This window comes from Argiope bruennichi, chromosome 7 (assembly GCF_947563725.1).
Source record: "Argiope bruennichi chromosome 7, qqArgBrue1.1, whole genome shotgun sequence".
Taxonomy (NCBI): domain Eukaryota; kingdom Metazoa; phylum Arthropoda; class Arachnida; order Araneae; family Araneidae; genus Argiope; species Argiope bruennichi.
Genome location: NC_079157.1, coordinates 82,915,139 through 83,044,638, shown reverse-complemented (window position 1 = coordinate 83,044,638; position 129,500 = coordinate 82,915,139). Strand labels below are relative to the sequence as shown.

Here is a 129,500-nt window from a genome sequence, read left to right as displayed (position 1 = left end):
AACGGTTTCTCTTTTAAAAGCTATAACAAATTTTACATTTTATTAATCTAAAGAATTTGTATGTAACTATCTCAGTTCCTGAAAACTACCATGTAGACAAGCGAAATATCAAGAAAATATGGAATAAGAAGTGATCAACAGTGCTAATTATTGTACAATATCTGACTTCTTATCCTATGATGATCCCTGCAAGGATTGGAATATGTAATAAGTATCCTGTTTTGAGTTTTTTCTCGGTATTTCAAGAAAGGGTATCCTGTTACCACCTTTATCTTGTGATAGATAGCAAGATTTCAACACTCCAGCTTTTTATCCTGCGATTTCCGTGGGTTGGTATTCAATCCACTTTCTATTGCATCATGTGTTTTCACAATTTAGAGTGTTTATTTTTACGATTACAGATTTTTATTATATCACATTATTATCGTTTAACATAAAGCATCAGTTGTTTGAAAAATATTTGAATTTATTTGCAAAGAACGCATCTAAATAATGGTTTTTAAAAATTAAGCAGCCAGAAGGTTAATAGAGAACTCGCTGTCAAGGTTGAGGCATAAAGAGTTTTGTTTTGTAAGAAATGTAAGGTCCTTCTTTATGATGAATGGAAGCCGACACTTCAAATTTCATTGTATTTTGAATAAATCGATAGGTATCTTTTTACTTTCTAGTATACGAAATATAAATGAGAAAGTATTGAAATAGTCAAAAATTTTGACCTCATGGTTTTTATTAAATCTCATGCTTCAGGTCTTCCAGAATTTGAAAAATAGATTTTTCGAATAATATTTTATTGTCTATAAACAAGATAAATCCAAAATGCATTAGAGCTATAGGCATAAAATTCGATATATAGCCTTATTATTAAATTTATAAATGTCCATCGAACTTGGGAAGAAATCTGTTTGAGGAAAGTCTGTCTTTGTTTCCTAGAAATCTATCTAGTCTGTCTTTGTTTGTCTGTCCTTGGTTTCAAAATATTAAACGAATGAAATAGATGCATAATTTTATCGTTAGAAATATAAATTTACTTTAAATTCCATTCAAAATTTATAAAATGGTTACTTTAACTTGGATGAATCTCGATTTAAGGATCAGAACGACACGGACTTAAAATTCGATTCCACCTAAATTTGTATCAAGAATCTTTTAAGAATTTGGCATTAATGATTGTTTTTTTTCCCGCTATTTTGTTAATTTAGCCGATTATTTGTTATTCATTATGAATATTCAGTTTCATTTCCATTACCATTTTATAAGCAACTACATACCTTCTATATATTTACTTTTTGTGTCCACCCACCAAACGTCTAATAGCATAGGTGACATTGTATGACATTGCTGATGAACGTGAATCAAATAAAGAATGCCATCTGTTCCTGGATGAATATCTTATACAATACTTTTCAAAATGAGTATTCTTTTTTATTAGTTACTCAATTAACGAATCGTCCATCAACATTTTACTATTATGTGGCCCAGGAATATAATAAACTGAAATATTTTTTTCCGCTGTGTAGCGTAGTACTTCAATACTTTGTCTGCGGATTCAGATGAAGATGTCAGCATCCAAATATCAGCATGCCAGGATCTGAGAAATGTCCAAAATTGCAATTTCCATATCAAAATAGTCATCCAGTAACATCAAATTCAAAGTTACTAATCTTTATTTTTTTTTAAATAATAATTCTTTCACTTTTATTAAAGCTTTTATAAAAACAAGATACAGCATTTGAAGCATAAATTTCTTTTCATGCTTTGGGTCTCTGAAATCGTTGAAACCAAGGAACTGCATGTCTGGCAAAAAGGCGAAATTTTATATCCTTTTCTAAAATTTAGCCACTTCATAAAATCTCAAGTACAGCGAAAACCACTTGGGTAAATTAAGTACGTCTTAAGACTTATTTCTTTGGTGCAATTTTTTTTCAGCTCGGTTCTTCTCTAAAATTAAATGGCGTGATATTTTTTATCTTGTCTTTTAAGAATATTTTTTATTAGCATTAAAGTAAATGAAATACACTGTTAGAATAATTCTTTTAAACAAGAGATGATGAATGTAATATTATGAAAACATTCGAACTGTTTCGAAGAAAAAAACTTATAAAGGCTTTTTCATTATAAAATTCCATTTAAATCTATGAAACACCAATATTATTTTCACTATCATTTAAAAATTTGAGTAATATTACTGTTCTATTCTTTTGAATAATAAGAATATTTAAAAATCTTAGTTATTTAAAATATATCAGGAAATTTCTTTTTTATATAACTATTGTGTATAGACATTGGTTATTTATACTGTTGAGTGATGAAATCCGTAAAAAGTAAACAATTCTATAAGATACTTCCATTGTTATCAGAAAGGATTTTATATTTTGATGTTGATTGTATGTTATCATTAACACATCTGCTATGTTTCTGTTACTTAAATGAAATGACAACATAGTACCCGCAAAGTGATTATCTGCTAATTGTCCCGTTGGCTACGAGTCCTTTTCTGAAAATAGTTGTTGACTAAATACTTGTCCGCTGGGACATTTATTCTCAAAATGGCTAAATGTCTAGTAAGCTAAATGGCTTATTTGCAAAATGTTTGACTGCAAAGCATTTTACTCACAACGTTATATCTTCTAAGTGTCTTGTTTCGGCACATTGACTAAGCACAGAGAAAACATAGCAAAAGTGTAAAGAGCATTACACACTCTTTATTCTTATTGTCACACCAGCATAAACTCATTGCAGATAGTATTATCTATACTTATAATAAAGCTCAATGTGTGTGTGTGTGTTGGCGCTCTACAGGCCAGGTCATTTGACATAAAGCTACCAAATTTGGTACATGTATACCTTGGAGGTAGGGAATGTGCACCTGGGGTCCCTTTTTTTGAAATTTTAATTAGAATTTTAATTATTAATTAAAAACTAACTTTCCCGCCAAAAAAATCTTCCATTTTCCCCACCGCCAACTTTTCCGCCAAAATAATCTTCCATTTTCCATAACGCCAAATGATTTAGGTTTTAGTTCTTTTTTTCTCCCAACAGTAATGAGGCTAGGGTTAACAGTTTACGGCCGATTATTTCAAACGATTCTGTTTATTTTCTTAATGTTTGATGCATTTAAAATTAAACATTGTTAATTAATCCATGTTTCAGATTCATTCTGAAGTACTTTTGAATTAAAATAACAGAGAATAAAGGAAATTAAAAATGTATAATCTGCATAGCGTTACCCCAACTGGCGTAGAAAAATTCACGCATTTGCGTTACCGGAGCTGGCGAAGAAAATTCACGCATGCGCATTCTGATTGTTGGCATGGCAACCATTATCAAAGGACGATTTAAATTACTTTTTGGTTAGTTGTATGCTTTTGTAAGTAAATTGTATTTATGTTAGTTATATATTTTTTGTATATGCTTATAGTTTTAAGTACATCGTTTTTTAAGTAGTTTTTTTTTTACCTGTTTTCAATGATTTAAATATTTTTAGGTTAATTGCATGCTTTTGTAATTAAATTGTATTTATGTTAGTTATATATTTTTTTATATATGCTTATAGTTTTAAGTACATCGTTTTTTAAGTAGTTTTTTTAAACCTGTTTTCGACCGATTATTTTAAACGATTCATTTTATTTTCTTAGTGTTTGATGCATTTAAAATGAAACATTGTTAATGAATCGATCCGTTCATGATAAATCTGAGAAAATTTTGTTGACAAATTCTTTGATATTACATAAATTAAGAAAGATATTCTTTAGTGCCCATAAAGTTTAAACGCTCAGTGACTCTATTATCAGTAATCATATTATTAAAAAAATGCTTTGTTTCAGTAAAAAATATTATTATATTAATTGCAGATTAATCATTTACACTTTAATTTAAAGCATAAATTCTACGAGGGGTAACAGAAAATTAGAGAGATACATATCACGTTATGACTGAAGGCCTTTATAATATTATGAGTGAATGATATGACTATCAAAATTTGAAGTTTTAAAATATTTTGCTGAAGAATCTATTAAAGCTGGAATTGCATAAAATATTTAATTATTAAAATTTTAACGAACATTAAGATTGGCGAACCGGCTGGTCGCCAAAGGCGGCTAGTTATGAATAAAAATAAGTTATTTTTTGCTCCTTAAATTGATTGTTGATGACTTCTGACCACAATAGGATTATGAATCTTTGAGTATGAACAGAAAAATGCTCTGTGTGAAAGAAAAGAAATGTACACAAATTTACATTACAAGCTTTTATTATATATATCGATATAATAATAATACAGGAATCAATCTCGCATAAAATATTGTCATCCGACGTCTTTGAGCATGGGTTTAGCGACGGCGAGGTGACATGCAGTAAAATAACACAAACAACATGAATGTATGGAGTACAAACTTCTTGTGACATTCTATACTGTGCAATAAACGTGCACTATCACCTATTTTTGCTTTTGCCCTAACACTAGCTCACGAGTGACAGTGTCCACAGTGACTGCAGAACTAGTCGGATTGCATCTCGGTGAGATATCAACCGGTTGGGTCCAAGAGAGCTGCCTGGCCATCAGATTAAAGCCAACAATTCTCTTGAAACTTTACTTATCAATCGGAACAATCCATTCGGAATATTTCAAGATAATTGATTGGCCGTCAGAAGAAAGCCAATAATTCTCTTGAAACTTCACTTACCAATCGGAACAATCCATTCTGAATATTTCAAGATAGTTGGACATCAGGAGAAAGACAATTCTTCTCTTGAAACTTCACTTATCAATCGAAATATTTCAAAGGAGCCGATTGGCCGCAGAGAAAAGCCAACAATTCTCTTGAAACTTCATTTCACCAATTGGTATAATGTATTCGGAATATTTCAGAAATAATAATGAAAAAAGACATAATTTGAACAAAATAGATATTTTACTGTTTTTTAATTTTTTTATTTGATTTTTTTTCTTCGGAAATCTATGAATTCGAAATTCTATCGTATAAGATATATTGATGCAACCATAGGTAGATATTGACTGATCGACTAAAGAAAGAAAAAAAAGGTAGATAGTCTACTATAACAAAATTTAGAATGATCCAGAATTTCTTTGAAAAGGTTTCGAAAAGATATATAAAACGTTTAAGTCAACCATATTGATTCGGAATAAAGATTTGAATTCTTCTGCAATAGACTAGAAGATAGACTGAAGTTTAGAAATTATGGAAGTGATTTTGATCGTTTGATAAAAAATATAAAGAAAAAATTTATCAGCCATAAAAATCCTTCAATTTGACTAGAACTGAATGATCCTCCCTTGAGACTTGCTAGTGGGAACTATGAATGTTAAACCCAATATCTTTAAGGATTTTTTTTCTGGGAATTTCAGATTTAAATTTATAGTTGTTTATAATAAGAATAGTGTTTTCTTGTAATAAAATTCCATGCATACAAAATTATGAGAATTTTTCACTGAAACTAATAAAAACGTATTACTATTTCTTATCTTCTCGCTTTTTATGTTGTAACTATTTTCTAATCCGCCATAGAACGGTTTTATAATGCCAATGATGCAATGTAAGTGTTCTCGTATTTTTACTTAGTATTTTTTTCAATGTATTTTTGCTATAATTTGAAAAATTTAGTTAATCATAAATATTCTAGATTACGACAATTATTGAAATTTCCTGTTTCTCCGAAACTTTATGCGTTTTCTCCAACAAATTCAAAGATTTTTTTTTTCATTGGACATCAAGATTCATTTCTGAAATTTCAGATGTGTTTATATGACATTCAGATTATTGAGTTTCTCCCTATATGATATTTTTTAAAGCTTATTACTTTGATCATATTTATTTATATTATATTTAACCTATAAATGTGATACTGAAATTGATTCTTATAAGTATTCAAAAACATATTAGACTAAATGAAAAGAGCTGGATATGCCTCAGCAGCAGCAACAACAACAACAACAAAAATTAAACAAAAATACTCAATGCATATTAAAATTAAAGCATTATCTGGGTTTTTAGTAAAAAAACATCACCCTTTTTTATATAATCATTAAACTATAAATTTACAAAAAAGCCTACGATACCAATGTTATTTAACAATGGATACTTGTTATTTAACAATGGATACTTAGAAGTATTTGTTACGGAAGAAAATTAATACTCTAGCATTCACGAAATAATAGTAAAATTTTAGTTGAAACACTTCTCTAAAAAGGTTTTCATTTTAATGTAAATATAAAGTATCGTCATTTAGTCAATGGCAGTTTAGGAATATGGAGAACGATTTTTTTACATATTATTACGCAATTTTGATGTTATTCGAAGATCAATGAAATTTGATATTTAGTTTAGTTATATTAACGTCCCGTTGTAAAGCAACACTAGGGCTATTTTGGGATGGACGTCACAATTTTGAGCCGCGATCAGATGATGAGGACGACACCTGAGCTGGCAATCTAATTCAAGTTCAGCTACTGTTTCATTTGTGAAGTTGAAACATGCATAGATAAGATTCTGTTTAAAACCTGATTCAAAGAGAAATTCAAAAATAATTTTTTAAATCTAAAATTTTGCCTATGGATAAACATTTTTTTTAAAATTTAATTATGGATAATAACTGTTGCTTTTGCAATTCAATTAAAAAATTCCGTATCAGAAAATTCTCAAAATTTTCATTCAGAGTTAAATAACAATTTTTAAAGGAATATTCTGAATGCGAAAGAAAAGGAATATTTTGAAAAAAAAATAATATTTTGAAGATTGAAAATCATAATTTTTTCTGTACTGTATCTGAAACATTCCGAATTTTGGGCTTCATCGTATTAATAACTTCATTATCTGGATGGTTAAGTTTCATTATAAGAAAATTCTTCCAAGATTAGTGTTCATGCAGGACTTCAGTGGGCTATGCTTAAAAATCTCATTCTATTAGTGCAAGTCAATTTGATAAAAAAAAAAGTTTGTATTATCTTTCTTCTGGATGATCATTGAGTGGATGATTAATTTCATGCATAAATTTGACTGAATTCAGTTTTAAACATATGTTATAATCAAATGATATCCTGTCATCTGTTAAAATAGGAATTATTGGACATTGTGGACGTTGGTGGAAAGGAACTTATATTTGCTTAATAGATAATCCCGATGACAGTCAAATCGTAAAATGTGCGCATTTATTGAGCGAAAGTATTCATGAGTTTCCTTTATAGATAATAAAGATCTTCGAAAACTATCACAAAAATTTACTTGAATACTTTCGATTCATTGCAAATACTGCAAGGTATGGTAGAAAAAAAATGACCCGTAATTTAGCCAACTTTAAAAAAAAATAATAGATTTCTGGGATACATTTTTATTTGAATAAAAGTTACTCAAAAGTTATTTATAGAATTTTAATTAAATTATTAGAGAAAAATTTCTCGTTTATTATTTTTTTTATCGAGACATCAAATATTTAAAAATATCTTCTTACAAAATGTGGTCTGTAGAGATTCGGAAGATGGCGCCACAAGCGTATTTTTAGATATAATGAATAATAATTATTTATGAAATTGAATTGGAATGCATATTAGAATTTCCGTGCATGTGTCCTGGAACATCACTAATTTTGGTATTGCTGGAAGGAAATGCTTTATTTCCTTTCGATCAAATGCATTAAAGGCTTATATTTTGCTGATTTAAATTCAGTAAGAAATTGCTAAGATTTTGATTACAAAAAGCAAAATTGAAATTTAGTTACCAAAATAGCATTAAATATTAAGAAAATGAATTCAATTATCACATAGAAAAATTAAATTATCACATCGATTTTTCTTTCCTGTTATAAATACAATCTTAAATACAGCTCAAAACACTTTTTTTTAATTTTCTTTTTCATTTAAGATCAACTGTATAAAATCATCTTTATCAAATATTTTATTAAATATTACTAAAAACATAAATACTAAAGAAGAAGAAAAAAGAAAACTGAAAAGAAATACGTTTGACAATGAGTATTATACACTTGGATAAAAAATAAAATGTCCAAAAAGCATAGCGACATGACTTTTCATAGTAAACTATAACTAGAAGTCACTGGGAAAATTTTTTCTCATAAAATCCACGTTTCTAAAAGTTATTTTTTCTTTTCAAATCCTTTAACTCTAAAGCTACCACGAGCCGGTCAAATGACGGCAAGATCACAGTACTTAAATTTTTTCACACAAATGAAACATTTTTATACTTAAATTCTGTTTAAACTTAAATTTCTCTTAACAAGTAGTTGTTGTGGATACGTTATAAGAGAAACGTGGATTTGAATTGTTCAAACGCACTATTGTAGAACCACACTGTATAAACTCACTAATAAACAAATAGTTCAGATATCCATGCTTGCCTTTCATTCAGAGCTAGACTCTCCATGAAGACACTTGGAATTTATAGACACTAGTGTGGCACTTTAATTCTAAATATGGAAACATAAGCTTAGAAGCATTCGATCACAAGGTCATGCTTCACATCAAAGGAAAGAAAAGGATAGAAATTTAGTAAAAGTGGAGGTTTCTCAGAACTGAACCACTCATGCGTGGTTATTTCAATGAAATTAGTTAAAAAAGTGAATCGATTCAGAACATGTCAATTTTTTCATTCTTACAGAAATGAATGAATTTTATTTGATTTTTAGTTAATTATGATAGTTTACTAGAAAACGATGACAACTTTAGAAACACAAAATATTGTACGAAATCTACACCATGCGGCTCACTTTTGAATTCTCGCCATCATTGTGACGATATCGTAATGTTGTTGGGCATTTTGTTTTAAGAGAACAAATATAAAGGGTGTCCCCAAAATCAACGCAAGACTTGACAAGCAATAAAGTGTTGGAAATCCTATTGAAAACTATTTGACAGCAGATAGTTTCGGCTTAGTAAAAATAGAGCGTTACACGATATAAAAACGTGTTTTCATTGTTGAACAATATTTCAAAAATAATGAAAGTCTGGCGGCCACAGTTCGAAAATTTGAGAATTGGTCCCCTAGATCGTGTGATTTTACACCATTGGATTTTTTTATGGAGTTATATGAAGTCAAAGGCGTTTGCCAGCCAGCCCACAAATACGCTTGCATTGGAGGAAATTCAATGTTGCATAAACGAAATTCAGCCACATTTATACAAAATAGTCATGAAAAAATTTTGACAAAAATGTGCAAATGTGCTAGCAAAGCCTTAGGATGCATTTATCGTATGTGTTATTCCACACATAACCCTATCATGTGTACTTTACGATTCAATAAAAAGACAGCAATTTAAAAGGAAAAAATTGTTTTTTATTTAATCCAAGTCTTGCGTTAACGCGTTGTTCTGTTTTGTAACGCTCCAACCCTAAACTATCAGCCGTCGAATGGGTTTTAAAAGGATTGCCAACACTTTACTGCACGAATAGATACAAATTTAAATCCTGCGTTAATATTTTAGAATACAATGACTGTTGGCTGTGCAAATTGAAACGAGAATGGCTTGTTTCATTCCTTTTTTTAAAATTGGTTCCTCATTTCTTCATCTCTGCGATTTAGGCCTTACCTTTACAATAGTCTGTAAATTATTCCATTATTTGCTTTAAACTACATTTGCCCCCTTTGGTCTGGTACATTCCTTTAGGTCTATTTTTTAATAGCAAAATGTAAGTTTTTTTTTTAAATATTTTTTTAGAATCATGGATTAAGACATATCTGTCATTGTTTCTACATATATCATCATTTTATGATTTTACATTTTTCATTTGATTGTAAGATATTTTTCGAATGCTTAAAAGATTTAAATGACGCGGTGTTGTCAAATTATTATTTTTAAAGTTTACATTTTTCATTTAATTGTATCACAGTACTCTTCTTATGTTTAAAGAAAGAAGCATATGAAGAGAAGCAGCACCATGATCCCTACCCCTTTCAAGTGCTGCAGGTACCATCTTCTGGAAATGATTGATGATTGCCGAAATTTTGACAGAAAATTAAAGGTTTTTCATTTGTCTTATAGGTTCGCTGAAATGCTATTTTTTCTGTTTATATTAAATGATTCACGGAGCAATCATACCATTTATAGGACACCAATTTGAAGTATGGAAAACTACAACATTTTTGAGAGATTTAAATTTATGTTTAGGGTGTCTCAGTACCAGTGTTACGAATTTTTAAGAGGGATAAAAAACATTTATATTACTTGGAATCACGTAGCAAGAATGGGTCGGAAATTCTTAACAGACATGGTAGGAGGGATGTGGTATATTGCAGATAGATAAAGAGGGCTTTCTAAGAGGTTCTTCATTTCATCATTTCATAGCAAGATTAAATGATTTCGCAACTACCCACGTGAACAAAGCGTCATAATCTATACTTATATAAAGCTCAATGTGTGTGTGTATGTGTTAAGGAAATTAACAATTTGTAATCTGCATTGTGTTACCCCAACTGGCGTAGAAAAATTCACGCATTTGCGTTACCGTAACTGGCGATGAAAATTCACGCATGCGCATTGCGTTCTGATTTTTGACAATATTATCAACGGATAATTCTTGATTTAAATTATTTTTAGGTTAGTTGCATGCTTTTGTAATTAAAATGTATTTATGTTAGTTATATATTTTTTGTATATGCTTATAGTTTTAAGTACATCGTTTTTTAAGTAGTTCATTTTAACCTGGTTTCAACCGATTACTTTAAACGATTCATTTTATTTTCTTAGTGCTTGATGCATTTGAAATTAAAATTGTTAACGAATCGATCTGGTTATGATGAATCTGAGAAAATTTTGTTGACAAATTCTTGAAATGTTACGTAAATTAAGAAATATATTCTTTAGTGCCCATAAGGTTTCAACGCTCAGTGACTGTTTTCAGTAATCATATTACAAAAAAAAAAGTACTTTGTTTCAGTAAAAAATATTATTATATTAATTGCAGATTAATCTTTTCCACTTTAATTTAAAGTATAAATTCTACAGGAGATAAAGAAAATTAGAGATGCATATTACGTTATGACTGAAGGCCTTAATAATATTATGAGTAAATTATATGACTATCAAAATTTGAAGTTTTATATTTTGATGAAGAAGCTATAAAAGTAGGAATTGCATAAAATATTTAAATATTAAAATTTTAACGAATATTAAGATTGGCGAACCGGCTGGTCGCCAAAGGCGGCTAGTAAACAATAATGTAGCAATGAAGTCACAGTTGACGTCAGCAGACTTAAAGTTTAGATCCTATATGCAAAAAGGCTTATCAGTAGAATCCATTCCCGTTTCTTATACATACCGATGCTTTAATTGATATTATAATCAAGACTTCATTAGTTTTTAAATTAAAAGAAAATCTCATGTCATTCGCTTCTCTCTCTCTCTCTCTCTCTTTTGGTTGTGGGAAAATTATGTGGGGTCGCCAAGAAAGACTTTTATTGTCATCGTTTATTCGTTTTGAGTTAATTATGATTTTTTTAAAAATTAGATATGTTTTTTGTTTTTTTGGATCTACAGATGTCAACATTGATCTACAGGATCAACATTGATGTCATTGGTTAATATGAATTTCGTGATGGAATGCTGAAATGAAGATTGTGTTACAAAATGCTCGCAGTTCCGTACGATTGCAACGCCACCTATCGCGTCCGTAAAGTATTTCCGACTACAGCATTTTTTTGCGATTCGGATTCGCCTAGATAAACACTACCCCTCCTTGAAATTTGTAATTCTAATGGCTGAGACACTCTGTAGAGTGATGCGAACTCTTATATAAACCACACCGAACATTGAAATTAATAAAGAAAAGTATTTCTTCCATTATTAATGAAGTGAGCTCAGAAGCCAACCAGAGAATAAGTCATGCAATAAATTTTCAGCTAAATAGTGCCTATTCTCTTTCATTCTTGAAAGAAATAAAACGAAGAAACCATTAAAATTCCTGCAGTCCGTTGATTATAAACATTTATACGGAATTCAGTTTTGGAAAACACCTTAACATCAAACAATGAAACGACATCTAGAACACACGAGCAAATTTCGATTTAGATTATTGAATCGATTCACTTAACTGAACAACTTCTTCACATTTCTTTATCAAGATGCATTATTACAAAACTGGATTTGAATCCTCTGTCATAAAATTATTCAACTTCGTCCTTCTATTTCCTGTAAACCTTGCTCAGGTATTTGCAAATGGGTATATGGATGAACTGCATTGAGGAACAGGAACCTGAGGATCTAAAAACGCTGTGTCCTTCCATGCTGTCCTCCGCTGTTCTTGTAGAACTCCTGCTTGGCAACCAGTCCAGAAGTGGCAAGAGCTGGCGGCTTGGGGAAGAGCAAGGTCCATTCAGTTTCTGAGCAGCCTTCTGATGCGAGGACCTACTTTAGAGAAGACGATGTCGATGGGCTGTTTGTCGTCGTAGAGGGAGGGTGCACAAAGGATGATCCAACCGGTTCCGACGACGCAGGCTATTGTGAAGATCCAGAGGAAGAGACGGTCTAGGACCATAGCCACGTATTGCCAGTCACTTTCGATCTAAAAAAAAAAAAAAAACAGTCGATAAAAGTTGTAATTCATTTTCCATTTATAACACAGAAAGTTTCATGTAGTAAAGTAAAAGCATTCCGAAACTAGAAATTTTAAAACACAAAATATCTTGTAAAAAAAGCCTTTAAAAGCATTAATGAAACAAACTAAAAAGTGATGATTTGAATGATGCTTGATCGTTTCCGTTCTATTTCATTATCAGATTTGAAGGCTATCAGAACTTATTTCATATAAATTTTATAGCATACGAGAATAATAGATCTCTGATGCTTGACTCAAAGAAGAAAATATATGTATCTGTACAGCATGTATTGTAAAAGGAAGGAAAATGTTAACCTTCAATCGGCTACTCCGGCCCGCCTGTAGGTTACCGTAATGACCGGACCACCGCAACAACAACGCTGGTGGGAACTGTGGTTGAGTCCTAAGGACCAGCACCGACCACGACACAACCATTCCCTTGGGAAGTACGTCCCACCAACGATGAGAGGCAGCCGGCCCCACCTTTTTCTGTACCCACCAGGGTGGCGAGAACCATCCACCATACCGGAAGCTTCTCATTCTCAATTACGAGGAGCAACCCTTCCCCTGGTGGGAGAGGAAAATATTAAAGAAAAACTGTAGAAAAAAGAAAAATACAAAACACAAACAAATATTTAAACTCAATATGTGACGCAAATTATAATATGATAATTTGCAAAACCTATTTTTATTTTCTTTCCATTTTATTTTTAGCTCTGTAAACCGGTCAGATTTCTTTTTTATATCTCTTTCATTTTACTTGAGCTCTAATTGTTTACATAAAGAAAAAAAAAAGTGTGCATTACTGCTTCTATGCTGTGTACAGAAACTCTAGAGTTTATATATCTTTTGAAAACGAAGAAAACACAAAATTCAATCAAGCATTTAAAAACATCTGTGGAACGTTTTCATCATTAACTAAAAGATCACGATTTGAAGGACACATTTTGCAGAACTGCCCTTTCCAGAAACTTGCCATGCAAGGTTGAACACCAAACAATTCCACCCGTCTAGACAGGAAACAAGAACGGGCGAGTTTTCTAGAGGATTAAAAGTATCATGTGTCTTGTCACAGTTTCCTGTGCCATTACTTCTGAACAGCTATTAAACACGACACAATCGAATTAAGCAGACCAGTAAAATGCATTTGCGTATTGGGGGAAAATTGAGACTTTTACGAGATGTCTTATCAAACGCATTTCGAAGTCAGATGCGTAAATTTAAGGAATAGCATGCAGGAAGTTGATAAATATTTTTAGAAATAATTAGATAAAAGAGTAAGTTTGTCAAACAGTGAAACTTGGAAAATGTTCAGCTGTGTAAATGGTTGATAATTATATGCATTACTTTCAATATTTTGCTCGATAACGCTAAAAATGTAGTTTCTTGGCAAGAAAATACGTTTGAATCAGTTAGTAATTCCCAAACATTAAACAAAAATAAAATTTCACTCTTCTACTATTTTTTATATAAAATTATATTTTATTGGTGAAAAAAAGTCTATATTTCAAAATATATATTCTATAGTCAAACGATTATTTGTATATCTAGAGTATTGTGACAAATTTCTACAATTTGTTCCCTATTGTAACATTCCCCGTTTCTCAGCACTGATAAGATATTTACAGCCAGCTGTGTCGTCGCTGTTACTTACTAAACTCCTCCAGATAGGCAGATGGTGGATCTTTTCACCTGGGTAGTCTCGAATTTGTTCATTAGCGGCTACAGTGAAAGATCACATGTGGGCATTCCTCGTCCATGAGATATTGACAGTACCTTCAAAGAGAAAGGGGTGTCCAAACATCTGGATGCTAAATGTTACTCATTGTGAAAGGACTATGATAATTCCGTGTTCCAGAATAGTCAGTTATGAAAGGTGCTTCACTAAAGGGACCTTCCCACGACCTATTGGCGCCGCTGAGGGAGCATATTGCTGAACCCCGATTGGCCGAAAGAGAGCTCAAATGACCACTGTATATTAAGAGGCGGAGATTGTCGGCGAAATAAAGTGCGGAGATTTTTTTTTAGGGGAAGAGAAGAAACGAATTGCAGGCAGACTGTTGGACTACGCCCACGAGTTCGGTGTCCGAGAACCAACCGAGTTTCAAGAAAACCTTCGACTTCGACTGTTTTATCTCTACTACAGGTGTAAATAACTATTTATTTAACCAAGATTAGAACAAGTTGTTCTTTTGTAAATATAGGGCTGTAAAATAAAGAATTGACTAGAAATTCTGCTTCGTTATTTGATCAGTCTGGATCAAGACATTACAATATGCTATGAATAATGCGATGATTCGATTTTTATTTTCTAGTATATAAACAGAAAATATTCTAGACATCAAAAAGTCTAAATCTCCCTGTTTTAGACTTTTTTGGAAAGAAAAAGAATATTTTGCTAATTTTACCTGTACGTCTAAACTCCTGTGTACGCCTGTGTATTCAAAATATAGTAAAAAGCAACAAGACAGACATATGAAATTCAGCATTAGTTCCATTACCATAACTTTAGATATTTATTATTGTTAATTCTGAACAAATTCAGACCGAATTAGTTGCTTCGAGGTCAATTGAAACTATTAATGCAAATAAGGGGGCTGCTAATTGAAGATTAGAGGGTTAATGCACTTTTCACTTGCATCAATAATCAATATCCACTCCATACATCGTATTTGTGCACAATAGGTTAAACATGATAGATTTCAAAGATCATTATTGATTTTTCTGATAAAATTTACCTTATTTAAATTGCATAGCTCTAACTACGCATCTAAATCAAACCACAATTTCTTATCATCTTTCCGTTTGTATTTTAATGTAAAATTTTTACCGTTGTGCGTGCAGATTGCATTCATCTTTCTATTTTTGAGTAAACATGGGATTTTTGTTAGGCATGTGGTGTTACTACAGGCCTAAAATATTGCAGTTAAATGTCTATGTTTTGAAATTAGAAGCATAAAACTTTTCGATTCAATACAACGGATTTACGAGTTTCAGAAAGATTCTCATGTACAGCTTTTACAATTTCTTAAATCTACATTAACAAATAAAAAAAAAACTTCGACGAGAATAGGCCCCACTTCCTTTTTACTTACCTTACTTTACTCCTTTTTTTACTTACTCTAATACTTCATCATTTTACTATATAATGATTATAACTGTCAATGTTTAAATTCCATGTTTTTACCCTTTAAAGGGCCATTTTTTTTTCTAGTCATATTATGTTAAAATATTTTTAGGCTTGAAATTAGAATAAGAAAAGGGATTCATTTAGCTTATTAGATAAATTTAATTAATTAATTTGGTTAATAAATAATTAAGTAACAAATCAAGACACATCATTTTGTCTGAGATAAAGAACTGAAGCATCTAAGTTTCTGACTTACTTAAAAAATTTGTCAGAACTTATGCCAACCTACATAATTTCATACAAAGATTGATAAATTTGGTGGGAAGCATACTTCCCACGGCCTTAGAAAGGATTAAATCACTGGATTCGAAAAAATTGAAATTCTATCCACCTACTATTCTATCAATCTATAAATATGATAACATTTCAGAAAAAGAAAATTTATTATTTTAGTATCTACAGTTTGTTTCATAACAATGGAATCCTTCGTGTGTACCTGAAAATCAAGATTCACTACTTTTTTCTAGTACTTTAATTATTTTAAGTTTGTGGCAATTCTACTACCTCATAATTAACCGAACTAAATGATTCATTAACTGATAATTAACATTTTATCTAAACATTAACTTTTTTCAAAAAATGTCAATACAATAAAATGTTTTGGGAGAGTGTATTTCTATTAAGACATTCCATGTATTAAGGAGGGAAATACAAAAGATTTTTATTAATTTTAATAACAAAATGCTCTTTGAAAAGTTAAAATATTTTTAAGTTGTTCTTTAAAAAACTGACCATTCCAGATTCCAGTATTACAAACTAGTTAATTCTCAATAATTGAATAGTTCCATTACATACTAAAAGTGGCATACTTTCCCTTTCAGGACCCAAGACACTTCAATTTTATTAGGGCTGGAAACAAAAGGTTTGAGTTAGTTCTCCAGGATGTTGAATAAAGCACTCAATCCTGTTTGTGTTTTAACGCCAATTGAATGGATCTCAAGATGTCTTCAGTATATCCAAATTATGACTCTGAAATCATGTTCTACTTCAAGAGCATTAAACTGCTCTCGGATAATAATAGGCTCTTCAGATTTGCCAGAAGCACTTGACATCGTAGATATTAGGATTTGATAGCTCCAGAATTAGGCCAAGTAATGGCCATTAAGTTTAAAGGGTTGACATCGCATCGAATTGCTGTAAAGAGCACTCTAGTTTGTAAAGATGGATGTTCCTTGAAGTAGGGCTAATACCTTTTGTAAAACAACTTCTTCCCATGAAAAGAAAGGAATTCTATCAGTATAATGGATAATGTTTGAATATTCTGTTAAAGTCTTTTCATAATTGATGCATTAGATATTTAATTGTTAATATTATTTATAACAGCCTTATTAAATCTAATGATTTACAATAAATCTCTCAATGTTTCTCTCTAAATCTCATCATACCAGACAATCAATTAGGTAATAGATAGTATTTGAATGTTTTAATGACGTCATTTTGTAAATGACGCATTGAATATTTAACTGTTTCATATTATTTATAGCAGGTTTATTATATAGAATAATTTCTAGAGAATCTCTTCCTCTTTTATGTCTGATCAGACCAGACGATGGATTCGACAGATTTAAAATAAAAGTTCAATTTTTACTAAAAACTATATTACGCATTCTCAATTTTAAAAACCAGGTTGACGGCATGTAGGATTATGATTGAAAATATTGACTGCGACTTATGTAGACGTTCATATGATTCAACATTTCCAACATACATTGCGGAATTGAGTCAAGACGCTTTGCTACTTCCTTTCAATCTTAAAATTGCAATTAAGGAAAACTTTCTTATTCGATATAATTTTAATAAAAGAAGCAGTAACTTCAATGAAATATTTGGAAACTTCTAGAAATTTTATTGAATTCCAAATATGCAGGAAAACTGAAAAACCTTTGGTCTTCTGAAAGCTTAATATACTTCATTTTCATTCGAATGGTAAAAAAGGACTGTTTCATATCTCAATCAAAACCGTTTTTAATGATTTAATTAGCATTAAACTTGTGATCTATAACTTGAAAGAAAAGCAAGCATTTTTTTTATTTGAATTCAGGATAGCATTTTAATCTCGGTCCCGAACTAAATCCCAATGGCGTGAAAATACCGTTTGTGGATGAAATTCGATTTCTTGGGCATTACATTCGACAGAAAACTCAACTTTCTATCTCATGTGAAAACACTGCGGAAAAAGTGTAAAAAAATCACTAAATAATTTAAAAGTTCTATCAACTGCGGACTGGGGAGCAGTCACAAGTTCGATGCTTAAAATATATAAAACCACAGTACTCTCTAATCTAGATTACGAATGTGAAATTTATGGATCTGCATGAAAAAACGTATTGTTAAAGCTAGATACAATTCATCACGCAACTCTTCGACTCTGTTCAAGAGCTTTTAGAACATCACCTGTTAAGAACCTGTATGTCGAATGCTATGAGCCTGCTATTGAATTAAGGAGGAAGATGCTATTCTCAATTATTATTTTAGAATTGAATCAAATGTGAATCATCATTCCATAATTTTAAACTTCGCCCATTTTTAGTTCGACTTCAAGATGCCAGGAAATCATTTATACCCATATTTGTTATGAGAGTTCAAACTATCCTCGCAGACTTAAATTCAATGCATACATATGTATCCCCACAGCCGTTAAATAAAATTACCCCTTGGAAAATCCCTAATATGCAATATTTGAATACTTTTACAATTTTTACCAAATCTGACACAGCAGATATTATTTATCAACAAAATTTTCTTTATCACAGGCATCATTATCAGGATTTTACACCAATATACACAGATGGATCTAAATCTACTGGCAATGCATCTTCCGCTGTTATTTTAACTGGAAAATTTTTTTCTTACAGGCTTCATTCTTCTTGATCAGTTTTTACAACGGAACTGATTGCTATTTTATATGTACTAGAGAGAATTTCTCATGACTTGCAATATTATATATATATATATATATATTATCTATACTGACTCCTTAAGTGTTTTAATGCCACTAGAATTATTTAATCTCAATATTCATCATCATCCTTTAAGAGTTTTAGATATTTTTAATAACTTGAATTCTCATGGTTTTACTCTGTTGGGTACCATTGCATATGAGAATTTTAGGCAATGAGTAAGCGGACAAGGCTGCCAAATTGGCGATTGCTCCCATAAATATGACTTTACCAGTGAGCGATTTAAAAAAAACACGCTAAAATGGTTCTTTACTCGAAATGGCAAACACAGTGGGATCGTCAGATAGAGAACAAAATCCACGCTATCAAACCACTTTTAGTGTCTTGGTCTTCATTTAATAATAGAAATGCATTTAACTTGCTTACGCATTGGTCATACTAGATTCACTAATCTTCATCTTTTACTTGGAGAAAACCACCAGTGTGTTCCCAATGCAACTGTCAAATGTCTATTGACCATATTTTGTCTGAATGCCCATGCTTCAATGTTCAGCGCTTGCGGTTTTTTCAAACGTCTTCTATTTCTTTATCAACTTTATTTGGCAAAATCACTCATTTTAATCTTTTTGACTTTTTAAAATCCATAAAGCTTTATTCCCGCATTTAAAATATGTTTGTTTTCTTAAAAAACATCATTTATAACCTCTCTTAGTAAAATTTTTATACTCTCATATTGCTTTTATTTTAATTCACTGCTTGGCGCAACATAGTCAACATCTTGGCTTTTGTGCCAAAAAACCCCAAACCCAACCAAAGCATTTTAAAAGCGATGAAATATGAAATCTCATGAAAAGGAAATTTAGAAAACCTTCAGCGTGAATTAACTTCTATATTCACGGTTGTCCATAATTTGGCTCTTCTATGTTTGGCTTCGTTATTTATACTAGAGTGCAAAATTTAAACAACAGACTAGAGTTTTATTGTATTGCTAGAAATTGTATAATAGGACTGCTTGCGACCTTTCGAATGAAAATTCAACTTGGCAGAAAGGTGATGCATTTGTAAATATCAGAATCATGACGTTACAAATGACGAGAGGATACACAAAATGCATAGGGTCAGCGCACAGTTCAAAGTTACTTAATAAAAAGGAGAAAAATCACACTTCTAGACATCTTGCTCGTGAAAGTGGTATCAGAAGTTCAAAATGTCTACAAGAAACCATAAGGAACCTTTACGTAGTGTAGAATAATTGGAAAAGTGGAAGAAGAGCGCTGCTTGGCATGTGTTGCCGATGAGCTTGGGATTAACAAAATTGATGTTTCACTCTCTGGGAAGGAAACGAATACACGTGCAATTGTAGGAAAGGTAGAAAGCGGGTGGAAAAAAAAGACTGATTTATAGTAAGTTTGTTGAAAATCAAGACAAGTGTCCCAGTTTGCCATGATCAAATGACTGCATAAAAGTGATCTATTTACCAGGTGTCCGGAATGTTGTTTATCGGTAAGAGACATAACTTACAGTGCTGTAGCAAATATTTAATTCAATAATCATAATTTTCACAATAGCTTTCTTCATAAAAACTTTAAAGTTTTGTTTCCGAGTTCATTCTTTAAGAAGTTACATTCAGTTTTATTTTCGCTTAATTTACCTATTAATATTATTTTATAACTTTAAGGGCAGTTTTCTTAAATTCGCAATTTTGATAAAAAACTTCTTAGGAAAACTTTTATAAATTAAAAGTTGATGCATATTTTTTGTTAAGATTTCATGTGATTTTTTGAACATATTTTAAATAATTAGCCAATTTTCAAAATTTCAAAAAATTTGCAAAACAATTTTTTTAAATCATTTAATCTTTAAAGATTTTTACAGTTGTTTTTAATGTTTCCTAATGCAAAAAAATAAAAAATAAAAATAAAAATGTTATGTAATTTTTTACTTGATTTTTCTTTTTAGTCGTGAAAAATCTTATCTCATCCTATTTTTGAAACACTTTTTGGCTTTTGACTAATACCTTTTTGTTTCATGGTTATTATTTACTCAGTTATTGGGAAAAATATTATTTCTTCCAATTTTTAAATTCACTTTTGGCTTTTGATTGATACCGTTTTGTTTCATATGTATTCTTTTCTCAATATATTTCTGCAAGTATTTTATTACGTTTTTCAGAAAATTTATTCCGAACATAGTTACATACCTTAAAATTCAAAACAAAATAAATAAATAAATAATAATAATAATATTTTCCCTTTCGTTTCAACCCGTATTCTAAGAACATCGTTTTAATCGATGCTTTATTAATATTTGTGGCTTATTTTATACGGTATCACACAAACAAAGTTTGGTTATGATAGAAAACTACAGACTACGATATCACTCACGATATAAAAAAACTCAGTCTCAAGATACTTTTATCTCCGCTAAGGAAGCGAATGTCATTAATGAACATTCTCTTATCACAAATCGCGAAGAAAAATATAGAGAAGTTCATCTGACCACTGGAATGTAGCAGTCTCCCAAGAAATATCTGGATGGTACATAGATTCTTACTTTAACTTCAGTAAAAGATTCCCAACTTTTCTTGGCTGTTGCGTTGATACGAATTCTTACTTTGGCGCTGGCGATTTGGATTTGTGAGGGTTTTTTGGCGCAGGAGGTTTGGTTTTGGCGAGTTTATGCTACTAAAATATTACTTTATTTTCTATGATTTTATATATTGAAAAATCTGCTGGTTTATCACAAATTCTTATTATATTTATAAGAAATCGAGTTATTATTGTATCTTAGACTGATATGATATTATTAGTTTTGCCAAAATTAAAATAAAAATAGCCTATTTTTCTGTTTCCAATTCCTGTTTTGACTTCAGTTACTTAATTTCTTTTTATGCTAGTACTTTATTTGCTGGTTTGCTGAATTTTTCGGCAGTTGATAAAAGCATGGAACACAATTTATTGGCGAGTGCGAGTTTGTATGTAATAAATTCTTTTATTTTGTTAGCAATTTTCTCGTTAACGGCAAAGAGTTAAACCCGTTATATATCAGGCTTATATGTTATAATTAGTTTTTCTTAGAATTTATGAGTAAAAAAATTATGTTGCTTATTACTAATTTTTATTTTTATTTTAGTGAATAAAAGGCTTTTCAGATTGTTCCATTATTCTCAAGTTTACTAATTATTTAGAATTTAAGAAAGTTATGTTGCATATAAACTATTTGTAAATAATATTTAAAATACCTTGAAAATGTATTTTTTTATATAATAATTTGTTTTATATAGACTATATGTGGTTGTTCTCAAACTTACAAAACCTCGATAAAACAATGGGAATGAGCAAAAAAAACATTAAATATTGTAGATCAATATATGAACTGGTGTCATGATTATTTGGAAAAAAATAGCATTAGTGTCTATAAAAATAATAACCAAAAAATAATGATCAGGTAACTGATATCGAAGTGAAAGTTGGGGGGGGGGGGTATAACTAATTTAGAGAGAATCATGCGCCGCCACATGAGAATTCGATCTATTAAAAGTCTAATTGAATTATCACGAAGAAAACTCAAAATATGGAAAAATAACTAATATGCACTTTTATTAGCTTAGATGCTGAACTGCTGTCTGAAACATACCACTAAGTTTGCAATAAAATACGTTTTCGTATAAGAGTATGAAGCGGAGCAAAAATTTTAATTCGTTTTTATTGGCTTAAATCAAACGGTTGTTGCCTGACTTTTAAACTAAGAAGTTGTAGACATTGCAAAAGCCTAAAAAGGTGTAATAAGCCTTAAAATATAAATTTGGAGAAAAAAAACACATTTATTTCTCACTTTTATTATTGTGAGTAATATTTTTAGTATTCCAATTAGGTACCTGTTATATAGAAGGTAAAGTTGATAAAATTTTATCGATGGATATTTGCTTTATTTTTTAGGAAAATGATTTTGTTGGTTAAAAACCCTTCCAAAAAATCGGGGCCATTAAAAAAGCCCTGCAATTACTTTTCTACCCAAAATGGTAAAACAGGAAAAAATTCTGTAACTGTTATTCTACGATTTGAAATGTTATCATAATGGTCGATTTTCAAAAATAAAGAAAGAAAGAAAGAAGAATAAAGAAATAAAAAATAAAAGCTATGTCAATTTTTATTTTAAAAAAAGCCATCGTTTTTTAGGGAAAACACTCTTAATTCTCGAAAAACATTTGACAAACATTTTGTTCACGAACGTAACAATAACTGTTCAAAGAATTCAGGCTTAATAATTCAAATAAAAGATTAACTTCAAACTTAATTTTACCAGTATTTTTTTTTTTTGAAAATTGATCTCATTTTAAATAATGAAGTGCCACTTAAATTTTTTTTTCGGTTCCCTCGAACTATTTTTCCACCCGGCTTTCTTGGGGTTTTTTCGAATTCTTACTGAGAGAAAAGTATTTGAGGATATACATTTTTCAACGACCAAAAACTTTTTTTTAAAGAAAATCAATTTTTTCAGAAATATTGCAAGTATGTTATGAAAATTTTACAAGTTATTTGCTTCCTTATAATATTTGCCTACATGAAATTTCAAAAATATTCGCTTAAATAAAACACTAAGATTAAAAAGAGTTTTCAGAATTTGTACTTTTTAATAATTTAATTCTTATCTAATTAACTTATTACATTTTATAGCTCATTCTTAGGTCTTTTTAAAATTAAATAACTTTTTCATTCAAGGATTTCCTTTAACGTTAATAACATTTTATTTAAATGCTTGAAATTTCACCTTTACCAACCATCATCATTTATCCTGTAATATGTATAATTGCAAACTGAGGTGCCTGTTTTAGTTAGCTAGCTTAGTGACTTAAGCCAATAAAATTGCCTTTATGTATTTTTTTTTCAGAAAAAAGTATGATTCGGAGTATTCTGGAGTATCAAATGTAGCTTTTACTCTTATTTCTAAAAAGAAGAAAAGCTACTTAATTTTTGTTTGACAAATAATTCTTTGTGAAGAGACAATTAGTTGAAAGGTAAAAGTTTATCATAAAAAATTTCACAATAAGGGAAAGTTTTAAATCAGTGAAAGAAATTGATCGGCAACACAATTAAAAAACGAGTTATAGAAATTGCAGAACATGGGCGTAGGCATAGAAACTGAGAAGATTATAATAGATACTCAAGATTCACAATGCTAAAATTCTGTAAAAATTTGAATTTAAAAAATCTTTAACTAAATAAGCATAATTTAACACAGTTTAATTGATTTTATTTTTTGTAAGTAAAGACTGGGGGGTGGGGTGGGGGTGGGGGGCTAGAATTGCTATCACTTCCTCATGGTGAGTTTTGGATAATTCTGATAAATAAATAAATAAAAATATGAATATGGCAAAGAGCAACAAAGTGACTTATCAAAATCTTAAATTAACTGATCATTCAGAAAAACGTTTTTTAAAATTATTATTTAAAATATCACAGAATGCCTGTTTGTAAAATTATAAAAAATCTCTATTTTTCTCCTGCAGTCTGAAATTTTAAACCTTTCGCGCTACCCCAAAATGTTGAGTATGATTTTTTTAAATTTATTTTTCTGCCTTCAAGCTACTGAAATGAAGTTAACTTTATTCGAAATTAAAACTCTTTGCAGGTATAATTTTGCTCAAAATAACATTATTTTGGTATATAATATATAACCTCCAAATAAACTATTTCCCGCTTTGTATATCTGAAAAAAAACCCCGTAAAACTTTGTAATTTCCTTTCTATAATAAATAATCAGAATCTGGACAACAATCTCCTATTCCCAAATAATACACCACTCCCTGTTTACACCATCCAACATGATACGAACCTTTATTGCATTAACTTTATTCTTAATCAAATATGAAAAACGAACCTAACGACTTTGATGCTAGCCACACAAATTAAAACTGTAAGCACATGAGAACTATTTGAAAGCATCGCAATTACAATTGCAAATTGCATACACAATAGGAAATAAGAATGAAAAAAAAACCAAAAAAAGAAGCGATCTTGATTAGATGTACCATCCAACCATTGTCCAAAAAAGAGCAAACAAAAAAAAAAAGGAGCCAGAAAAGTAAAAAAAGTAGAAGAAAAGGAAAACAAGGTACACTCTGGAGACTATACAAAACTAAGATCTTGGAGGGAGCTAATCTGCTTTTCCTAATACGATTGGCGGAGCGAGGGGTCCGCCAAGGGATGGAGCAGGCAAGGCACCATATTCTATTTATTGGCGTTCCTTCACACTGCACAGGCCCACCCTGACAGAGGAATCGATCTTTTGGGAGAAGGAGCCCCAACTTTTCTTATTACGCCGAAGATACATTTGTTTGGCGATTCAAAAGCGGGGGGTGTTGGTGCTGGGGAGACACTGCTGCTGGCACGCTGCCTCAGGTCAATATCTTGGGGTAGGTGCCAGGGATCGTCTGCTGCTTATGAAACATTCAGAGGGAAAACTCTTAGCACACCCCCTCTTCGTTCGGCAAGGGTGTAGAGCAGCACATCACCATGGATGCAGTGGTAATTTCTGGTGACTGGTCATTTGGCAAGGTCTTCCTCTTTTCCTCTCTGGCTCATGGATTTCGGAAATTGCTTACAAGTAATGTCTCTCGGATATCTCTCGATGCATCGGTGTCTCTTGGAGAGGGTGGTAGCCATGAAGAATGTCGGTGTCAAAACGGAAGAAGGATGTAAACTGGGGAGAAAGGGTTGTGGTGAGGCGTGGTTTTGACACGTTTGGCACTGTCTTAATACATATCACTCCGAGCAATTATTACGCTATTTGCGTTTCGGTTTACGGCAAATTTATTTTTGAGTAATGCAGTTCTACTTTTTGATGCAGACATAAATTTTGTAATCAGACCTAAAAGAAGTAAATATTTTTAAATAAGTTCTACGACTTAAAATCGTGCTTGCAACATATAAAATTCAGTTTAGTTCAGATCTATACTAAAGTCCTGTTGTCAAATGACACGAAGATTATTTTCGAAACGGAATTCCCAAATTTGAACCCATCCAATTCTTCTTCATCTGATAGGCTAGCAATCCTCTCTTCAAATCAGAGGGAAGCCATTTGACTCAGAACGTCAGATTTAGTGAACAACAAGTAGTTGAATGTATAGAGTGGAGCTGTGATTGAATTGGGTTTCGAATATGAAACCTTCTAAACCTGCAGCCGAGACCAGGTCATCAGTTATTACGATTTATATAAATTAACAGATAAGGAGATAACAGATAAACAAAACAAATATTCCTTATAGATATTCCTTGTGAAGAGGAAAGTAAGAGAAATGTAATATAGTTTTTTTAATGAGGTTTGGTGGCCTTATCGTAAGATCTTGACTACTGAATCGAGGAGTTCCAGATGCAAAAAGTGATTTCATGATAGATCTGTTTTATTTGTGAGATCTGATATGAAGCACCTGCAGCCTCATCACGGGATGATGAGGGAAAAATATGTCAAAATCATAATGAAGCTATCATTTGTGTTACTTCAAAGCAGGACGTTAATAAAACTTAATTAAAAATATGTTTTTTTTTTTCACAAGCCTACCAGAGAAAAAATCTCAGATCCTTCAACAGCGTATTGAAATCAATTGACGCTGTGGCATAAAATTATTATTTCATCCCCTTTGTCCTCAATGCCTTAGCAAAGGTAGATGATACGTTGCTATGTTTTCGTTTGCTATCCTATTTGACTTTAATGACTGATATAATTATTATGTTTTATCTATATAGTTCCCTCTGAGATAAGCTCTCTAGGTCTGTATATCCCTCCTCTCTCAGTGGCTATACCGGCGAAACCCCTTTGGTTGCCTCATAGTAAGCTTTTGTCCAGAGAACAAAATCCATCACATATTTTTTTTTTATTACATTGATCGTAAAAGCTGTATGCAAAGCAAGAAATCATGTATACAGTTTGGAGCTGTCACCTTTAAAGATAAAAAAGATAAAATTTTAAAAAATTGTTGAAACCTACGTCTGTGAAGTTATCCAGATTTTCCATATGTTGGGCTATGAACCGGACATTAAGCACGGCCCGTTCGACATCCGGTGAGCTCTTGATTCCGTCCAGGGACCCGTTGATGTCCGGCTGCAGCCCCACGTGGAGCTCATCGACGGGGTAAGGTCCAAAACTCCCGCACTCGTAGTCGATGACCGAAGGCTTTTCCGCGAAATCTATCAAGTGAGGATGGTGGTGGTGATAGTGGTTGTTGTCCTTGCCCTCTCCGTTACCTCCGTCTTCTTCATTGTTCGGACGCTGCATACACAGGAATCGGGGAAGTATTTCAATGAACACCCGTTTCACCCATGGCGCCATCTTGTGCGTTGAAGGAGACCTATGAAACAAAAGAAGACCGTCTTAAATGTGTTGATATATTCGGAATATAAGAAATTATTTTGTAAAATCCTTGGATATTATATGTTTATCAAATTTATAGAAATATACTATCGGATGAAAAAAATTTTAACAATGGAATTAAAAAAAAAGCTTTCACATATTACATGCCACTTCGTGCACATGTGCGTGATGGTAACATTTCTTAGAGGGTCTCCTCGGACACATGTGTGTGACGGCATTTCCTTGCCATAGTCACATCACAACGCACTGTGTGACATTACAATGTATTTTATATGGATATCTGATATTGCAGCCTGTAAGGAAGCGCCTTTTTAGCTTGGTTTTGTTTATGCAAAATATTAAAATGTGTGATATTATGTGAACGACATCAAAATAAACTAAAAAATTGTAAAACTAAAATAACTTAACTAAATTATACATCAAACAACATATTTGATGTCAAATTGAATGCCAATCACAAAAAGACAATATATATATATATATATATATATATATATATATATATATATATATATATATATATATATATATATATATATATATATATATATATATATATATATATATATTGCTTTTCGTGGAAATACTACTCACTTAACCATGGTAAATAATGTGTTACTTAATGGGACGTAAAAAGAAATCTGACTCACAATTTTAACAATGATTTATTCTATGGGATATTTTCTTTTATACTTAGCTTTCAAGCCTATTCTCATAATTTATAATTGTATATAGCCTTGCGCTTTATTCGGCTGATATAAATAAAATGAGATAATCAAAATCATTTCCTAATTATACTTTTTTGCAAACATTCAAAAAATTTCTTGAACCCTTTCTAAGGCCGTGGGAAGTAGGTTTCTCACCAAATTTTTCAAACTTTGTATGAAATTATGTAGGTTGGCATAAGTTGTGACACATTTTTTTAGTAAGTCAGAAACATAGATGCTTCAGTCCTTTATCTCAGACAAAATGATGTATGTTGATTTGTTATTTAATTATTAATTAACCAAATGAATTTATTAATCAAATTATATTTATCTAATAAGCTAAATGAATCTCTTTTCTTATTCCAATTTCAAGCCTAAAAATATTTTAACATAATATGACTAGAAAAAAAAATGCCCTTTGAAAGGTTAAAAAATTAGACATAACAGAAAATTTAGCAACATTTAAAATTTTAACAACTAAATAAGAAGCTGGAGTTAGATGAGTTATTATAAATTTTCATATTTGTATCAAAATGGAAACACAAAAATTTTATATATGCATTTTCACAAACCATCAATATTTTAAGATCGTTCGTAAGACAGATATTTTTGTCTAAAACTAAAGAGCTTCAAAAATCAAATGAATAAAATGCTTTGTCTAACCGTCATTATTTGTCCATACTAATTTTGTCTAACTATTATTGTTCGATAAAGTAAATCAGAATTTGATTTTTATCACAAATATTCAATATACATTGTGTGATTTTTGGTACAAACACACACAAAACCCAGAGCGATTGTTTTCCCAAAACTTTCTATCACTCTATAAAGGTGTCGTTTCTCCCTCATAAAATTATGGGTCTTGGGCAAAACGGTAAACACCATGATTTTACAGAATTTATTAATAGATTTTTATTTTTGCACATGAGTGCTGTGTGCTTCAAAGTATAGTAAAGAAACCGCAGCTTGCGTATTTATGCAAGATAATCGTAAACAATAATTAAGAACTGAGAATAGAGAGAGCTATCTTTGACGATTAATCGCTAAAAACTGGTACCAGAAAATCGAATATGCACTTTTGACGCTGATTTAAATCAGCATTTGCCTTAGATATACAATTACGTTAACAAGATAACATATTTCATTTATTGAAGTCTTTACGTTTTTTAATTATCTAATTTACATGGATGATAACGTACAGACCAATAAACGATAAAACTCTTGGCAGATTTGGTCCAAATTTGATACGACTCTAAAATTTAGATGATATATCTGTTTACCAAATTTTGTCTGTCTAGCTCCCTTCATTTCTTAGTAATCGTATTAACTTATATTCGAAATAGATTTTCTCTGAATGGATTTGGCATAAAATCTGGTAGAAATATATCAAGTTGCTAAATATCATAAATCAAATTTCATTCTTCTAGATAAAGCGTTTTTAAATTACCCTGATCCTATACAGGCAATCATAATTCCGAGAGCATGTTTTTTCTTAAATTTACAAAAGTCTGAAACGTGGTGTGTTATCCAAATTTCGCGTTCGAATTTTTTAATAGTTTCAGCACTGTTTCTTTGAATATATAGTCTAAGAGAAAATCAAAAACCAACGAAATTCATAATAATAAAATAAATAACTCATTATTCCCTGAAATTTCACCGTGCATGTACAGAATTGCATTCTAATTTCTAAACATCTATATATACAGGTATACAATCCTATTGTAACTCAATATTTAAGACGTTAGAGATATATATAAAAGTTTCAATTGAAAAAATACTTTAAATGAGGGAATGAATTATTTTGTTTAAGTCAATAAATGTTTTCCTAAACCACTATGAAAGCTAACTTTTAACAACTAACTTTTTACCAGCTTAGAAAGCTAACATATTTAATAAAATATTCTTGACACTTCAATACCTAAAAAAATCAATTTTTCTGCGACTAAAGCTGATCGACCAATAAAAATCATTTTGATCTATGAAAACCGCTAAAATCATCAAATTTTAATATTTAAGTCATTGCGTTTTGAGTTATCGCGTTTACATGCTAATGAAAAGACAGACCGACAGATGGTAAACCTTGGATGGATTTGGTCCAAAATTTGATTCGTATCTACACTTTAGATGTTAAATTTGAGTGCCAAATTTTATTCATTTAGTTATCTTTATTCGGACAATCAGACATACAGACTTATGGTGAATGGGTATCGTCCGAATTTTGATGGAAATGTAAAAATTTGGAGTAGATATCATTTTTAAACTATCAACTGTCTGACTCGGAGTGTTTTGAACTATCATGTTCACAGACAGACAGACAAATAGAAAGATGGGTAAACAGGCAAACATAATTCCAAAAATGTGTTTTCGGAGGTATGACACGATTCCTCAAAATCTTGTTTGAACTTTTTGACTATTATAATACTTTCTTTTTGCATAAAAGAAAGTAAAACTTGCTTTCTTTGGACGTTAACTTTGAAATAAGATTTTCATTTTCTCTTTTATTTCATTGTATACAACTCTGAACTCTTCATCTCTCGGTCATCCACTTCTACAGGAAGTGAAGAAGATATATCGTCTTCTATGTTCGAAAAATATTAGTTTTGTTTTCCTGCATCCCTTTCAATGTGGGTATTGCTGGGAATGAACTGGTAGCAGCCATGTCAGCGAGCGTAATTTGGCCTCAACTTCTTTCTTATGGAGATGTACGTACAGCTATTATTCATTGGTGCTATCGCCAATGGCAAAATCAATGGAACATGGAGACCAACAACAAACTCCATTATAGTAAACCCTACTTGGCTAACTTATCTTCTAAACTAAACAGGTGCTATGAAATAATTTTATCCCTAATACGCATTGGTCACACTCACGTGACACATAGATTTTTACTTTTTGCCAAGCCTTTTCCAGTATGTAGTAATTGTAGAGATATTTTAACAGTTCATTACATTTTAATAGAATGCACAAGTTTTACTGATATTTGATTTAAACACTTTAATTCTTACAATTTTTGCTTAGACTTTTTTTTCGGTGAGGCATCATCCAAGCATTTTATTATACATTAAAGAAATGAATATCATCCATGAAAATTAATTTCTAGCTTTTATATGTCAATTAAACTTTTTATTAGTTTGAACACAACAAAGTCAGTTACACTTACTGCAACGTTAAACTACTTTTTATCTTACTGGGAAAATTTTAAGCTGTTTCGGCGCAGCATATTCGGTATCAGGATCTTGCACCAGAAATCCAAATCCAAATTCGTTGTATACACACTTTTTAACCATTGTAGCTTTACTTTCTAAAATTTCTATTTTTCTGTCTTATAAAATAACAAGCTAAAATTTTAATTCAGTGTAATCCATATTGATAGATCCATACTAATAATCGGGGTGAATGATCTTATTGTCAGAGGCGGTCAATTTATATACAAGTTTCAAATGAATACTGTCTTTTAAACTACATTCATGAATCAAGGTTTCATCAAGCGTTCTTCATCATTATGCTACAATTGAAACCCAATTTCATTTAAAGTAAGGTAATTTTTTTGTCAAAGAAAATGGCCAGTTTATCGGGTAATTAACTGCATTTTGTTCTTCTCTTCTGGCAAGAAACGTACAAGCAATAAATTAACGAAAGTTATTGCGCTAATCGAATCACTTTAGGAAACTATTGATCAGAAAGTAATTTAAACAGGGGAAGAATAAGAGAACTTGAATGGGCCATTACACGGGGAAATGCTCTAACATGTAGGCCTGTTGGGCCACTTTTTTTTTTCTTTCTTCAGTTTTGTTTTCAGTCCAACAAATTCATTCCGCTTATAAATGAGATAATTTAACATCCATGGTTTTCGCATCAAGTTAGGGAAGACGTTGAATACCAATGCCTGAAAAAGGAAACTGTATGATTAAGGAAACTTTTCTTTGAACTGTTTCATAATGCATAGCAATTTTTGGTTGAAAGAAGGAATATGTTAAAAAGAGTTCTTTCTAGATGGAATACTAAGCCTATTTTATAATCAAATCAGTCCCTGCTCACGTTATATGTCAATTCAATTTTCGAATCAATGATTCGTTTCCGAGGGAATAAAATAATAGGACATCACATAAAGTAATGCGTAATTTGATTTTAGATGACACGCGCTGTAACTTTTTCCTCGAGTTTATGGCATCGTTTGACTAAATTCTTCTGATGATGCCATTGCACCTATAAGTAGATTGAAGCCATATTATTTCATCTTGAAAGAAACTAAATGGTTGTTCACCATCTGGAATGATAAACTCTATTTTCGAATTGATTCAGTTAAATCTCATTTAATATGCCTTATTACCTTATTATCTTATTACCTTATTATTACCTTACCGCCTTATTATCTCATTTAATACGCCTTATTAATAAAGTGCCTTATTGCCAGAATCGAATTTAGGTGTTTTGCGAACGTCAGTAGGCCGCTTTTTTAATTAGTTCAATTCCGCATTTCAGCTCATTTTCGAAGTGTTAAAGTTTTACTTTAGTTTAATAAAAATAAAATAATAATAAAATGAATAATAATTAAAATAAAAATGTTTTAATTCGTGTAATATGACTCTAAATTTCATGGCATCCACATTTATACAAAATATCATTGAATTAGATGTCTCATTTTATCAATATTCTAATATTTAAGTGAATGTAATGTATAGGAACCCGATCAATTATACTCGACAAAATGTTAACATTATCCTAATATTTTATCATTCATAGAATTTGTATTTTTATAATGTTATTTATTTTTCAACTAGAAAAATAAAGTTTTTAAATCAGTCTAGTTAAGAAACCACTATAATTGTCTAGTTGGAAATCCGCCACTGTCTATATGCATTTCATTCTGGTATCAACGCGATTGTAATAGCATTTCTGTAGCAAGAAAAAGCATGTGATCTCAAAGCGTAGAACAATCCTACATTTCTTTAAATGTAAAAATGAAGTGTTATTATTTATCACGTGATTATGATGTATCATAAAATGACTCCATTTTGTTTCTGGAATCATGTGAATAAGTAAAAAGAGTGAAGAAGATTGAATTAATTTTATCCTATCTACGTGAATTAATTCAATTTAAATGTATTACATAGTTTCCTTTTAGCTTGTTTTGATACATAGAAAGAATAAATTTTGTCATTGATATTTCTTTTATTTCCTGATGTTTATGAAATATGGAATTTCGTACACTTTGCACTTTCGACTACTTGTGCAGTTGTAAGATTTTTCCACTTTTGGACGAATGCATGTTAGGAGCACACAAGAGAAAAGAGAAAAAGGGCTTTCCCTGAAGCCAGTGTTACACTCGGCCAGTTATAAGACGGCAAGTCAGCAGCGCATGCGTAGAAAGGCTGAAAAATGCTGTTCGGTCGATGGCAAGTAATTTTCCTGACGGGCAACTGCAAGCTTCTGTATTGTATTTTTTCTTACTGCGAGTGAGTTTGTAGAATTTGGAGGTTTTTTTGGCTTGAAAAAATTGATCACTTATCGTAGATTAATTCAAACATTTTTTGTTCTTACTGATGAGAGGTTGTGTTCTTTTTTCATTTTATTTGCTACTTCTTTTCTATAGTTTTCCAAATTTAAGCATGTTGATTTTTTTATTTTTATTTTACCATGTTTATTTCTGTAAATATTTATCACTTTAATACGATACACGGTGAAAAAGAAAAATTCTGTGGTGCTAAAACGGCAATTTATGGAATGCTTGAATCTATCTTATGAAGTTGTGGCAAACATAAATCAGTCTGCTTCTACGCATGCGCTGGCTACTTGCCGTCTTATAACTGGCCGAGTGTATACCTGATATAAGATTCATATTCCTTAGCTGCGTAATACTATGCCTGAAAAACTGTTATGAATTAATTATCTTGTAAACTGTTATGAATTAATCAATTAATCTATTAATTTATTTAAATTTTAAATTCGCATGAATTCCGTTATCTGATAGCAAATTTGTAAAAAAATTAATATCAAGATTCTTAAATATTTTTAACAATTATAAACATAATGATATTGTTGAAACTACTACTATACGGGCTCGTAATTAATTAATGAATTATGTATTAATCGATTAATTTGATTACATTTTGATTTTGTGTGGGTAACGGTACAGGTAATAAAATATACAAAATACTGATTTCAAGAATTCCTTTATATTTCTAACAACTGTAAATGTAATGCCATACATAAAAACATTACCCTGTTAGATTTTAATTAATCAATCTATTATAAATTAATCGGTTATTTTAAATACATTTTGCATTTAAGCGAGTAGCGTCACCTGTTAGTGACTTTATAAAAAAATGATTTCAAGATTCCATAACATTTTCAACAATAATAAACTAAAGACTAAAAAGTACAAAATAATTAAAATTTAAAAAATATATTTTTGATACATTAATAAAGATTTAAAAAAAATGTTTTTATTAAATTTATTTATATTTAATAACGCTCAAACCTTAAAACATTGTATAAATGAGCACAAAGTCTAATAGCTGATACTGAGTAGATTGCCATTAATTCTTTTTAAAATTATTTCAAAGAAACTTGTGTCTTTTTTCACCAGCAGTTGACACTGGTTGGTCTTGTGTGACGTCATATGCAGTGATTCCATTATTTTCTAATCAGTAACATCTGGCGCCTTGGCGATAAAGCAGAAATTATTGGAAGCACTTTTTTTTTTAAAAACTTTAAAGCATTTTCTTTAGTCTCCTCTATCTACTTTCACAAAGAAAACCTCTTTTGTTAAAAATTTCTGGGAAATAAATATCTTGGAATGAACGCATCTCTAGCTCAATGAATTAAAAAAAAGTCTTTATAAACTGACGTTCAACAATTGGAATGACGTGCAAAATTTAAATAACGCATTTGTATATTTATAAATTCTTGTATTCTGTCACTTTAATTAAAAAAAAATAGAGTATATTGTTTCATGTCAGCGCTAGAATTGTTTTTTAAATTTTATATTTCAATTATTTTTAAATTATTTTATGGTTATCACTATATCACTATATCACAATATGCCATCCTTTATGATAAAGTCTATCGTTCCTGCATTTGAAAGTTTGTGAAAAGACTATTTAGAGATTAGAAGCGCATATATATCTGTTTTAGAGATTTGAAGCGCATATAGACATATTAGAAATGGTCTTTATATTTAGAACATAGACTTTTGTATTTGAAAATTTGATCTACAAAATCAGTTTTTATTTCTGTAGTGGAGAGATTTCAAATCAGGGAAACTTCTTAGACAGAGAGCACAAAAAAATTTTGAATATTTTAAATACTTCTCTTAAAAAAAAAGTAGCGAACAAAACCGAATTGAAAATAATTGAATATATGTTTTTATTTTAGTTTGTTTCTTTTAAAAAGTAAGATTGACAATTGTTTATGAGTTTTTCAACATGTTCGTCAAATAAGATAATTTCATGGTTATTAGATAAATACAAAATGGTCTGCTGTAGATCATTTTTGAACAGATAAAGTTAAAAATATTCTTTTGCTGCTTGACACAATTTTTCGTTTACATATTTCGTAATTTAATTTCTTATATAGCATATATCAAACTTTTTGAAGCTTCAGAATTATTAGAATAAATTTTGGTAAGGAAAAATGTCAGAATTCGAAAAATAACAGTGCCAGCTTATTTTAGAGATCTTAAAACAGACGTCTTTTCTCACAAAAAGAAAATTGTCTTTAGCAATTAAAATAGGATTTATACATCGCTTATTTTTTATATATAATTTAAATTTATAGTATTATAAACCTGTAATCCACATGTCCTCACGTTAGTTTCATCGCTAGAGAGGAAATGAGAGATTCGTAATGGATACTGGATAGATTCCACGTGAACAGTTTTCGAACTTCTCAACGAAATTGTCGACTTTTGTAACGAAAAATAAGTTCTCGAAAATGCAAGAATTTTGACTCTATCTCTATTAGGAGCTGAGATCTGGACATTGTTCCTGTAAATTCAATATGATGTCACACGGGTCGAAGACGAAGACCATAAAAGGTGAAGAATAATTCACATGAAGATTAATTCAATCTTTGAAGTGTTGATCGAAGAGTGAACATAAGTTGTTTTTGCATGGGACAATTATTATTGCTTATTATCTATTTATTGATTGCTATGTTTTTTAGTCGACAAGTTCTGCTCCTTGTATACATTTTAGCTGTGTTTTTTTTAACTGTGCTCCAAGTTTTCTCTAATAATTGAAGAATAAAGAGCAATTTTCCATTGCCTATCGGGCAAGATGTCTTTTACCTTATACCCCTCAAATCATTTCCATAACAATATGCATATGTTTAATGATCTTTTCATAATTTAATTTCTTATTTATTTTCTGGCAATATTTAAATATTTACAGTTTTCTATACCTTCTGTTTTATAAAACTTTTTGTATTAAAATTAAATTTTTGTATGCAGATTATATATTTTTTAAAATTTACTTTTGTAGTTAATTCATGAACTTTTTCCAAGCATCCAAAATTATGCTTATTTGAGTTGGCCTCATTTCTGTTAAATTTCGATTATATAAAAATCATTCATTTTCTTCAATATTATTATAGGAGTTCTTATTTAAATCATGCTAACTTTCATCTGAGTTAGAAATGTGTTAAACTATATATTTTTTTTATTACTTTACTTTTTATTTTCAACACCTTACGTATTATAAATATGATAATGAATTCTTTTGGCTAAGGGAATTATTTACCCAACGAAATCAAAAATTTTTTAAATATAATTAAAATTGGATTTTAAGAATGTAATAAGTAGATGTATAGATGAAAAAATTTCCCTTTAAACATTACAGTAAACGTCTTTAATAATTCAGAATTTTTAATTGGGAATTTGAAAATGCTTTCGCTTGACAATCAGCAGTTGAGAGACAATACAATTTTTCTGTTTTAAACGATTTTTTTTAATGTAAGCAAAGCGTAAGAAGTTAAACGTCAAAGGAATATTCGCTAAATGAGACAAACGAAATCGTTTCGCAAAATGATGTTTAGATTGCATGGGCGTATTTCATGGTCACGTATTCCTCACTATTCACTATTCATGAGAATTTTCTGGATAAGTAAACATGATTTAGTTTCCCTGGGAAGTATGATATCAGCAATGGTGAATTTTTGTCCACATTTAAGTAACGTAACCGAACTTCTTTGAGTAGGATAGGAGCATGGTCCACCGATGGCAAGCTTGCAACTAACCAAAATACCAGTGTTATTGTCAAGGCGGCTTTGTAATTCAGGCCTTTGGGTCTTTCTTGAATGATCAAAATCAAAGCTAGGGGTATCTTTTATGGTTACGTTTGTCACTTATTTGTGTGTTACATGGATTTCCACTTTTACATAATACATTTCATAAGCAATATTTTCATCAAAAATTACATACCTTTGCTTGAAAACGTATTGTTTATGGATATGTTTGCCCTGTAATTGTGTGTATTTCTATGCGGATTAACTAACTCTATTCTTCAATTATGTATTTTGTAAGAAATGAAAACACCTAAATCTTTTTTAATTCAAAAATTTGTCCTTTACAGTTAAGTTTGTCACACTAAGGTTGCCAAGTCGATTGCATTACATATTTTGCAAAGAATACATTTATCCAAAATTGCTTTCTTTTGTTTGAAGATTCGTTTTAGACACTGTTTATGACCAGAGTTTTATGAAAATGTACCAAAAATTTCAAATAGTCACAAAGTTTCATCTTTTACCTTGAAGCATTTTTAATTGCCTTTATCTGCTGTCACTTTATTCTGATACAAAAATTTTCTTATATAGGAGACTATTTATAATATTTTTGACTTCTCAATTTATCTGTCCCGAAAGAACTTTTCTGTGTTTTTTTCCTGTCTTTAAAATGTTACAATGCTTGAAAATAAATACAAAAATCATATCTTAAAATTTCAACAAGAGTTTTATAAATCGAAATAACACACGCTCAGCAAAAGAAAGTCTCCAAAGAATCTCGGCGCCTTACTCCCCCGAGGAACAGCATCGGAACTCGGAATTGAATGGTTGTCAATTTGTCGACAAATGATGTCAAGTTAGTGTCAGATTATTGCCAGAGGGAAAATGTCTCTTATAACCTCCAGATACGGTCGTTTGCTTCTCTCGTGTCTGACACTTTTATTATGTTCTCTGTCAACCGTTGTATTAATACTCTCTTCACCTACTAAATTAAAAACAAAATATGGCCCTATCGGTGGTAACTTAATTTTAGAATATTTGGTACTTTTTCAGTGTAACTGTTCAAGTTTCATAAAATACTATATTTGAAACCTTTTACAAGAAGAATTATTTTTTCGAATACACAAAGTGGCCATAAGTATCCCCCTTGTTTGAATAAAATGCAAAAGAACTATTGAATACAATATTGCAGAATTAACTGTAGAATATTCGTACTCTGAATTTTTTTTTAATTCAACAGATAGAGCAACGAATGCAGAAATAGTGACTTGGAGCCGGCGTCCTGGCCTAGGGGTAGTGCGTCTTTCCTGTGACCTTGGCGTCCCGGGTTCGATTCCTGGTTCGGGCATGACTATTCTTTTAGCTGTGTCATCTGTGAGGTGCGTGAAAGAGCCTGTCTGTAAAAAGGGGTTGTGCAAACGAGTGTGTGAGTGCCATCTTCATATGAGCTAGAAGTCACACTTCTGCCCTGCCGTGCTAAGGGTCCTTTAACGTTAGAAGCTACTGCATTAACCAGCTAAAATCGCTGACTTTGTCAGCGGGCTTGTCTATGAGAAGTACCATAAGTAGCAATAACATAGTGTTTTTACATTCGACTGTTAAATGGCATCATCGAAGAGGGGAAAATTAATGGTTGATTGGTTCCATGCTTTCAAATAGGGCATTACTGTTCAAGGTCAATTTAGGAGTTACACGAACGAATGAGTGTTTTGCAACGGTAGTTGGAGATGTTGATACACTCAAAGATCGGATCATAGATCTTGCACCTAATGTCACAACCGAAATATTGTATAAAATTTGGTCATAATTAAAAAAATATTTGAACTGCTGATGCTTTTTTAAAATTTGAAAAATTAAGAGATTGCGAAAGATTCACTGTTTCAACAGTCATATTAGTAGAATCGTGTTTTCTGCTTACAGAAGTCTTGTATAAATGTTGCCGAATATATTTAGGATAATCGAAATATAAGTTCTATTCACTCCAAAAAGTATGATGTAATGGGATAAAATATTTTATTGTTAACAGAATTAGACTCTTTAAGCATAATTACCATTAGTGTTGAGCGTTTATCATGAAGAGGCTCCATATTTTGTATCTCCACATAGAAGAAGATGTTTCTGATAACCAGATGATATGACGGCATTTCCTGGCATGGTTATGTTGCAACTTTTCACCAAAATAAAATCTTAAATTGCAAAAGGAAAGGAAAATCAAAGGCGGTGAAGTTTTTCAAAGTCGAGGTCTCTAGTCCAATATGTGAGATGATGAAAGATTTTTCAGTTAACTGGTAATAATAGTTGTGCTGCATACGCCGTATAAGGTTGAATATTATCGTGGATGAAAAAATACTACATTTCAGCCATGTCATTTGTTTCGAGTATTTGACTAAGATTGCATTTATGTGTAGTATTTAGTACATGAACAGGTTTTAAAAGTTTCTATTTTAAATTACGTCCACATAAAAAAACATACGATTCAGTGCTCCTCACTAGCGGCGATCGAACTGATTTTCTCATACTTGATCAGAATTCACTACATTTTCATTAAGAAAAAAAATTTTCTTAGGCGAATATTTAGTTTAAAATCTCTCTCTGAAACACAATTAACTTTGCTCAAAAATATAAAACGTACCACATATCATAGATATTTCCTGGAATATGTGAAAAGACCTTAGATCGATAAATACCATTTCAGATTCTAAATCCTTTTAACAGCTCATGGAAGAATCGTTCGAAATGGTAAATCTGATGACTTTCCAATTAGAAGCAACAAAAGATGAGCTGGAATTCTCCTGTAATCATACCATGCGTGAAATCGAAAAGGAAACTAAAAAGATACCTGTAAATATATGGCAGCAAAAATGGAATGTGTGGAGCAACAGCAATTGAACCAAGCTGTTTCTGTACAAGGCTACTTCATTGGATTAAATGGTAACTTCTGAACCAAACAGATATTAAATCGCCAAAAAACTTTAAGAAAACCCCAATCTTAGATGCTTGATAAATCTATGCGCTCCAAGAAGAAGCTGAGATGGATTGCTCCAACAATGAAAATTCAGTTTGAAGAACATAAGATTGACTTGCTAAGGGAAACAATCTGTCTGGGTGATCAGGAGAGAACAAATATTACTCATTCTTAATATTCTCATATTTAAAATCGTGACAGAAGTTGTCATGCAATTAAAGGGGGGGGGGGAGGATATTTCTGTTAAAATTTATTTGAACACTTTTCTAATTGTAATCGATTCAGTGTCATTTTTCAAAGCTATAATTTTTTTGAAATATGTGTTATCATCTTTCACTTTACTTGCATTTATTGTTCTTTAATTTCTTGTAAATTCTGGCCCATTTGCACACAACGTTTGCTATACCAAAACTAAAAAAATAAAATGTTGCTGGTGGTACTTTGACTAATGAGTGAGTAAAAAAGATATCCCAGTGCTAGGGTGTTCGACTAGTTTTGAAGAAAAAGTTTTGATTATCGGTCTTAACTTATTTTGCGGCATCATGTGGTTTCCATCAGTGGACCTGTTCTCTAAGTCATCGGATTGTGTCAGACAACTTTATCCTGGCGGATGTATGGCTTGCTTCCTTAAAAGCTATGCTTTAGATGATTCGAAATAGTCGGCACTTATATACCCTGAATTAAATTGCTAAAATGCACTTATTTAACTGAATATCTCCTACAAAAGTATTCAGTTTATCTTACCTGAAGTTAACATTGAGCACCGCGATGGTGACGAAAACTGAGAAGGAGACCAGAATCATAGTGAAGAGCAGGTACTTTCCCAGGAGTGGCACTGTGAGGGACGTGGGAGGGATGATCTCGGACAGCAGTAGAAAGAACACCCCCAGGGACAGGACGATGGAGATGGACAGCGAGACTTTTTCACCCGAGTCCGAAGGCAAATAGAAGACGAGAACAGACAGAAAAGAGATGAAGACGCAGGGGATGATGAGGTTGACAGTGTAAAAGAGGGTCTTCCTGCGCAGGGTGATGTTGAAGGTGATGTCCGGGTAAGGCTCTTCACAACAGCTGTAGAATTTCTCAGTCCTGAGAGCGGGGACGGCCATGATGTCCCACTCTACACTGAGATAAAACTCGCTTAGGTCCATACCCATGAGAATGAGGTTTGATTCTTCTGTCTGATATTTATGTTTCAGGTCCACCTGGAAGTAGAAATTTATTGATTATTTATCATTTTAGTTTCAAAGGTTTTTAAAAACATTATTCATTAATTGATTCAATTCGTCAAAAAGTGACACAAAATACTTTTAATGATGCTCTAGATTGAGTTGACACATTTAGTATAACTCTCAATAAAATTCATTCAGTTGAAGAAAAGTTTTTATCAAAAGTTCTCGTTTGATATCTCTTCTATCACGGCTATTTAGAAAATATCCTACTGAGTTTCTAACATTCACAGAAGGTGAGTTCCAGCAATTGCATTCTCATGCTTTCAGATAGCAATTGATCACCTCAGATGACATTTCCTTAAACATATAGAAATTTTTCAAAATACTTGAAACCTGAATATCCATACCCTTAACATCTTTATCTTTGTAGGATCTAAATTCTCACTCGAGAAGATTATAATAGATTCATTATCATTTTTGGATTTATTTAAACAATATTGATTAGTAGACTTGGCTTGACTAAATCAGTTCAAATGAAATAGGAGACATTACTAGTAAATTCACCCTTATGGCAACATAATTTTTTGTAAATGACACAACTTGCTGTGTAATCAATATGAACAGTTGAATTCTAATCTAAAATAAGGATGTAATTTAAAACAAATCAATGGATGTAATTCAAAACAAATCAATGGATGTAATTTAAAACAAATCAGTGGATGTAATTTAAAACAAATCAATGGGAGTGGTTTTCCCAAAACTTTATTGCATACTTAATAAACTTATCATACCAAAGAACGCCTTGCATGGAATTGGCTTACAAAACATTAACTTCTGGCGTGAATTTATTATTTTTACTGAATCTATCGTGTCATCCCTGGCGAGTTATTAGGTGATTAATCCCTGGAATGCTTTAATAGTATCCAAAAATCAAATTTTGACACGTTTTTCTCAAATCGATTGAGACAAAAGTTTGACACAAAACTGCAATTATAGCCCCAAACTTCCATACCAAATTTGAAATATTTATGTCGTTGCGTTTTTGAATTATCAAGTTTACATATTTCTGAAGTTTAGTTTAGTTATATTAACGTCCCGTTTGAAGCAACACTAGGGCTATTTTGGGACGGACCTCGTCATTTTGAACCGCGGTCAGATGACGAGGACGACACCTGAGCTGGCACCCCCCTCTCCACACCACACCACACCAGCGGGAGGACGTTTGGTCAGGACGGATTTAACGTGCAACAGACCCCCTTACACGACGGTTCTTCGGTGGAATCGGGTCTCGAACCTGAAACCCTCCGGTTCCGAAGCCGAGACCTTACCACCAGACCACCGTGGCCTCTTACAAATTTCTGAAAGAACAGATCGACAAATAGTTACCTCATTGTTGGATTTAGCTCAAAATTTGATGTTTGTCTACACTGTAGATGTCAAATCCATGTACCAAATTTTATCCATACAGCTCTTTTTGATTTATAAATATCGTGTTAACTTATACACGAACAGCTGGACAAACGAATATGCTCTAAACAGATTTTGCACAAAATTCGATAGAAATCTTCAAATTTGGTGTGAAGACCCTATATCAAATTTCAGCCATCTAGTTCAAAGCCTTTTTTAGTTATCTTTATCGCAGACAGACAGACGGACATTTTTCAAAAACTGCTTTCGTAATCAAGGAGGTCTAAAACGTGGAGACTCGTCAAAATCTCGAGTTCGAATATTTGAGGATTACTATACTTTCTCTATACTACGCATACGAGAAAGTGAAACTGACTTTTAATTGTTGAAAAAGAGGTAATCGTTATGAAAGGATGTAAAAAATCATCGTTGTAAAGCAATGGTTTGAAATTTTTTTTCACTCATAGTACAAATACATTTAGATAAAGCCAATGTCCAGAATCTCCTCTTCAAATGAAGATTTTAGTAAAGAATTTATAAAATATTGTAAAATAATGTTACGTAGATCCTTGGAGAATTTTTCGGAGTAGAAGAAAAAATGATTTAAAACTGTTTTGGGTCTACTGATTTAAAGGTAGAAACATGATTCACCATTTATCCAACAGGGAGAAGTCTTTGAAAAAGCTTGTGGTACTAAACTGAATTTCAGATCCTTTCGCTTCTTTTTTTAAAAAAAAATTATATTGTTTCTTGGTAAAAACGTGAATTTTTTAAATCTTATAACTTTTAGCTTTACATTTCTAAATACAAAAATTACTCAAAAGACAAACAAAGATTTATACGTTATAATTTGTTCTTAACAAAATAATACTAATTTCAGCTAATAAAATAATAATTAGTTTAATATATGAAAATTTGTTAGCAAAGATTGTATGCTGATAACCTACAAATGAGACCTCTCGGTAACTGAATTCCAGTAACCTTTAGTGTCATGTTTAATGATTAATTTTAATTTTCCCTCGTGAAAATAACGAATATTATCATATTTTCTTAAATGATTTCACCTCATTCAAATTTATTTGTTGGCCTGAATTTGAAAATTCTCCGAAACTCTAAGATGGCTTCTGGAAGAATAATAAATGAAATTTAAGAACTAAGAAATTACTAGAATGCTTGAATGTAGATTGTTATTACTGACAGCATTGCATCATTCTAAAAAGGCCTGTGCATGAAGAATGTGCAATACTTACTGCAATATGAGAAAGAAAAATAATCTACTGCTGTAGATTTTTAAAAAAAGGACTTACTTTAGTTTGAAAGAAGGCACTTTTGTTCGTATTATGATCACATTTTAGGATTAGTTACAAAACTTTGAAGGTGCAACTACGCTATTTAACTCAGCATTGCAAAATTTATGATATTCTTCTACATTTTAAGTAAAAATAATATAATTTTTGTTAAGAACAAAGCGAATATATTTTACATTCAGACATTAAGTTCTATTTAAGTACATTATTTATCTCAGTTATAAATATCATGAAGAATTTAGTTACTTCACTTTGGGATTCAAATGAACTCAAATTATATATATAACTCTTAAGAAGATTCAAAATCTTACAAGATGCCATGAAAGTAGTAACATTTAGATAATTAACATAATTAATATTTTAAAAGGTCTGTGTTTTGTTAGAAAAGTTTACAAATATTTCACTTTTTTTGTCCAAGTAAGCTCAATTTATCATTTTCTTTCCCTCTTTTCAAAGTTCTAGGTAAGAACAAACCTGATTCTCTAAACCTCCAGTGCAGTTAAAAATTTTTTTCTTCCTTTATTCACTATTAATTAACCTTTCAAACATTTCGTGCTACAGTGAGACAACGAGATATTATTACTTACAGTATGAGATCCCACAGATTAGTCTTGGAAAATGAACAAAATCGTAACAGCTTAAGAATCTGCATAATTCGAATACAGATATCAAACTTTGATCTACACTTTAGGCAACTTTGAAAAATAGCATCAATAAAAACTTATGTGTTATTTGATAACGGAATGGACACCGCAATTGGGCTGGCTGATGGAGATTCTAAGACTAAAGGAATGATAGGTATTGTCCTTCGAACGAAACACATATGTGAACTGGAATCCCTAGAAAGTCTCCCAGAAAGAAACTTTCAAATACAAATGGAGATAAATCCCATTTCTACTTTAAGTGTTACTTAATTGTTTTATAAGTTACATCTGCTAACAGATGCATTTTAGCAACGGAATTATCACGGCAGTTGAATGAGCTTCTTTTAGTTTTTCTCCAATAAAACGCATATGTGAGCCAGAATTCCCAGAAAATCCTCCAAGAAGAAGCTTACTCCCATAAATTGGAGTTAAACCTCACTTCCACTTCATGAGCTCTCTGAATACTTATTAGCTTAAGGTGCAAAATTGTTTCAACCAACAGAATATGTGCTTTGATGCATTGACAGCTATGCTTATTACCTGTGATGCATATATACTTTCTAATCAAATTACCATTTCTTTATGGCAATTAAAGAATAGTGAGCAACATGGGGGCATCTTATTACATAGATGGTCCAAATCATAGGAGTGAATCGTGGAAGAGAGCATAGTAATAACAAAATGCTTCAATAATCCTGTTGTCTATTAAAGTTTTTACTCCAAGAGAAGCTCATCTGTAGACCGAATTCACCGAAATAATCCAAGAAACAACTTACTCCCATGCATTTGAATAAAATCATACTTTAAAGCCAATTGGGACCTAAATCTAATTTTATTTAAGGTGTAAAATATCTGTAATTTAAAAAAGGTGCGAAAAATCCTCTCTTTTCAGAATCTTAGATTTGGCTATATATACTATGTGGCGGATTGTGATGTACGAGGATTAGAACCTGGGATTTTGTGGTTCGCAGTCTAGCAACATGACCAAGATACAAAAGCAATTGCTAGGGTAGTGTAGTTATTAACTGGCTTATAAGCTATTCACCACAGACTCTCCCTCCAGTGAGTCGGAGGTGAGACGAACGTTATGATTTTTTGAGTGGTGATGTATTTAGCTATTGATTCTAATGCGCCTGTACCCATTTGAGTAGTGCCAAGCGTTATGGCTAACGTGTGTGGTTGCTGCGCCAAGTGAGTCTGGCGACTTTGATTGCGGGTAGATGACGCCACAACAGCTGTACGAAGGTTGAAGGTTCATCCTCCGAGATCACCAATTTAGGAGATTGATATGAGTGAGGATAGAACCTGGGACCTTGTGGTTCGCAGTCCAGTAACATAACCAGGATACAAAAGCATATGCTCCTCTCCCTCCTGGTGTATTAAGCTATTCACCACAACTACATCAGTGGGATCGAAATCCCCATTGCAGTCATAGAATCACACTAAGGACATTCGGACATTATAAATCCTCTAGGCACTTTTTTATTACTTTCTCGAATATGAACTGTATATAAAGAAAGTGTTGTAATCTCAAAAAAAAAAAAAAAAAAAAAAAAAATCGAACTCGAATTTCGATGTATCTCAATATTTCAGACTTCCCTGAGTCCGAAAGACACATTTTTTTTACCTGATTGACTGTGAAAGCAATATAAAAAAATTTTGGGATAAATGGATGAAATTTGGTGTATTGTCACTAAATTTGCAAATTCTTATCAAAGATTCCTATTTTGAACGGAATCTCCCTAAAGAAAGTCTGCTTATACGCCTCTCCGAATACAAGTTTACACGATAACTACAAAATTAAGAGATCTGGTAGGGTAAAATATAGTACATAAAGATCTAACTGTCGAATTTGGATGAAATCCGTCAATTATTTGATAGTCTATCAATATGTACTTTCAAAAGACAACAAACGTGGTAACTGAAAAACGCAATGAATATATGACATTTAGTACGTGATTTCGTAGCTACAATTATAGCTCTGTATCCGATTTTGATTTCATTAGGTCAGTCTATCAGAAGAAAAAATTCGAAAATCTATATTTAGTGTTCTTGACGATTAATCGCCAAAGATCGCATACTAATAGACTCTTTCCAAATTTTCGTTCTCCAATAGCATGCAGCTAATAATAAACAAGTAAATTTATTAGTAAGTATATGAGGACGATTTTGGAAAGCCATTTCCACTGGTATATCATTAGCTTTGTAAAATTAGTATATTTTTCGAATGTGATGTTAACCCATATCGCCAGCCAAACATCGCATACTTATAGACTCTTTCAAAATTTTTGTTCTCCAATGGCATGCAGCTAATAATACGCAAGTAAATTTATTGGAAAGTATATGAGGACGATTCTGGAAGGCCATTTTCTATTAGCTTTGTAAAATTAGTGTATTTATTGAATATGGTGTTAACCTAAATTTAAATTTAATCTTATGAGAGAGAGAGTGAACTCACAGTGTATCCGTCGTAAGTCCAAGATCCGAATTTCATGAGACAGGTTTGCTCGTCGAAGGGAAAGTATTCTACGTCGATGCCGCAGGAACTCTTGTAAATAGCGGGTGGCTTCCAGATCACCTTCCCATCGTAGTGCAGAATGGCTTTGGTCATGATAGTCACTTCGTAGTTGCCGTCGGCACTGAAAACAATTGGAGACAATCAGTTCACGCGATTGGACCCGGCTGTATTCTCCGAATTCGAATAAAGGAGATGACGATCTAGAGCAAAGCGAAGGAGTAAAGTTCTTAAAACTACTTAGATTGAAGTAAGGATTGGTAAAGTTTGTGGAAAACGAGGTAAATCTCCTTTTCAAAACAGTTTTTAAATTACAGAATATTGTTAATTATATTTTGTAAATAAGAAAACAATTAGGTTAATATTATGTAAGTTAATACTATTAATTATATATTGATTAAAATAAGAAAAAAAAGGCTCAGAAAATGCTGTTTTAATTGGTTTTATTTAAAATAATCTATGGATACAATTTAGTCTTTTCAAATTTTTTTAAAAATTGGTATTATCCATTTTTAATTTAAGGTATAACAAATTGGCATAGGTAATTTTGATATTACACTTTTAATTTAATGAAATTTATATAAGATAAAAACTTAAATATAATAGGATGATGGGAAGCAAGCTTGAACGCGCTGAAATGTCAGATAATATCGCTGAATAAGAATAGCTTTAACCGCTTAAATGTTTTGCCCGAGTGCCATACGTGCATCGATTTATCGGATTTTAATTGTTGTAAGCAAAAAATAAACCATTCGTAATGATTATAATTCAATATTAAAGTTACTTCGAATACATAGATAAGTCAAGTATTCAATGGATTTCCATTTGAATCAAAATAAGAAAATATTTCCAAAATAGAAGGTGTCATCTTATTAGACAGTAAAGAAATTAAAACAGTTAAGATGTTAATATGAGAGAATTTTTTTCATGTACAAAGGGATGAATTTATTAACAAGAAAGAAATATAATGAGAGAAATTATCTGAAGGGGTATCAAGTTTCAGGAGATATAAAATAAAAACAAAAACCGATGCAATCAATATTAAATGGATAATATAAAAAAATAAGAAATGAAATTCCAGCGGTTTTATATTCATTTTCAGTTTTACTTTGTATTTATCTAAAGAATCGCATATGATTGTGAAATCCGTTTTTGCTTACTCCCAGGTTTTGTTGAGCATATAAAATTAAAGCTAACTTCATATCGCATTGTTACAGCTAATGTGGCTTGTAAATACATTTCAAATTTGACAGAAACGGATTTCGAAATCTATCCTCTGAAAAAAAATTAGGTTAAAAAGAGTAATTGTTATCTAACACTCGGTATTCTTTCTATGCTATCTTCTTATCACATTGGAAATATTTCAACATTTATTCCATGTTAATACTATTTTTTTTTTCATTATTATTCGCTTATTAGCAACAATGAAATTTATATTAGATAAATAAAGCAAACGGAAGGAAGATGAGTTTCCAATCTCATTTTATTTCATAAATCGAAGCAAACTTGGATAATAGTAAAAGCAAAAAAAAAAATCCATTTAGATTTTAGAAATATTGTCTAGAAAATTGAATGAAGTATAAATTATTATTCGAATTTAAGAGTACTTAAATAAATTAAAATATCCTTAAAATTATAATTGTTACACGTGTTATAACTGAATCTCTATAATGCCTTTGGAATTCATCGTGAAGATATGATGTATCACAGAATTTTGTTTAATGCCTAATCAATTTTATTGACATTTATTGTTTCTGTTGACATTTCAGTGTATTTGCTTAGCTTTCATGAAAATTTTAACATAAACATTAAATCCTAAGGTAAATCTTTTTCCAAAAATATAAGTGATCAATTAATCCAATTTTAGCTTCTGATAATTTTATTTTAAATTAATCCTGTTAAATTAAACTCAGTTTTTAGATTTGAAACACGCAAATAATTAAATGTCTTTTTATATTTTAAGTGTATAAATAAATAAAATTTTAGATTAAATATATAAATTTTTAATTTTGAAAATAGTATAAACATGTTTGTAACTGATTCCAAATGAAGTGATTTGATCAATTGAGACATATTTTAAAAACCAAAGCGGAATTCAGCGAATACAAATATAAATTACGATAAATTTTCAAAATCTACATTAAAGCAAATATCATTTTTCAGCAGCAGAAGTATCGCTTAATATTTCTAGAAATGGAATGAATATTTCACTTAAATAATAAACGATAAGATTAGCAAACGAAAATTTCTGATGAGAATTCTCCGCACAAATCTCAGACGATAAAGGAGAATTCGAGTAAAAGAGCGGGAAAATTTTTCTCGAAGGTTTCTCTTTGTGGCGAAACAATTAATTTTCTTTTCCTACAGTGAAATATCGCCGAAGCACGCGAAGAAACCTCTACCGTGCTGCATTAAATGATTCGCTTTATTAAAAATGCGTTTTTAACAAAGACTGTAGCTTGCTCTTGGTTATAAAATGACTTAATTTTTAGAAAATTATTGCTCGACAAATTAAAGGCAAAGTTTTCGTAATATATTAATTGCTAAATGGCCGTTCGGATGTAAAAGCTAATCTCACTTTAATTGAGGAGTCAGTTATTTGAAGTTGAGATTCTTCAATGAAAATTTTTACCTTTCAATATTTTTCAAAACAAGATTATTTGTGGACCTAAATTTTTCAATCGGAGTCACAGTTATATTTTAAAAATTTGTAACCTAAGTCTTTGAAATTAAATAGAGTTGGAAATGCTGAGCTTGCAAATGCAGATAATTTAATTATTTATTTCAATTAACTATTTTTTTTCTTCTAGATTTGCATTTCAGGGCAAAATTATTCTTTTCTAAAATATAAAATGAAAACTCAGCTGAATGATTTGATAATTCATTACAATTTATGCTTAATTAACGACAGAATTCAACATCAGCTAATTTTTTTTATAAGTAAATTAAAACAATTTTTCAATTAGTATTGAGTCAAAAGTTTTTTAAAATCAAAGTTTCAAGCTGAATTAAGTTTTATTAAATAAATATGCTGCAATGAAATGAATTAAATAATTTCTAAATAACTGTTTTTATTTTTTAACTATTTTAATAGCTAAAAATTAGCTGTAATTGTTTATTTAATCTATTTTCTGATATTTTTAAGCATAAAGTCATGTACAGTGTTAGGGATTTTAATCGTAGTCGTTGATACATATGTAGTTTTTATATAGATATTTGATGATAATTTATGCTTATATTTCCAAATTCAAATTGTTTCGTTATTCTTTTGAGTTAATGCTTAAATTTTGCAATGATTTGCGACATCCGACAAATTAGAATTATTTTATTGCAAATAAAGTTATTCTTCTTATGGTTAAATTTAAATTAAATATCTTTTAACACTATTTTCCATAAAATCGCGTTTCATTAAAGAAAAATGCAGCTACATGAATAGAAAGGATTTTTAGTACTTGATTTCTGAAAATGAAAATTTTCAGAAATCTGTAACTTCTGAAAGTAACTCAGTAATCTTTCCATGAGGAAACTAACTACATCATGATTATTAACTGCATGAGACGTTTAATGCTGAATTCAAAGTATAAGGTACATACTCTATGTCCAATAATTAATTGCCGTCCTGTTAGACACATATATACTTACAGCTGGGAAAACGACTCAAAGGGATAAAATAGATTGTTAAAAATTACGAAATCTAAACTTTCTTAATCCTATTCATCATAGATATAAAGTATGTCTTAGAAATAATATTTTTTAAAGTTTCATTCTTCTGCGATAAAACCTGACTGAAATATGAAGATATGAATTAATAATTATTTTAATTCAATCAACAGTCACCTTCAGGAATCGCCGCTATCTGTTGATTGACGCATGTACTTTAAGAGATCAATTAAGAGGATAAAACCTTCTAAATAGTAGGTAATATTCAAGAATTCATATAATCGTCCATTTTAGAGCATTACTATGGAGAAGCTTTGTTCAATGTTAATGTTCAAGTCTAAAAATGAGTAATAAGATGAAGCCAGAATATAAACATTTATAGTTTTTATGTCAAAAGTACGGTTATTGATTTAAACAAATTTATATATTTAAAATAATTACCAAAAACTGAAGAATTATTTCCCCTTGCCACAACCAACTAATTTGATTTCCGAAGCTTATATTTCAGATAAAAATTCATTGTTCTTAGATATCTAAGACTTTAACTTTCGAAAGAAATCTCATTAACATTATTTTATTGTTCATTCTCCATAGAGCTAAACATTAACAGAACCTTCCAGTCACAATCATTGTAAGTGTTTCGCCAATTTTTATTTTATATGAAATCTTATGACTTCGAGATATGATCATCTGCCTCTTATCGCTCTCAATTTTCGAGAAATAATTCAAAATGAAACGTTGACAAGCCTCAAGGGCACTCCTATTTATTCGCTATTTTATAAGTATGTATTGTCGATCAGAATGTTCTTTTTTATTATATAACAGAAAACAATACTTTCTTTTGTTGTGGAAAGATGCAGTTCATCTAAGTGGGCTGGCATTATCAAACTATTACTATTAATTTGGAAACACATAGCTGGGCACTGCAGATAACTAGTAAATAATTATTCTTTAATGTTATTTAGAAGAATTTTTTTTAAATGAAAATACTTGTCCATATTGAGCAAGTTAGAGATTAGCTTTTGGGATACAATTAGATTGGATATTCCACACATTCTTATAATAAAGTGTTGATAAAAAAAGAATGGATTGAAATATTGAATGACGTGGAAAGTGTTACAAATCTAGCGCTCATATTTAGGTCAACAGATCATATACAGCCCATACTGAATATCTTAGCAGTCTAGCCAATCTAATCATAATCAGAGTTAATTATGTAAATAATAATGTTGAATGATAACTTTAAAAAATTCTTTATAAATTATTAATATTAAATTTACTTGCAATATTTAGTTCTTGAAGAATATTTCAGTTTCCTAATCACACATAAATAACAAAAAACTCGATAAAATTCTGGTTTTAATCCTTTTAAGTGCTAAATCATGTTTTGAACGGCTGCTGAATCTTTCTATTTTTAATCTTATCAGTTAAAATTCTTAGACTGTGACTCAAAACAAAAATCACAGTAAATCCATGGATATCTCAAATATTATAGGGATTCTGAGATAGATAAAATTGACAAAGCATTCCACATAAAGAAAGGGACAGCTAATTAAATAACAGTGAAATTTAAACGAAAAAACAAATTTATGTAGGAAATGTTTATGCACATTTCTTTTAATATAAAGACTGTCACAGATAAAATTGTTGTTGTTGTTGTTGTTTATAATGGCACCATGGACAAGCTAGCTGACGAAGTCAGTGATTTTAAGCCAAGGGAGCGTCTCTTGTTTTAGTAACGCCAACTAGGGCCAAGAGTAAGTCTTGGCTACTCACGCATCATATTCGTTTGCACAACCCCTTTTTACAGGGGGGCACATTCACACATCTCCCAGATAGAACAGATGAAGAACAACCATGCCCGAATCGGGACTCGAGCCCAGGACGCCCAGGTGACGGGGAATACGCGCTACCTCTCTACCAGGACACCGGCACAGTTAAAATTAAATTTAGTAAAGTTAATTGTAGTTTTATTTAATTTTTGTAATGACCCTTTACTAGAATAAAAAAAAATTGAAATCGTGTTTGTGATTGATTCGAAATGAATTCAGATATACAAAGCCATATTTGCTTAAGCAGATACCAAAGAATATTGTTAAGATAAGTTAAGAATTAATCTCGAAAATCTATTTCAAAGCAAATATAATATTTCAGTAGCAGAAGTATTACTCAAGATTCCCAGAAATGAACAAATATTTTACTCAGCTCATAACTGAGAAAATTAGGAAACCAATAGTTTTGATTAGAATTATCCATCTCAAGTACAAATGATAAAATGGTAATATGCAATTCCAAAGAAGGAGGGAGAAAAATTGCCAAAAATAAAAGAAATGTATTCTCTCTGTAGCAAAGTAATTAATTTCCTTTTCCTACTGTAAGATATCGTCGAAATAAGGGAAGTAATTTCCAGCACGCTACGATTTGTTAAACGCTTCGCTATTTTAAAAATACTTCTTCATTCTTAATAAACAAAACGTATTTGTTCCTGTATATGAAATGACTAAATTTTTCTAAATATATTGTTCAAGGGATAGAGATTCTACTTTAAATAATAAATTAATTACTAAATAACTATATAGATGTAATAGATCATCTGACAAAGATTGAAGATCCGTTTATAATGGTTAATATTCATTATTATTCTTAATTAAAAAATATCGGAAACTTTATTATGGAAATCTGCATTGTGAAATATTGGAAAGCAATATTGAAGAATAACATTGAAAAATATTGGAGAACATTGAATTATATAACAAAAGTTCTTTATTTTTCACTTTTTTTCAATATCGTAAAATTATATTATACAATATTGTTTTTTTTTTAAATTTTATAATATTATATCTATTGTACTCAATTAATATGCAGAATAGTTGAAAGAATACATACTTGTTATACAGGACAATATCTGGTAGCCAAATCTGCTCAGCAGGCACATGTAGTTTGGATACTCCACCATATTCGTCAGGCTCCCACCGAAGTTTGTAGTCGTTCCATTCCTGTAATGAATACGATCTCCATTAGTAAAGATCTGAAGAATATATTTCTTCAACGCAAAAATTATGGGACCTATTTGATTTATTAGCCCTGTCTGATAAAAATATTGGGTTTTTTTTATTTAATTTAATAAAAAATTAATTAAAAAATAGAAAAATATTTCAAAAACAATATGTTTTAATTCCTTGAATCTGTTTATTGATTGAAGATAAACAAATGTTGCAGCCTTTATCAGGAAATATCTATGAAGAATCTTTCAATTTTGGAGAACAAACAAAGATTTTTTTAAAATTATTTCAAAAAAGGGCTTATTAATTAACTGAAGGACTAAGAATTCCTATTCTTCGTTATTTTCGTGCATAAATTATCTATAATGAAATAAGAAAAAAGAAAATTGTCACACATAAACAAGAAAACGGGGAAAGGATCAAAACAACAGAATATCGATAAAAGTTTAAAGCAAAGGTATCGAAATAAACAAGTTAAAATATCTTTAATTAAAAAGATAAAAATGTCTTTATATTTCAAAAGAAATTTTAAAAAATAGAATAAAAAGTAAAATGAGAAAAACGCATCAATGTTTAAAAAATGAAATAAAGAACTACCAAATCAAATAAACAACAAATATTCCGATCGAAGAAATATCTGAAATGAATAAGAAATATAAATAAAAAATTTCTCAAATGGATCAGATGACAAATTAAATTTGATAATTTTATGAAGCACAACATAAAGGCTGCTTTTTGTTACTTTTTTTAACATATTAGTTTTGACTTTGACATCATATTATGTTGCAATGGTAAAACAAAAATAAATCAAAGATTTGTTTTTATGAATGAACTGCAGCAATAAACAGCATATATTTATTACAAAAACAGAAGCATATTAAAATTAGAGAGGCTAATTAAAAAACAATATAAAAATGGATTTAATGGATAAAAAATGATAAGTGGCTACATTTTTTAAGATAAAGAAGTGCTAACATATTTGCATCTACTAATAATGAAGGCGAATGCGTGTGTATATGTTTTGGTTCTCTAAAGGACAGACCACTTGATCTTAAATTACCAAATTTGGTAGAAATATACTTTGGAGAACAGGAATACACATTCACGAGAAGTTTTTATCTTGGAGATTTTAATGAATCAAAAGTTAAGTTCCTACGGATAGCATTCCCAAATGTTGTTGAAAAAAAAAACATCATCAAATCTCAAAATGACTCTTGTGATTATTCTAATTTTTCTTTACACAAACAACTTCCTTCTAATAAATTTTTAAAATATTTTTATGTAAACTTTTTATTAATATATATTTTTTATTTTTGTAATGTATTCAAAATTATATTTATTGTTTATGATATATTTAACAATGTAGTTTTTTTAATGTAAAAGATGTAAAATTTTAAGAAAATTTACTATAAACTTAATCAGATTTAAATTGGTTATTTTCTTTTCTTTTCTTTTTCATTTTCATTTTTAAAATTATTATAATTATGTAAATACCATAGGACATCTTCTATTTCGGTATGCCTTTCTTCTGTGCGATTTTTCAATGTAATATACAGGGTGTTTATAAAGTCCCGGACCCATTTTGATGTTTAATAACTCATAAAATAATAAAGATAGATTTAAATTAATAACATAAATGGTTAAATAGATTCAAAAAGTTTCATGACCCTTGTCAATGAACTTCCACGTGTGCCCCCTTCGTCGCACGGAGAATATCAAGTCGATAGTCAATTTCACGCCAGGTAGCGACAAGCATGTCGGCATCCACAGAGCCATTTGCGCACTTTATGGCGATTAACAATGCCAGAAACATGAAAGGATGCTTCATCGGAGAACATTATGCTCTTCAGAAAATCAGCAGCATCTTCTATCCTCCTTAGCATATCTGTTGCAAAGGCCATCCTCCTAGGTCTATCGTTCGGTTCCAAAACTTGAACAATTTGAACTTTGTATGCATGCAGTCTTAATTTTTTCTTAATAACCTTGTACACCGTCGAAATTGGCATATCCAATTCTGTTGCCGCTGATCTCACAGATATTCTAGGATTGTGTAAAAATGTCTCTCTGACACGCTCAACATCAAAATCACTTGTGCAAGAACGTCTGGAACGTTTCTTATCTTCGATACTTCCAATTTCTAGAAAATTCTTTTTCCACCGCAAGATGCTGTTTTTGGATGGAGGATCTTTTTGGTAAATTCTTCTGAAATTTCTCTGTGCTTGCACTATCGATTTCATTTCTATGAACCACCATAAAATCTGTGCTTTCTCTTGTGGTGTATGCATTCTCCTTAATATCCGCTCGAATAAAACATCACATACAAAAGTACTACATAGAACAAACACATCAAAAGTAAACATAACATTGCAATAGTTGACAAAAACAAAAGAGAGAAAAATGCAATTAATAAGCAGACAATATTTAGAAAAGTACAGATATTTAGACTGGAAAATGAAATTATCTGAAATTAATCACACGCGCAGACGATATTTACAAAAGTAAAAATATTCAAACCTGAAAAGGAAAATATATGAGTTATTCCATCAATAAATGTCATAAGTGTGTTTATATTTTTATTATTTTATGAGTTATTAAACATGAAAATGGGTCCGGGACTTTATAAACACCCTGTATAATTCTTCAGACAGTGATGTGTGCTATTCTTTCAGTGACTGCAACTGAAATTTATTGTTGCAATAGCTGTTAATAAATTAGAATCTCTCTGACATAATCCCTCAATAGTCAGTTTTATTGGAAGTGGAGCTGATACAGTTCTGGATATTAAGTCGAATTCACTATCTGAAAAATTAATTTACAGGTTTAAGTCGCTTATTGCTTTTTGAATTTTATTTCTCAGTTTCAAAAATCGTTCCATCATTAGGAGTAAACTGTTTCAACATGTCTTAGAATCTAATATTAATAAATATTCTGTTTTATTTTCAGTTAGTATATATTTTTGTAATATGGCATTTTTTGTAGGAGAACGTTTAAATACCTTAACACTTTTTCGAATTTTATAAATTATAGGAAGCAATTCTTGATGGGTTAATATTTCATCCTCATTAGCAATATCGTCTTCAACAGTTATATTGTCAGTATCTTCATTGTCCATATCACTCTCACTCTCTTCAAAGTTGGAATCCGAAGTTTCTATCTCCACAGTATTTGGATTCTTCTGTTCTTTATTTTTTTGGTATAATACATCTATTACTTCTGATTGAATTCCATGAGCATTGCACAATTGCTAATTTGCACCAATGAATTTTCCAACTTTTTTCATAACTGTTGCTCCATCAGTCGTTATGGATACAGAGATAATCCATGTTTCGCTAATTTAGATTTAGCACTTCCACACACTTTTCGGCTGGCATACTTCCTGAGACATGTGTAAGTTCTATATTCCAAATTTTTTTTCTGAATAAATATTTATATTTAAATCATATCTATTTCTTAAACTTGTTCATTCATAAAATGTAAGACTAAATTTTTTATCATTTACTTTTAATGCGTTTTGATTGTACGATGCAACTTTGTATTCACAGTCTAATTAATTTAGCCCGTTAGGGTGACATAATAACAAAAACGTATACTATTTTGCTATGTTGGCGATCCCTGAACACATAGTGGACACAATTTAAAAAATTTCTAGTAAATATCGAAAAAAAAATGGTATTTAAACTTGTAAATACCGGTATAACAAAGTGTACAAACGTTTCAAAATACCGGTATTCGGTATCCCGGTATACCGGTACTGCAATCCCTAGTTCCAGCTGATGGAACACCTGATTTTATCCAACGAATATGCATATGCTTTGTGTATGAAAAATTTTTAATTAGATAGAATAAGTGGATTAAGATACAGCCAACAAAATAACATTGTAATTATTTTTCTAACAATTATTTTTTTTACTAGAGAAAAATTAATAAAATTCTTTGAAAAAAAAACAGGCTTTTACATGGCGTGTTATATTGAAAAATTACGGGACTGCTTGATTTAAATTGTCATCTATTATTTGAAAAGAAGGTTAAAAGTAATTCTTAAGCATATTTTTTAATTTATGCTTGAATTAAACGATTTTAGAAGCGAGCGAAGTTAAATGTTCCATGTAGTAGAACACTGCGCCGCAATTGGTAAAAAGTTGTTTAGTTGAGGACCAGTTTCGAATAGTTTCCATGGCGCTAAAGTCCTAGTAAAAAAAAGCAAAGTTTCAAAGTGTTTCTCAACAGAGGAAATATGCCAAAATTAAAAGACGAAGGATTGGGGCAATAAAATTGGTCTTCAAAATTTTGTCAACTCGTTGTTATTGTTGCAATACCCAGAGAATCTAGCTGTGAAATATAATCACTGTGAATCCTAAATCCTCCAAACGTCGATGGCTAAAATCATCATCATCATCAACAACAACAAAATAAAAATCTTAACTATTAAAGATGGGATATATACATTCCAATAAACTTTGAAAAGTAATTTTTTAAGTGTTTTGAGGTTAGGGGATATTCGAACCAAAATATTCTAACCTCTAGCTTAAAAATTACATAGAAAAATATTTCGAACAAATTTGTCTTATTCAAGATACATTCTCTTCACTTGTGTTGAAAATGAAGAAGAAAGGATTTTAAATAATTCGTAGTTAAAAGATAATAAACGTGTGGCATTGTATTCGTCCATTTATTATGCAGTAGAAACATTTTCAGTGTACTTTAATGTTACTTTCCTAAGTAAAAAGTTTCTCCACATGTTTCAGAATCATTTAAAAATTCATGTCCATATAATTCATAATCTGATTTCCAAATTTTACTTTAAATGCATACCGAATAAAAGTCAAAATCTTTTAGCCTTAAAAGAATTCTTCTGAAAACTTTTCTGTTTTTATTAGATTTTAAAAAAACGTATTTAATCCTCTCTTATCTTTTCCATTAAGAGAGAGAAGTTTTTCAATAAGTTAAGCGTAATTCCTTTTAGAAGTAAAAGATGAATATTTTTATAAATCCTAAGATAGTGCCCATTTAAACAGAATAAAAAAAAAGAACTATGAAATCAACACTTAGACGATCATTTTTACGTAGCACTGTAACGTTAAGTAAACTGAATAAGAAATATATAGCATGGGATTAAAACAAAAAAAAGAGGTTGGAACTTTCACATATTACTTCGCCGAATGGAAACTTGCTTTCAAGTTTCATAATCCTTTCAAGGCCTTTTTGAAAAATTCCCTTCCTGTTATTAAGAGAATAAATCACCTGCACATTCCTGGATCTGGTGTCCAACATTAATGGGCACTTAGGCTGGCAGGAAACTACAAAAGCATAATTGATAGGATTCACTGTCTTAAAGAGCCTCCGTTGGCGTTCTTGATTCATGCTTTCAACTAAGTAACAAGACTAAAGAAAAAAAAAGACCTTCACTTTACTTTATAAGCCGAGAAAATTTCTTTTGCAAAAAGTAAGTTTCTTGATGTATTTAGTTGAGACTGGACGGAACATCATTAAAAGATAAGTTGCAAAGTTTTATAATAAAGAAGGCAGTAGAATATGAATTTACGTTGGATCACACAAAGTTTATTTTGGAAAATTTTGCAATTGATTTTACATTTGTTTTTAAAATTTTGCAATCAGTAAATTGCTTGAAGGAGTTCAAATCTGTGTGCAGTAGAGGCAAAATCAACTCCAAAACGCTTAGAAAGATTCTAGTTTCTTTATCTGCGGATTTAATATTCTTTGCTTCTTTCAAGCGTTACAGATGACAATTATAAACCGAATAAGGATGACAATTTTTATATGAACTTAAATTATACACCAATTTCCTAGTATATCGGAAACTGAGAATTTACAGATTTTTGAAATGTTTTTTATAAAAATTAGAGACTTAATTTACAACTTTTTTCCCTCGATTCATTTACTTCAGTCTTGATGTGTTTTGACCCATTAGACCAATCTTACTGCGGGAGGGGTGGTTAGATTTGATTTGGCGATGAGAAACTTCCAGTGTAATGGTTAGTTCTCGGTACCCTATATTGGTGTGGGATTGGCTACTACTGTCAATGACAGGATGTGCTTCCTACCGGAAGGATTGTACCTTGGCCGTAATGGCAGTTGGTGGGTAGAGTAGCTGGATAGGGCAGAGTAGCCATTTTTGGTTAACTTAGTAGATCATTAATGGACTATGGAAGGTATTTGCTCTTATCATGGCCCAGTATTTAATTTTAACCAATCTAAATCATTCGTACTATAAATAATTCTAAGTGAAAAATTGTTTTAATAAGTTTAATAAATGTTTATTGACTGAAAGAATTATACTTTATGTTGTTTACATCAATAAACGTATTTCTCAAAACACTACGAATTCTAACTTTCTTTTACCTATCCTACTAGCTATACAGGTCATATTAGCTGTATTTCGGGGGAGGGGGATATTATTGGTGCACTAAAACATGAAAATATGAAGAGTTTCCTGATTAAAATCGATCAAATCAGGTTTACTTAATCTAAATGGGTATTGCGCAGAAATTTATTTTAATAAACAATTTGAAAAAGTGCCTAATGCCTAATTTCTCTTTGTAAATATTTTCTTTATCTCTCAAAGCTATGAATTTAGTTGTAAAATTAAAATAGTATTTTTTAAAGTTACATAATTCGATTAATTTAAATTTAGCAAGAGAATTTTAGTTTAGTCGAAAATTAGACTTCGTAACTTTTTTAGATTTTCATTTGGAATTGTAAGTCATTCTCTAATAATTTAAAAATTAGCAATAAGGCCACGATAAGAGTGAATACCCTGCATTAAATAATGTTTCGGTTAATGTTACGTCCCCGGTTAAGACGAATGCGTTGATACGATTTTCAGTGAAAATTAATGAATACCAAACTTGCCCAGGACCAATGTAATACGTTTTTCGTGACATATTAAAGGATTTTTGAATACATATCCAGGAGCAGGTACTTTCATGAAAATTTTCTTAGTGTAGATTGAACATTGCAACACCATATTCAGCAATGATTTTATATTATAAAAACAATACAAGTTACGAAAATAATATTTTCTGTATTTTTTTACTTTTACAAACTTTTGTTTAATAAATTTTTTAAAAGCGTTTAATGTTAAATTTAAAAAAAAAAAATGTTTTTTTCTTTTAAGTTAAAGGAGCTCTTGTTGGTTGCTGGTTATTAAAACTTGCCCTAATCCATTACTAGTTATCAAATACATCCATGATGGTTCTTTGCAATTACATTTAGTTGTATTGCGCTGTTATTTGTTAGTCACAGCGTTTTCGTTTCTGTAGGTAATGTTCATTTAGGCAATCCTCTTTCGTTCACAAGTTAATTCCTACCAATCTTCAGAATTTCATAGAAAAGTGTTTGATTTAGATGACATTTTTTTAGAATTTTGAGCACTACGAGAACAACTAAAAAAAAACTAGTATTTCAAAACCGACCACGTTTTGATTCCCACAATTATATTTTATTCAAAATCAGTCAATGCCTCATTTCCTCATAAACAGGCATTTTGAAATGGTTTTTAAAGTTTATCCCTAGAGGAAAATTTTAGAATCATGAATCCAAAATGCAATGTCATGTTGCGGATTCATTCGAAATGTGAGTGAATGATATTTATTATATAATATAATTTACATTTAATTTGCATAATATTTCCCTTTAATATATGTGGTAATGCGTACATATGTATATGAATTTTATACAGTGTATAAAGATATACAAGTATTAAAAATATCTTTATCAATATTTATATATATTTTTGAGTATTTTGATTTCTTATCAAAAAATTATAAAGTGCGCTCGGCTTTTAAGCTCTTCAAAAATGTCTCACATAGCCAGAGAAGTAACATGTATCTATAGTAAACTCATCATGCTGAATTTATTGAGACAAGTTACAGACCACCAGGGGTGAAACAAGAAAGCTAAAAAACTAATTCAAATCGGTCGAAATGTCCAATCAGAAAAATGTACGTAATGCCATAATAAAAATGCAGGAAAAAGTTTCATGGAGTTATCTGTATAATTGTCCGAAATATTTGCGAAAAAAATTATGGACCCTCCATGACTTGAAAAAAGGTTCGTCCAAAATTGAAAAATGTATTCTCCGGTATAATCATATAGTTTTCCAGAGCTAAGCAGCGCCAAGGGAAATTTAAGCAACGAAGAAAGTGAACAAAAATTATTTTTTAAAAAAAATCTGAAAAAGCGCACTTGGGTGGAGAAATACCGCAAAATATATTTTTCAATTTTTAGAGAAACCTTTTTTCAAGCTCAAGTAAAGTTCATAGTTAAATTCGCAAATATCTCAATTAATTTTTTAAGATTCCATGAATTTTTTCATGTGTTTTCATTATGATATATCGTGCATTTTTCTGATTGGAGTTTTGTCCGTTCTTTTTTGATTTTTGAGTTATCTTTTGAAACTTCATTATTTCGCCACTAAGGTCCTTGCAATTTATCTCAATAAATTCTTAGTTGCAAAGTCATTTTATTATAGGTACATCTTACTTCCCTGTCTGTACTAGAAGCCTTTTGGAATTTAAAAGGCTTAAAAGAATTTTACCAACTACTATGCATTTATAACATTCGAGTATATATTTAAGAAAATATATATGTATAAATTTAAGGTATACATATATTTATTCGATTATTACTTAATAAAATTAGCTTTTCCTTTTAAAGGTTTCATTCTTCGTTAATATGGATCTTACAAATTTTGAACTGAACTACATGTTGAATCATATGCCATGTCAAAAATATTCTGTTATTGTTTCACAAAGACTGGAGAGACAAACATATACATGCTCCCAAAATATTATTTGTAATTTTAAATAGACTCAGTTCATAGAAATTTAACTTACACGATAGTGTAAATAAATAAATTTATAATTAAAACTTATAAATAAATAAATTTATTTACAAGGCAGAATTTTGTGGTCGAGATATTTGTTAAAGATTATAATATACTTTCTTCGTTTGCATTTAATATACAGAAAAGTTTTAAAAAAATCAGTTTAATAAATTACAAATGATTAGCTGGCCCTTGAAATTAAGTCTTGTCCCTTTGCAGACCAAAAAATAATACAATATATATTTATACAATGAGAGTGCAAAGATTAAATGTAATGTTTAAGAAGCTCAAACATAGTTATATTCTTTTTATATATAATTCCGAAAAGTTTTGACAGTTTTTACTATAGGATTTTTATAATTATCCGAGTGACATTATCCAACAAGAATACATTTTGCAGAATAACGAATCAGACTGGACATAAGAGTACAAAAGCAATGAGGTATTAGATTCATGCATTCAATTATAGAATTTTTGGTACTTAGATTTGTGGTTAGTTCATTTAGAAATAATTTCAAAGTCAAAAAGAGAAATTACTTGAATATCTTAAGATTTTTAGATGTTCTTTGAATTGTTGCATGAAATGAGGTATTTACAATTTCTTTGCATAGAAATTGTCATCTGAGCAAAAAGTAAAATAAATTCATCTTGACGAGTGAGCGAATGATTTTTGAAATATTAATCTAACAAAAGTTTTTTTTTATTTGCATATTAGTTACCTTTGGCACTGGTACATCAGAAATATAGATTATATTTAATTTCAGTTAAATCATTTAAATATAACTTCATGATTTTTATTTTCTCAAATTCTCAGATATTAAAGCTGTGTTATTTGAATTGTTTTTCAAATATTCTGTATTTTATGTACATAAACCTTTCCAATGAAAACTAGTCCCATGACGTCATAGTGCTACTAAAAAAGTAAATGTGTGGTACATACATCTTCTAAATTTTGCTTCTCTTTAACCTCACATTTCTGCTCATCTTGTTTATGCAGGTTTAAACAAAATCCCCTTCTTTAGCTTTTGACAATGGAAGAAAGTCAAGCGACTAGATATTTTATAAAAAAATGAAAAGGACTTGGATTTCAGGTAAACTAATGTAATGTTTTGTTCAAAATTAGATAATTTTTTTTATATAAAATTTGCTAAAATTTAGGAAAATTTTTGTACAATTATTAAATTAATATACATCAAAACACATTTAAAAAAAAAAAATTTAAAAGATGTAAAATTAATTTTTGGGCTGTTAGTGGGGGAAAATGGCCAAAATTCCTTTAATTTTTAATTAATTAGAATTTTAATTAAAATTTTTAAAAATCACTCAGAGGTGCACATTTTCATATTCCAAGTTGCCGAAACTCGTAGTTGTAGTTCAAATATTCTGGTCTGTAGAGCGCTAACACACACACATTCATCTTTATTATCGGTAGAATCGTGTGTTTAACGACAGTCTTCTAATAGTCAATAAAACATAAACAAAAAAAAAAAAAAAAAAAAAAAGGAGGAAAATAAAGCTTTGAAAGAAACTTACTTGTTCAACCCAGACATTGGTCGTCATTATCTGATTCTTGATGTTCTAAAAAAAGAAGAGAAAACCAACTATGAAGTCATTGGACAGATAATAAAAACTTTCAAGACAAGAAATCATTAACAAAAAGATTAATTATTGAAACAGGTTTTTTATACAACCAAAAATAGATAAAGTGCATTAAAAGAACACATTTATAAAAGTACATAAAGTATTTCTCTACATTTTACTTTTTAATGTGTAGGTAAGTTCTTTCTGACATTTTAATTTTTTTTAATATATAATTATAGAAAAATTATGTTGAATATTGAAATATATAAAATTTAAATAATCAAACTTAAAAGTTTAATTCCATTTCTGAGATAGCCATTTTTTCACTGAAATTCACTTTATTTTCATTTTGTTCTTAATTCTATATATTTTAAGCTTGGGGATAAAAAAATAAATAACTGTATCAGAAATAAACTACATTTGAAGTAATATAACTACATCAGACGCAATTAAATAAGCACTGCTATTCAAGGGGAAACGAAACACCATTTCTTATTACGAGTTATCTTTTCAGATTGCGCTTAATTATGCATAACTGTGTTCAGCTGTGTATACAAAATTTAATGAACAATTTATTCAACAGAAACAAAAAAAGCATATAATGAAATAATTATTTTCTAAAAATAGGGCATTGCAACTGTTTTTATTTTTTTTTTAATTTGAGAATCAGACAACACTACTTAAAATTAATATTTTTGGTAAGAGTCAAAATTGCTTAGCTATGCATCCGAATGCAAAAACAACTTTTAGTATACATTACATTAAGAAAAAGCTGCTTCTGAAGGTTTGTGCCAAAATATATTTAATGCTTTTGTTTTGTGTGTTTGATTTTTTTAATACATTTGAGCTATGAACATGCACACATCAAGTGCCAAATTCTTTGCCCATCTTCCTTTAAAAGTATTTTTCCAACCATAGAATAAAGTTGAACAGAAAACGACTTTTATGAATTCTAGAAACGGATTTCTCTGTATTCTAAATAAATAGTATATCATACTTGCTCAGAATTCGGCTAAATCTAGCTTCATTTGTTAACTAGATAAGCATCTAAGTAATCAAAATAATAAGTTTTAAAAGTATGCTTTTAATAGTGCATTAAAAAGTAGAAATTAATTTTGACTGGCAAACTTTCTATAAAATACTTGGTACGAGGTTTATGAAGAAAAAATTATTTAAAATATTCTACAAGGCAGACACAAAATTAACAAATTTGGTATATTAGGATGTCGTAGGTCTTAAGTATTCAGAAAAAGATTTTTCAAAACTTTAATAGTATTTAAAAATTAAATAAAATTTTTAATATTTTCCTCAGCAACTTAGAAGCATATCATTGCACAAAAACTATTTCAGCATCTTTTTAAGATTCAGAAATAAACCATTTTGTGATATTAATTTTATTTCCTTACAAATTTTTAAATCTAATTTCAATACATTTTTAAAAATATTCTAAATGCATATCATAACTAAGTATATATCATATCATTCATTATTTTACTCGTTAGATTTATATTCATCCTCGTTGCAATGATTGAATTATATTCCTATGTGATAGTGTTATCGTTTCAACATAACTTAAAGTGTAACAGAACGCTAGAAAACAGCCTCCATTGTCTGCAGCGCCCCTATCGGACAAATCCAACAAACTTGTTAAGAATTACTTAAACACTCAGTTCTAGTTTCGGCACGTACGAATGAACATGAGTTTCCCCCTTCGCTCGGAGTAATTTTTTTTTTCATTTTAAATAATTTTACTTTGTAATTATTTCATATAATGTTTGTATTTTAAATAAATATGGCTTCTTTTGAATTTGGATTTTTTTCTGTTAATTCGATTTTAAACTAACCGTTTGCACATCGCTACAAGAGTAAATAACAAAGCTTTGAAATTCAGAATGAGTCAAAAGGAGCAAAGTCTTGCTGATTAAAAAATATAATTGTCTCTGTATTACTCATTTAAAATTGAAAATATAGCGATATATTTAAACTTGTTTCTTTTCTTTTTCTTTCTAAAATGTCTTTTAATTAGGCTAAGCATTAAAATTTATTTATTAATTCGAAACTAAAGCATATCAATTTCCAGCAAAGATCATTTTATTTTATATTATCACTCATTGCAAAGTCAAAGTATCAGCAATATATTATTTAATTTGCGAAAGAATAAAAGTCATTAATGACTTCAAAATAATATTTTTGAACGAAAATTAAAAAATAAATGCAGAATAATTATCTCCAGACTAAACAAAACCAAAAGATAAAATTATGATAATAAATTCCTCCCTACTTCATACGACGATCTTCCAAAACAGTCGATAACGATAACGATTTTTTTCCACCAAAAAATAATCGTTTAAATGAGTTTTGTGTTAAAAGTTTGCATCTTGTTTTTCACTGCTTTGTGCTTATTAATCTCAATACTGCTAGCGAGAAAAATAAAAACATAAAGCAGTGTTCTAAGATACCGAAGCCTCTCATGCATTATTGAAGAGTGATACATTTTTAAATCACCACATTTGCATTTTCTGCTTTGGTGTACAGTTAAACGGCATGTTTTTTTACTTAAATGATTACACATAAATTCCTCAAAAGTATTTGAGGGAAATTATTAAGTATGCTAATGAGATTTTGTCGGAGTCTGGTATAAAAAATAAAATTTCCAGTCAAGTGTAAATATCCATAATGGCATTTTTCATTAAAATTGTATTCTTTAAAGACTGAGGATCAATTTGAAGAATAGCACCAGGATTACTTGCATATTATTTCTTGAATATGTCATTGACATAAACACCGAGATTTGTTTTTAATGCAATATGCTAATCAGTAACGACGATGCATATTGATTTAATATTTATCAAATTTGGTAATCTCTAATAAAATCATAATACTAAGGCAGATAAATCGACAAATTATTTAGTAAAATGTTTTTTAAAGGATTTCTTAATAAGATAGAATTAGCGAATGTGAATCCAAATTTTTATTTCTTTATTTTGTTATTCTTAATTGCTTATTATTTAAATCGAGATGAGTTTTGAATTTATAAATCATTTATAGTTAATTCTAAAGTGTATAAATGTGTGCATAAATTTTTGGAAGGAAAAAAAAAGAAATGTTAAGGTATATATATATATAAGGAACCAATCTATAGTAAGAAATAGTTTGAAAACGAAACAAAACAGTTTCGAAATCGCAACTAAAAATTTTTACCTATTTAAACTAAAACCAAAAAAAGAACTTCATAGAATTTAGAGAGTGCAACTGCGGCTACTTCTAAAACACAGATGAATTGATACAAAAGTATTAAAATCAAGTTAATAGGAAAATAAAAAATAAAAACAAATAAAAAAACCAAAATCATTATTACACTAATGTCTGCATTTCTTCACAGAAAAAATCCCTTTCTTTGAATCCCTACCTGAGGGTGACCTTTGAAAAAGTCTTCAGGCCGGATTCTTTTATATATATTTTTTTTGGTTTAATTTTTATTTGGTTTTTTATTTTTTTATTTTCCTATTAACTTGAGTTTAAGACTTTTGTATATATATAATGAGCTATATTTCATTCTATAACATTAATATGCCATCAAAACTTAAGTGTTGTACTTTAAAATGTATGCAGCCATAGCGTAACTTTACAATTATAGTATTTTGAAATGAGTTTATGTATCTTAATATATAAACCGAGAAAATAAATTCATTGACTAACTATTATTAACTAACTCGGGTAAATTTCTTCGTTTGATCAATAAACAGAAGTTATTACAATAAAGATAAATCACAGTGTGAAATTACGTATACCTTCTATAAATTTCTTTTTTTAATTAAAATGTAATTTTTTTTTGTTTTGTTTAACTGAGACGCAATAGGAAAAATTGCTGATAAAAAATGAACAACTGGTATATTAACTTCTAACAGCATACTGTTAGAAGTTAATATTTCTTCCCTTATTAAAAGATGTTTTTCTTTTGTTTTGTACAGTGTTCTTCATCGAAAAGAAAAACATTTTAATTACAATGCTCAGGATAAAAATAAACAAAACTCGAATAAAGAATTTAAAGGTTTTAAAATGTGTATTATAAATATCAAAGTCTTAAAATAGTTTGCTAAAATTTTTAGAAAATGTATATAATGCGAAATTATTAAAGTAATAAAACCTAACAAAGTGTTTTCAAGAATGCTCCAGTGTCAATTTATGTTTGGTACAGGAAAAAAAATTATCATGAAGTATAGCTAATCATAACGATCAATCAATCAAAGATAGATAAGGATTTTCTTCTATCATTTTAGATGAATAAAATATCGAGAAAAATCAAGGAAATGCATAGCACAATGAATAAAGCCGTATAGGCATATAACTCAAATAATAATGAATAGGCATGTAACTCATAATAATTTGAGTTTTATGCCTATTAAAATTAAAATATTTTGCCTAGGAAATCATTAGGTGAAAGTTACGCATAATATTTTATTGAAAATTTGGCAAGCTAACTGGTCGCCAAAGACGCCAAATTTGGCAATGAAATGGAAAAAAGAGAAATGAGAAATATTAAGAAATTCTAGTAAGAGTATTAAGAAATTGTATTGTTTTTTAACTGCTTTCATGTACCTACACAGGTCTCCAGGTCAGGTTTTGTGATTACATTAAAATTACTGTGCAAGTTCCACCACTGAATGAGTTCCAAAGTAATATGCCAACTCTTTTATGAGTATAGCGAGAGACACTTTCTCAAATCGTTGGGCTACTGTAGGGATATGTGCTTTTTAATGAAAAGATATCACTTAGAGCTTTCGCGTTTATTTGAGAAAAAAAATGAAATGCTTCCTTTTTATATGAAGTATTATTAATTTTACATAGCTGTATCAATAAAACGTGCCAATTGGCAACTTTTCTGTTACAATAAATTGGAATTCCGTAAAATAATACGATTTTTAATAACGTAGAAGTGAAGCAAGACATTAATATGGAGTTCAATATATTAGTTAATGGATCGGATTTTCAATCTAAAATGATATCGAAGATTTAAAAAAAAATGTGAGCTATTAAATTGTTGATGAATCACTATAGTAATCTGCAGAAATTCAAAAACAGAAAATGTTTTAGAAATCCTGTATTTTTGCATTAAACTGAATATAATCAGAAATATTTTTCAAAATTTAAAGAAATGCAATGTTTAGAACATATAATTTTATTGAAAAGCTATCTGAACATTTAAATATTCAATTAAGACCATAATATGCTGATTACATGACTTGGTTTTATGGTATTTAAGGAGAAAAAGAAAGATATTTTAAAACTAAAAAAAATTACTCGAGTCGATGTTATGGAATAGCAATTGTCTAAAAGATGAATCATTTTCTGGAATTTCTTAAGCATGATGGCAACAAAAATATTTATACTTAAGTGTATAAATTCTTCTGGAGCTGGAAAACTTCAATTCATTACAATTGCGTGAGCATATGTATACATTTTTAAAATGAGATTTCAACTGAAAACTGTTCAGATCGTTAAATATTGATTATATAAATGAGAAAAAAAAAAAGAAAAAAATGAAAAAATAACTACAAATCAACTTTTAATGAAAAACTTGGATGTTATTTTTTATGAGTCGAAAACTATTCCATAGAAGTGATGGGATAGTAACTGGCTAAAAGAAGGAGATTTTAAGAATTTATTAAATATGACAAAAGCTGATTATTTATAAGTACTTAAATTCTTCTAAAGAATGAAAACTAATATTCATTCAAGTTGCTTAGACATATATATGTATTTTTAAAATAAAATTTCAGTTGAACGATCAAAACTTTTTTTTCTGAGAATCACTTATAACTTTGAGCACGACAATAATCAAAGTGATACAGTCACTAAAAAAATCACTCATGGTATTTTTGAAACATATTACGTGTTCAGAAAATTTCAGAATCATCAATATACACAAGAGAAATAAAATAAAACTTTAGGAAGACGATTACTTACCATAAAAACATTCAAATGAAATGAACGCTATTCTTGTAAAACCACGAACACAAATATGTTCCTATTATTTTCTCTATGGCAGCAAAACCCAACAAATCCCATGGCAGGAATTCTTTCACGATTACCAAAAAAAAAAAGTGGATAAACACCACTACTATTTGAAAGAGATATAAAACAAAAATATCTTTTCCCAAAATGGCAAATGAAAACTTCCATCTCTTTTATTAAAGGCAGTTCTTGCGATTCTTCTTACGACCAACTAGGAAAAGAGTTCTAAAAAGAAATACACTGATGCCATTCACAGAATCGAAAAAGCTTACGAAACAGCTGCGGTAAATGACTCCTTCCAACGAAGATGACTATCGTCTGCGAGTGTAACGGGTACGTTTTTTTGCAGCTGATGGCTAATTCAAATAAGCGAATGCTTACCCTCAAGGGGACTGAAGATTTGTTTGGGAACATGTTGGATTAGTTTAGACCTGGTTCGGGCAGGTAACGGGCATTAGTAATTAATTATTCGCTGAAATGATTATTCCAAAGTTTCTGGAATTAATCAGATTAAGATATTATTGATGATAATTTATGTATTCTTGCGAGATTTGGTGCTATCGCTCGAATTTAATTTATTTTAATATATCTTTATGATATGTTCTATTCTCATTATTTCGAAGTTAAATTTCAGATCTGCTCATTTTATAGGAAGTGTTTTAGAATTGAAAAGAAATTATCAATAAAAAAAAATGCCATTTGATATTTATGACGAAGTTACAACTCAAAAAACTATTTTAAAGTTTCATGTTGAAGTTTAAAGTTTATTTTACCATTTGAATATGGAATTTGTTTTTAAACCATAAATAGTGCTTCAGAAATGGGCCTATGGTGCATTTTCCCAATAACCAACATAGAATTAATTAGTTTTCATACATTTTGAAATTATTTTAACAAGAAAAATCTTCAATTTGGATTTTTAAGTTTTTATATCATTATTAAAGTTTAATAATTTCATAATTTAGAAATAGTATTAATATAAAGATTTTTTAAAAGAAAAATTATTTCTGATTAATGCTATCCTTCGCTTAATAAGTTATCTTACAGACAAATAAAATATTTGGAAAAATTCTAATTGAATAATCAACAAAATTTATAGATTTTGTTGAAAATCTTTCCATTTTAAGAAAATATTCGAAATGCAAGCTTTAACAATCATATTCAAAGATAAGCGATACTATTAAAAAACGGTTGTAATAAAAAAAAATTTAAATAAAAGTTATTTTACAATAAAATATGACTTGTAAAGAGTTAAATAAAATGATTAAAATATTACAGATTAAAATTGTTAGGCAAATAATTTAATAATTCATATCTTTCCCAAAGAAAACACGGCTTCATAATATAAAATAAATAATACATTAATGCATAATTTCAATTGAAATATAATCCCTTAAAGGTGTTCTTGAGACCATGGAATACAGCATTAAAATAACCTAAAATATTGAATTCAAAGTTTCATAACTCAGTCAGCTTTAAATATAGATGAAATTTTTTCTCTATTTGAATTGTTATTATGTGAAGAATAGTTTTTTTAATTATAGCAAATAGGATTGGGTAAACCTATAAATATATACGTTACGTATTTTTTTTCAGAATTATATTTACATATTCAAAAACCACATAAAGTGTTTTTTTACGTCAATTAACCCTCTGACTGCGTACATTTTTAAAATCATTATTTAAAAATTTTCCAAATAAGTTCATATATTTCTCAAACAAAGTGAACTGATACACGATAATAATATGATGTAATAAAAAATATGTAATCGTAAAAATAAACACTCTAAACTGGGGAAAACACGGGATGCAATAGAAAATAGACAGATTGTCAACCCACGGAAATCGCGGGATGCGCATCTGGAGGGATAAAGCATTTTTCCAAAAGGAAGTAAATGCCTTGTAAAAGTTTAGAAAAGAGATAATTGTCGAGGAACAGAGAGGACATCCTATATATTCCTCGATTTACACGAGGAAAAAAAGAACTCTAATCCTATAATCATTGTACCAATTTCGTCAATTTTCATTTTATCTGAAAGTTCATGACTCCTTGATACGTCATAAATAGACACCTGACTTCGAACATGAAGACACATTTTAAAGATAAATCTCAAAGATATTATTTCATAGATGAAAATAATGACTGAGTACCTAAACATTTTTTTTCTATTTTAGTAGCTGCAATTTCATATGAAAATTGATGATGCCTAAATATGTCATCAATGTTCGCTTTCCCACAAATCCCTCCATTTTTGATAAATTTCACAACATAAGAATTCGTCAGGCAGGTCAACATCAACAAATGGAGCGATTTCATCAATTTCTAGACATTGCTATATAATCACCGAGTCCTGTGTTTCTTTCACAGGTATATTTTAAAATAGAGCTTTCTTTTGATATGATAAGTTGTCGTTTATCAAACTTGTTTGATCTGACTTAATTAATTCCATTACTATATTGAGTGAATAATTGGTCGTCAAAGGCGGCTTATATAAAATCAAGCGCACTTTTCGATGCAAGAATCATACGCCCACTTCTAAAACTCATTATACCGAGATCTAATGATGTTATGAACTTTATTTTCCCCCCTCAATATCTCTCTGAATATGACATACACACACATATGATATGATCACAATCATATGATAAATATAGTTACCCATGCCATTTAGCTGTGCATTTGTATTATATAGCGTGGGCTACTAAGTAAATTTGTTATAATTTTTTGAGTTAGAAAAAAGGGCATCATTTATTTCTAAGGTTTTGGTTGCTGTAATATGAACGATAATGAATAAATTGACAAACGAGAATGACTTCTATTTTATATTTAGCATTCCTAAAGAATTCGATAGAAATATCTTTCATCTTAATTAGAATATTTTTTGGCCTTAACTTTAATAATGGTTCTACTACTTCTAATAATATAAATAAAGATGTCATGGAGGTATTAATATATATATAAACCATATTTTCATTAAAATATTATTTAGTATAAAAGATGTACACATATTGAAGTAAAATGTTACCATATTTAAGTAAAATGAGCTAAAAGTATTTTAATGAAAAGATCTGGATACGAAATTAGGAAAATGTGAATTGATTTATCTCCTGTTGTTTCATTGCAATTTGCTAAAGTAATTTAAAAATTAAAAATGTATGGAAAAACTGGAAACCGAATTAAAAACTAGCAGAATGCGAAAATTTTAAAATATATACATTTGTAGTTTCTCCAACGTTTTAGACATCAATAAATTCCTAGCAAATATTTTGATATGTTTTAAATTAGAAACGAGAAATATATACATATTTATTGGTGATTGCGTTTGATAGATTCTTATATGTTCTTAGAATTTTTTTCTTCCTCTTTAGTTAAAGGATCTGTTAGTTATTAATTTAAATTTTTCTCTTCAAATTCAAAATTTTATTTAGAGTTCTATTTCATGGCAATTAAAAAGATTGTTGGAATTTTTAAATTATCTGGTTCCAATTAACTTGTTATAATTTTGATAACTGTTGGATAAAACTTTATATATTCATACTCTGTATTTATTTTTTGGCACATTAAAATGGTTAAATTCGAAATAATTTTTAGCTAGTTGGTTTTCAATTCCAATATTGTAAACAAAAATGCCAATCTAACGATATGTTATGTTGAATTGTAGCGAGATAGCTGCTGAATTTTTAGAAATATCTGCTTGGCTACCTGTAGTGATGTCTTTCTAAGAATATGAAAGTAATTATGCAAATTTGCACTTGTTTTTCTCAGTAACTTCATTCGTATGCAACTGTTTATGATAAGTATTGTGAATTTGGAATATCTTTGCTTTTATATTTTCTAGTCAACTCAAGTTGAGTCTGTTAAATCTTGATAATGAATCTATTTAATCTTTTGAACTTTTAATTTCTTATTATCATCATTAAAGCTTCCTGATTCATCAAAAGAGTCGAACCCATATATATTTTAAAAAGTTAAAAGAAAATCAACTGTATTATGTTTAATGCATAGTTTTGATCTCTTAAAACATCACCCAAAAGTTCAAATTGTGAAAAATAAAAACTGTAATAACATGCTACACAGACAAGTATCACAGACCAAATCAAATCCAAGCGAGAAAATGATCACATATGCACAAAATGATCTAATGATCTTTTACCTTGGAAAACTTACAAGAGTGCACTGCACATTCTCTTTAAATCAGAAATAATCAATTCAAGAATTGTAGTATATTTTTAAATGGTTGGAATTTAACACTTTAAGCCCTACATAAGTTATATAAATTTATTTATATTATTAAGAGATTCTTATAGGGATTTCTTTGATAGATATAGACTTAGGAAAGGAAATCATAGATATCTTTTAAAGGAATGCGTAGATGATAAGGATTTTTATCTCTTTGCTCTGAGTATGAGAGACTACAATGGTAATAAATTTTTTAGAGTACATAATAGAAATAATTAAATAAAAAAGTTAGATTAGTATCAAGAAATAAAAGAACATTTCAAAATGAAGTATTATGAACTAATTTAAGATTTAAAAAAACTAGAAAATTAATCATGATTTAAATTAGATTAGAAGATATCACTGCACGCATATATACGTTTAAAACTTTTATACCCAATAGATTATCCTCATCTACTCAGAACAGAATTTTTTAAATTCTAACCATCTAGTATTTAAATTAAGATGTTTTTACTTTGATGGAGCTACATATCCATTTGCTTGTAAAATCCAAATCAAGAGAAAGGCCATTGAAAAAGAGGTATATGACTTAAGATCATTAAAAACTCATTAATAAAGGACTGAATCATTATCTTGCGACTCATTAAAAGCATTAAAAAGGGACAATTTCTTTTTTTAACAATCAGTTAATTGTTTAGTAAATTTTAACAACACATATTTAAAATCTTTTAAATGCTTACTTAGTACAACACTTAGTTAATTATTACTTAATCTAAAGGTTAATTCATTAATGAAGAATTTATTCACTCAGTACTTTAAATGTATATCATTTATACTTGTTTATAAATTAAGACAGGATGTATTAAAAAGGTTTTAGGAATGTTTTCTGTGAAACCATAGAGTAAAGAAATAAACCTTGATAGGATTATCTGTTTAATTACTTAAGTTGTAATAATACTTTTGAAAAAGTATGCTTAAAATTTTTCTTTGGTTCTAGAACCTAGAGTTCTTATTTTACACATTTAACGTGAAAATAGAAGGTCAGAACTTATTTTCTGCAAAAGTAGATGAAGATTATTGAAAAATGCATAAATGGAAGTCTTGTAGTGAATTTAACAATCCGTAGACTGCATTAAATAGTACTTCATCAAACACTTAATAAATAAAAATTAAGTTTGATAAAATTCACTAAAAATTAAATAATTAAAAAATTTTAAAATTATAGCAAATATGTAACAATATTTGAATTATAAAGAAATTTTACAATCAAAGAAACTTTTGAATAAGTTTCCTATATTTTAATCAAGGGTAATAATTAAAATATTCTTAGAAATTTGTCCAATTCTAATTAACACTTAAATATCTGATTTTTTAATTAGTTTTTTTAATGTTTTTGCTTTTTATTTTATTTATAATTCTCAGAAAGAACAATTTAGAAAGAAAAATTTTATTTCAAATATGATTTATAACTAATAAACAAATTGTTGTCAATCGGGCTTTAATTGTTGTCAATCGGGCTTAATTGCGAAAAAAATACAATAATATTTTTAAATATAAACTTTTAAATTAAAATTATGAAATTATGGTGCTTTGAATAGTGCAAAATATTCAAAGGATATGCAAAAACAAATGAAAAGCACTTACTTATTCATTTTTTTTTCATCAGAACTTGAACTATCATATATTCTTTGTAACTTGATTTAATAGCATTTAAAATATGCATTCTACAGAAACAAAGGAACTAGCGCTTTAATCTTATTCTAATAAAAATTTAGAAGATAATATTTGGTACGTTGTTTAAATTCAACCCCTGGCATTTTAGAGTTATGTATCAATTATTCTTTTTAACAGGAACAAACAATTAAGGTCAATTGTTCCCCATTGCATCATTTTCACAGAGTAAGTGGATATACAATCCACCAATAAAATTAATGCATCAAACTGTTTGTACTGCCAAAATGCTGCATTGCTATTTAAACATCAAGTACTTTTAAGATATTATCTTCTGTTACTTTCAAGAAAATACATATTGCTCAATGGCAACTGAACAACAAAACTTTTAATTATAGTGCACTACTGCTGAGATAACTACATTGGCAACAATTAATTACCAGAAAAACTATAATGCCTTAAATATATGATGAAAAAATAGCTCAATATTTCCATGTTCTGAGCTGTGTTGAGATATTTTTATAACTGAACTAATGTTTGTGAATCAAGTACTGTAACTTATGTGCGATAGCACAAAAAATTTTATTAGCCATATTTAAGATCATTTATGCAAATTAATATGGTACAACCAAACAAGACCATTTCATGAAAATAATACGGTCAATTACGATTATGGCTAAATATGGTTAACATAATGGAATAGGTAAATCATTTGTTAGTTTTTAGAAAATATGTAATCTTATCGTTTGATTCTAAGAATTCAATTTTCTTGTTTAATAGTTAAACTAGGAAATCTAATTTCCTAATTCATTTGCTCTTATTTTATTCAAGAAAACGTTATTTTGCTGAAATTAATTGCAGATAATAATAAATATTTGTTGTTGAAAATTGCATTAACAGTTTAAACTTTTGGAAATTTTTGGTAAAAACAAGTGCAAACCTATCTAGAAGAGTTTGAATATCACATAATATACATAAATATATGATGTAAAGAGTACCATAAATCGTTTGGCCGTTTTTTTTAAATTGTAACACAATAAATGAAATCGATCAGTTATCAGTTTTAAGACAATGAATTAATCCTATATATTTACTATAAATACTTCCACCATATCCTAAAGAGTAAAGGGAAAGCCATTTTAACTTTCTCAGAGCTGTAGATGATGATTAGAAATTGCACTTTTTTAGGACGCCAAAGGTGCAATCCATGTCAATAAGTTTTCTAGAAAATAATTAGATGTCAAAGAAAATCCGAAAAGCACAAATAAAGATATCCAAATTCGAAAACTGTTTAACAAATTATGTATTTTAAAGTAGATGTTAAATTAATATTGGACAATGACAGTAAGTGTTTTCCCCAAAATCGAAAGGTTAAAAGATGAAATGTCATTATATTGTAATATAATCAGAGCTGCAATTTGTCAGTTGGATGGAAATATGATTTTTTTCTAGAATATAATGCATGCAATCCATGCTAACACTTTTTCTAACCCCTCCCCCCCCAAAAAAAAACATAATGTCTGAATGGAAAGACTAATAAATCAGCTTGGTTTCTTTTGTATGGAATTGTAATCTTTTATAAAACTGTAATAACTTTGTATCTATTTTAAATGACAGAATGATCCTGGAACATTGCCATTAAATACTTTCATCCTAATTAAGAGAAAATGTCATGGCAGTGTGACATTACCAGAGCCGACAGTTATCAATTGGATATAAATATGGGACAAAGTCATAGGTGGTCCCCATGCTAGTAACTTTTCTAAAAAAATTTAAACATTCAAGGAATTATGAAAAGCAAAATGTATAATGTCTGAATAAAAACATTAACAAATCAGCTTGGATTTTTTCTCTTTAGAATGCTGGATGGAATAATCCAGGGTTTGCTAATAAAATCTTTCGTTTCAAATAAACAGCCGAAGGAAAAATAACTTGTCAATCTAATGTTCTTAGACTTGAAAGTTTTCTACAGGAAATATAAGTTTTCTTCAGAATGTTATAGATCGATCAATGTCAGGAATTCTAAAAAAAAGATGAGCACTCCCTCCCCCACCCCCCACTAAGGGAAAATGAAGATATGAAAAGAGCAATGGATAAGAAATGCTAATTTATTGGAACCCATGATTAAAAATAAAAAAAATTGATTAAAGGAAAAATAAATTAGTTGTTCTTTCCATTAACTCCGCATTAGTCTCTCTCCATTAACTCTGTACTTAAGTGAAAGTTATTGTTATTTATGTTACTTTATCAATGATTTTCTTTAATTCTGATCTTTAATCTTAAATATTATTAATGATGTTGAACTTGTCATTAATATGCTTTATGCACTGATTTGTTCAGTTTAAAGTTGTTTTATTCTGATTATGTGTGTGTGTGTGTGTGTGTGTGTGTGTGTGTGTGTGTGTGTGTGTGTGTGTGTGTGTGTGTGTGTGTGTGTGTGTGTGTGTGTGTGTGTGTGTGTGTGTGTGTGTGTGTGTGCGTGTTTCTATTTTTCTGCTTTGTACATTCATAGAATTTTTATATTTTCTTATGATTTATTTTCTTCTGTATATAAATTTGTTCCATGACATACATTACATACATGCTTTCCTCATACATTATATGTTATATTTTTCTTGTATTCAAGTTATCCTGTGCTTTATATGCTTTTGGGTCAGTGGGACAGGTGAGAGTTAAACTAATTAATAAATATTAGTCACATATCATTTCATATAAGCAACAAAATAGATACTCTGCTCCGAATTAATAAAAGAATAAAAGGTTATTTGAATCATTTTCTGATCTCAGAATCAAACTACTTCTGAATCTAAAACAATCATTTGAATGTAAGTGCTATTGAAACTGATACGGAAAATTGATCTCAAATACAAAATTGCTGATAACCCCTATAAGAAAATAATACTATAAAATAATCTAGGTTATTTATAAATTATTTTACCTGGAATGTGTATGAAAACCAAACACCAAAAACCAATAGTATTTCTGAATAAAACTTCTACCACAATGGGGAATCGACAAAATCGATGTTTAGCAGCACCACGCCATAACAATGTTATTTTTTATGTTATTACGGGAAGAACCATTGAATTATAGGTTATACTGCTACTGGGCAAGTATTCAACATCGAATATCAACAACACGTGCATCAACACAAAGAGGACAAGAAGGGAAAGTACTCACCACGTCAATGAGCTGGGACAACTTGAGACCCATCTTAACGGTCAGCCTGTCCGAGTTGTTGCCCACCGGTCGGATGAGGGCATTATATCCGTTAATGAGGTCATCATAAAGTCGTTTGGCATCAGCATTCGAATCACCCCTGGCCTCCTTGCATGCCAACAGGAAAGCCAGGACCAGTAGGCCGGGAGCCATGGATCCCTAAAGATGGAGAAGAAACCGCCTCCTCCTCCTAATCGCTTGTAGGGGTGGACATGGGAATCGATAGGGGTGGAGAGAGCGTGGCGCCCCCCTACGGTAGCGAAGAGAGACTTGGCGGAACAAATTCTAAACTGTTTCGTTTCCTCAAACTGTCGAGAGTCGTGTCATCAATGTACAACCACCACTGTTGTGACGTCATGGGGGTGGAGGAAATGAAATGAGAGAGGGGAAGGAAAGAGAATGTAGAGATTTATCATTGGAAGAGAGAATTTTCTTCTTTTGAGGGAAAAAAAAAAGAGTATGGTTATTGAATGGGAAGTTTTATTGCGGACGAGATTTATGATAAAGTTCGGGATTACCAGAAGATAAAAATAAAATAGTACCTTCCCTCTTTTTTATTGTCGTTTGCTTAGAGCAAAGACAGAAGGAGTCGAAAGCCAGAAAAGGAAATCGTTTTCTGTGTGCTTAGTGGGATTTATTTCGGTACCTCTCTCAATGGGGGGATTTATGGTTTCCACTCAAGAAGAATGGACTAACAGAAATAACCATTCTTGAATATTCAAAAGAATCTGGCAGCTGAGCCAGTTTACAGCAAGATGTTCACAATAGTTAAAGTCATCATTAATTTTCTTCATGGATATGAACATATTCAGCGAATATCTATGCGTTTCGTTTATGGTTATAACATGAAGGAGGATAAAGGAGTTCTTTTATCAATATGAAGAAGAATAAATGAAACTTTTTATACCATTATTAAATGTAATACATTTTAATCAAAATAATTCTTTTTCGAGAGTAGCAAAAATTAAGGATTTTAATATTATTTTTTAAATAAATCATTGAGATGTAAAATAATAAGTTAAACAAAGAACCAATCACCAGCCCCAACCTCTTGTCCGATTTTGCCATTTTTGTTTTTCATGAAAGCTTCTGAACTCTAGATACATCATCAATAGTCATCTGTCTCACATCATTCTTCATTTGTAGAGAAATAGAAAATACTTTTGTTTACTGTAAATTCTCTATGGGGGGAAATCCGTGACAGATTTCCCCAATTTCAGTTATTGCACAAATTTTGAAAATCTGTTTTATATGAATACACATGACTCCTAGAAACGCCATAAACTGCCTTCTATTAATTTTCCCTTCATTTTAAGAGAATGATAGAAATCTTTACTTCTACAAAGCGCAGATTTCGCCATTTTCTTTTGTCGCCTATCAATTGCTTAAATTTGAAGCTTATCTAGTAAATTAGAATGTTCTATCATTATTGAGCAAATATGATTTATAAGAAAAATGTTGCTTATTTTTATTTATATTATTGCTATTATACTTTTTAATGTTTTTAGTGATAAAATATAGTTCATGTCTAAATTAATCTTATTAATATTACTCGATTTTGTCGACCATATTAATGTTATTAATATCACATTAACTAGTTTTGATGAAATACATAAAATAAAGTATTCTTTTAAACTATGATTGATAATATTCACAGAGCATTCTGACTTATTAGTTGTGTAAAATGATGAACCTAATTCGCGCCGAATATTGGCAAAAGCTGTTCAGTTTAGGGCTCTCTTTAAATTTTATTCAGGTATGCTCAAGTGTGAATCCAATGCATAGGAAGGTATTGGATGGAAATTGTTGATTTTAAGTTTGATTATCAAATTTTATCCTTCTAACTTTCTTTGTTCTTCCAAAGGCCAGTCAGATTTCTGCAGAATGGATTTCGTTAAAAATTTAATAGAAATTTACAAAGTTGGCATAAGGATCATATTCCAGATATCACCTGACTAATAAAAAGTCTTTTGATTAAACGTGTTCATAGACAGATAAGACATAATTCCAAAAAGATGTTTTTCCATATTCAGAGAAGCCTAAAACGTGGAGATTCAAAAAATTTTGAGTGGAAACTTTTTGACGATTATCACATTTCCTTCTTGTGTATTTCCTATATGAGAAATTAAAAATTGGCGAAATTGGCACATTAGATATTTTATTTTGTTCTCTGAAGTTACTCTCTTTTCTCCGAAAAATACAGAGAGAGAAGCAGTGTTTTTCAGTATTCTCTCGAATGCTGGTGATGATGGAGATTTTGAGACCGTCAATGGCATATCTAGGTATCACTAATTTTCATATGAAGCAAAAAATCATGAAATCGTCACATTTGTTGCAATTACGAAACTCATTTTCTTGCGAATTATTAAAACGTATAAATGGCGAATCAATAGCTGGTCACCGAAAGCGGCTAACTCTTATTGATATTCATATGTTTTGAACAGTCGAAAGAAAAATAATACCATTGAATAGCTATTAAATTGCAAGTATACGTTTTAAAATCAAGGAATAATACGCTCAAGAAAAGATATTCACACATTCACACGTTCACGGGCTTCGATAAGTATGCTTGTCCTACAATATCCCTTCCTATTTACGATAATAAATTCACATTTTATCCATTTTTGTCTAGCTTATCTTAATTATATTTGCTTGACACAAATTGGCTTTAAAAATTTCAAAATAGCATGCTATATTGATCTTAAGAAAAAAAATCTCTATCTGTATCTGTGTCAATAATAAAAAGGAATGTGTGTGTGCATGTTGAAACTCTACAGGACAGACCGTTTGAATTAGAGCCATAAAATTTGATCCAACTGTAATTTGAAGGTTGGGAATTTGAATCTAAAAGAGACTCCAATAAATTTTAATAAAGAGAAACCATAATTTTATCGTTTCTTCTGCGAACACTTCTGAAAATCTTCTTGCTCGAAATTAGTTTTTAAAGCATCTTAATTTTAAAGGAATGGGGTTTTTTTTAAATGGTAGCAAATGAAATTGCATTAACGCGAAACAAAACGTCGAATTTATAATAGAGATAAATTTTTAACGACTCTGAGATATTACGGAGCTCTACACCATTTGGAAGGCTCATGTACATAATAAACAGAAGAGGTGTAAGAAAACTGCTTAAAATTATTTTATTAAGGAAAATAGGAATATAAATTAATTTATAAGTGATTTATTGTAAATAAGTACACCTCGAATGTATTATCGGAAAAGCAGTTAGTAGAGAATAGCAGTTAGAAACTCCACCCAACGGAAGAGAAAAAAAAAAAGATGCAGACAAAAGCGATCAAATACAGCGAACATTAAAAAATATTAAACAAGAATGTCAATCATCTGGACTATATTATCTATGATATCACTCTTTTTGAAATAGCAGAACTTTAAAAAAAATTACATTATATTAAGAAGAAAATTCAATTCAAATTGGGCTATTAAAAAAAAGATTTTCCGCAGATTTATTAAGCCAAATAATTATCAAGTACAGTTAAATACATAATATTCTTAGCCAAGAATTTTCTAAAAATATGAAAGCTTAAACCAAAAGTTAGAAGATCCTAGTTAAAAATACATATTAAATAAAAATATTTATATATTGAATATTGTTACGAACCTGTGATGCTGCTTTCCAGCATAGTTGGTTCCATAGGAGGTCCCAGAGCTTGGCGACAAACTTGGCAACCATTTGGCGACTTGGCGACGAATTTGGCGACTTTGGCGCCAAAATAGATTATACCAGAAACATCGATAATATTCCCGATCCGTCCAGTAGGAACCGAGTTACGCCTCGAACGTTCCTGATTGGTTCAGAGGTTTCTAGCCCCGCCTCCTGAGACCTATAAAAGGAGTGGCCTGCAGCTGCCGGGTGGTCGTGAATTGAGTAGTAGTCGAGAGTCGTCGGGATCGACGGAGAAGAACGAGTCTTCCAGAGAGAGTAGTTGTGAACTAGTAGTAGTCGTCGTAGTCGGAACCGACGGTAAAAGAACTGGCCTTCCAGAGATAAGCGGAGCAGCGACGGAGTGAAGCTAGTGCTGAACTAAGTTGTGTCCTACTGTCTGCAGTAGAGTCTGTTGTATGCTGCACGTCTCGGCTGAAAATAATCGTCTTCTGTGCTGTATATAGTTGTAGTCTTTGTGCTGTCCTGTGTGTCTTCGTGTAAATAAACGTCGTTGTTTTATTTTCTACTGCCGCCTGGTGATTGAGCGTTCTTCACACCATATAACTTCCACTATCCAAACGAACCCCGGTAAAATTCGTAACAATATGTATTTTTAATTAAAATTATCGCATATATTCATTCTTTAATTCTCCTAATCTATCTATCCGGTACTATATTTTGTTTTCTTCAATCTCTTCTGTATTTTTGAATTCATATTACATTTTTATTAATTATAAAAACAGTTTAGATGTTAAACTATTCTGTTTAAACATCAATTTTTATTATATTAATAAAAAAAACCGAATAAAAGATTTTTTTTCGCCATCTGTATGTTCTCGTCTGTATTGGTAAAGTCGTTCACTAGCATGTAAGGTTTTGAAATTCTTATACATCACTAAATTGCTCAAGTTTGCTAACATTCTATTTCTGTAGTCAGTGTAGCCTATCCTAAGAGTGTGAAGTTCGATAAATGTGGTAAAGAAGAAAAATTGAAAAATAACATATCATAATCTCACATAATTTTTTGAAAGCAGATGGAAGTTCGACGATAGAGAAGTCGCTTTGCATTTTAAGTTCGTTTTATTCTCTTTAATCCATCGAGGGAAGACATTCTTATTTACAAGCAGGATCGACGAGCACATACACAACACAAAGTGAAAAGAAGAATTGATGGAGAGTTGATGAACATTTTATACATCTTATATAACATGAGATTTCAGACACGTGTCGACCTTGACAAGAGAAACAGAGGGATCCTTTAGAAGGATCTGTTTACAGCAGCTATTCTCCATCCCTTCACTCGGTACGTGGAATGTGTTGACGCAATTATTTTTACAAAGCTTCAGTTGAATTTATTACAAAGAAAAAGTGGAATAGGATCAGGAAATAAAAGAATATTTTAGAATGACTTTGACATGGGCTGAATTAAGCTAAAAAATTAGGAAATTCATTAGGATAAAATTAAATTTTAAAATATCATTACACACATATATATATGGTATAAAGTAATTTTTACCCTATTTTAAAACACACAAAAAACATTTTTTTAATGATAATTTCATTTTCGGAATGTTTTTCTCTAATCAATTTTTTTTATTTGAATTAAAACATAATACATAACGAAATTTTTATTGATATAATAAAATTTAAACTAATTTCACAATATATATATATAATATGCTTAATGGAAATGTGAATTTCTTTATATCAATAAAAAGTTCGTTGCCGATTATGTATTAATTTAAATTGAAATGTATTGATTAAAGAAAAACACACCGAAAAAAAACTGTTACAATTAAAAAGATGCTTTTTTTTCAGTTTTAAAATAGGATAAAAGTTATATGATTCGCTTTTATACATATCTCCACAAATAATAAAGATAATTATATGTGTATGGGGTGTACAGTAATTTGTAGCAGGCTGATTCTATTAGACTCACCAATAACAAGAAGGAGAATTTTAAATACATAACTGCCCCATATTAATATTTTAATAACCAAGGAAGACAATATTCAGGACAAACAAACTTGTCGCTGAAGGCAGCTGTAATATGATAAAAAATAAGTAAATAAACTTCAATAAGGAAATTCCTCTTCATAGGGACTCACGCAAAGCAATTGGAGCCTCACAAATATATCTTGTTTCTACTACAGGAAAAGTTTGAAATCCTCTATTTTATTGAGGACTAGATATTTTTCAATCCCTACTATTAGCTCACACTCTCTCCATAAATATATGTATCTTGTTCAAATTTTCAATCGTTAATAAAATACTTTTTATCCATCCCCTGAAGTTCAAATACATTTTTTTAAACTTGTAGTGGATAACACTTGATGTTAATACAGTTTTTTTCAAATATTATTTAGTTAATTAATTTCACTTGTTATGTAATGTTTGAAAGGATTATTTTTGGGACGAAATCCTCGACGTTTTATTTAGATTTTTTGATAATTAAAAAGATGTAAATTGGTTTTCGTCTATTAGCAATAATTTTCAGAATTTTAAACACAGCACATAAAAATAATATTTATATCACTGTTAAATTCAGAGAATTAACTTTTCAGTAATACAAATTTAATTGTCTTTAATTTCTGTTACAAATATTTTCCCATAGTGAATCAGTCATTTTTTTTTTCAAAATTAAAGCTATTAAGCTCATATTACGTGAATTATCAATTATGAGCCTTAAAATATTTTTGTTTAGTTGTGTTATTAAACCATTCAAATTTAAAATATTTCAATTTTTATGTCGCAAAGAAGGATAAAAACAATATTTAAATGGGAATAATAAAAAAAAAATGTATGTTTTTAAAATTTTTAATTAAAAAAAATGTATGTAATGTAAATTTTTATTTCAACTGGCAGCATTTGATAATGAAATGAACCTAAGAAGGTTTTAGGTAAACAGTTTTGCAGACTGAGTTTGGATCTATTCTTTATCTTTCGGAGAATAATAATAGAAGAGACGACGCAGCCGTTAGGATTCGAACCTGAGCGGAAATACCCCAATGGATTTCGAGTCCATCGCCTTAATGACTCGGACACTACTGCTTGACGGACATTTCTGTGAAATTATTGTCACGATTGCAGTAATTTATATATGAAGAATGTAAAAGAAGAGAGGACGCAGCCGGTAGGATTCGAACCTACGCGGGAATATCCCAATGGATTTCGAGTCCATCGCCTTAACCACTCGGCCACGACTGCTCGACGGACATTTCTGTGAAATTATTGTCGCGATTACAGTAATTTATATGTGAAGGATGTAAAAGAAGTTACGACGCAGCCGGTAGGATTCGAACCTACGCGGGAATATCCCAATGGATTTCGAGTCCATCGCCTTAACCACTCGGCCACGACTCCTCGACGGACATTTCTGTGAAATTATTGTCGCGATTACAATAATTTATATATGAAGGATGTAAAAGAAGAGACGATGCAGCCGGTAGGATTCGAACCTAAGCGGAAATATCCTAATTGATTTCGAAACCATCGCCTTAACCACTCGGCCACGACTGCTGGACGGTCATTTCTGTGAAATTATTGTCGCGATTACAGTAATTTATATATGAAGGATGTAAAAGAAAAGGCGACGCAGCCGGTGGGATTCGAACCTACGCGGGAATATCCCAAATGATTTCGAGTCCATCGCCTTAACCACTCGGCCACGACTGCTCGACGTACATTTCTGAGAAATTATTGTCACGATTACAATAATTTATATATGAAGGATGTAAAAGAAGAGACGTCGCAGCCAGTAGAATTCGAACCTACGCAGGAATATCCCAATGGATTTCGAGTCCATCGCCTTAACCACTCCGCCTCGACTACTCGACGGTCATTTCTGTGAAATTATTGTCGCGATTACAGTAATTTATATATGAAGGATATAAAAGAATAGACCACGCAGCCGTTAGGATTCGACCCTACGCGGGAATATCCTAATCGATTTCGAGTCCATCGCCTTAACCACTCCGCCTCGACTGCTCGAAGGACATTTCTGTGAAATTATTGTCCGATTACAGTAATTTATATGTGAAGGATGTAAAAGAATAGACGACGCAGCCGGTAGGATTCGAACCTACGCGGGAATATCCCAATGGATTTCGAGTCAATCGCCTTAACCACTCGGCCACGACTGCTCGACGGACATTTCTGTGAAATTATTGTCCCGAATCCAGTAATTTATATGTGAAGGATGTAAAAGAATAGACGACGCAGCCGGTAGGATTCGAACCTACGCGGGAATATCCCAATGGATTTCGAGTCCATCGCCTTAACCACTCGGCCACGACTGCTCGACGTACATTTCTGTGAAATTATTGTCACGATTACAGTAATTTATATGTGAAGGATGTAAAAGAATAGACGACGCAGCCGGTAGGATTCGAACCTACGCGGGAATATCCCAATGGATTTCGAGTCCATCGCCTTAACCACTCGGCCACGACTGCTCGACGGACATTTCTGTGAAATTATTGTCACGATTACAGTAATTTATATGTGAAGGATGTAAAAGAATAGACGATGCAGCCGGTAGAATTCGAACCTACGCGGGAATATCCTAATGGATTTCGAGTCCATCGCCTTAACCACTCGGCCACGACTGCTCGACGGACATTTCTGTGAAATTATTGTCGCGATTACAATAATTTATATATGAAGGATGTAAAAGAAGAGACGACGCTGCCTGTAGGATTCGAACCTACGCGGGAATTTCCCAATCGATTTCGAGTCCATCGCCTTAACCACTCGGCCACGACTGCTCGACGGACATTTCTGTGAAATTATTGTCGCGATTACAATAATTTATATATGAAGGATGTAAAAGAAGAGACGACGCAGCCGGTAGGATTCGAACCTACGCGGGAATATCCCAATGGATTTCGAGTCCATCGCCTTCACCACTCCTCCACGACTGCTCGACGGACATTTCTGTGAAATTATTGTCACGATTACAGTAATTTATATGTGAAGGATGTAAAAGAATAGACGACGCAGCCGGTAGGATTCGAACCTACGCGGGAATATCCCAATGGATTTCGAGTCCATCGCCTTAACCACTCGGCCACGACTGCTCGACGGACATTTCTGTGAAATTATTGTCACGATTACAATAATTTATATATGAAGGATGTAAAAGAAGAGACGACGCTGCCTGTAGGATTCGAACCTACGCGGGAATTTCCCAATCGATTTCGAGTCCATCGCCTTAACCACTCGGCCACGACTGCTCGACGGACAGTTCTGTGAAATTATTGTCGCGATTACAATAATTTATATATGAAGGATGTAAAAGAAGAGACGACGCAGCTGGTAGGATTCGAACCTACGCGGGAATATCCCAATGGATTTCGAGTCCATCGCCTTCACCACTCCTCCACGACTGCTCGACGGACATTTCTGTGAAATTATTGTCACGATTACAGTAATTTATATGTGAAGGATGTAAAAGAATAGACGACGCAGCCGGTAGGATTCGAACCTACGCGGGAATATCCCAATGGATTTCGAGTCCATCGCCTTAACCACTCGGCCACGACTGCTCGACGGACATTTCTGTGAAATTATTGTCACGATTACAGTAATTTATATGTGAAGGATGTAAAAGAATAGACGATGCAGCCGGTAGGATTCGAACCTACGCGGGAATATCCTAATGGATTTCGAGTCCATCGCCTTAACCACTCGGCCACGACTGCTCGACGGACATTTCTGTGAAATTATTGTCACGATTACAGTAATTTATATGTGAAGGATGTAAAAGAATAGACGATGCAGCCGGCAGGATTCGAACCTACGCGGGAATATCCTAATGGATTTCGAGTCCATCGCCTTAACCACTCGGCCACGACTGCTCGACGGGCATTTCTGTGAAATTATTGTCGCGATTACAATAATTTATATATGAAGGATGTAAAAGAAGAGACGACACAGCCAGTAGGATTCGAACCTACGCGGGAATATCACCATGGATTTCGAGTCCATCGCCTTAACCACTCGGCCACGACTCCTCGACGGACATGTCTGTGAAATTATTGTCTCGATTACAGTAATTTATATGTGAAGGATGTAAAAGAATAGACGACGCAGCCGGTAGGACTCGAACCTACGCGGGAATATCCCAATGGATTTCGAGTCCATCGCCTTAACCACTCGGCCACGACTGCTCGACGGACATTTCTGTGAAATTATTGTCGCGATTACAGTAATTTATATATGAAGGATGTAAAAGAAGAGACGACGCTGCCTGTAGGATTCGAACCTACGCGGGAATTTCCCAATCGATTTCGAGTCCATCGCCTTAACGACTCGGCCACGACTACTCGACGGACATTTCTGTGAAATTATTGTCACGATTACAATAATTTATATATGAAAGATGTAAAAGAAGAAACGACGCAGCCAGTAGGATTCGAACCTACGCAGGAATATCCCAACGGATTTTGAGTCCATCGCCTTATCCACTCGGCCTCGACTGCTCGACGGACATTTCTGTGAAATTATTGTCCGATTACAGTAATTTATATGTGAAGGATGTAAAAGAATAGTCGACGCAGCCGGTAGGATTCGAACCTTCGCGGGAATATCCCAATGGATTTCGAGTCCATCGGCTTAACCACTCGGCCACGACTGCTCGACGGACATTTCTGTGAAATTATTGTCACGATTACAGTAATTTATATGTGAAGGATGTAAAAGAAGATACGACGCAGCCGGTAGGATTCGAACATACGCGGGAATATCCCAATAGATTTCGAGTCCATCGCCTTAACCACTCGGCCACGACTCCTCGACGGACATTTCTGTGAAATTATTGTCGCGATTACAATAATTTATATATGAAGGATGTAAAAGAAGAGACGACGCAGCCGGTAGGATTCGAACCTAAGCGGAAATATCCTAATTGATTTCGAGTCCATCGCCTTAACCACTCGGCCACGACTGCTCGACGGACATTTCCGTGAAATTATTATGGCGATTACAATAATTTATATATGAAGGATTTAATAGAAGATACGACGCAGCCGGTAGGATTCGAACCTAAGCGGGAATATCCTAACGGATTTCGAGTATATCGCCTTAACCAATCGGCCACGACTGCTCGACGGTCATTTCTATAAAATTATTGTCGCGATTACAGTAATTTATATATGAAGGATGTAAAAGAAGTGACGATGCAGCCGTTAGTATTCGAACCTAAGCGGGAATATCCTAATGGATTTCGAGACTAACGCCTTAACCACTCGGCCACAACTACTCGACGTTCAATTCTGTAAAATTATTGTCACGATTACAGTAATTTATATATGAAGGCTGTAAAAGAATAGACGACGCAGCCAGTAGGATTCGAGAATACGCGAGAATATCCCAATGGATTTCGAGTCCATTGCCTTACCCACTCGGCCACTACTGCTCGGCGGACATTTCTGTGAAATTATTGTCACTATTACAGTAATTTATATTTGAAGGATGTAAAAGAAGAGACGACGCAGGCGTCAGGATTCGAACCTGAGCGGAAATACCCCGATGGATTTCGATTCCATCGCCTTGATGACTCGGCCACGACTGCTCGACGGACATTTCTGTGAAATTATTGTCGCGATTACAGTAATTTATATGTGAAGGATGTAAAAGAAGAGACGACGCAGCCGGTAGGATTCGAACCTAAGCGGAAATATCCTAATTGATTTCGAATCCATCACCTTAACCACTCGGCCACGACTGCTCGACGGTTATTTCTGTGAAATTATTGTCGCGATTACAGTAATTTATATATGAAGGATGTAAAAGAAGAGACGTCGCAGTCAGTAGGATTCGAACCTAAGCAGGAATATCCCAATTTATTTCGATTCCATCGCCTTAACCACTCGGCCACGACTGCTCGACGGACATTTCTGTGAAATTATTGTCGCGATTACAGTAATTTATATGTGAAGGATGTAAAAGAAGAGACGACGCAGCCGGTAGGATTCGAACCTACGGGGGAATATCCCAATGGATTTCGAGTCCATTGCCTTAACCACTCGGCCACGACTACTCGACGGTCTTTTCTGTGAAATTATTGTCGCGATTACAGTAATTTATATGTGAAGGATGTAAAAGAAGAGACAACGCTGCCGGTAGGATTCGAACCTACGCGGGAATATCCTAATCGATTTCGAGTCCATCGCCTTAACCATTCGGCCTCTACTGCTCGACGGACATTTCTGTGAAATTATTGTCCGATTACAGTAATTTATATGTCAAGGATGTAAAAGAATAGACGACGCAGCCGGTAGGATTCGAACCTACGCGGGAATATCAGAATGGATTTCGAGTCCATCGCCTTAACCACTCGGCCACGACTGCTCGACGGACATTTCTGTGAAATTATTGTCGCGATTACAGTAATTTATATATGAAGGATGTGAAAGAAGAGACGACGCGGCCTGTAGGATTCGAACCTACGCGGGAATTTCCCAATCAATTTCGAGTCCATCGCCTTAACCACTCGGCCACGACTACTCGACGGACATTTCTGAGACATTATTGTCACGATTACAATAATTTATATATGAAAGATGTAAAAGAAGAGACGACGCAGCCAGTAGGATTCGAACCTACGCAGGAATATCCCAATGGATTTTGAGTCCATCGCCTTAACCACTCGGCCATGACTGCTCGACGGGCATTTCCGTGAAATTATTGTCGCGATTACAATAATTTATATATGAAGGATGTAAAAGAAGAGACGACGCAGCCGGTAGGATTCGAACCTAAGCGGGAATATCCTAACGGATTTCGAGTATATCGCCTTAACCAATCGGCCACGACTGCTCGACGGTCATTTCTATAAAATTATTGTCGCGATTACAGTAATTTATATATGAAGGATGTAAAAGAAGTGACGACGCAGCCGTTAGGATTCGAACCTAAGCGGGAATATCCTAATGATTTCGAGACTTACGCCTTAACCACACGGCCACAACTGCTCGACGGACATTTCTGTGAAATTATTGTCGCGATTACAGTAATTTATATGTGAAGGATGTAAAAGAAGAGACAACGCTGCCGGTAGGATTCGAACCTACGCGGGAATATCCTAATCGATTTCGAGTCCATCGCCTTAACCATTCGGCCTCGACTGCTCGACGGACATTTCTGTGAAATTATTGTCCGATTACAGTAATTTATATGTCAAGGATGTAAAAGAATAGACGACGCAGCCGGTAGGATTCGAACCTACGCGGGAATATCAGAATGGATTTCGAGTCCATCGCCTTAACCACTCGGCCACGACTGCTCGACGGACATTTCTGTGAAATTATTGTCGCGATTACAGTAATTTATATATGAAGGATGTAAAAGAAGAGAACACGCTGCCTGTAGGATTCGAACCTACGCGGGAATTTCCCAATCAATTTCGAGTCCATCGCCTTAACCACTCGGCCACGACTACTCGACGGACATTTCTGTGACATTATTGTCACGATTACAATAATTTATATATGAAAGATGTAAAAGAAGAGACGACGCAGCCAGTAGGATTCGAACCTACGCAGGAATATCCCAATGGATTTTGAGTCCATCGCCTGAACCACTCGGCCACGACTGCTCGACGGACATTTCCGTGAAATTATTGTCGCGATTACAATAATTTATATATGAAGGATGTAAAAGAAGAGACGACGCAGCCGGTAGGATTCGAACCTAAGCGGGAATATCCTAACGGATTTCGAGTATATCGCCTTAACCAATCGTCCACGACTGCTCGACGGTCATTTCTATAAAATTATTGTCGCGATTACAGTAATTTATATATGAAGGATGTAAAAGAAGTGACGACGCTGCCGTTAGGATTCGAACCTAAGCGGGAATATCCTAATGGATTTCGAGACTTACGCCTTAACCACTCGGCCACAACTGCTCGACGGTCAATTCTGTAAAATTATTGTCACGATTACAGTAATTTATATATGAAGGCATTAAAAGAAGAGACGACGCAGCCAGTAGGATTCGAGAATACGCGAGAATATCCCAATGGATTTCGAGTCCATCGCCTTACCCACTCGGCCACGACTGCTCGGCGGACATTTCTGTGAAATTATTGTCACGATTACAGTAATTTATATATGAAGGATGTAAAAGAAGAGACGACGCAGCCGTTCGGATTCGAACCTACGCGGGAATATCCTAATCGATTTCGAGTCCATCGCCTTAACCACTCGGCCACGACTGCTCTACTGACATTTCTGTGAAAATATTGTCGCGATTACAGTAATTTATATATGAAGGGTGTAAAAGAAGAGACGACGCTGCCTGTAGGATTCGGACCTACGCGGGAATTTCCCAATCAATTTCGAGTCCATCGCCTAAACCACTCGGCCACGACTACTCGACGGACATTTCTGTGAAATTATTGTCACGATTACAATAATTTATATATGAAAGATGTAAAAGAAGAGACGACGCAGCCAGTAGGATTCGAACCTACGCAGGAATATCCCAATGGATTTTGAGTCCATCGCCTTAACCACTCGGCCTCGACTGCTCGACGGTCAATTCTGTAAAATTATTGTCACGATTACAGTAATTTATATATGAAGGCTGTAAAAGAAGAGACGACGCAGCCAGTAGGATTCGAGAATACGCGAGAATATCCCAATGGATTTCGAGTCCATCGCCTTACCCACTCGGCCACGACTGCTCGGCGGACATTTCTGTGAAATTATTGTCGCAATTACAGTAATTTATATGTGAAGGATGTAAAAGAAGAGACGACGCATCCGGTAGGATTCAAACCAACGGGGGAATATCCCAATGGATTTCGAGTCCATAGCCTTAACCACTCGGCCACGACTACTCGACGGTCATTTCTGTGAAATTATTGTCGCGGTTACAGTAATTTATATATGAAGGATATAAAAGAATAGACCACGCAGCTGTTAGGATTCGAACCTACGCGGGAATATACTCATCGATTTCGAGTCCATCGCCTTAACCACTCGGCCACGACTGCTCGACGGACATTTCTGTGAAATTATTGTCGCGATTACAGTAATTTATATATGAAGGATGTAAAAGAAGAGACGACGCAGCCGATAGGATTCGAACCTACGCAGGAATATCCCAATGGATTTCGAGTCCATCGCCTTAACCACTCGGCCACGACTGCTCGACGGACATTTCCGTGAAATTATTGTCGCGATTACAATAATTTATATATGAAAGATGTATAAGCAGAGACGACGCAGCCGGTAGGATTCGAACCTAAGCGGGAATATCTTCATGGATTTCGAGTATATCGCCTTAACCAATCGGCCACAACTGCTCGACGGTCATTTCTATAAAATTATTGTCGCGATTACAGTAATTTATATATGAAGGATGCAAAAGAAGTGACGACGCAGCCGTTAGGATTCGAACCTAAGCGGGAATATCCTAATGGATTTCGAGACTAACGTCTTAACCACTCGGCCACAACTGCTCGACGGTCAATTCTGTAAAATTATTGTCACGATTACAGTAATTTATATATGAAGGCTGTAAAAGAAGAGACGACGCAGCCAGTAGGATTCGAGAATACACGAGAATATCCCAATGGATTTCGAGCCCATCGCCTTACCCACTCGGCCACGACTGCTCGTCGAACATTTCTGTGAAATTATTGTCACGATTACAGTAATTTATATATTAAGGGTGTAAAAGAAGAGACGACGCAGCCGTTAGGATTCGAACCTAAGCGGGAATATTCTAATGGATTTCGAGTCCATCGCCTTAACCACTCGGCCACGACCGCTCGACGGACATTTCTGTGAAATTATTGTCGCGATTTCAGTAATTTATATATGAAGGATGTAAAAGAAGAGACGACGCTGCCGGTAGGATTCGAACCAACGCGGGAATATCACAATGGATTTCGAGTCCACCGCCTTAACCACTCGGCCACGACTGCTCGACGGTTATTTCTGTGAAATTATTGTCGCGATTACAGTAATTTATATATGAAGGATGTAAAAGAAGAGACGACGCTGCCGGTAGGATTCGAACCTACGCGGGAATATCCCAATGGATTTCGAGTCCATCTCCTTAACCACTCGGCCACGACTGCTCGACGGACATTTCTGTTAAATTATTGTCGCGATTGCAGTATTTTATATATGAAGGATGTAAAAGATGAGACGACGCAGCCGTTAGGATTCGAACCTACGCGGGAATTTCCCAATCAATTTCGAGTCCATCGCCTTAACCACTCGGCCACGACTGCTCGACTGACATTTCTGTGAAATTATTGTCGCGATTACAGTAATTTCTATATGAAGGGTGTAAAAGAAGAGACGACGCTGCCTGTAGGATTCGAACCTACGCGGGAATTTCCCAATCAATTTCGAGTCCATCGCCTTAACCACTCGGCCACGACTACTCGACGGACATTTCTGTGAAATTATTGTCACGATTACAATAATTTATATATGAAGGATGTAAAAGAAGAGACGACGCAGCCGTTAGGATTCGAACCTACGCGGGAATATCCTAATCGATTTCGAGTCCATCGCCTTAACCACTCGGCCACGACTGCTCGACTGACATTTCTGTGAAATTATTGTCGCGATTACAGTAATTTCTATATGAAGGGTGTAAAAGAAGAGACGACGCTGCCTGTAGGATTCGAACCTAAGCGGGAATATCCTAACGGATTTCGAGTATATCGCCTTAACCAATCGGCCACGACTGCTCGACGGTCATTTCTATAAAATTATTGTCGCGATTACAGTAATTTATATATGAAGGATGTAAAAGAAGTGACGACGCAGCCGTTAGGATTCGAACCTAAGCGGGAATATCCTAATGATTTCGAGACTTACGCCTTAACCACACGGCCACAACTGCTCGACGGACATTTCTGTGAAATTATTGTCGCGATTACAGTAATTTATATGTGAAGGATGTAAAAGAAGAGACAACGCTGCCGGTAGGATTCGAACCTACGCGGGAATATCCTAATCGATTTCGAGTCCATCGCCTTAACCATTCGGCCTCGACTGCTCGACGGACATTTCTGTGAAATTATTGTCCGATTACAGTAATTTATATGTCAAGGATGTAAAAGAATAGACGACGCAGCCGGTAGGATTCGAACCTACGCGGGAATATCAGAATGGATTTCGAGTCCATCGCCTTAACCACTCGGCCACGACTGCTCGACGGACATTTCTGTGAAATTATTGTCGCGATTACAGTAATTTATATATGAAGGATGTAAAAGAAGAGAACACGCTGCCTGTAGGATTCGAACCTACGCGGGAATTTCCCAATCAATTTCGAGTCCATCGCCTTAACCACTCGGCCACGACTACTCGACGGACATTTCTGTGACATTATTGTCACGATTACAATAATTTATATATGAAAGATGTAAAAGAAGAGACGACGCAGCCAGTAGGATTCGAACCTACGCAGGAATATCCCAATGGATTTTGAGTCCATCGCCTGAACCACTCGGCCACGACTGCTCGACGGACATTTCCGTGAAATTATTGTCGCGATTACAATAATTTATATATGAAGGATGTAAAAGAAGAGACGACGCAGCCGGTAGGATTCGAACCTAAGCGGGAATATCCTAACGGATTTCGAGTATATCGCCTTAACCAATCGTCCACGACTGCTCGACGGTCATTTCTATAAAATTATTGTCGCGATTACAGTAATTTATATATGAAGGATGTAAAAGAAGTGACGACGCTGCCGTTAGGATTCGAACCTAAGCGGGAATATCCTAATGGATTTCGAGACTTACGCCTTAACCACTCGGCCACAACTGCTCGACGGTCAATTCTGTAAAATTATTGTCACGATTACAGTAATTTATATATGAAGGCATTAAAAGAAGAGACGACGCAGCCAGTAGGATTCGAGAATACGCGAGAATATCCCAATGGATTTCGAGTCCATCGCCTTACCCACTCGGCCACGACTGCTCGGCGGACATTTCTGTGAAATTATTGTCACGATTACAGTAGTTTATATATGAAGGATGTAAAAGAAGAGACGACGCAGCCGTTCGGATTCGAACCTACGCGGGAATATCCTAATCGATTTCGAGTCCATCGCCTTAACCACTCGGCCACGACTGCTCTACTGACATTTCTGTGAAAATATTGTCGCGATTACAGTAATTTATATATGAAGGGTGTAAAAGAAGAGACGACGCTGCCTGTAGGATTCGGACCTACGCGGGAATTTCCCAATCAATTTCGAGTCCATCGCCTAAACCACTCGGCCACGACTACTCGACGGACATTTCTGTGAAATTATTGTCACGATTACAATAATTTATATATGAAAGATGTAAAAGAAGAGACGACGCAGCCAGTAGGATTCGAACCTACGCAGGAATATCCCAATGGATTTTGAGTCCATCGCCTTAACCACTCGGCCTCGACTGCTCGACGGTCAATTCTGTAAAATTATTGTCACGATTACAGTAATTTATATATGAAGGCTGTAAAAGAAGAGACGACGCAGCCAGTAGGATTCGAGAATACGCGAGAATATCCCAATGGATTTCGAGTCCATCGCCTTACCCTCTCGGCCACGACTGCTCGGCGGACATTTCTGTGAAATTATTGTCGCAATTACAGTAATTTATATGTGAAGGATGTAAAAGAAGAGACGACGCATCCGGTAGGATTCAAACCAACGGGGGAATATCCCAATGGATTTCGAGTCCATAGCCTTAACCACTCGGCCACGACTACTCGACGGTCATTTCTGTGAAATTATTGTCGCGGTTACAGTAATTTATATATGAAGGATATAAAAGAATAGACCACGCAGCTGTTAGGATTCGAACCTACGCGGGAATATACTCATCGATTTCGAGTCCATCGCCTTAACCACTCGGCCACGACTGCTCGACGGACATTTCTGTGAAATTATTGTCGCGATTACAGTAATTTATATATGAAGGATGTAAAAGAAGAGACGACGCAGCCGATAGGATTCGAACCTACGCAGGAATATCCCAATGGATTTCGAGTCCATCGCCTTAACCACTCGGCCACGACTGCTCGACGGACATTTCCGTGAAATTATTGTCGCGATTACAATAATTTATATATGAAAGATGTATAAGCAGAGACGACGCAGCCGGTAGGATTCGAACCTAAGCGGGAATATCTTCATGGATTTCGAGTATATCGCCTTAACCAATCGGCCACAACTGCTCGACGGTCATTTCTATAAAATTATTGTCGCGATTACAGTAATTTATATATGAAGGATGCAAAAGAAGTGACGACGCAGCCGTTAGGATTCGAACCTAAGCGGGAATATCCTAATGGATTTCGAGACTAACGTCTTAACCACTCGGCCACAACTGCTCGACGGTCAATTCTGTAAAATTATTGTCACGATTACAGTAATTTATATATGAAGGCTGTAAAAGAAGAGACGACGCAGCCAGTAGGATTCGAGAATACACGAGAATATCCCAATGGATTTCGAGCCCATCGCCTTACCCACTCGGCCACGACTGCTCGTCGAACATTTCTGTGAAATTATTGTCACGATTACAGTAATTTATATATTAAGGGTGTAAAAGAAGAGACGACGCAGCCGTTAGGATTCGAACCTAAGCGGGAATATTCTAATGGATTTCGAGTCCATCGCCTTAACCACTCGGCCACGACCGCTCGACGGACATTTCTGTGAAATTATTGTCGCGATTTCAGTAATTTATATATGAAGGATGTAAAAGAAGAGACGACGCTGCCGGTAGGATTCGAACCAACGCGGGAATATCACAATGGATTTCGAGTCCACCGCCTTAACCACTCGGCCACGACAGCTCGACGGTCATTTCTGTGAAATTATTGTCGCGATTACAGTAATTTATATATGAAGGATGTAAAAGAAGAGACGACGCTGCCGGTAGGATTCGAACCTACGCGGGAATATCCCAATGGATTTCGAGTCCATCTCCTTAACCACTCGGCCACGACTGCTCGACGGACATTTCTGTTAAATTATTGTCGCGATTACAGTATTTTATATATGAAGGATGTAAAAGATGAGACGACGCAGCCGTTAGGATTCGAACCTACGCGGGAATTTCCCAATCAATTTCGAGTCCATCGCCTTAACCACTCGGCCACGACTGCTCGACTGACATTTCTGTGAAATTATTGTCGCGATTACAGTAATTTCTATATGAAGGGTGTAAAAGAAGAGACGACGCTGCCTGTAGGATTCGAACCTACGCGGGAATTTCCCAATCAATTTCGAGTCCATCGCCTTAACCACTCGGCCACGACTGCTCGACGGACATTTCCGTGAAATTATTGTCGCGATTACAATAATTTATATATGAAGGATGTAAAAGAAGAGACGACGCAGCCGTTAGGATTCGAACCTACGCGGGAATATCCTAATCGATTTCGAGTCCATCGCCTTAACCACTCGGCCACGACTGCTCGACTGACATTTCTGTGAAATTATTGTCGCGATTACAGTAATTTCTATATGAAGGGTGTAAAAGAAGAGACGACGCTGCCTGTAGGATTCGAACCTACGCGGGAATTTCCCAATCAATTTCGAGTCCATCGCCTTAACCACTCGGCCACGACTACTCGACGGACATTTCTGTGAAATTATTGTCACGATTACAATAATTTATATATGAAAGATGTAAAAGAAGAGACGACGCAGCCAGTAGGATTCGAACCTACGCAGGAATATCCCAATGGATTTTGAGTCCATCGCCTTAACCACTCGGCCTCGACTGCTCGACGGACATTTCTGTGAAATTATTGTCCGATTACAGTAATTTATATGTGAAGGATGTAAAAGAATAGACGACGCAGCCGGTAGGATTCGAACCTACGCGGGAATATCCCAATGGATTTCGAGTCCATCGCCTTAACCACTCGGCCACGACTGCTCGACAGACATTTCTGTGAAATTATTGTCACGATTACAGTAATTTATATGTGAAGGATGTAAAAGAAGTTACGACGCAGCCGGTAGGATTCGAACCTACGCGGGAATATCCTAATTGATTTCGAGTCCATCGCCTTAACCACTCGGCCACGACTGCTCGACGGACATTTCCGTGAAATTATTGTCGCGATTACAATAATTTATATATGAAGGATGTAAAAGCAGAGACGACGCAGCCGGTAGGATTCGAACCTAAGCGGAAATATCTTCATAGATTTCGAGTATATCGCCTTAACCAATCGGCCACAACTGCTCGACGGTCATTTCTATAAAATTATTGTCGCGATTACAGTAATTTATATATGAAGGATGTAAAGGAAGTGACGACGCAGCCGTTAGGATTCGAACCTAAGCGGGAATATCCTAATGGATTTCGAGACTAACGTCTTAACCACTCGGCCACAACCGCTCGACGGTCAATTCTGTAAAATTATTGTCACGATTACAGTAATTTATATATGAAGGCTGTAAAAGAAGAGACGACGCAGCCAGTAGGATTCGAGAATACGCGAGAATATCCCAATGGATTTCGAGTCCATCGCCTTACCCACTCGGCCACGACTGCTCGGCGGACATTTCTGTGAAATTATTGTCACGATTACAGTAATTTATATATGAAGGATGTAAAAGAAGAGACGACGCAGCCGTTAGGATTCGAACCTAAGCGGGAATATTCTAATGGATTTCGAGTCCATCGCCTTAACCACTCGGCCACGACCGCTCGACGGACATTTCTGTGAAATTATTGTCGCGATTTCAGTAATTTATATATGAAGGATGTAAAAGAAGAGACGACGCTGCCGTTAGGATTCGAACCTACGCGGGAATATCCCAATGGATTTCGATTCCACCGCCTTAACCACTCGGCCACGACCGCTCGACGGACATTTCTGTGAAATTATTGTCGCGATTTCAGTAATTTATATATGAAGGATGTAAAAGAATAGACGACGCTGCCGTTAGGATTCGAACCTACGCGGGAATATCCCAATGGATTTCGAGTCCATCGCCTTAACCACTCGGCCACGACCGCTCGACGGACATTTCTGTGAAATTATTGTCGCGATTTCAGTAATTTATATATGAAGGATGTAAAAGAAGAGACGACGCTGCCGTTAGGATTCGAACCTACGCGGGAATATCCCAATGGATTTCGAGTCCACCGCCTTAACCACTCGGCCACGACCGCTCGACGGACATTTCTGTGAAATTATTGTCGCGATTTCAGTAATTTATATATGAAGGATGTAAAAGAAGAGACGACGCTGCCGTTAGGATTCGAACCTACGCGGGAATATCCCAATGGATTTCGAGTCCATCGCCTTAACCACTCGGCCACGACCGCTCGACGGACATTTCTGTGAAATTATTGTCGCGATTTCAGTAATTTATATATGAAGGATGTAAAAGAAGAGACGACGCTGCCGTTAGGATTCGAACCTACGCGGGAATATCCCAATGGATTTCGAGTCCACCGCCTTAACCACTCGGCCACGACCGCTCGACGGACATTTCTGTGAAATTATTGTCGCGATTTCAGTAATTTATATATGAAGGATGTAAAAGAAGAGACGACGCTGCCGTTAGGATTCGAACCTACGAGGGAATATCCCAATGGATTTCGAGTCCACCGCCTTAACCACTCGGCCACGACCGCTCGACGGACATTTCTGTGAAATTATTGTCGCGATTTCAGTAATTTATATATGAAGGATGTAAAAGAACAGACGACGCTGCCGTTAGGATTCGAACCTACGCGGGAATATCCCAATGGATTTCGAGTCCACCGCCTTAACCACTCGGCCACGACCGCTCGACGGACATTTCTGTGAAATTATTGTCGCGATTTCAGTAATTTATATATGAAGGATGTAAAAGAAGAGACGTCGCTGCCGTTAGGATTCGAACCTACGCGGGAATATCCCAATGGATTTCGAGTCCATCGCCTTAACCACTCGGCCACGACCGCTCGACGGACATTTCTGTGAAATTATTGTCGCGATTTCAGTAATTTATATATGAAGGATGTAAATGAATAGACGACGCAGCCGTTAGGATTCGAACCTACGCGGGAATATCCCAATGGATTTCGAGTCCACCGCCTTAACCACTCGGCCACGACTGCTCTACGGACATTTCTGTGAATTTATTGTCACGATTACAATAATTTATATATGAAGGATGTAAAAGAAGAGACGACGCAGCCGTTAGGATTCGAACCTACGCGGGAATATCCTAATCGATTTCGAGTCCATCGCCTTAACCACTCGGCCGCGACTGCTCGACTGACATTTCTGTGAAATTATTGTCGCGATTACAGTAATTTGTATATGAATGGTGTAAAAGAAGAGACGACGCTGCCTGTAGGATTCGAACCTACGCGGAAATTTCCCAATCAATTTCGAGTCCATCGCCTTAACCACTCGGCCACGACTACTCGACGGACATTTCTGTGAAATTATTGTCACGATTATAATAATTTATATATGAAAGATGTAAAAGAAGAGACGACGCAGCCAGTAGGATTCGAACCTACGCAGGAATATCCCAATGGATTTTGAGTCCATCGCCTTAACCACTTGGCCTCGACTGCTCGACGGACATTTCTGTGAAATTATTGTCCGATTACAGTAATTTATATGTGAAGGATGTAAAAGAATAGACGACGCAGCCGGTAGGATTCGAACCTACGCGGGAATATCCCAATGGATTTCGAGTCCATCGCCTTAACCACTCGGCCACGACTGCTCGACGGACATTTCTGTGAAATTATTGTCACGATTACAGTAATTTATATGTGAAGGATGTAAAAGAAGTTACGACGCAGCCGGTAGGATTCGAACCTACGCGGGAATATCCTAATTGATTTCGAGTCCATCGCCTTAACCACTCGGCCACGACTGCTCGACGGACATTTCCGTGAAATTATTGTCGCGATTTCAGTAATTTATATATGAAGGATGTAAAAGAAGTGACGACGCAGCCGTTAGGATTCGAACCTAAGCGGGAATATCCTAATGGATTTCGAGACTTACGCCTTAACCACTCGGCCACAACTGCTCGTCGGTCAATTCTGTAAAATTATTGTCACGATTACAGTAATTTATATATGAAGGCTGTAAAAGAAGAGACGACGCAGCCAGTAGGATTCGAGAATACGCGAGAATATCCCAATGGATTTCGAGTCCATCGCCTTACCCACTCGGCGGACATTTCTGTGAAATTATTGTCACAATTACAGTAATTTATATATGAAGGCTGTAAAAGAAGAGACGACGCAGCCAGTAGGATTCGAGAATACGCGAGAATATCCCAATGGATTTCGAGTCCATCGCCTTACCCACTCGGCCACGACTGCTCGGCGGACATTTCTGTGAAATTATTGTCACGATTACAGTAATTTATATATGAAGGATGTAAAAGAAGAAACGACGCAGCCGGTAGGATTCGAACCTACGCTGGAATATCCCAATGGATTTCGAGTCCATCGCCTTAACCACTCGGCCACGAATGCTCGACGGACATTTCTGTGAAATTATTGTCACGATTACAGTAATTTATATATGAAGGATGTAAAAAAAGAGACGACGCAGCCGGTAGGATTCGAACCTAAGCGGGAATATCCTAATGGATTTCGAGACTTACGCCTTAACCACTCGGCCACAACTGCTCGACGGTCAATTCTGTAAAATTATTGTCACGATTACAGTAATTTATATATGAAGGCTGTAAAAGAAGAGACGACGCAGCCAGTAGGATTCGAGAATACGCGAGAATATCCCGAGTCCATCGCCTTACCCACTCGGCGGACATTTCTGTGAAATTATTGTCACGATTACAGTAATTTATATATGAAGGATGTAAAAGAAGAAACGACGCAGCCGGTAGGATTCGAACCTACGCTGGAATATCCCAATGGATTTCGAGTCCATCGCCTTAACCACTCGGCCACGAATGCTCGACGGACATTTCTGTGAAATTATTGTCACGATTACAATAATTTATATATGGAGGATGTAAAAGAAGAGACGATGCTGCCGGTAGGAATCGAACCTACGCTGGAATATTCCAATGGATTTCGAGTCCATCGCCTTAACCACTCGGCCACGACCGCTCGACGGACATTTCTGTGAAATTATTGTCGCGATTTCAGTAATTTATATATGAAGGATGTAAAAGAAGAGACGACGCTGCCGTTAGGATTCGAACCTACGCGGGAATATCCCAATGGATTTCGAGTCCATCGCCTTAACCACTCGGCCACGACCGCTCGACGGACATTTCTGTGAAATTATTGTCGCGATTTCAGTAATTTATATATGAAGGATGTAAAAGAAGAGACGACGCTGCCGTTAGGATTCGAACCTACGCGGGAATATCCCAATGGATTTCGAGTCCACCGCCTTAACCACTCGGCCACGACCGCTCGACGGACATTTCTGTGAAATTATTGTCGCGATTTCAGTAATTTATATATGAAGGATGTAAAAGAAGAGACGACGCTGCCGTTAGGATTCGAACCTACGCGGTAATATCCCAATGGATTTCGAGTCCATCGCCTTAACCACTCGGCCACGACCGCTCGACGGACATTTCTGTGAAATTATTGTCGCGATTTCAGTAATTTATATATGAAGGATGTAAAAGAAGAGACGACGCTGCCGTTAGGATTCGAACCTACGAGGGAATATCCCAATGGATTTCGAGTCCACCGCCTTAACCACTCGGCCACGACCGCTCGACGGACATTTCTGTGAAATTATTTTCGCGATTTCAGTAATTTATATATGAAGGATGTAAAAGAAGAGACGACGCTGCCGTTAGGATTCGAACCTACGCGGGAATATCCCAATGGATTTCGAGTCCATAGCCTTAACCACTCGGCCACGACCGCTCGACGGACATTTCTGTGAAATTATTGTCGCGATTTCAGTAATTTATATATGAAGGATGTAAAAGAAGAGACGACGCTGCCGTTAGGATTCGAACCTACGCGGGAATATCCCAATGGATTTCGAGTCCACCGCCTTAACCACTCGGCCACGACCGCTCGACGGACATTTCTGTGAAATTATTGTCGCGATTTCAGTAATTTATATATGAAGGATGTAAAAGAAGAGACGACGCTGCCGTTAGGATTCGAACCTACGCGGGAATATCCCAATGGATTTCGAGTCCACCGCCTTAACCACTCGGCCACGACCGCTCGACGGACATTTCTGTGAAATTATTGTCGCGATTTCAGTAATTTATATATGAAGTATGTAAAAGAAGAGACGTCGCTGCCGTTAGGATTCGAACCTACGCGGGAATATCCCAATGGATTTCGAGTCCATCGCCTTAACCACTCGGCCACGACCGCTCGACGGACATTTCTGTGAAATTATTGTCGCGATTTCAGTAATTTATATATGAAGGATGTAAAAGAATAGACGACGCAGCCGTTAGGATTCGAACCTACGCGGGAATATCCCAATGGATTTCGAGTCCACCGCCTTAACCACTCGGCCACGACTGCTCGACGGTCATTTCTGTGAAATTATTGTCGCGATTACAGTAATTTATATATGAAGGATGTAAAAGAAGAGACGACGCTGCCGGTAGGATTCGAAACTACGCGGGAATATCCCAATGGATTTCGAGTCCATCTCCTTAACCACTCGGCCACGACTGCTCGACGGACATTTCTGTGAAATTATTGTCGCGATTTCAGTAATTTATATATGAAGGATGTAAAAGATGAGACGACGCAGCCGTTAGGATGCGAACCTACGCGGGAATTTCCCAATCGATTTCAAGTCCATCACCTTAACCACTTGGACAAGACTGCTCTACGGACATTTCTGTGAAATTATTGTCACGATTACAATAATTTATATATGAAGGATGTAAAAGAAGAGACGACGCAGCCGTTAGGATTCGAACCTACGCGGGAATATCCTAATCGATTTCGAGTCCATCGCCTTAACCACTCGGCCACGACTGCTCGACTGACATTTCTGTGAAATTATTGTCGCGATTACAGTAATTTGTATATGAAGGGTGTAAAAGAAGAGACGACGCTGCCTGTAGGATTCGAACCTACGCGGGAATTTCCCAATCAATTTCGAGTCCATCGCCTTAACCACTCGGCCACGACTACTCGACGGACATTTCTGTGAAATTATTGTCACGATTATAATAATTTATATATGAAAGATGTAAAAGAAGAGACGACGCAGCCAGTAGGATTCGAACCTACGCAGGAATATCCCAATGGATTTTGAGTCCATCGCCTTAACCACTCGGCCTCGACTGCTCGACGGACATTTCTGTGAAATTATTGTCCGATTACAGTAATTTATATGTGAAGGATGTAAAAGAATAGACGACGCAGCCGGTAGGATTCGAACCTACGCGGGAATATCCCAATGGATTTCGAGTCCATCGCCTTAACCACTCGGCCACGACTGCTCGACGGACATTTCTGTGAAATTATTGTCACGATTACAGTAATTTATATGTGAAGGATGTAAAAGAAGTTACGACGCAGCCGGTAGGATTCGAACCTACGCGGGAATATCCTAATTGATTTCGAGTCCATCGCCTTAACCACTCGGCCACGACTGCTCGACGGACATTTCCGTGAAATTATTGTCGTGATTTCAGTAATTTATATATGAAGGATGTAAAAGAAGTGACGACGCAGCCGTTAGGATTCGAACCTAAGCGGGAATATCCTAATGGATTTCGAGACTTACGCCTTAACCACTCGGCCACAACTGCTCGACGGTCAATTCTGTAAAATTATTGTCACGATTACAGTAATTTATATATGAAGGCTGTAAAAGAAGAGACGACGCAGCCAGTAGGATTCGAGAATACGCGAGAATATCCCAATGGATTTCGAGTCCATCGCCTTACCCACTCGGCGGACATTTCTGTGAAATTATTGTCACGATTACAGTAATTTATATATGAAGGCTGTAAAAGAAGAGACGACGCAGCCAGTAGGATTCGAGAATACGCGAGAATATCCCAATGGATTTCGAGTCCATCGCCTTACCCACTCGGCCACGACTGCTCGGCGGACATTTCTGTGAAATTATTGTCACGATTACAGTAATTTATATATGAAGGATGTAAAAGAAGAAACGACGCAGCCGGTAGGATTCGAACCTACGCTGGAATATCCCATTGGATTTCGAGTCCATCGCCTTAACCACTCGGCCACGAATGCTCGACGGACATTTCTGTGAAATTATTGTCACGATTACAGTAATTTATATATGAAGGATGTAAAAAAAGAGACGACGCAGCCGGTAGGATTCGAACCTAAGCGGGAATATTCTAACGGATTTCGAGTATATCGCCTTCACCAATCGGCCACGACTGCTCGACGGTCATTTCTATAAAATTATTGTCACGATTACAGTAATTTATATATGAAGGATGTAAAAGAAGTGACGACGCAGCCGTTAGGATTCGAACCTAAGCGGGAATATCCTAATGGATTTCGAGACTTACGCCTTAACCACTCGGCCACAACTGCTCGACGGTCAATTCTGTAAAATTATTGTCACGATTACAGTAATTTATATATGAAGGCTGTAAAAGAAGAGACGACGCAGCCAGTAGGATTCGAGAATACGCGAGAATATCCCAATGGATTTCGAGTCCATCGCCTTACCCACTCGGCGGACATTTCTGTGAAATTATTGTCACGATTACAGTAATTTATATATGAAGGCTGTAAAAGAAGAGACGACGCAGCCAGTAGGATTCGAGAATACGCGAGAATATCCCAATGGATTTCGAGTCCATCGCCTTACCCACTCGGCCACGACTGCTCGGCGGACATTTCTGTGAAATTATTGTCACGATTACAGTAATTTATATATGAAGGATGTAAAAGAAGAAACGACGCAGCCGGTAGGATTCGAACCTACGCTGGAATATCCCAATGGATTTCGAGTCCATCGCCTTAACCACTCGGCCACGAATGCTCGACGGACATTTCTGTGAAATTATTGTCACGATTACAATAATTTATATATGGAGGATGTAAAAGAAGAGACGATGCTGCCGGTAGGATTCGAACCTACGCTGGAATATTCCAATGGATTTCGAGTCCATCGCCTTAACCACTCGGCCACGAGTGCTCGACGGACATTTCTGTGAAATTATTGTCGCGATTACAGTAATTTATATGTGAAGGATGTAAAAGAATAGACGACGCAGCCGGTAGGATTCGAACCTACGCGGGAATATCCCAATGGATTTCGAGTCCATCGCCTTAACCACTCGGCCACGACTGCTCGACGGTCATTTCTGTGAAATTATTGTCGCGAATACAGTATTTTATATATGAGGGATGTAAAAGAAGAGACCACGCAGCCGTTAGGATTCGAACCTACGCGGGAATATGCCAATGGATTTCGAGTCCATCGCCTTAACCACTCGGCCACGACTGCTCGACGGACAATTCTGTGAAATTATTCGCGATTACAATAATTTATATATGAAGGATGTAAAAGAAGAGACGACGCTGCCGGTAGGATTCGAACCAAAGCGTTAATATCCTAATGGAATTTGAGTCCATCGCCTTAACCTCTCGGCCACGACTGCTCGACGGTCATTTCTATAAAATTATTGTCGCGATTACAGTAATTTATATATGAAGGATGTAAAAGAAGAGACGACGCAGCCGTTAGGATTCGAACCTAAGCGGGAATATCCTAATGGATTTCGAGTCCATCGCCTTAACCACTCGGCCACGACTGCTCGACGGTCATTTCTATAAAATTATTGTCGCGATTACAGTAATTTATATATGAAGGATGTAAAAGAAGAGACGACGCAGCCGTTAGGATTCGAACCTAAGCGGGAATATCCTAATGGATTTCGAGTCCATCGCCTTAACCACTCGGCCACGACTGCTCGACGGTCATTTCTGTAAAATTATTGTCGCGATTACAGTAATTTATATATGAAGGATGTAAAAGAAGAGACGACGCAGCCGTTAGGATTCGAACCTAAGCGGGAATATTCTAATGGATTTCGAGTCCATCGCCTTAACCACTCGGCCACGACTGCTCGACTCACATTTCTGTGAAATTATTGTCACGATTACAGTAATTTATATGTGAAGGATGTATAAGAAGAGACGACGCTGCCGGTAGGATTCGAACCTACGCGGGAATATCCCAATGGATTTCGAGTCCATCGCCTTAACCACTCGGCCACGACTGCTCGACGGTCATTTCTGTGAAATTATTGTCACGATTACAGTAATTTATATGTGAAGGATGTATAAGAAGAGACGACGCTGCCGGTAGGATTCGAACCTACGCGGGAATATCCCAATGGATTTCGAGTCCATCGCCTTAACCACTCGGCCACGACTGCTCGACGGTCATTTCTGTGAAATTATTGTCACGATTACAGTAATTTATATGTGAAGGATGTATAAGAAGAGACGACGCTGCCGGTAGGATTCGAACCTACGCGGGAATATCCCAATGGATTTCGAGTCCATCGTCTTAACCACTCGGCCACGACTGCTCGACGGTCATTTCTGTGAAATTATTGTCGCGATTACAGTAATTTATATATGAAGGATGTAAAAGATGAGACGACGCAGCCGTTAGGATTCGAACCTACGCGGGAATTTCCCAATCGATTTCAAGTCCATCGCCTTAACCACTTGGACAAGACTGCTCGACGGACATTTCTGTGAAATTATTGTCGCGATTACAGTAATTTATATATGAAGGATGTAAAAGAAGAGACGACGCAGCCGGTAGGATTCGAACCTACGCGGGAATATCCCAATGGATTTCGAGTCCATCGCCTTAACCACTCGGCCACTACTGTTCGACGGACATTTCTGTGAAATTATTGTCGCGATTACAGTAATTTATATATGAAGGATGTAAAAGAAGAGACCACACAGCCGTTAGGATTCGAACCTACGCGGGAATATCCCATTGGATTTCGAGTCTACGGCCTTAACCACTCGGCCACGACTTCTTGCCGCATGTGTTTTAAACTTTTGCACTGGGAAAAATTTTTCGTTGCATATTTATTCAGTCAGTAGAAATATTTTATCATTGCTCTGAAAAATTAATTTGAATTCGAATATCTTTGAAAAATTAATCTTTTTTTTTCCATTTTGTAGGCTTTTTTAACTACCAGTAAATTAAAGTTTAAAATATTGCACCGTCTAAAATGGTGAGTTAATGTTATGATTGCAATAATTTTTCAATGAATTCGAGAAAGTAATATCACATTCAGCATGATTGCAGCCAATGGTGCTCGAGCTTTTGACTTAATCATTTCGCTAGTATAGTTTGTCATCCTCTTCGTAGGTATTATTGTCATAATTACAGTGAAAGAAAAATTAACCGAATCTGTGAGATTCGAACCATTGCGGGAACAAACCAATGAATTCGAATCTATCTTTTTAAATACTCGTCCACGACTACATGCTGCATTCTTCTTATTTATTATTGTCACCATTGTATTTATTTTTATGCGCAAGAGAAAGTAAAAGCAACTCAGTCAGTATGATAGGAACCTACATGGGAAGGTCCAATTGGGTTTCAAATGCATGTTTTTAATTGCGAGTACAACTGCTGGTTCCAACTTTTTTTTTTATTTGTGTGTGGCCAAAATTATAATAATTTCACTATGTAATAAAGAAAGGGAAATCAAAGCCGCAATTCTGAATAATACAATTTAATTCGCTTTGCCACCTTCACTGTAAATCCAAAAGAGCTCGCTGCAGCTTTCTTAGTGAACTTTGTAGTGATTACATTAATTTTTTTGTTTGCATGTGTATGCATAATCAACACATTGGTTCTAATTGGAACCGATGCATGTGTATCATTGTGGGGTTTGAGCTCATATACTTCACCGCTTTGGAACGAATGTTCTATGCAGTCACTTCAGTTTTATCATGATTCAAGTAAATTTCCTGGGCATTTCGGAAAATAAATAAATGATGTATCCGGTAACACTGAAATCCAATGTTACCGAAATGGCTTGAATATCTCCACAGATTTTGAGATCAGCACCTCAGCAACCTGGCCATGTGGGATTGCTGCTTCCGTTTTAGTTTTGTAATTATTAAAAAAAACTTCTGTACTGGCTAGAAAGCAAAACAAAACACAGCTGATAGATTTGAATACATAGAAGAATATACTTAGAAATGTCGTCTCTGCCACCATAACAATAAGTCCAGAACTACTGTAACATTCTTAGTTAGCTGAACCATTATTAGAATAATTTTAACAGTGAAAGTAAAAGAAACTCAGCTGCTAAGGGTCGTACAGATGCCATGATATCCCAAGTAAATGCATCGATTGCCTGACCCAACTGACTTTCGAATCTGCCGCCTTAACTGTAGACGGTAACTTCACGCAGCAGTATTTCTTAGTTAAAGTTGTCAAAATTACGACAATAGTTTGGTTTATGCAAAAACCTAAAAACAAAGCATTCTATAGCATTCGAACCTGCGTAAAATATTCCGATAGATTTCAAGTTTATTTATGTGACCATTCAGCCATGATTGTTTGCGTTTGCCTTTTTATTTTTGTAAATGTACAAATACTGTCATCAACGAGTAAGAAAGATAAACAAAAGGTTGCTGGCAATGTTCGAATATTCCAAAGATTTTAGAGTCTATCGCCTTAACCGCTGGACCCAGACTTCTCGCAACAGTCTCCATAGTTGGTTGTATCACGATTGCAACAATTTTTCTGTGTACGCAAGAAAGCTTTATTATTCTAACCTATGCAGGAATACGCCAATGGATTTAGAGTCCATTGTTTCAACCACACGAGCATAACTTTTCGAAGTAGTTAATTATAGTCAGTTTTCAGAAGATGAAATTTTTTTTCGTGTAAGAGAGAAAATAAAAAATAACAAAAAAAGCAAATCCGATTCGCAGTGGATTTCGAGTCCATTGCCAAAATTACCCGCCACAACAACTTACGCGTATTAGTTAATTTTTTGAAGATTGCAATAACTTTACTGTGTTAGAAAATAAAATAAATTGCAGCCTTTAAGAATCGAACCAACTAAAAATAACCCAATGATCTCCGAAACCCTACCATTTTGCACTCTGCCACAAGTATTCACTGCTGTTATCTTAGTTATGTCAAAATTACAATAACTGTGCCGGCGTCCTGGCATAGGGGTAGCGCGTCTTCCCCGTGATCTGGGCGTCCCGGGTTCGAGTCCCGGTTTGGGCATGGTTGTTCTTCTGTTGTTCTATCTGTGAGATGTGTGAATGTGCCCTGCTGTAAAAAGGGGTTGTGCAAGCGAATGAGTGATGCGTGAGTGGCAAAGTCGTACTTTTGGCCCTAGTTGGCGCTACTATAAAAAACAAGAGACGCTCCCCTCCGGCTTAAGTGCCATAAGAAACAACAAACAATAACTGTTGTCGTTTTTAGCTTGGAGACGATTGCAATAAATTCCTTATGTATCACTTGGAAATCTTCGATGACTTCAAAATGTCACGTTTGAATATAACTTCCTGTTAATATGCAGCCACATTTTTCAATATATCTTGTGTAAATCTCACTTTCCACACTTTTGACGTTGAAATCACAAAATTCCAAAGCTTTTATAACTGTTTAAATTATTTTTCCCAGTCAATCTGTACTTGAGATGTTTATACAATAATTTCCGACAATATCTAGGCTAGATTTCTTATGTGTATGATATATTGTTTATAAAAATGTGTGTAATAAATCCAGATTTGGAAAAACCTTTTTTTTTTTTATTTTACAAATCACACAACAATAAGAAATTGATGAATTTTCGTCTATTAGATTTCTTTGAATCCAAAAAAAATATTTTTCGAATTACTTCTATTTGCAAATCTGAAAAACTGGAAAGAAAATCAAATTTATTAGTTGGAATTTGTAATAATAATTTTACATCAAAATTATATTTGTGTTAAATTTTGCATGAAATCATTCTGAAACATGCCTGCATATATTTTCAATAAATAAAATAAAATATAAAACACCGACAAATCCAAAGCGCATTAAGCTAGAAGGTTAAAAAAACAAAAATCTATATCATAACTATAACCGCTACCATTTAATATAGTTGTGGATTAACCCACAAATTGAAATCGAACAGAATTTTGTGTTCTAATGTAATCCATAAACAAAAAAGTAGAAGAATTTCTGAGCTTCTGAACTGAAATTCAGGAATTTTTACTGATTAGTATATGAGGAGCATGTACGAAATATGTAAATTGCCGACCAGATAAAACTATTCTGTTTTAACACTTTCAACGCTACCGACGAGATATCTCGTCTTTCAGATACTTCTATTGATATTTGATATTTGTCTTTTCATGTAGTTTTTATATTATTCACCCTTAGCGATAAATGTGTTAAAATTTAAAAAATAATCTTTTTAATGGTATCAATTTAATTTCCATTTAAAAAAAATTAATTGGAAGTATCTGAAAGACGAGATATCTCGTCTGTAACGTTGAAAGTGTTAAGAGCCACTTTTAATGATTTTACAACTTTGGATTTTGTTGTTATAAAAACATTTTAAGAAAAAAAAATGATATCATATTATTATCCTACGCATTCATGTTATTTTGTTCTTGCATATTACTTTCATTTTAACATCTGGTTCAACTCCCGTTTATAAAAGGCATAGAAATATTTTGACCATGTTGTATTAAAATTATTGATAAATACAATAAATTTGTCTAAATAGTCAATAGTAATAGAATTTTGAATATAATTAGTAATAACAATTCAGGAGATGCTTTTTACTATTTAAATATAGTATAAATAAAAAAAAATCTAAATTCTTTGAATTAAAAAAAATATGTTAGATGAACATATGAAAATTTTTCAATAAATATAGAGAGAATGATTCTAAGTGAAAAAAACAACAATAGAAACAGTGGAATTAAAAATGTCTTGTATAACTATGATAATTAACATTTGACGGGCAATATAATCTGCACATTCATCAGCACTTTCACTAAGATATCATACATAAATTCTTGTTTATGCAAATTGTATAAAAGTCACGATATTGAAATAAGAGCTATTAATAGTAAATATCTCTTTAAAATATCTTTATTATTCTTGCATTCACAAAATTTGAAATGAAAAGCATTCTTGCCTTATTAAACTCAAAGGTATTAATTTGCCAAATACTTGGATTACAAAAATAATTTGAGTCTTATTTCTAAGTAAAATAAGAAACACGCAAATATGGAATCTTCATATTTGTTTAAAGTTTTCATCATTCACGAGTTTTTTTTGTTTTTTTTTAATCATGTGAGAACATGATGTTGTTTGGGTTTGGGTTTATCAAGCCTCAAAATGCACGAGCAGAAAATTAGCGATTTATCACTTTGAGGCATCAACTGATCGTTTTCAGGGTTATTAGAAAATGATAAAGGAGGTTGTCACATTGGGCCACTTATCGCCAACAAAAAGTTACAACTTGGCATGGATGTCCGCCATGTACCCAATTCTCCTGTTTGGTCAATAAAGGGAATGTTGTAAGAAGTTATCGTCCACAGAAGTACAAAGAAGAAAATGGGAATCAACACCAAGCAGAGAAAAGTGGTATCGAAAGTTATATATATATAATTTTAAATTTTTCTAGCTTGAGAAGAAAACTTTGGAACTCAAACCATTTTGATTCGGAAAAAAACCTCATCGTTTTATAAATATCGAAGCATGAATAATCTAATATTTACAAGATTGTTTCAAATCGGTTTAAAATGTTTTTTTTCACGCAAAAAAATTCTGGCTTCGAGAAAAAAAATTGAGAACTCGATTCTTTCTGAGATGGTCAAAACCATCGCTTTTCTAAATGTGGGTGATTGCGAAATATGAGTCATGTTTTTCTGTCGGATATATACCATATGACTTAAAAAAATAACTTACTCGCATTATAACTTGAAATTTGCGATAATAAATTTCAATTATGTTTTTTATTTGTCTTCCAGCAAATATCTATAAAGATAAAAAAAAAACCAGATTTCCATATTTGGTTTAAAACTGGCGCATCATTAAAAATTTTCAAAAATGGATGCGCTGTTTTCACTTTTTATTCTATTTCCAGGTTATTGACCACACCATCTCGCCAGGCCAATCACACGTATCACAATGAACGCCGAAATGAAGCTTTTACTCCCTCCAAAATAGTTTTCTCTGGCTTTGAGAACCTCTCATAAAAGATAACATCTCAAACATCAAGAAAAGAAAAAGAAAAGGAAAAAGCAGGAGAAGAACTAGCTTACAACCAACACCTCCATAAAAGACACCCAGCCCCAGAATTCAACCCCACGCCGTGACTTTTATCAAGTACCCCATAACACATCTCAGAAGATAAAAATAAAAGGTGGGTGAATTCGGTTCGTGCTTATGGTCCAGCTAGAGAAAACTGTTACAAGGTGGAGGGGGCCGATGACTGAGAGATCCGTTGAAAGCATCCTTTTTTCAAGAGAAAGATGCTGTTTCATGTTGTGCTTTTTTTTTTTTGTTTATCGATTTCGCTCCCATTTGGGAAAATGGTTATCTTTCTGTATGTGCTTCTGTCATTGCTGCTTTCTGTCGCAATGGAGTCTTTTTTTTTTTCAACCTTTTTCGATAGATTCTTATGATTGCGTATTGATTCTTTTCAATTTGCGGAAATGGAATATCGATGATTTAATCGATATTTGCGTTGTTCAGTGATTGTTGCAGTTATTTTTATCTGAATGTGGTTTGGGGCACCTTTAATTTTCTCCTTATTTATTTATTTTTGTCACTGGTTATTATAAAGTCTTCCTTTGTTTATACAGCGAATTCGTGTCGAAATTTTGATTATATCAATTGAAAAATTATCGATTTATTAACTCATGAAATAATGATTTCTTAATCGATGTGTATCTTTTTTTTTATTTATATTTGTAGGATACATGAGCGATTGAATTTGATTTGAGACATTACTGATTTCTGAATATTTTTTATTGTTATAAGATCTATATTTATGAACGCATCGTCAATTTTATGTCCATTCGTACATGCAGTTTTAGTAGGTATTCTATCATTATTTAAATAAACTCAGCTAATGCAGGACATTTAACATTTTTTTCTTTCTCGTGCACGAAGTTTAGAGAACGTATAATAATTGGAACTCGAGTTTTTGACGAATCTTCACCACCCACCCACCCCGAATTCGAAAAATATATTTTTGGAAAATGTCTGTCTGTCTGTCTGAAACAAAGATAGCTCAAAAACGCTTTGAGGTAGACAGATGAAATTTGAAATTACACAGGCTTAAAACCAAATTTGTAGATTTCTATCAAATTTTGAGCAAAATCATTCAAAGGAAGTCTGTCTGTCCTAATATAAGTTAGCACGATAAGTACAAAACGAAGAAAGCTAGAGAGATATAATTCGATGCACAAATTTAACGTCTTTAGAATAGACGCGCATCAAATTTTAAACGAAATCCAAAAAAGGGTTGACTGTCTGTAGGTCTGAAAACTTTCAGAAACTTGTAAACGTAATAACTCAAACAGGCAGTGACTTAAATGTATCAAATTTGCTACCTGATTTTGCGACTTTAAAGACTGCAAATTTATTAAAGTTAAATTTGCGAATTTTTATTTTAATCGGTTGCGAAAAATGTATCTAAAAAAACCTAAATTCGATTTTTTCAATAATTTGACCTCAAGCCTTTGATTAATCGCCGAAATACTCGCCAAGGTTCACATGGCCAATTCAATAAAAATGCTATATTCACGCCAAGGTTTAATAACTATCGTACGTTCATGGGATAACGTCTTTATTAAAGAGTATGCGAGAAAATTTTGTGGAGACTACTCCTATTGGTGTTTCATGTTACAATGAAGGAATATATCATGGATCATGAGCAGTAAAAGAGCGTTCAATTTTGTCGAAAATAATAAGTCATTTTGTTTCTAAAAACACTAAATTTATGATGAATGCTGTATAATGCAATTTTATGGTGTTATTTGGTTTGGAATTATAAATATAAAGGAAATTTAAAGTTAGAAGTCTTCAGAAAAATCATCTAAAACAAGGCGCATAATTGAACAGCTGAGTACAAAATAACAAAAGGATTAAAACTTACACATTAGAATGTAATTTTTTAAATAATATTTCCGATTTTACAAAAATTTTAAAATTAATAAATTTCTTGTTCAATGACTCGAATTTAAAATTACATAAAAAGGTTAAATCCCTAACCATAAAAAGATTCGAAGCGTTTAAAATATCCCAGAAGCTATATATATATAATTTTCTCTAAAAGGATATTCTGATAGGAAGAAGCCATATTCACGTACTTTTCTTGGAGACTATTGGTTTTATCATCTCTCATTGCTACATCTAAAAATCAGAAAGATAATAATATTGAAATCTTCAATTAAAATGCTGCAACAAACTAATATATCTCAAAGAAAAGCAAAAACGAACAGAACTAACTCAAACAACCATCTCCATAAACAGACCCTACCGATAGGATTCGAATCTTCGATCTACGCAATATCACATCTGATTTCGACCTTATCGCCTTATCCACTCGGCCATAAGTGCTTTTTACAGCTTGCTTAGTTTTCTTTGACAGAATTACGATAATATATCTACATCAGTTTTGAATACTAGAAAGTATGCAGCAATAAATTATATACTTGTTTCTTCTCCTATTGAAAAACTTTCATAAAATATTATGTCTGAATGGCAACCACAAAGGAATAGAAAAATTATCTCAAACAATTACCAATGATTACATAATTCACCTTTACATCCTGAAGGTGTAAAACTATCATAAAAAATGTGTCTTAATGGCAACCACAAAGAAGTAGAAAAACAATCACCAATTACTACAAAATTCACCTTCACATCGTGACTTTTATTAAGCATTCCATAATCTATCTTAGGAGATAAAAGTAAAAGGTAAAGGAATTTGAATCACTCTTATGATGTTCCAAAAAAACCTGATGCAATGGCAGGATACTATGGCCGAGGAATCCATTAAAAGTAAGTGAAAGTTGCTATTTCATATAATACTTGCTTAAAATCGATTTCGTTCCCATATAGAAAGATAATTATTTATCTTTGTTAGTTCCCGTTATAGATTACTTTTTTTTCATTTTTATTATTTTAGAGGTGGAATGTTATTTTTTTAGCTTTACAGTGCGTTTCTGATTACTGATTTTTTCCGAAGTACAGAAGTGAAATAATCGATGTTTGTTGATTTTTTTAAATCGAAATACTTATTTTTGAATGCTTGCCTCTAAATACTAAGTCTCAATATGATTGAAGGTGTTTATAAATTTTGAAAATGTTTCTATCATTTTTAATAATATCTAAGATTTTAAATATTGTATTCTAATAAGCATAGATACTTTACCAACATTACCTACCTATTACATCTTAATTTATTAGTAATTTTTATAAGCATATTTGTACCATTTCTGGAAAAACATTTAAATAGTGATAAGGCACATTGTACACTAAACTTATTCTTCAGAACAAAAGTCTAATTCTTTGTTTTTTTTCCTACGTATGCTGTATATGCTTCACACCTAATTTGCTGATTATTAAAAATCGACAAAATGTTTTCTAAGCAAGAAAAAAATTGGAAGATTTGAAACTTTTTAATACATTTATGTTCTTGCAAGTTGTTAAAAACTTACCTATCAAATGAAATTTAGTTGTAGATTAAAATCTGTTTCATAAAAGACGCCTATATTAATTTCTGCAGGCCAGGCAGCTTTGTATGTAGACTTATTTATTACTGTTCTTTTAAAGAAAATCTTGGAAGGTGGGACTTCTGACAATTGCTATTTAATGTCAATATTCACCGCTTAATGTCGACGAATATTCCAATGCATGTGTATCTGAAATTCTAAAACTGCTATATATCTACGTTATGGTCTATGCAATTATTCTATTATTAGTAATAATGTCATTCTGCTTAAAATGAAATTAATATTAATTCTAGAATTCAAGACATTATATTTTTTTACAAAAAAAAATTGCTTTGAATAACTGAGTATTATTTAGGAAAATTATTGAAGGAAAATTTAAATTATTTTTTCATGAAATTCTTTTTAAAATGAAGATGTGTCAAATGGCTACATTATGAATTGAACAATATCCCAGTGACACAAACTACATTACAATAATATACCCTTTTTATCAATGTATTTTTTTACAATGCAAGAAAATATTTTGATAGTATTTTTTATGTTAGAACTGTTCATACAACAGTCATCTTAGTATTTTTCCAAGTTTCTAGTATAAATCGAATGGTAAAAGTGATCTAATCTAGACTGCTATTAACATATATCTGCCTTTTCTACAAATATTGATTAAAAAGCATTTAAAAAAAGGCTTCCAAACACTTAATGTTGCCATTTGGAAGAGTAATGTGAAGATCATGAATGGAAATAAACGCATGTAGACAAATGGCTATTTGATGCACAGTAAGGTTAATAATAACCGTTGATTATTTATGCTAAGTGGATACTTAAATCTGTTATTATGAATTATCACCGTGATTTGATTGAATAATAGTCTGTATAATTATTCATACCAACTGACTGCATACGCACACTCATATTATATAATAATTTTAATCTCTCGAACATCGCCTTTAATGCAGTTATGAAGTTTCGCGGACTATTAATTTTTCCCACTTTAATCAAAATGCTAATTCGATAAAATTCTTTTCTGAAACTATATAAGACCCAAATGGGTTCACAATGTTTCTTTCCTGCTTTTTGTCTTCTTATTCGGTAAACTACTAAACTCTCACCATACTCTAACAAAAACTAAAAAAGATTATTTGAATGCGTGAAGAATAAAAGGTGTTAAAATATTTTGGAAGCATAATTTGCTTGCAGTATCTATCCTATAAATGCTATCCCTTCTTCTGAAATAGTTTTCCTAACTACTGAAACACAACAAAATGGCGTTCTAATTAAAAGATTAAAAAAAATTATAATTTTTATACTGTTGTCATGACGTCTACAAGATGAAATTTAGAAGCAAGAAATAAATCTATTTCAGGCAGAAAGCAAAACATAAGAGGCAAAATAAGAATATCATAAAAGGAATAATGATTAGAAAGTCCAATTACGAAATCAATAAAAGAATGAGTTATATATCTTGAAAAAAAATATATATAACTAACGGAAGACCAATAATTTTCCATATAGTAAGAAACTAAACCTTAATGGATTTTTCTTCAATGAAACTTGAACAAAAATCAGTAACCAAATGCTATTTCATTGACTACGTGAATTCACAATACTGAATGCGAGAATCTCGAAGAACATTCCCTTTCTTCCACATTGTTTCTAGCTGCAATTACAAATATGTCATAAAAGGTAGTGTCTTGAATATGAAACGGCAAATGACGATAAGCAAACTTTAGACATTCTTGACCTCCGAAAACTATGGTCAGTCAATGAATTCAAGTTCCTATTGTGAACTTCATTAAATTCCCTATAGTTCATTTCAGCAGATAAAAATAAAAAGGTGAAAGAATTCGTGTCGTGCTTATAATGTCACTAAAGAAGACTTCTACAGTATGTTTTGAATCGATGACTAAAAGATCAGACAGATGCAACTCTTTTTTTCAAGTCAAAGATGTTATTTCATGATGTGCTTTATACCTCGATTTTTTTTCTTTCTCTGTACTTTCTTCTATATGTTACTGTTTTTTCTTTTATAGAATTCTTTTTTTAGGTGGAAATAGATTTTTTTTTCATTGGGTTTATCTAATTAAGCATGGATCTTCTACAGCATGGAAAGATGGAATATTGATTTCGTTATTCAGTGTTTGTTTTAGTTAATATTTGGTGGAATTTTTTTTGATCTAAAATGTTTTGAACCATTTTCAATTTCTTAAAAAGTTCAATTCCCTTTAATTAAAGTAATGTTTGAATTTATATACCTGCAAAACTATTGAAATATTTAAAATTCAAGAGAGAATAAAATGTTTTTTCCATCTTTCTATTTGTATATATTCACTTGTGAATACGTTCAATTATTTTTTCCATTTGTCCATTTGGATTTATTCGCTTACGAATTCAATTAAATATTCTTAAATTTTTCTATATATTTGTATCTGTTCGCTTGTGAATACATTGAAATATTTTTTCATGTATTTGTATTTGTTCACTTGTGAATACATTCAAATATTTTTCCATGTATTTGTATTTGTTCACTTGTGAATACATTCAAATATTTTTCCACGTATTTGTATTTGTTCACTTGTGAATACATTCAAATATTTTTCCACGTATTTGTATTTGTTCACTTGTGAATACATTCAAATATTTTTCCACGTATTTGTATTTGTTCACTTGTGAATACATTCAAATATTTTTCCACGTATTTGTATTTGTTCACTTGTGAATACATTCAAATATTTTTCCACGTATTTGTATTTGTTCACTTGTGAATACATTCAAATATTTTTCCATCTGTCTATTTGTGAATGCATTGAAATATTTTTACATTTCTTTATTTGCTTTTGCTCATCTGTGATTACGTTTGAATCCTTTATCATGCCTTAATGCTATATATCGATTTTTAGCTATGTTTTATTATCTTCTTAATTTACATTCATTTTATTTCAATCATGTTTATAGAATTACTACTTGAAATTGTATTACAAAACTTTTATTTATGGAAATATTTTATTTGTTATAATTATGTATCTTGAATTAAATCATTGAATGTCATTCTAAGATTAATATCATTAATACCTACATTCTTGAATTCAAAATATTTGACAACTATCAAAATTTTGTTTGATTTTAGATGAATTAGAATTTTTTTATTTTCCATGATCGAATATCTTATAGCTTGGATAAGAAGGATTATAATCTCCGAATTTGTCTTGGCTTCAATGGCAGCTGCTTGTTAAATATAATAAATAATTAGATGGTGAAAAAATATTTCCATAGTCATGGTAGATTATTTACTTTTTCTTTTATCGAATTACCTTCTTATTGCCAAGAGTTATTAAAATACGTATTGCATCAGAGCCCTAAAGATGCAATGGATGGTTAGTTGAAATTAAGAAATATAAATATGAATATAATTTAAAATTTGAATATAAAACCAACTTTAGTGATTTCTCAATCTTCTTCATACTCTCCAATTAAGATTTTCCCTCTTATTTTGTATAAAATGGATCATCTTCGTAACATCAAGATTGTTTTGAGAGGCATCGGTGAATGATAATTACAAAATATAGATTTTTGTGGTGAATCTAACCTTACCATTTATTATATCATACGAATGCATTTTGGAACGCTTTTTTATGGAACCAAAATTGAATGAAACCCAAATTTATAATTACAGTTTAAATCTTACGATCACATATCAAATTTCATTTATTTAGGTCATTAAGGTTATGAGTTACTACATTTACGTGAAAGAGAAAGTACAGACCAACAGACGGTCAATCTTTTAGCAGATTTGGTTTAGAAATTGATAACATTTTGGATGCTAAACCAAAACCAAATTTCAACTACCTAGCTTCTTGCATTTAGCAGTTAATGAGTTCACTTGTACTCTAATAGCCAAACAGATTGATTACTATCAGACAAAATTTGATAGAATTGTACAAATTTGGTCTAAAGTCCATATACGAAATTTCATTCGTCTAGCTGAAAGTATTTTTTGATTGTCTTCACAAATATATAGGTAGATAGTCATAATGCAGAAATATGTTTTTTGAACTGAAGAAGTTCTGAAACAAGGATATTTGTTAAAATCTCGTTCGAAATATTTGACAGGACATTTTTCTCTTCTTCGTATACAAAAATGTAATTATTCAAGCCAGCTGTATCAATTACAAATGGGAATAACTTTATTATAAACAACAACAACAACAAGCAAATATTTGAACGCTATACAAATTTTACCAATATTAAAAGTACTGTTTGGGGACACATTCATTCTATATGATTACACCTGCTGCACTAGCAATATTCATACAGTAGTTTATTTCATAACTTATGGAAAGAAAATGAAGAATTCTGTACGCGCACCTTCAATTTGATCACCATTGTGTGCTAGGAAGGAGTTATAAACAGAGATTATCATGAATTTTTAGCCACTTGGAATGGATGCAATTGTTTCAAATAATTCTGAATTCTAAAATGATTTGAACTTCCAAGGTAATTTTTTTAAAAAAATATCTTAAATACTGTGTTCTCTGGTATGGAAGTTTGACAGTAAACAAACATTTCCCTACAAATGTTTGAAAAAAGAAAAGGTTAAGAAACATTTTGTCTCAAAAGATGAAAAAACGAAAAATCTCTGTAAAATGACGCCATTTTATTTAAAATAATTATGGAATTAAAGGAACCAGTTCCCCAAGTCCATGCATTGATCCAATTTCGCCAGCTTTTATTCCATATTAAAGTTTGTTTTCTAGATATATCAAAAATTGTTGTATTCCATGTCCACTCCTCCGTTTTGAGAGATCTTCTTAAAAATAATTAATTTTTTACACATCCCCTACAGGAAAAAATAAGAACGGAGTACCACAATCCCGAACATTAAAGTCTTTACAAACTCTTGTTTCGCCTAAAAGCTAGTCACATCTAAAAAAAAAACCTTGACACAAACCCAATCTACACAGATGGATCGATTTCACCTATTTTATTTCCGAAATTTTTTTTTCTTCTTTTTATTGCATAACTAACCGGTCAGAATGTTTTATGTTTATTGCAAAAGTATAATTTAAAATGGTATTTTCCTGTAATGCGATAAGATATAGTTCATTAAAGTTGGTTGACCTTCTCATAGTCTTGATTAACTCTATAAATACGGAAGGATGGTCACAAGCGTCTGTTCAACGAAACTAAAGAACCTTCCTGAATGACCTAAATTCCACTTTCATTTCCTTAAGCGTGATTGACTGAATACCCATGGCTCGTGCTTTGTTGGTTACAGACGCTGGCCCAGACAGAATTTGGGGATAGGGAGGTTTTTGAAGTTTTTGGGGTATAGGGAGGGTTTCCGAGCCTATATTCGTTTAGTAGCTGTCAACTTTCTTTTGTTTAACAGTCTCTTAAGATCAAGGATTGTCATTGTGATTTTTGACAAACCAGGTCTTATCTTTGAAAGGGGAACTCGGATGTTCCAGTATTTTGGAGTATCTGAACTAAAATGATTCTAGGAATAAAAATGTTAATTCTATTGATACAGGAATCGAATAGTTGGTTGCTGAAAGGAGGCTATTAAGTATTAAATAATATTTTTTTCCATCGTGATATTTCATGGAATGAATTCGAATTCATTCAATTTCATACGGGGATTATTAAAATTTCTAAATTAATTGCTCTCAAATTTTAGAACACCTAATCTGCTGATCAGGAAATTAGTCCGACGGACATTTAATTTTCTACCAGACCATTCCTTTAGCAATTGCGAAACCGTCCATAAAAGATAAGTCTCCAAACATGAAATCAAGAAAAAAAGAAAGAAAAGAAAGAAAAGAGGCGGAGGAGAAGAAAGTGCACTATTTTACATTACCACTTCCACAAATGACAGCCCCCGAATTCAACCCCAAGCCGTGACTCTTACCAAGCACCCCGTAACACATCCCAACAGATAGAAATAAGAGGTGGGTGAATTCCGATCGTGCTTATGGTGCGCTACTAAAGAAAACTGCTACAATAGGGCTGGAATCGATGACTGAGAGATCCGATGAAAGCATCTCCTTTTTCAAGTCAAAGATGCTGCCATTTCATGTTGTGCTTTTTATCGATTTCGTTTCTATCCGGAAAGATGGTTATCTTCTTCTACGAGGCTTCTGTCAGTGCTGTCTTCTTTTTTTTTCTGTATTCTTTTGGGATTTGGAATGGAATTTTTCAACTTTTTTTCGATGGGTACTTCTGATTGCTTATCTGTTTCTTTCAATATGTGGGAGAAGGATATCGATTTCTTTTACTGGTGTGTTTGTTAATTTATTTAGGGACTCTGGAATCTAGACTTGGATGCTATTATAAACATTTTTATGTGATTTATTCCACCAGCTGTTATTATTAAGTTCGTTTGAAGCCATGCATTTTTATGATATGGATCTTTAAAATTTAATTACTACTTATGATCTCGTGAAGTATATTAAATTGAGGACTTTTGTAGTTAAAATTTAATGGCTGCTTAGGATTTTGAAAGAAAAATAATAAGTTCAAATCCGTTTATATATTTAAATGTTTAAGAAATTCGTAGTAGGAAGATGAAATAGCAGAATCAGTTCTTCCTGATAAAGCGCTAAATCAGTAATCACATAGGTTTTATTCAATATCCAATAAATGGGATTGTTTTTTTTTAATTTTTCACTCTAACTGGTTTTAATTTTGAACCAAAATGTATAATTATATTTTTAAATAGCTTAAAAGTAAAATTATAGTTACAGTTTATATCTAGACGGCGAAAGGGCGTTGAAAAGGTTAAAAAAGTTAAGATAATTGCTTGGACAGTTTTGATATAATGATTTTTATCAATAAAATATAAAATATTTATATTGAAAAAACCCATTTATTGATTAATTTTCCATAAAGTAAATATTTCGATAACATATTTATACCAATCAAATAAAAAAATTTAAAAAGTATTGTTGCGTTATTTATTGTTATAATACTTAAATCGCATATAAAGTTGTTCATTTGATTGATTCTCCACTGCCAGTATAAATTAAAATTCATATCTTTACTGAAATTAAATAATTTTTAAAATATTAAATAGAAGAATACAAACTATTTTATTATATTAATTTAATACTAAGCCTATTATTGTATTTTTATATTAAATATATATATGGTAAAATGAAAAATAGCCCTTTTTAACATTATAACCATTCAAATATGATATCCAAAGATGGTTTTCAAAATCCAATTTAGATTTCAAAAACACTATAAAAAATTGTAAAAGATTGAAATTAATTAAAAGATTAAAATTATAAAAAAAACAGCATACAAAAGCTACTAAGTACTGAACTGACGTGCGCAATTTAATTGCCAATTCCATAACTGAATTATACACGAAATAACAATTGCAAAACGCCATTTAAATAGTAGTTTAGTAATATTGTAACTCAAATTAGTGGATACATAGGACGTGATAGTTAAAATCGGCAAAATGAAATAAACCTAACAGTTATTTAAGTTTTTTTTTCGGTGTTCTGGTAAGGATGGAAGGTTATAACAAGAATGAAAGAACAAAATGTTGTCTGTTGTTACAGAATCTCATTCCGCTCCGCTTGGAAGCGGAATTTCCCATGAGAATACCAGAAAAGTGATACGACAAGAAGAGTCTGCGTTTGATATAATTTATATGAGTATTGTCACAAGCTTAGGGCGAAAACTGTTTTACGGTTGGTAATTACATTAAAAAGTCGATTTTATCAAAATTGTGAAACATTTTTTATTCAATATTCTTTATTTTTTGTTGAGATTTCTTTATAAAATCATTCGAATTTGGTTTCTTTCTTTGGTAAATTGCATTAATTTATAGATATGGTTGAAGATAAATAAATAAAAATAACTATTAAATGTAGTTTTGCATCATTTTTTTTTAAAACTTTGTGAAATTTTTTTTATAAAAACACCAGAAATAAATATTTAATGTATTTTTTCATGTTTGATATAGTATTTTCATAATATATCCTGCAATTATTAGATAACAGAATAAGCAATCTGTTCATTTATAGTCGTTTCAATATTTCATTATGTGACAAAGTGATCATTAGTCGAATAATAGTATTTAAACTCTGGATAGAAATAATTCTTATTTCTTAATGCAGGAATTAGGTAATATATTTCTTAAATTATGTGCTAAATTTTGAATAAATCATTTGATGAATTTCTAAATGTGAAGATCTTTGTTTTATATAAGTTTTCAGAAAAGAAAAAAAAAATCGTTTTTTTCTAAAAAAATTTGATTTTTATATTTTTTCATAAATGTTTTTTTTAATTTATTTCATTCAAAAATTTAAAAATATGAGCATTTTATAATATTTTTCAACATGTTGATGCCGAGCAAAGTTAAATACCTTGGATGAAATAATTCCTATTTATTTCAGAGCCAACTTTCAACAAAATAAAGTAACTTTAAATCATTGTTAATATTGTGGTGGTAACATTATAAGCCAGTTAACAACCTCCGGAGAAGAGTGTACACTTTTGTCTAGTGGCTTTGTTACTCGGCTATGAACCCAAACGTTGTGAGTTCGAACCTCAACCTGCACATTGGTGACTCTGGTTCTGAACAACCGCATCCTTCATTCAGCTGTCATGGCTCCATCTACCGGCAGCAACCACTCACACACGCTCGCCGTCGCCCGCCATAACACTTGGCGCGATTACAACGTTCGTCGCTCGCCATAACGCCTGGCGCGATAATCACGTTCGTCGCTCGCCATAACTGGCGCGATAAACTCTTCCGACTCACTTTAGGGGGACTGTTGTGGTGGTAACATTATAAGCCAGTTAACAACTTCCGGAGAAGAGTGTACACTTTTGTCTAGTGACTTTGTTACTCGGCTATGAACCCAAACGTTGCGAGTTCGAACCTCAACCTCACAATATCATATCTGTCAGTTTTCCTCATTAGCTTTATTCTTCTCATTCTTCGGATTTTCTCTTGCAAAAAGTGAAATATCAATTTCAACAGCCAAATGGGAAAATGGAATTCTAATGTTCCGATTGAATTGATAATATTCAAGCATCACCTCTACTATAAATGACTTATCTATCAATTGCATTGCAAGAAGAAATCGTGTGTGCTGCAATGGATACCCGCACATGTAAACATCGAGGGTAATGAGTGTGCGGATGCTTTGGACGAAATCTTGTCCAACCTAGCTCCACCATCACTTGCAGATGCGAACGCTGTGGCCAGATTTAGACATATAAACCAGCCTTTTAGGAAGCCTTTAATCAATGACTTTGATTTCCCTAGAAATGTAACAACTATATTGGCGAGATTAAGAACAAATTTCTATGAAGGATTGAAGATCCTTCCTGATAGGCCAAGAACCTATATTGACTGCAAGAACTGCCCGGAAACTCAGCTCACACCGAGACACATCTTCGAATGCTTATCTATTACTACAGATATCTTAAAGTTTGGCTGGTTACCGCTGAAAGATACACTTCGGGACATCCTTTATAGTCCTGAAGCACCAAAGCTGGCAGCAGTGGTCCTCCGGATCTTTGACAATATCTGAGACTTTCCTCGCTTGTTGCACTTCCATAGATACGACAAAAACAATTGATAATATTGTTATATCACTACTGAATCTATGGTACTATGTAGAATCTATGGTACTGTGTACTGAATCTACTACTATGTAGAATCACTGATGATTCTCATAAAAATTCTTATTTACGAAATTAAAATCCGACTTGTATCGTTACGTTTCAATATGAATACTAAAATATATTGGATAACACTTTTATGCAAGTGTTTTTTTTTAATATAATGTAAGTTTTTCATGGTCAAACTCTTAAAAAAAACCTAATTTGAAAATTTTTATGGTAATACCGTATACTTTTTTAAAAATAATTTACAAAGTTAAATAAGTTTACGATTTATTTTATAATAAAATTCTCGTTTTTACTTTCTTCTCTAATTTTATTACTTAATCATTTCTAATATTAATTAGAACACGTGTCCGTCAAGGAGGGCTGTTCTTCTATTAACATTATCTAGGATATGATTGTTATCCTTTTAATGATATCACCTTTTTAATAATATCAAGGTTAAACTTAAAAATGTACGATTTCTCGTTAAACATGTCGAAATCTTGCCAATCGTCAAAAAAAAAAAAAAAAAAAAAAACTCGCCAAAAACCGGCCAATTTGAATAGATACCAGAAATAACAAAGGCTTTCAGAGTGGCAATGTAAAATTGTCGCGTTATATTTAATGAGAAATTTTTGCAAAATAATTAAATAAATTAAAAATTAAATTTTGGAGACCTGTTATATTAATTTTAAGTATACACGGTATCAATTTTATTTCTTCACAATTTTGTCCTCGTTTAATATTCTTTAATGCAAAGCACGTTCGTAAAGCGTTTTTAATGTTACTGAATTCAAACTCATCCACCAAAACCATCAATCGCGTGCTTTTTCCAGTGTTAAAATTAAGATAAATATATCGGGCCGGCGTCCTGGCATAGGGGTAGCGCGTCTTCCCTGTGTTCTGGGCGTCCTAGGTTCGAGTCCCGGTTTGGGCATGATTGTTCTTCCGTTGTTCTATCTGTGAGATGTGTGAATGTGCCCTCCTGTAAAAAGGGGTTGTGCTAGCGAATGAGTGATGCGTGAGTAGCAAAGTCGTACTCTTGGTCCTAGTTGGCGCTACTAAAAAAAACAAGAGACGCTCCCCCGCCGACTTAAAGCGCGTCTTCGTAACAGCGGGCTTGTCCATGGCAAGTGCCGTAAGAAACAACAACAACAACAAGATAAATATATCGTTTTCCAAGTTTTTTTCTATTACATCAAAGTGAATTTTTAAAAATTATTCCATATTAATTAATCAATATTAGTCAATCTAATTATTTCATATTAATTAGTCAATAATCTGGGCGAATAAGTTGCTTCTGTAGGCGACTAGTAATTTCGAAAATGATTAATAGAAAGTGATCTTTGGTGATTTTTTTTTGGCAACGGTGGTTACGTTGAATACGTC

The 129,500-nt window shown here is 32.7% G+C and overlaps 1 protein-coding gene and 90 non-coding genes across 91 annotated transcripts; all 91 read right to left on the bottom strand.

Annotated features, from left to right (window-relative positions):
• Positions 1-7,992: 7,992 nt before the first annotated feature.
• LOC129974953 (acetylcholine receptor subunit alpha-like 1) lies at positions 7,993-79,285 on the bottom strand. Its single transcript, XM_056087770.1, has 7 exons — positions 79,093-79,285; positions 63,999-64,043; positions 53,505-53,614; positions 46,902-47,082; positions 40,658-41,118; positions 26,636-26,996; positions 7,993-12,526 (listed from the first exon to the last, which is right to left on the bottom strand). The coding sequence occupies exons 1-7, from the start codon at positions 79,282-79,284 to the stop codon at positions 12,338-12,340; spliced, it is 1,539 nt and encodes a 512-aa protein (XP_055943745.1). The 5' UTR covers position 79,285; the 3' UTR covers positions 7,993-12,337.
• A 6,635-nt stretch (positions 79,286-85,920) lies between these two features.
• On the bottom strand, positions 85,921-86,002 carry Trnas-cga (transfer RNA serine (anticodon CGA)). The gene has a single exon. It is a non-coding gene; the product is annotated as a tRNA-Ser (tRNA).
• Positions 86,003-86,076: 74 nt separating this feature from the next.
• Positions 86,077-86,158, bottom strand: Trnas-cga (transfer RNA serine (anticodon CGA)). Its single transcript has one exon. It is a non-coding gene; the product is annotated as a tRNA-Ser (tRNA).
• Positions 86,159-86,388: 230 nt separating this feature from the next.
• Trnas-cga (transfer RNA serine (anticodon CGA)) lies at positions 86,389-86,470 on the bottom strand. The gene has a single exon. It is a non-coding gene; the product is annotated as a tRNA-Ser (tRNA).
• A 385-nt stretch (positions 86,471-86,855) lies between these two features.
• On the bottom strand, positions 86,856-86,937 carry Trnas-cga (transfer RNA serine (anticodon CGA)). The gene has a single exon. It is a non-coding gene; the product is annotated as a tRNA-Ser (tRNA).
• Positions 86,938-87,011: 74 nt separating this feature from the next.
• Positions 87,012-87,093, bottom strand: Trnas-cga (transfer RNA serine (anticodon CGA)). The gene has a single exon. It is a non-coding gene; the product is annotated as a tRNA-Ser (tRNA).
• Positions 87,094-87,167: 74 nt separating this feature from the next.
• On the bottom strand, positions 87,168-87,249 carry Trnas-cga (transfer RNA serine (anticodon CGA)). The gene has a single exon. It is a non-coding gene; the product is annotated as a tRNA-Ser (tRNA).
• Positions 87,250-87,323: 74 nt separating this feature from the next.
• Positions 87,324-87,405, bottom strand: Trnas-cga (transfer RNA serine (anticodon CGA)). The gene has a single exon. It is a non-coding gene; the product is annotated as a tRNA-Ser (tRNA).
• A 74-nt stretch (positions 87,406-87,479) lies between these two features.
• Positions 87,480-87,561, bottom strand: Trnas-cga (transfer RNA serine (anticodon CGA)). The gene has a single exon. It is a non-coding gene; the product is annotated as a tRNA-Ser (tRNA).
• Positions 87,562-87,635: 74 nt separating this feature from the next.
• On the bottom strand, positions 87,636-87,717 carry Trnas-cga (transfer RNA serine (anticodon CGA)). The gene has a single exon. It is a non-coding gene; the product is annotated as a tRNA-Ser (tRNA).
• A 74-nt stretch (positions 87,718-87,791) lies between these two features.
• On the bottom strand, positions 87,792-87,873 carry Trnas-cga (transfer RNA serine (anticodon CGA)). Its single transcript has one exon. It is a non-coding gene; the product is annotated as a tRNA-Ser (tRNA).
• Positions 87,874-87,947: 74 nt separating this feature from the next.
• Trnas-cga (transfer RNA serine (anticodon CGA)) lies at positions 87,948-88,029 on the bottom strand. Its single transcript has one exon. It is a non-coding gene; the product is annotated as a tRNA-Ser (tRNA).
• Positions 88,030-88,103: 74 nt separating this feature from the next.
• On the bottom strand, positions 88,104-88,185 carry Trnas-cga (transfer RNA serine (anticodon CGA)). Its single transcript has one exon. It is a non-coding gene; the product is annotated as a tRNA-Ser (tRNA).
• Positions 88,186-88,259: 74 nt separating this feature from the next.
• Trnas-cga (transfer RNA serine (anticodon CGA)) lies at positions 88,260-88,341 on the bottom strand. The gene has a single exon. It is a non-coding gene; the product is annotated as a tRNA-Ser (tRNA).
• Positions 88,342-88,415: 74 nt separating this feature from the next.
• Positions 88,416-88,497, bottom strand: Trnas-cga (transfer RNA serine (anticodon CGA)). Its single transcript has one exon. It is a non-coding gene; the product is annotated as a tRNA-Ser (tRNA).
• Positions 88,498-88,571: 74 nt separating this feature from the next.
• Positions 88,572-88,653, bottom strand: Trnas-cga (transfer RNA serine (anticodon CGA)). The gene has a single exon. It is a non-coding gene; the product is annotated as a tRNA-Ser (tRNA).
• A 74-nt stretch (positions 88,654-88,727) lies between these two features.
• Trnas-cga (transfer RNA serine (anticodon CGA)) lies at positions 88,728-88,809 on the bottom strand. Its single transcript has one exon. It is a non-coding gene; the product is annotated as a tRNA-Ser (tRNA).
• A 74-nt stretch (positions 88,810-88,883) lies between these two features.
• On the bottom strand, positions 88,884-88,965 carry Trnas-cga (transfer RNA serine (anticodon CGA)). Its single transcript has one exon. It is a non-coding gene; the product is annotated as a tRNA-Ser (tRNA).
• A 230-nt stretch (positions 88,966-89,195) lies between these two features.
• Trnal-caa (transfer RNA leucine (anticodon CAA)) lies at positions 89,196-89,277 on the bottom strand. Its single transcript has one exon. It is a non-coding gene; the product is annotated as a tRNA-Leu (tRNA).
• Positions 89,278-89,350: 73 nt separating this feature from the next.
• Trnas-cga (transfer RNA serine (anticodon CGA)) lies at positions 89,351-89,432 on the bottom strand. Its single transcript has one exon. It is a non-coding gene; the product is annotated as a tRNA-Ser (tRNA).
• A 74-nt stretch (positions 89,433-89,506) lies between these two features.
• Trnas-cga (transfer RNA serine (anticodon CGA)) lies at positions 89,507-89,588 on the bottom strand. Its single transcript has one exon. It is a non-coding gene; the product is annotated as a tRNA-Ser (tRNA).
• A 74-nt stretch (positions 89,589-89,662) lies between these two features.
• Trnas-cga (transfer RNA serine (anticodon CGA)) lies at positions 89,663-89,744 on the bottom strand. Its single transcript has one exon. It is a non-coding gene; the product is annotated as a tRNA-Ser (tRNA).
• Positions 89,745-90,442: 698 nt separating this feature from the next.
• On the bottom strand, positions 90,443-90,524 carry Trnas-cga (transfer RNA serine (anticodon CGA)). The gene has a single exon. It is a non-coding gene; the product is annotated as a tRNA-Ser (tRNA).
• Positions 90,525-90,754: 230 nt separating this feature from the next.
• Positions 90,755-90,836, bottom strand: Trnas-cga (transfer RNA serine (anticodon CGA)). Its single transcript has one exon. It is a non-coding gene; the product is annotated as a tRNA-Ser (tRNA).
• A 229-nt stretch (positions 90,837-91,065) lies between these two features.
• Positions 91,066-91,147, bottom strand: Trnas-cga (transfer RNA serine (anticodon CGA)). Its single transcript has one exon. It is a non-coding gene; the product is annotated as a tRNA-Ser (tRNA).
• A 230-nt stretch (positions 91,148-91,377) lies between these two features.
• Trnal-caa (transfer RNA leucine (anticodon CAA)) lies at positions 91,378-91,459 on the bottom strand. The gene has a single exon. It is a non-coding gene; the product is annotated as a tRNA-Leu (tRNA).
• A 540-nt stretch (positions 91,460-91,999) lies between these two features.
• Trnas-cga (transfer RNA serine (anticodon CGA)) lies at positions 92,000-92,081 on the bottom strand. Its single transcript has one exon. It is a non-coding gene; the product is annotated as a tRNA-Ser (tRNA).
• A 230-nt stretch (positions 92,082-92,311) lies between these two features.
• Trnal-caa (transfer RNA leucine (anticodon CAA)) lies at positions 92,312-92,393 on the bottom strand. Its single transcript has one exon. It is a non-coding gene; the product is annotated as a tRNA-Leu (tRNA).
• Positions 92,394-93,247: 854 nt separating this feature from the next.
• Trnal-caa (transfer RNA leucine (anticodon CAA)) lies at positions 93,248-93,329 on the bottom strand. Its single transcript has one exon. It is a non-coding gene; the product is annotated as a tRNA-Leu (tRNA).
• A 542-nt stretch (positions 93,330-93,871) lies between these two features.
• Trnas-cga (transfer RNA serine (anticodon CGA)) lies at positions 93,872-93,953 on the bottom strand. The gene has a single exon. It is a non-coding gene; the product is annotated as a tRNA-Ser (tRNA).
• A 542-nt stretch (positions 93,954-94,495) lies between these two features.
• On the bottom strand, positions 94,496-94,577 carry Trnas-cga (transfer RNA serine (anticodon CGA)). The gene has a single exon. It is a non-coding gene; the product is annotated as a tRNA-Ser (tRNA).
• Positions 94,578-94,651: 74 nt separating this feature from the next.
• Positions 94,652-94,733, bottom strand: Trnas-cga (transfer RNA serine (anticodon CGA)). Its single transcript has one exon. It is a non-coding gene; the product is annotated as a tRNA-Ser (tRNA).
• Positions 94,734-94,807: 74 nt separating this feature from the next.
• Positions 94,808-94,889, bottom strand: Trnas-cga (transfer RNA serine (anticodon CGA)). The gene has a single exon. It is a non-coding gene; the product is annotated as a tRNA-Ser (tRNA).
• A 74-nt stretch (positions 94,890-94,963) lies between these two features.
• On the bottom strand, positions 94,964-95,045 carry Trnas-cga (transfer RNA serine (anticodon CGA)). Its single transcript has one exon. It is a non-coding gene; the product is annotated as a tRNA-Ser (tRNA).
• Positions 95,046-95,275: 230 nt separating this feature from the next.
• On the bottom strand, positions 95,276-95,357 carry Trnas-cga (transfer RNA serine (anticodon CGA)). Its single transcript has one exon. It is a non-coding gene; the product is annotated as a tRNA-Ser (tRNA).
• Positions 95,358-95,897: 540 nt separating this feature from the next.
• Trnas-cga (transfer RNA serine (anticodon CGA)) lies at positions 95,898-95,979 on the bottom strand. The gene has a single exon. It is a non-coding gene; the product is annotated as a tRNA-Ser (tRNA).
• Positions 95,980-96,209: 230 nt separating this feature from the next.
• Positions 96,210-96,291, bottom strand: Trnal-caa (transfer RNA leucine (anticodon CAA)). The gene has a single exon. It is a non-coding gene; the product is annotated as a tRNA-Leu (tRNA).
• An 854-nt stretch (positions 96,292-97,145) lies between these two features.
• Positions 97,146-97,227, bottom strand: Trnal-caa (transfer RNA leucine (anticodon CAA)). The gene has a single exon. It is a non-coding gene; the product is annotated as a tRNA-Leu (tRNA).
• A 542-nt stretch (positions 97,228-97,769) lies between these two features.
• Positions 97,770-97,851, bottom strand: Trnas-cga (transfer RNA serine (anticodon CGA)). Its single transcript has one exon. It is a non-coding gene; the product is annotated as a tRNA-Ser (tRNA).
• A 542-nt stretch (positions 97,852-98,393) lies between these two features.
• Positions 98,394-98,475, bottom strand: Trnas-cga (transfer RNA serine (anticodon CGA)). The gene has a single exon. It is a non-coding gene; the product is annotated as a tRNA-Ser (tRNA).
• Positions 98,476-98,549: 74 nt separating this feature from the next.
• Trnas-cga (transfer RNA serine (anticodon CGA)) lies at positions 98,550-98,631 on the bottom strand. Its single transcript has one exon. It is a non-coding gene; the product is annotated as a tRNA-Ser (tRNA).
• A 74-nt stretch (positions 98,632-98,705) lies between these two features.
• Trnas-cga (transfer RNA serine (anticodon CGA)) lies at positions 98,706-98,787 on the bottom strand. Its single transcript has one exon. It is a non-coding gene; the product is annotated as a tRNA-Ser (tRNA).
• Positions 98,788-98,861: 74 nt separating this feature from the next.
• Positions 98,862-98,943, bottom strand: Trnas-cga (transfer RNA serine (anticodon CGA)). Its single transcript has one exon. It is a non-coding gene; the product is annotated as a tRNA-Ser (tRNA).
• Positions 98,944-99,017: 74 nt separating this feature from the next.
• Trnas-cga (transfer RNA serine (anticodon CGA)) lies at positions 99,018-99,099 on the bottom strand. The gene has a single exon. It is a non-coding gene; the product is annotated as a tRNA-Ser (tRNA).
• A 74-nt stretch (positions 99,100-99,173) lies between these two features.
• On the bottom strand, positions 99,174-99,255 carry Trnas-cga (transfer RNA serine (anticodon CGA)). Its single transcript has one exon. It is a non-coding gene; the product is annotated as a tRNA-Ser (tRNA).
• A 230-nt stretch (positions 99,256-99,485) lies between these two features.
• Positions 99,486-99,567, bottom strand: Trnal-caa (transfer RNA leucine (anticodon CAA)). Its single transcript has one exon. It is a non-coding gene; the product is annotated as a tRNA-Leu (tRNA).
• Positions 99,568-99,640: 73 nt separating this feature from the next.
• Trnas-cga (transfer RNA serine (anticodon CGA)) lies at positions 99,641-99,722 on the bottom strand. The gene has a single exon. It is a non-coding gene; the product is annotated as a tRNA-Ser (tRNA).
• A 74-nt stretch (positions 99,723-99,796) lies between these two features.
• Positions 99,797-99,878, bottom strand: Trnas-cga (transfer RNA serine (anticodon CGA)). Its single transcript has one exon. It is a non-coding gene; the product is annotated as a tRNA-Ser (tRNA).
• Positions 99,879-100,420: 542 nt separating this feature from the next.
• On the bottom strand, positions 100,421-100,502 carry Trnas-cga (transfer RNA serine (anticodon CGA)). Its single transcript has one exon. It is a non-coding gene; the product is annotated as a tRNA-Ser (tRNA).
• A 74-nt stretch (positions 100,503-100,576) lies between these two features.
• Positions 100,577-100,658, bottom strand: Trnas-cga (transfer RNA serine (anticodon CGA)). Its single transcript has one exon. It is a non-coding gene; the product is annotated as a tRNA-Ser (tRNA).
• Positions 100,659-100,732: 74 nt separating this feature from the next.
• Positions 100,733-100,814, bottom strand: Trnas-cga (transfer RNA serine (anticodon CGA)). The gene has a single exon. It is a non-coding gene; the product is annotated as a tRNA-Ser (tRNA).
• A 74-nt stretch (positions 100,815-100,888) lies between these two features.
• Positions 100,889-100,970, bottom strand: Trnas-cga (transfer RNA serine (anticodon CGA)). The gene has a single exon. It is a non-coding gene; the product is annotated as a tRNA-Ser (tRNA).
• A 74-nt stretch (positions 100,971-101,044) lies between these two features.
• Trnas-cga (transfer RNA serine (anticodon CGA)) lies at positions 101,045-101,126 on the bottom strand. The gene has a single exon. It is a non-coding gene; the product is annotated as a tRNA-Ser (tRNA).
• A 74-nt stretch (positions 101,127-101,200) lies between these two features.
• On the bottom strand, positions 101,201-101,282 carry Trnas-cga (transfer RNA serine (anticodon CGA)). The gene has a single exon. It is a non-coding gene; the product is annotated as a tRNA-Ser (tRNA).
• A 74-nt stretch (positions 101,283-101,356) lies between these two features.
• Trnas-cga (transfer RNA serine (anticodon CGA)) lies at positions 101,357-101,438 on the bottom strand. The gene has a single exon. It is a non-coding gene; the product is annotated as a tRNA-Ser (tRNA).
• Positions 101,439-101,512: 74 nt separating this feature from the next.
• Trnas-cga (transfer RNA serine (anticodon CGA)) lies at positions 101,513-101,594 on the bottom strand. Its single transcript has one exon. It is a non-coding gene; the product is annotated as a tRNA-Ser (tRNA).
• Positions 101,595-101,668: 74 nt separating this feature from the next.
• Trnas-cga (transfer RNA serine (anticodon CGA)) lies at positions 101,669-101,750 on the bottom strand. The gene has a single exon. It is a non-coding gene; the product is annotated as a tRNA-Ser (tRNA).
• A 74-nt stretch (positions 101,751-101,824) lies between these two features.
• On the bottom strand, positions 101,825-101,906 carry Trnas-cga (transfer RNA serine (anticodon CGA)). The gene has a single exon. It is a non-coding gene; the product is annotated as a tRNA-Ser (tRNA).
• Positions 101,907-102,136: 230 nt separating this feature from the next.
• On the bottom strand, positions 102,137-102,215 carry Trnas-cga (transfer RNA serine (anticodon CGA)). The gene has a single exon. It is a non-coding gene; the product is annotated as a tRNA-Ser (tRNA).
• Positions 102,216-102,292: 77 nt separating this feature from the next.
• Positions 102,293-102,374, bottom strand: Trnal-caa (transfer RNA leucine (anticodon CAA)). Its single transcript has one exon. It is a non-coding gene; the product is annotated as a tRNA-Leu (tRNA).
• Positions 102,375-102,447: 73 nt separating this feature from the next.
• Trnas-cga (transfer RNA serine (anticodon CGA)) lies at positions 102,448-102,529 on the bottom strand. Its single transcript has one exon. It is a non-coding gene; the product is annotated as a tRNA-Ser (tRNA).
• A 74-nt stretch (positions 102,530-102,603) lies between these two features.
• On the bottom strand, positions 102,604-102,685 carry Trnas-cga (transfer RNA serine (anticodon CGA)). The gene has a single exon. It is a non-coding gene; the product is annotated as a tRNA-Ser (tRNA).
• Positions 102,686-103,213: 528 nt separating this feature from the next.
• On the bottom strand, positions 103,214-103,295 carry Trnas-cga (transfer RNA serine (anticodon CGA)). Its single transcript has one exon. It is a non-coding gene; the product is annotated as a tRNA-Ser (tRNA).
• A 362-nt stretch (positions 103,296-103,657) lies between these two features.
• Trnas-cga (transfer RNA serine (anticodon CGA)) lies at positions 103,658-103,739 on the bottom strand. The gene has a single exon. It is a non-coding gene; the product is annotated as a tRNA-Ser (tRNA).
• Positions 103,740-103,813: 74 nt separating this feature from the next.
• On the bottom strand, positions 103,814-103,895 carry Trnas-cga (transfer RNA serine (anticodon CGA)). The gene has a single exon. It is a non-coding gene; the product is annotated as a tRNA-Ser (tRNA).
• A 74-nt stretch (positions 103,896-103,969) lies between these two features.
• Trnas-cga (transfer RNA serine (anticodon CGA)) lies at positions 103,970-104,051 on the bottom strand. The gene has a single exon. It is a non-coding gene; the product is annotated as a tRNA-Ser (tRNA).
• Positions 104,052-104,125: 74 nt separating this feature from the next.
• Positions 104,126-104,207, bottom strand: Trnas-cga (transfer RNA serine (anticodon CGA)). The gene has a single exon. It is a non-coding gene; the product is annotated as a tRNA-Ser (tRNA).
• Positions 104,208-104,281: 74 nt separating this feature from the next.
• Positions 104,282-104,363, bottom strand: Trnas-cga (transfer RNA serine (anticodon CGA)). Its single transcript has one exon. It is a non-coding gene; the product is annotated as a tRNA-Ser (tRNA).
• A 74-nt stretch (positions 104,364-104,437) lies between these two features.
• On the bottom strand, positions 104,438-104,519 carry Trnas-cga (transfer RNA serine (anticodon CGA)). The gene has a single exon. It is a non-coding gene; the product is annotated as a tRNA-Ser (tRNA).
• Positions 104,520-104,593: 74 nt separating this feature from the next.
• On the bottom strand, positions 104,594-104,675 carry Trnas-cga (transfer RNA serine (anticodon CGA)). The gene has a single exon. It is a non-coding gene; the product is annotated as a tRNA-Ser (tRNA).
• Positions 104,676-104,749: 74 nt separating this feature from the next.
• Positions 104,750-104,831, bottom strand: Trnas-cga (transfer RNA serine (anticodon CGA)). The gene has a single exon. It is a non-coding gene; the product is annotated as a tRNA-Ser (tRNA).
• A 74-nt stretch (positions 104,832-104,905) lies between these two features.
• Trnas-cga (transfer RNA serine (anticodon CGA)) lies at positions 104,906-104,987 on the bottom strand. Its single transcript has one exon. It is a non-coding gene; the product is annotated as a tRNA-Ser (tRNA).
• A 74-nt stretch (positions 104,988-105,061) lies between these two features.
• Positions 105,062-105,143, bottom strand: Trnas-cga (transfer RNA serine (anticodon CGA)). Its single transcript has one exon. It is a non-coding gene; the product is annotated as a tRNA-Ser (tRNA).
• Positions 105,144-105,217: 74 nt separating this feature from the next.
• On the bottom strand, positions 105,218-105,299 carry Trnas-cga (transfer RNA serine (anticodon CGA)). Its single transcript has one exon. It is a non-coding gene; the product is annotated as a tRNA-Ser (tRNA).
• Positions 105,300-105,373: 74 nt separating this feature from the next.
• On the bottom strand, positions 105,374-105,455 carry Trnas-cga (transfer RNA serine (anticodon CGA)). The gene has a single exon. It is a non-coding gene; the product is annotated as a tRNA-Ser (tRNA).
• A 230-nt stretch (positions 105,456-105,685) lies between these two features.
• Trnas-cga (transfer RNA serine (anticodon CGA)) lies at positions 105,686-105,767 on the bottom strand. The gene has a single exon. It is a non-coding gene; the product is annotated as a tRNA-Ser (tRNA).
• A 230-nt stretch (positions 105,768-105,997) lies between these two features.
• Trnal-caa (transfer RNA leucine (anticodon CAA)) lies at positions 105,998-106,079 on the bottom strand. Its single transcript has one exon. It is a non-coding gene; the product is annotated as a tRNA-Leu (tRNA).
• A 73-nt stretch (positions 106,080-106,152) lies between these two features.
• Trnas-cga (transfer RNA serine (anticodon CGA)) lies at positions 106,153-106,234 on the bottom strand. The gene has a single exon. It is a non-coding gene; the product is annotated as a tRNA-Ser (tRNA).
• Positions 106,235-106,308: 74 nt separating this feature from the next.
• Trnas-cga (transfer RNA serine (anticodon CGA)) lies at positions 106,309-106,390 on the bottom strand. The gene has a single exon. It is a non-coding gene; the product is annotated as a tRNA-Ser (tRNA).
• Positions 106,391-106,918: 528 nt separating this feature from the next.
• On the bottom strand, positions 106,919-107,000 carry Trnas-cga (transfer RNA serine (anticodon CGA)). The gene has a single exon. It is a non-coding gene; the product is annotated as a tRNA-Ser (tRNA).
• A 684-nt stretch (positions 107,001-107,684) lies between these two features.
• Positions 107,685-107,766, bottom strand: Trnas-cga (transfer RNA serine (anticodon CGA)). Its single transcript has one exon. It is a non-coding gene; the product is annotated as a tRNA-Ser (tRNA).
• A 74-nt stretch (positions 107,767-107,840) lies between these two features.
• On the bottom strand, positions 107,841-107,922 carry Trnas-cga (transfer RNA serine (anticodon CGA)). Its single transcript has one exon. It is a non-coding gene; the product is annotated as a tRNA-Ser (tRNA).
• Positions 107,923-107,996: 74 nt separating this feature from the next.
• Positions 107,997-108,078, bottom strand: Trnas-cga (transfer RNA serine (anticodon CGA)). The gene has a single exon. It is a non-coding gene; the product is annotated as a tRNA-Ser (tRNA).
• A 74-nt stretch (positions 108,079-108,152) lies between these two features.
• Trnas-cga (transfer RNA serine (anticodon CGA)) lies at positions 108,153-108,234 on the bottom strand. The gene has a single exon. It is a non-coding gene; the product is annotated as a tRNA-Ser (tRNA).
• A 228-nt stretch (positions 108,235-108,462) lies between these two features.
• Trnas-cga (transfer RNA serine (anticodon CGA)) lies at positions 108,463-108,544 on the bottom strand. The gene has a single exon. It is a non-coding gene; the product is annotated as a tRNA-Ser (tRNA).
• A 74-nt stretch (positions 108,545-108,618) lies between these two features.
• Trnas-cga (transfer RNA serine (anticodon CGA)) lies at positions 108,619-108,700 on the bottom strand. The gene has a single exon. It is a non-coding gene; the product is annotated as a tRNA-Ser (tRNA).
• A 74-nt stretch (positions 108,701-108,774) lies between these two features.
• Positions 108,775-108,856, bottom strand: Trnas-cga (transfer RNA serine (anticodon CGA)). The gene has a single exon. It is a non-coding gene; the product is annotated as a tRNA-Ser (tRNA).
• A 74-nt stretch (positions 108,857-108,930) lies between these two features.
• Trnas-cga (transfer RNA serine (anticodon CGA)) lies at positions 108,931-109,012 on the bottom strand. The gene has a single exon. It is a non-coding gene; the product is annotated as a tRNA-Ser (tRNA).
• A 74-nt stretch (positions 109,013-109,086) lies between these two features.
• On the bottom strand, positions 109,087-109,168 carry Trnas-cga (transfer RNA serine (anticodon CGA)). The gene has a single exon. It is a non-coding gene; the product is annotated as a tRNA-Ser (tRNA).
• A 74-nt stretch (positions 109,169-109,242) lies between these two features.
• Trnas-cga (transfer RNA serine (anticodon CGA)) lies at positions 109,243-109,324 on the bottom strand. The gene has a single exon. It is a non-coding gene; the product is annotated as a tRNA-Ser (tRNA).
• Positions 109,325-109,554: 230 nt separating this feature from the next.
• Positions 109,555-109,636, bottom strand: Trnas-cga (transfer RNA serine (anticodon CGA)). Its single transcript has one exon. It is a non-coding gene; the product is annotated as a tRNA-Ser (tRNA).
• Positions 109,637-129,500: the final 19,864 nt, after the last annotated feature.

Bases quoted from the DNA above. Each gene is read 5' to 3' on its own strand.
- LOC129974953 (XM_056087770.1), bottom strand. From the start codon at position 79,284: ATGGCTCCCGGCCTACTGGTCCTGGCTTTCCTGTTGGCATGCAAGGAG. The intron at 53,615-63,998 runs GTAAGTTTCTTT...TATTCATTACAG, and splicing joins CCAATGTCTGGGTTGAACAA to GAATGGAACGACTACAAACT. The intron at 41,119-46,901 runs GTGAGTTCACTC...TTCTACTTCCAG, and splicing joins GGACTTACGACGGATACACT to GTGGACCTGAAACATAAATA.